General features: G+C 36.8%; 5 protein-coding genes across 6 annotated transcripts; 4 read left to right on the top strand and 1 right to left on the bottom strand.

The window, feature by feature from the left end:
* The first annotated feature begins 31,931 nt into the window (after positions 1-31,931).
* On the top strand, positions 31,932-32,654 carry LOC149848154 (BAG family molecular chaperone regulator 5, mitochondrial-like). The gene has a single exon (XM_090010566.1). The coding sequence runs from the start codon at positions 31,954-31,956 to the stop codon at positions 32,542-32,544; it is 591 nt and encodes a 196-aa protein (XP_089866692.1). The 5' UTR covers positions 31,932-31,953; the 3' UTR covers positions 32,545-32,654.
* Positions 32,655-35,411: 2,757 nt separating this feature from the next.
* Positions 35,412-76,550, top strand: LOC149848153 (lipid-binding serum glycoprotein family protein). Its single transcript, XM_089979932.1, has 6 exons — positions 35,412-35,920; positions 37,778-37,917; positions 39,623-39,974; positions 41,778-42,026; positions 74,645-74,770; positions 76,166-76,550. Exons 1-6 carry the CDS (start codon positions 35,477-35,479, stop codon positions 76,373-76,375), a joined length of 1,521 nt encoding a protein of 506 aa, XP_089836058.1. The 5' UTR covers positions 35,412-35,476; the 3' UTR covers positions 76,376-76,550.
* Positions 76,551-79,706: 3,156 nt separating this feature from the next.
* On the bottom strand, positions 79,707-96,204 carry LOC149848152 (chromatin remodeling protein EBS). Of its 2 annotated transcripts, XM_090020364.1 has the most exons (5): positions 95,828-96,204; positions 95,336-95,678; positions 95,140-95,208; positions 91,853-91,991; positions 79,707-80,100 (listed from the first exon to the last, which is right to left on the bottom strand). In XM_090020364.1, the coding sequence occupies exons 1-5, from the start codon at positions 95,898-95,900 to the stop codon at positions 80,074-80,076; spliced, it is 651 nt and encodes a 216-aa protein (XP_089876490.1). In that variant the 5' UTR covers positions 95,901-96,204; the 3' UTR covers positions 79,707-80,073. The 2 variants fall into 2 exon arrangements, with proteins under 2 accessions (XP_089876490.1, XP_089836057.1); XM_089979931.1 differs by lacking the exons at positions 79,707-80,100; positions 91,853-91,991; positions 95,140-95,208 and having other exon boundaries at positions 95,332-95,678.
* Positions 96,205-106,239: 10,035 nt separating this feature from the next.
* Positions 106,240-124,374, top strand: LOC149848151 (glycine-rich RNA-binding protein 4, mitochondrial-like). The gene is made up of 4 exons (XM_090020363.1): positions 106,240-106,612; positions 123,478-123,584; positions 123,670-123,760; positions 123,977-124,374. Exons 1-4 carry the CDS (start codon positions 106,390-106,392, stop codon positions 123,997-123,999), a joined length of 444 nt encoding a protein of 147 aa, XP_089876489.1. The 5' UTR covers positions 106,240-106,389; the 3' UTR covers positions 124,000-124,374.
* A 17,481-nt stretch (positions 124,375-141,855) lies between these two features.
* Positions 141,856-143,564, top strand: LOC149848150 (uncharacterized). The gene has a single exon (XM_090010555.1). It carries the CDS (start codon positions 142,290-142,292, stop codon positions 143,403-143,405), a length of 1,116 nt encoding a protein of 371 aa, XP_089866681.1. The 5' UTR covers positions 141,856-142,289; the 3' UTR covers positions 143,406-143,564.
* Positions 143,565-144,179: the final 615 nt, after the last annotated feature.

Genomic DNA, 144,179 nt, shown 5'->3' with positions numbered 1-144,179 from the left:
GTGGGCTTCAATTATGAAGCACCACATTTGGGGAAAGGGGTTGTGGGTGTGAAAATATCTCATAAAGGAGATAATGTGTGCGATAAGCACACCACCACCAATGTGCACAAATGCACAAGAACACTTAGAACAAATGTACATGAAGGTACAATAAAGAAACTCAAATGCACAAAGGCATACAAAATATAAAGAATTTTATTGAGAAGAATGGAGAACAAAAGCTCCAAGAAGTGAGTTTTACAAAGGGGGAACTCCCCTATTTATAAGAGGAAAAAGAGCCTTGGAGGGGCTCCACTAGCTGTTGGAGCCCCTCCAATGGTTAGAATTCTAACCGTTGGAGAGGCTCAACAGCTAGTGTTGAGCCCCCTCCAAGTTGACTTTGAGTCAACAAAAAAGAAATAAAAAAAAAGAAGAAAAAGTAAAAATACAAAAAATATTACAACATATTCATAATTATGAATATGCGCAAAAGAAAGGGAAATGACTAAAATACCCTTGTGGGTTTTACAAGAAAAAAGGATATATATATATATATATATATATATATATATATATATATATATATATATAAAAAGATAGATACATATACATATATACATCATGTATATATGTATATGTATCTCTCTTTATATATATATGTAAATATTTACATAAGAGAGATACATTTTAACACCCTCCCTCAAACTTAGGGCACAATGACCGAAAGTTTGCTAAGGAGAAAGTTGAATCTTGGAGAGCAAAGCGCCTTGGTGAAGAAATCTGCCAACTGATATTCTGAAGTCACATAAGGAAGATCGGTGACTTTTTGTAGATATGCTTCTCTGACATAATGGCAGTCCATCTCAATATGCTTTGTCCGCTCATGAAAAGTGTGATTCTTAGCAATATAGATTGCACTCTTATTATCACAACACAACTTTGTGGGTTCTTGAATTGGAATTCCCATGTCTTGCAGCAACTGATGAATCTAGACAATCTCCATAGTTGTAGAAGTCATGGCTCGATATTCTGCTTCGGTGGACGATAGAGACACCTTCTGTTGTTTCTTACATCTCCATGAGATCAGGGATTCACCTAAAAAAATGCAAAAGCCTGTAGTTGAGTGACAATTATTTGGATCACCTCCCCAATCAGAGTCAGTATATGCAATTAAATTTAACTCAGAAGATGAGGAAAACAAAACTCCCTTGTTTAAAGTTCCCTTTATGTATCTGACAACTCAGAGAACAACACTCATATGAACGGATGTAGGAGCATGCTGAAATTGGCTTGCAGTATGCACGGCATGAGAGATGTTTGGCCTTGTGATGCTAAGATACATTAGAGATCCCACAAGTTGCCGGTAGGGGGTAGGATCCTCCAAAGGTTTCCCATAATCGATCTTCATTTTTTATCCCACAATTTCAAGGGTCTCACAGATTTTATCATCAGTAATACCTGATCTGTCAAGAATCTCACAAGCAAGTTTAGTTTGAGACAAAAAATAGCCTCTATAAGAGTAGGCTACCTTGATACCAAGAAAGTAAGTCAGATACCCCAAGTCTGACATTTCAAACCTTTCTTTTAAAGTGGTTTTAATGTTTCTGATGCCCTTAATGTCACTACCTGTTATCAACATATCATCAACATACAACAGTAAAATCACAATTCCTGCATCAGACTTTTTGACGAACAGAGCAGTGTCAGTGTAGCATGAGGTAAAACTATTTTGAACCATCACATCATTAAATCGATCATACCAAGCCTTAGGGGCTTGTTTTAAACCATAAAGCGCTTTTTGCAAACGAAGGACTTTCCCCTTTGGTACGTTCATACCAGGAGGAGCATCCATGTAGACTTCTTCATTAAGGTCCCCATTTAGAAAGGCATTTTTAACATCCATTTGGTAAATATTTCATTTTTTAATAGATGCAATGGTGATCAAACACCTTACAGTAACCATTCGTGCAACAGGAGCAAAGGTTTCTTCGTAATCAATGTCGTATTCTTGACTATATCCTTTTGCGACAAGACGGGCTTTATATCTTTCGAGAGTGCCATCACTCTTGGTTTTGAATTTAAAAACCCATCTACATCCTATTGTTTTCTTTCCTTTTGGAAGACATTGAAAAACCCACGTTTTGGCTTTGTTGAGGGCTCTAAGTTCGTTGTCCATGGCATCCCTCCACTCTATCATTTCCTTAACTTCTTTAAAATTTCTAGGTTCTTGATATGAGTGAATGGCACTAAGACATGCCCTATGCTTTGGAGAAAAAGACTCATAGGATATAAATCTAGAAGGATTTTTCCTAGATCTTTCAGTTCTTCGAGAGTGGTTGGAAGATTCACTAAGGTCACTATATTTCTCTATTGCACTTCTAAAAGTGCTTTTATCTCTATGTGTATAGGTAATTGGTTCATTTATCATTTCTTCTTCATCATGAATGGTTTGAGTAATACTTTCACTTATATCCTCATTCTCATTCAATTCATCATCGCTAAAAAAATCTTCATTTCTAGATAATAGTTCAAATAAAAAAGAGTAATTGGCATTATCTTCATGAGTTTTGTATTCTTCAAAACCACTTATGTTTTCTAAAAATGTTACATTTCTTGAAACATATAGTTTATCATTTTTAATATCATAACACCTAAAACCTTTTTGTGTTTCCGAATATCCCAAAAACGCACAAGGAATAGCTTTGGGAGATAATTTATCATTCTTATTGGTGAGAACAAAACATTTACAACAAAAAATTCTTAACCTATTGTAATCAGTTTCTTTTTTATACAGGATTTCATATGGAGATATTTGATTCAAGTTTTTGGATGGAAGTCGGTTTATGAGATAAACCGATGCAAGAGCCGCTTCGGCTCAAAATCTTTTTGGAATTTTTTGAGAAATGAGCAAAGTTCTTGTAGTTTCAATTATGTGTCTATGTTTTCATTCGGCCAACCCATTTTTTTGAGGAGTTTTGGGACAAGACCTTTGATGAACAATCTCATTATTTTCAATATAACTTTTGAAATCATTTGAGAGATATTCTCCCCCGGAATCAGTTCTAAGAATTTGTAATTTACTATTGAATTGATTTTGTATTAACATGTGAAAAACCTTAAAAGTAGAGAAAACCTCAAGTTTATGTTTGAGGAAGTATATCCAACTATACCTTGAGAAATCATCCACATAAATAACATAATACGAAAAACCTCCCTTAGACACAACGGGTGCCGGTCCCCAAACATCCGAATGCACAATTTCAAAAGACTTAGTTGAAAACATAGTTCTTTGTCCAAAAGGTAAGCTTCTCATTTTACCAAGAATACAATCATTACAATTGAAATTGTCTTTACATAAAGTTTTAGCAAAATGTAAATAAGAAAGCTTGACAATATTTGGATGCTCAAGGCGTTTATGCCAAACATTTATATCTTTATGTTGGGCAACATTACAAAAAGAGGTTTTTGGAATTTGAAGAAATTCCATGAGATAAAGATCTCCATTCTTAGAGCCTTCCCCAATCAACTTCCCGGACCGACAATCCTGTATCCAACATTTATTTGATGAGAATTTGATATCACACCCATGATCCGATAGTTGAGAGACGGAAACCAAATTTAAATTTAGTTTTGGTATAAATCCAACTTTAGGGATAAAAAAACCTTGTCTTTCAAAATCACCAATTCCTTTTATTTCAAGAGAAGCCCCATCCGTGGTGGAGACAAAAGAGGGTGACAAATTTTTTGAGTATTTAGAAAGTGCAAAAACATTTGGAGTCATATGAAAGGATGAACCCGAGTCTAAGAGCCAAAGGGTCTTACCGGGAGGAGAGAAGGTGGTCATGGCGGCTCCGGAAACGGATCCCTTGAGGAGTGGTTGAAGAGCTTCCATGATTTGATTGAGAGACAAAGTAGCATGGTTGGAAGTTGACAGACCTTCCTCCTTGGTTGATTGGAAAGTAGTAGACATAGCCACCATCTTCTTCCATTTAGGGCATACCGATTTAATGTGACTCGGTTCTTTGCAAAAATGGCATATGATCTTACTATAATCTCTTCTTCCATAATGCCCACCATTTTCTCTTCCTCCTTGATTTTTGTTAAAATGAGGGGGTTTATAGGTTTTAACATTATTCCCCGGTCTTGAGACTGCATAAGCACCCTCATCCTCATCTTTAGAGAGAACGACCAACACACTTAGATTGGTTTTAATCATTCTCAATCTAGTTTCTTCTACACTTACTTTGGTAAGCACATCTTTCAATGGAGGAGAAGAGAAAGAAGACAAGATCGAGGATCTAGTTTTTTCAAACTCGGGTCTAAGCCCATTTAAAAAGTTAAAGAAATGATCATCTTCTAATTGTTTGGCCCTCAATTAATAGCCTCACCACTCCATTTAGGTTCTTGGAGAGCAAGCTCATCCCAAATAGTGGATAACTCGGCGAAATACTCTCTAACGGACATTTCTCCTTGTTGAAGGGTTAAAGCCTTCTTTTGGAGATAGTATTTATGGGACAAATCTCTTGAAGTATACATTCTTTCAAGATATTCCCATACTTGATATGCCTTTTTGAACTTTAGAATGTTGGCATTAATTTTGGTCTCAGCCGAAGAGAAGAACCATGAGAGTATTTTGTATTTTTTCATTTCCCACTCTTCATGCTTCTTATTGTAATCTTCAAAAGCCTTTTCTCTTTCTTCTCCCTCAAGAACCTTGATCTCCCCTCTCTCAAGGATAGTAATTTTAGGTTCGGGTTCGAGAATAGTTCCTTGAACATATCCCCAAAGACCCTTTCCTTTTATATGGGCCTCCATATTCCTGACCCATACATGATAATTCGTTCCATTTAATTTGAAGCCAAGGGAGAAGTGTGAATCATTTTCGCCCATTAGAGAGGATACAAAGAGAAATAAATGCGTACCACAATGCGAAATGAGTCCCTTCTTGATGTAGGAAGCTTCTAAAATATAGAATGAAGGACCGAGTCTTCACTCCAACCACCACAACTTAATGGCATGCTTTACGAGGTACTCCAACGAAGAGAGAAAGAAGCACAATCTTCTTTTCCTTTAAGCCTAGCTCTGATACCATGTGAAAATATCTCATAAAGGAGATAAAGTGTGCGATAAGCACACCACCACCAATGTGCACAAATGCACAAGAACACTTAGAACAAATGTACACGAAGGTACAATAAAGAAACTCAAATGCACAAAGGCATACAAAATATAAAGAATTTTATTGAGAAGAATGGAGAACAAAAGCTCCAAGAAGTGAGTTTTACAAAGGGAGAACTCCCCTATTTATAAGAGGAAAAAGAGCCTTGGAGGGGCTCCACTAGCTGTTGGAGCCCCTCCAATGGTTAGAATTCTAACTGTTGGAGAGGCTCAACAGCTAGTGTTGAGCCCCCTCCAAGTTGACTTTGAGTCAACAAAAAAGAAATAAAAAATAAAAAGAAAAAAGAAAAAGAAGAAAAAGTAAAAATACAAAAAATATTACAACATATTCATAATTATGAATATGCGCAAAAGGAAGGGAAATGACTAAAATACCCTTGCGGGTTTTATAAGAAAAAAAGGAAGCATATATATTTACATATATATATAAAGATAGATACATATACATATATACATCATGTATATATGTATATGTATCTCTCTTTATATATATATGTACATATTTACATAAGAGAGATACATTTTAACAGTGGGGTATAGTTGATGGTTCCGATTGGGAACCAAAACTAATTCTCACAAAAGTTGAGAATGACAATATAAAAAAAGAACGAGAGTAGAGAGAAGCTCTGAAGGCTGTAGGAGAAAACCCAATAGGGTCGGCTATGCTTGTTTTTCATTAAGTAATCTCAAGTACATAAATTAGGGTACAAAAATACCCATTACAGAAAATACTAAAATTACATGTCATTAATGAGCATGTGTTAAAATAGATAAAATGAATTGGGTCTGGATATCAGGATCCAGACCCATATGTGAATGGCTACGTCTTTTCACCCTCCCTCAAGTTGTACATGGTTTTGAACCATGAACAACTTGTCCTTTAACATCCAGAATCTATCTTTGATAAGTCCTTTTGTAAACAAGTCAACAACTTGATCAGCAATCCGAACGTATTCTGGTTCAATTTCTTTTTCTTCGACCTTCTGTCTTACAAAATGTTGATCAATTTCAATATGCTTAGCACGACTGTGGTAGATGGGATTGAATGACATGTTGATAGCGCTTTGATTATCACACAAGAGAATGCTTTTAGAAATCGATTCTCCTACTTTTGTCAACAGGTGTCTGATCCATGTTACTGTAATGAGATATTGCGGAAATATAAAGAGTGCATACAAGCACATACAACAATGAATAAAAGAGAAAATATCACAAGTCCACGAAGGGACAATACTAGCACAAGCCTTTAAGAAGGCAACAATATACAAAGCCTCTTATTGAAAAGAGAGAGGAGCACTCCAAGATGAGAATACACAAGGGGATCACCCCTATTTATACAAGAGAAGGAGGAAAAAGGAGGGCCAAAGGGCCTCAAAAGGAGAGCCAAAAGGGGGCTCCCATAGAGTCGTTGGGAGCCCCCAACGGTCACATTTGTGACCGTTGGGGGCTCCAACGACTTCTATGTTGGAGCCCCTTTAGGTCCTCAAAAATAATAAAAAAGAAATGAAAAAATAAAAAATAAAAATTACATTTGTTCAAAAAAAGAAAAAATAGTTGTTTTCTAAAACAACTGTGAAATTACAAAAATACCCCTATCGGGTATTGATGTAATAAACAGAATATATATATATATATATATATATATATATATATATATATATATATATATATATATATATATATATATATATATATATATATATATATATATATATATATATATATATATATATATATATAATAGGTACATTTTAACACCCCCCCTCAAACTTTACGGGGGAAGGACGAAAAGTTTGCCGAGAAGAAACATGAACCGAGGAGCCGGAAGAGCTTTAGTGAAGAAGTCTGCCAACTGATATTCTGAAGTGACATATGGCAGAGCAATAGTTCCTCGTAAAAATTCGTCACGAACATAGTGGCAATCCATTTCGATATGTTTCGTACGTTCATGAAAAGTATGATTGCTTGCAATATAGATGGCACTCTTATTGTCGCAACACAGCTTGGAGGCTTCAGTAATATCAACTCCCATATCTTTAAGCAAACTGCGAAGCCATACAAGTTCCATTGTTGTGGTTGCCATTGCCCGGTACTCAGCTTCAGTGGATGATAGTGAAACTTTTTGCTGCTTCTTGCATCGCCAGGCAATCAATGAGTCCCCTAAAAAGACACAAAAACCAGTAGTTGAGACTCGATCATTGGGATTACCTCCCCAATCTGCATCAGTATAAGCAAGAAGATTCAAAGGGGAAGAGGAGGATAGAAATAGCCCTTTATTGATGGTATTCCGAATGTAGCGAATGATTCGGAGAACCGCACTCATATGCACGGTTGTAGGAGCATGCTGAAATTGACTGACTGAGTGAACCGCATGAGTGATATCTGGTCTGGAGATGGTTAAATATGTAAGAGACCCAATGAGTTGTCTGTACGGTGTAGGATCTTCCAGAAGAACCCCATCCTCTAACCGCAACTTGGCATTAATAACCTCGGGAGTCTCTACCTTCTTATCATCAGAAATCTCAGACTTAGAACATATATCTGCAGCAAGCTTCATCTGTGACAAAATATATCCTCTAGGAGAATATGCAACCTCAATTCCAAGAAAATATCTGAGAAAACCTAAATCAGACATATCAAAATTATCTTTTAACATATTTTTAACATTAATAATACTAATTTGATCATTTCCAGTGATAATCATATCATCAACATAAAGCAACAAAATTACGATACTAGAACTTGCATTTTTAACAAAAAGAGCAGTGTCAGTATAACAAGAATGAAATCCTAATTTTATCATGATATCACTAAAACGATCATACCAAGCCTTAGGAGCTTGTTTAAGACCATATAATGCCTTTAAAAGCCGAAGTGTTTGCCCTTGCTTAATATTTATTCCAGGTGGTGGATCCATATAAACTTCTTCACTTAAACTTCCATTTAAAAAAGCATTTTTTACGTCAAGTTGATAAATAGGCCATTTTTTGGTTGATGCGACAGCTATTAAGGTTCTGACACTTGTCATACGAGCTACGGGGGCGAATGTTTCTTCGTAATCAATACCATATTCTTGGGAGTATCCCTTAGCAACCAATCTTGCTTTATATCGTTCCAAAGAGCCATCGCTTTTAGTTTTAACTTTGAAGACCCAACGACAACCAATAGGTTTTTTGTGTGAGGGTAGATCAACTACTTCCCAAGTATTGGCCTTTTTTAAAGCATTTAGTTCAACTTGCATTGCTTCAACCCAATGAGGTATAGATTTAGCTTGATTATAGTGAGTTGGTTCAAAATAAGAGTGTAGAGTTATCAAACATGCCCGATAGTTGGGAGTTAAAGAGTCATAGGAGACAAACCTATTTGGGGGTATTGATATTCTAGAAGAATGCCTAACTTGTGGTTCCTCAATGGATTTGGAAATTTGAGAGTATTTTTCGAGGGCACTAATAGGTTTTTCTTGATTTCTTCTTGAGTAAACATTTATATTGGCATTGCTATCATGAACATTTGTATTTGAATTACTATCATTTGAGAGTGTTATGTCAAGAGGGGATACCTCGTGAGTGTCATCTATGTTTTCAAGAGAATCTTCTTGTATGTCATCAATAAGATCATATAAGAATACATAATCGATTTCATTTGTCTCTTCTATTTTATCAAAACCGTTTTCTTCTTCGAGAAATGTTACATCTTTTGAAACATATAATTTATCATTCTTAAAATCATAACATCTATACCCTTTTTTATTTTCACCATATCCAAAAAATACACATTCAATTGCTTTGGGAGATAACTTATCCCTTTTATGTAGTAGGACAAAACATTTGCAACCAAAAATACGAAGTCGATTAAAATCGGGTGAAAACTTAAAGAGTTTCTCATAGGGAGAAGCATTTTTTAACTTAGAAGAGGGCATTCTATTGATTAGATAGGTTGAGGTAAGAACGGCTTCCGCCCAAAATTTTTTTGGAATATTTTTAGACACAAGCAATGTTCTAGCGGTTTCTATAATGTGCCTATGTTTCCTTTCCGCTAGGCCATTTTGTTGAGGAGTCCTAGGACATGACTTTTGATGACAAATGTCATTTTGGTTTAAATAGTTTTGGAATTCGTGAGATAAGTATTCACCACCGGAATCGGATCTTAAAATAGATATGTTACTTTGAAATTGATTTTGAACCTTTTTATGAAAATCTTTAAAGAAAGTAAATACTTCCGACTTATGACTAAGGAAATAAATCTAAACATACCGAGTAAAGTCATCAATAAACGTAACATAATATGAATAACCCCCTTTAGACATAACCAGAGAAGGACCCCAAACATCCGAATGCACCAATTCAAAAGGCCTTGATGAGAAAAAAGATCTAGTTGGAAAAGGAATAGACTTCATTTTTCCAAAAATGCAATCTTTGCAATTAATTTCTTTTTCCTTACAAAATTTGTTTCCAAAAGGAAAGAGATACATTTTGGAATAACTTGGATGACCAAGTCTTTTATGCCAAGTTTCCATATTTTTTTCTTGGACATAAGAACAAAAAAAGTTTGTATGGAGATCAAGATGGTCCATATAATAGAGGTCTCCCTTTCTATGGCCTTGCCCAATCCGCTTCCCGGACCAGAGATCCTGCACAAAGCAACCATTAGATGAGAAAGATATTTCACATCCATGGTCGGCAATTTGAGAAACCGAAAAAAGGTTTAAATTTAATTTGGGAACAACTCTTACTTTTGGAACACAAAAATTTTGAGAATCTTTAAAAGAGCCAATACTTGAAATTTTCAAAAAGGTTCCATCGGCCGTTGAGATACAAGAGTCCTTTGAATTGATGCAAACATCACTAAGTGCATTCTCATGAGGGGTCATATGAAAAGAAGCTCTGGAATCAAGGATCCAAGAATACGTACCGGGTGATGATGTTGAAGCAATGGCCGCACCCGATGTGGAGGAAGAAACTTTAAGCATTTGTTGGAGAGCCATAGATATTTGTCCAAGAGTTTCTTTAATGTCATTGTTTTTGCCTTCATCTTCTTTGGAGGTGGTTTCTTCAAGAGAGGCTACTTTAGGCTTGAAGGCTCCCATAAGCTTTGGACAAACGGGTCTAATGTGACTCGGCTCATTGCAATAATGACAAACAATCATTTTTCTTCCTCCATTGTAGTTCCCTTGTTTCCCAAAATGAGGAGGCTTATAGGTTCTAACATTGTTACCCGGTTTGGATACAGCAAGGACTTCATCAACATGCTTACTCATGCCAAGCCTTGTCTCCTCTTGAGTGATTTCGGCAATAGCATCCTCAATAGGAGGAAAAATAGATCTATGGAGAAGTGAGGATCTCACTTGCTCAAATTCGGGGCGTAGCCCAAAAAGAAATTGAAACAATCGCTCTTGTTCCATTTGTTTTTGTCTTAAATCAACATCTTCCATAGAAACCCATTTTGGCTCTAAAAGAGCCAATTCATCCCATAGTGGGTTAAGGGCACTATAGTAGTCTTGAATGCTAGAATCACCTTGCTTGGTGGTTCTAACTTTTTCTTGCAAGAAGTATGCTCTTGCAAGATCCTTTTGGGTATACATACCCCTCATAAAGGACCAAACCTCATTGGCTCGACGAAATTTAGCTATATTAGCACATACTTTAAGCTCCACATTGTTCATAAACCACGCAAGGATTTTTGCGTGATTGCTTTCCCAATCTTCTACTTCCTTTTGATGATTTTCAATGGCCTTGAGACGAGCATCTCCCTCAAGAGCTTTTTCTTGATCTTCTTCCATTTTTGTGAGCATAAGCTTAGGTTCCGGAACGGTCCCCATGACATAACCCCAAAGCTTCTTCCCTTTGAGATTATTCTCCATTGCCGATGCCCACATCATATAGTTTTTTCCATTGAGTTTGAAAGAAAGATCAATCTTTGTCTCCATGATGTTGCCAAGAAGTGAGAAGATGTCCACCAAAATAAGAGATACACGAACCACACCTTTCCTTCAAGAATCGAGTGGCTCTGATACCATGTAATGAGATATTGCGGAAATATAAAGAGTGCATACAAGCACATACAACAATGAATAAAAGAGAAAATATCACAAGTCCACGAAGGGACAATACAAGCACAAGCCTTTAAGAAGGCAACAATATACAAAGCCTCTTATTGAAAAGAGAGAGGAGCTCTCCAAGATGAGAATACACAAGGGGATCACCCCTATTTATACAAGAGAAGGAGGAGGAAAAAGGAGGGCCAAAGGGCCTCAAAAGGAGAGCCAAAAGGGGGCTCCCATAGAGTCGTTGGGAGCCCCCAACGGTCACATTTGTGACCGTTGGGGGCTCCAACGACTTCTATGTTGGAGCCCCTTTAGGTCCTCAAAAATAATAAAAAAAGAAATGAAAAAATAAAAAATAAAAATTACATTTGTTCAAAAAAAGAAAAAATAGTTGTTTTCTAAAACAATTGTGAAATTACAAAAATACCCCTATCGGGTATTGATGTAATAAACAATATATATGTATATGTATATATATATATGTATATATATATGTATATATATATATATATATATATATATATATATATATATATATATATAATAGGTACATTTTAACAGTTACTTCAGTTGTAGTAGCTGCCATTGATCTATATTCAGCTTTTGTGCTCGACCTGGCTATGACCTTTTTTTTCCTACTGCTCCAGGAGACAAGATTTAAGCCAATGAAAACACAGTATCCTGATACTGACATACGCTCATCTGGGTCTCCTGCCCAATCTGCATTTGTGTAAGTAAGAAGTTCATGCATGTGATGGTCATGCATACTTTTTCTGTACAGAAAACCATCTCTAATAGTTCCTTTCAAATATCGAAGAATGCATTTAACAACTTCTATATGTCCAATATGTGGTTCATGCATGAACTGAGATACCTGATTGACAAAATAGACAATGTCAGGCTGAGTAAAGGTAAGATACTGAAACATTCCTACTATCCTGCGATATCCTGTAGGATCCTCATACAAATCTCCTTCTTGAGAACTGAGTTTCTGATAAAGTACACTGGGTGTGCTCAGAGGCTTGCAATCTGTCATACCTGTCTTGCTAAGAACATCAACGGTATACTTATGTTGAGTAAGTGTCATGCATTCAGGAGTCCTGTCAACTTCTACTCCAAGAAAGTATCGCAGCTTACCAAGATCCTTCATCTTGAATCTATAGTTCAGAAGTTCTTTAACTTGTTCAATATGTTCATTAGAGTTACCTGCAATGATAATGTCGTTAACATATATCAATAACATGGTAACTATATCTTTGCATTTGAATATGAAAAGAGAATGGTCAAGAAGAGATCGACTAAAACCATATTTTTCAACTTCAATCGAAAAACTGTCAAACCAAGATCGAGACGCCTGCTTCAGACCATATATAGCTCTCTTTAACCTGCACACGTATTCTTTAGAGTTTCCTTCTGTATACCCAGTGGGTTGCTCTATGTACACTTCCTCCTTCAGAGTTCCATGTAGAAACACAATTTTCATGTCCAGTTGGTTGAGAGTCCACTGATGTTCAACAACCAATGTCAGTATGATGCGAATAATGCCTATTTTCATGACTGGAGTGAAAGTCTCATCATAGGCTTGTCCTTGCTCCTGTGTGTAGCCTTTGGCAACTAGTCTAGCTTTGTATCGCTCAATAGTGCCATCTGGCTTATATTTTATCTTATACACCCATTTTGACCCAACCACATTTCGATTGTTTGGTCTGGGAACAATATCCCAAGTGCCACATTCATGAAAAGCCTCTATTTCTTCGTTCATGGCTTCAATCCATCTCTTAGAATTTATTGCTTGATAAAATGTTGTGGGTTGATCTTCCTTGCCGAGAGAGACTAAGAAGAGTTGAAAATCCATTGTGAAGTTCTCATAACTAACCCACCTATCAATTGGATGTCAAGAACGGGTAGATCTTCTATGATCAGGTGATTGAATGAAAGCAGAAGGAGAATTTTGTTCTTGATTAGAGTTGGGAGGTATCTCCTTCTCACGTCTAGAGTAAACAATGCCTTTATACCTTTCGGGAGCCGACGGTGGTTCAAAGATCACACTTTTCTGAGTTCTTTGCGTAGCAGTGGATACATTTTCCTCACCTCTTTGATTACATTCAGAAGAACAAATATCATTAATACTAGAAAAGAGATCTGAGTTTAACCAAGGATGATAAACTTCAATGTCTGGAAGAGTGTCAACACTATGACCAAAATTTGATTCGTCAAACACAACATTTCTGAATATTTTGATGCGCTTGCTCACAGGATCATAGCATTTGTACCATTTGTAATCATCAGCGTACCCAACAAATCTGCACTTTAAGGCCTTATCCTGAAACTTGTGCTGCATTGAACTGTCAACATGAACATAACATACACACCCGAATACACGCAAATCATGATAATTTGGATGCACACTATGCAAAGAGAAATAGGGTGATTTGTTTTCCAGGATGTTCATGGGCAATTGATTTATGACATAAACTACTGTATGAAAAGCCTCTGTACAGAAGGAAACTGAAAGATTATTGTCGTGCATCATGCTCATTGCATTCTCAACAATATGTTGATGCTTTCGTTCAGCAATCTCATTCTGTTGAGGTGTATGAGGGCAAGACACCTTCCTCTTTATCCCATTTGATTGGAGGAAACTAATAAAGTCATTTGAAGAGAATTCACCCCCTCCATCACATTGAAAACAAATGATATTCTCAGAGAATTGATTTTGAACAAAGGAATGAAAATTATGAAATAACTTGAAGGTTTCAAATTTACTTTTCATAAAGAAGATCCATGTATATCGAGAATACCTGTCAACAAAAATGAGATAATATCTAGTGCCAAACATTGAAGAAATCGGGGCCGGACCCCAAACATCAGAACATATGATTTCAAATGGTCTTGAAGCTCTTTTATTAATGGAATGGAATGAAATGGAAGAACATGACTCTTACACTGAAGACAACTAGAAATTTTTTTATTATCGACACTTAAATTCAGACTTGACTTGGGAATAAGACTACTTGAAACAAGCTTATCAATAAAGTGACTACTACAATGACCCAGACGACCATGCCAAAGATTTGGCTCAATACATTCAGAAAGATTAAAAACACTATCAGAAGGATCTGAAGATGATGATGTGAGCTTCAAGGTGGAGTCAACAGGCTGAACACGAGAGGAAGGATTCTCTTGGAACACATACATATTCCCTTGGCATTTTTCTTCAGCGAACGTTTCCCTTGTGTGAAGGTCCTTAACACAAACAGAAAAAGGAGTAAACTCAATTGAAGCGTTAATGTCATCAACAAGCTTAGATACAGAAACAATATTTTTCTTGATATTAGGAGCATGAATGACATTTAAAAGAGCAAGAGAAGAGTTGGACATAGGAATTACAGAATTTCCAATGTGCAAAATATGGTAGTGAGACCCATGTTCAGTGACTATACTATTTCTACCAACATAAGGAACAAGATTTAGGAGCTTATCAGCATCACCAGTGACATGGGTGGCTGCACCAAAATCAACATACTAAGTGCCTTGATCATTCTGTTTGATGTTCAATTCAGCCAAGGCAGATAACAAGAGTTCTTTGACTTCTCCACGATTCTTCAATGTATTTGTTCCCTTCTTGTCTCCAATTGCTTTCCTCTAGTTTGCGGGTTAAACCAGCAATTTGCCTTTATGTGCCCCCTTTTGTTACAGAGAAAGCAGGTAGGTATTGTTCCTTGCCTTTGCAGATTATGAAGCATACTGGAAGTAGGTAATATTCCACGAGCTTCTTGTCCATTCCTCTCTTGACCTCCCCTTTCTCGAGATTCATACTTGCCACGTCCTCAACCATAGTTAACTCTGGTGGCAAGAACATCGTGTGCTCCAATGGGGTTGTGATTACCTTCAGAGAATCCTTTCAAAGTCATTTCATACTGTAAGTGCTTAGCCCGAAGATCTTCAAATATAGGTAAGTCTGGCAAACGACAGCAAGGAAGTAACCATTATATGGTAATCGGGTCCCAGCCCGCTTAAGGTTTGTTGCACCATATCTTTGTCACTGATCGCACAACCCACAATAGTCAACTGATCTGTGATAGTTTTCATTGTGTTTAAATACTCCATGACAGTCATGGAGTCCTTTCTCAGCATTTGAAACTCTTTCTTTAAAAATAAAACTCTAGCCTGAGAAACTTGAGAATACGTCTGAACAAGACGATGCCATAGTTGCATAGCAGTGCAAATATCTGAGATTGCCACAAGCACCTCTTGTGACAGCGTGGAAGTGATGTAGGCAACCAAAGCTTGGTCTCACTTCATCCAGGATATATATTCTAGATTTTTGACAAAAGTAATGAAAGTTTCACCCTCCCTAGTCTTGCCATCTTGTGATATGAACTCTGGCGTAACAGAAACAAAGCCATCTAGGTGTCCAGAAAGGTCTTGACTTCTTATGAATGGGATGATTTGTCTTTTCCAGGTGAGAAAATTGGAGTTGTTCAGTTTCTCAGAGACAAGTTGACTAAGAAAGTTGGAAGAGAGGCCAAATTGAGAAGCAGAAAAAGAATCCATAGGCGATTGAAAGAGAAAGCAAGACTTTGAATTAGAACTAAGAACATGTTTCAGAGAACTCGGCTGCCTCTTTTTTTTTGCGAGGCAGAAACCAAGGTTATGCAGCAAGACGATCTGAATAAAAGTCAGCCAATAAAGTGCAAAATAGAAACATGTTATTTGAATATAACGTGCTTTTCTTTTCAAAAAAGAAAAACAAATAGGAAAGAAAAAAAAACAATATAGACGTGATATGAAAAGAAAATGAAAACACGTCAAAGAGAATAACGAGTAAGAAATAGGAAATAGAAAAATATGCAGAAACTTGCACAGAGAAGGAGAATAGGAAAGGATAAGATTCAGACAATAGCCATTCAATTTTAGAAGAATACGTTGGCTGGAATATGCATATTCATATTTTAGAAATAGGAAAAGAAAATAGGCAGAAAGAAAGAGAATAGGAATATGCAGAAAAGAAAGGAATATGTTGGCTGAAAAAGGAGGTGTAAGAGAAGAAGAAATACCTTGGACTGAGACATTGGAGAGGATCACCGCTCTGATGCCATATCAGAAAAGAACGAGAGGAGAGAGAAGCTCTGAAGGCTGCAGGAGAAAACCCAATAGGGTCGGCTATGCTTTCTTTTCATTAAGTAAACTCATGTACAAAAATTAGGGTACAAAAATGCCCATTACAGACAATACTAAAATTACAACATGCCATTAATGATCATGTGTTAAAATAGATAAAACGAATTGGGTTTGAATCTCAGGGTCCAGACCAGATGTGAATGGCTACGTCTTTTCAGAAATACCTCTCACAGAAGGAGAGAAGAATAAGACGTTGGCAACCTATGAGAAAAAATAGAAAGTATGGCGAATAGAGCACGTTAAAATTATGTCATGACTACTTAATAACGTTGACATCAAAAAATGCACTAGTCTTGCTAAATTTGGGCATGTCGATAAAGTTTGGGAATATCTTAAAAATATGTATTCCTTTAAAGATATTGCACATGAGTGCAATTTACAAGACAAAGTCCGGACGATAACTCAAAATAACAAAACTATTAGAGAATATTACAATGAGTTATCCGAACTTTAGGAGGAATTAGCTCTTATTGAGCCAAAATGGCATTGTTCTGAAGATATCGAGCTTCGCCAAAAGCAACTCGATATGAAACATTTTTATCAATTTATAAATGGTTTAAGACCAGAATTTGAATCGACCAAATCGGCTCTTCTATATCGTGAAAAAGTTCTCTCTATCATTGAAACTATAGATGAGCTAACTATGGAGGAAAACAGACTTATGAAGAATAGTCCAAAAACTGAAGATAACTCCATTCTAACTGTGTCTAGACCGGGTAACTATGTGCGCACTTATAGGCTTCCTCACTTTGGTAGACAAGGTGGTGATTTTGACAAAAGAAAAGTCATTTGTCATCATTGTCATGAGCTGGGGCACTATAGGCCTCAATGTCCTAAGCTAAAGAGAAAGAGATGAAAAAAAGGTTGCATCAGTCGGATCAAAATCAAAAAATCAAGATGCACTGGTTTCTATGTCTCAATTAATGAAAATTCTTAAACCTCTTCTCAAAGGAACATCCTCCTCAACTGGAGCAGTTGTTTCATCATTCTCCGACCCCCTAACTTTTCTTGGCTCCTTGATTCTGGTGCCTCTTTTTATATGACCCCAAATGTCAATAGCTTATCCAAATGTCTTTAAAGTAACTTAAGTGTGTCAAAAGTTTTTTATAGCTAATGGGACCTCTCTTGAAATAGAAGGAATTGAAAATTTTGAAAAACTTATTAAAACAAAAAAAAATTATCTCAAAAGTTAGATATATTCCTAAATTGAATTTAAACCTCTTATCTGTTTCTCAAACATCTTATTATGGATGTAATATCTCCTTCTCTTCTCGTGGTTGTTCGGTACAAGATCGCTAGTAAGGAAAACTGATTGGGGAAGGCCACATAGAAGGACTCTATTACATGAATTTTTTGAAATTGCCTAAGAATGCTTTTTGTTATAATGTTCAAAAACTCGAGAACATAAGCACGTAAAGTGCGCAAATAACCCACTAAGGGGTAAAGTGCCTTAGAGGCAAACATATATTGAAGAAAGAAAGAAAAAGTGGGTTGAAAATCCTTACAATGCAAGAGGGAAAGCCATCTTTTTATAGAGGAGAAAAAGGTAGAGAGAGACCACATAGGGGCTCCCTTCTAGTCGTTGGGAGCCCCAACGGTCATATTAATGACCGTTGGAGCCCCAACGACTAGAAGGTGGGGCCCCTAGTGGTCCTATTACAATGCTTTAAAAAAGAAAAAATGAAAAGGAAAAGAAAAGTAAAATAAAAAGAAAAACCTAAAAGTAAAAAAATACATAGGGAATTATAAAAATACCCCTATCGGGTATTTGAATAGAGAATATATATATATATATATATATATATATATATATATATATATATATATATATATATATATATATATATATATATACATACATATTTTAACACGCCTCCTCAAACTTTACGAGAAGAAGACCAAAAGTTTGCCAAGAAGAAATAAAAAATGCGGAGTTAGAAGCGCTTTGGTGAAGAAATCTGACAACTTATATTCTGAAGTAACATATGGTAGTGTGATGGTTCCTTTGAGAAATTTGTCTCGAACATAGTGACAATTCATTTCAATATGCTTGGTACGTTCGTGAAATGTATGATTCCTTGCAATGTAAATTGCGCTCTTGTTATCACAACACATCTTGGTGGAGGAAGAAATGAAGACGCCCATGTCACAGAGGAGACTTCTAAGCCACACAATTTTCATAGTTGTCATTGTCATAGCCCGATATTCAGCTTCAGTGGACGATAAAGAGACCTTTTGTTTCTTTTTACATCTTTACGAAATAAGGGATTCTCCTAAGAAAATGCAAAAACCAGTAGTTGAGATATGATCATTGGGATTTCCTCCCCAGTCTACATCAGTATAAGCAGTTAATTCAAGAGATGAAGATGGGGATAAGAAAAGCCCTTTGGAAATGGTGTTCTTGATGTATCGCACAACTCGCATCACGGCTGCCATGTGAACTCTAGTAGGAGCATGCTGAAATTGATTTGCAGCATGAACCACATGAGCAATATCTGAACGGGTGATGGATAAGTAAGTAAGGAATCTAATCAATTGTCGATAGGGAGTAGGATCCTCAAGAAGAACGCCATCCTCAAGTCTCAATTTTACGTTTATTACTTCATGAGTTTCAACTTTCTTTTCATCTAAAACTTCTGGTTTGGTACAGATTTCTGCTGCTAACTTCATTTGAGATAAAATGTATCCTCGAGGAGAATATGCCACTTCAATTCCTAAAAAATATCTCAAAAACCCCAAGTCAGACATATCAAAAGTTTTCTTTAGCATAGTTTTAACATCATTTACTCCCTTTTTGTTACTTTCAGTGATGATCATAGCATCAATATACAAAAGTAGAATAACAATGGAGTTACCTATTTTCTTAACAAAAAGAAAAGTGTGAGTATAACAAGAAATAAAACCCAATTTGATTAATACATTACTAAACTTGTCATACCAAGCTTTGGGGGCTTGTTTAAGGTCATATAATGTTTTTTTTAATTTCAAGATTTTTTCATTTAAATTCATACCAGGAGGTGATTACATATAGACTTCTTCAACCAACTCTCCATTTAGAAAGACATTCTTAACATCACGTTGAAAAATGAGCTATTTTTTAATAGATGCTTTTGCAATAAGAGTTCAAACACTAGTCATTCGAGCAACATGAGCAAAAGTCTCCTCATAATCAATCCCATATTCTTGAGCATATCCTTTGGCTATTAATCGAGCCTTAAATCTTTCTAAAGAACCATCACTTTTGGTTTTTACTTTAAAAACTCAATCTACATCCAATGAGTTTATTGTCATTAGGAGGATCAATGATTTCTCAAGTTTGTGCTTTGTTAAGTGCATTAAGTTCAAGTTGCATTGCTTCATTTCAATGAGCATATTGTTTGGCATCATTATAATGGGATGATTCATGAAAAGAATAAAGAGCTAATAAACAAGCTCGAAAATTAGAAGAAAAAGAATCATAAAATACAAATCTATTAGGTATTTTAGAAATACAATTAGATCTTCTTTGAGAGGATTCTTCTAATGATTCGTTTTGAGAGAATTTTTCAAGAGCACAAGGAGGATTACTTTCATTTCTTCTAGTATAAACTTGTGTGTGACTTGTTATATTTTCATGTAAATCATGTTGCTCATTATTTTGAGGTTCGATATGATCTTCAATGATATCTTCAGAAGGATCAATAGATTTAACATGATTGTCAATGCATTTTTCTTGAGGTAACAAGTCAAACAAAAAGGAATAATCAATATTTTCATTTAGGTTATGCGAAAAAACCATTTTCTTTTTCTAGAAAAGTGACATCTTTTGAAATATAAAGTTTGTTATTTAGTAAGTCAAAGCAACGGTAACCTTTTTGTTTTTCGCCATATCCTAAGAAAATACATTCAATTGCCCTTGAAGAAAGTTTATAGTTCTTGTGAGTTAGAACAAAACACTTACATCCAAAAACTCTTAGTCTTTTATAGTCGGGAGACGTATTGTAAAGTTTTTCAAGAGGAGAAAGATTTTTCAATGAAGCTGAGAGTGTTCTATTAATTAAATATATTGACGTTAGAACAACTTCATCCCAAAAGAATTTTAGAATATTTTTTAAAACTAATAGAGTTCTTGATATATATATATATATATATATAGCTGCAACATTGACAGGGAGAAGGAAAACACAGAATAAAAAAAACTATCAAATTCACCATTAAGAAAAAAGGGTCAATTTGGTTAGGAGATTATCACCATTGATGGAAAACTTAGGGTTTACGTGATCAGGAAGAGATGGTTTCCATTCATCGACCTCCATCGCCAATGCTTCGTTGCCCCTCGCCATCGGAGATCTACAAAAGACGTCTCTCAAATGCAAGAGAATTATCAGAATCTGAAGGCTCGAGATCGAGATCAGAGCGGACGATGAAGAAGAAGAAATGAAGGGAGATTTCGCCCTAGGATTTCATAGATCGATCGTGAGAACACGAAGGGAGCAACGAGACAATTAACAAAGACGAAAAAATGGTGCATGAGCCCCGGTTTGTTTGCAGAAACCCTAGATGGATCCGACCCAACATGGCACCCGTTATGGCAAGAAAGCTCACGTAGAATATGGGTCCAATTGGATCGAATCCAGATCCACAGACCTCAGGAATAGGGCCGGTGGACCAAAACACATATACGCCTTCAAAATCAAAAGACGCAATCAGAAAAAATCAAGAAGCCTTAGAAAATTCATTTTAGTTCCAATCAGAAATCCCCAAAAATAGATAATCAAAACCCCCAATTTTGCAGAGAACCAAATTCCCACAAATCAAATTCATCTATCTAACGTATTTTAACAGAAAAATGATTCAGAACGCCCCCAAAACCAATAAAAAATCCAATGAATCGTCCTACCCTCTCTCTCTCTCTCTCTCATACACAGAGTACCAGTCAGATTCGGCCAAAGTCGCCTCCTCACCGATCGCAGCACGCCTGCTAGTGCAGCCGATCACCACCTTGCCGGAGAAAGTGTCATCTCACCGTTGCCGGACTTCGCCGTCTACCGGAGGAAGAGCCACTCCCCGCCGCCTCGGTGATAGCTCAAGGGATATCACTGGTTAGGCTCGAAAGTCGAACTCCCTCTCACTTCTCATTTCATAAGTTTTATTCTTTAATTTCGGATTGCAATAGCTTGGGCGCGTGACATGTTACCCACCTTAAGTTTTGAAGTAAAAACTTTATTCAATTTACTATGTAGGAAAACTTCCGTGAGGTTTATTCTGTTGAGTTACATTAAAAAGAAAAAAAAAACGCTTTTTTAAAGCTTGTTCAGTTCAAGGGGTAAGCCTACGGAATGGACAGTTTCATGTTTGGGCTTTTTTTGAAAGGCAAGCTGGGGTTAAGGATACCCCACCAGTTATTATTCAATCGTACCATTGGGTTTTGAACCTGCAACGTCCTACCATGGAGACGTGCCTTTTTTTAGTGTGAGTAATAGCTAAACAAATGAAAGTTAAGGATGTTTGATCCTGCTCTCTTGATTTTTTTTTTTAAACTATCCCTCCTCTCCTTTTCTCTCCTCAATTTCTACTGATTTTTTTTTACTACTGGTTGAGGTTTTTTTTTTTTAACTCCGCCTGTGTAGTTATACACTGCCGGTCCCAAGCCCGGATAAAGGAGGAGGGTTGCGGTAGGCCTGTGACAGCCAGCATAAAAACTTTGTCATATCCTATGAAAATGAACCAATATGAGAATTTCGTTGGGGCGTTCCCTACTGAGCGACGCGCTGTACTCTCTAGGCCCGGAGGCAGTGATAAATGTGCAAGGGTTGCTAGGTCGTCGCCCAGAAGCGACGCGTCACACCGGCGCCCGGGTGTGGTGTCAAATAGGCAAGGGTTCCCTCACTTTGTTGGACGGGTGGGGGTAAAGAAGTTAGTCCAAGACCATAAAATTAGGTTAGCCACTTGGAACATAGGGTCTTTAACTGGTAAGTTGGTAGAGTTAGTAGATGTTATGTGTAGGAGAAAGATTGATATTTTATGTCTTCAAGAGACCAAATGGGTAGGTGAGAAAGCTAAAGTGATAGAACCTTGGGGATATAAGATTTGGTATACAGGAATAAATAGGAATAGGAATGGAGTAGGGATTGTTATGAGTCGTCAGTTTATAGATAATGTAGTTGAGGTCCGTAGGAAGGGTGATAGAATTTTACTTATTAAATTAGTATTAGGTACGGATATTATTAATATTATTAGTGTTTATGCACCTCAAGTAGGTTTAGATGATTCCTTTAAGCATCAATTTTGGGAAGATTTAGATGGAGTAGTACAAGAGACATCTTATGGAGAAAAGCTTTTCATCGGCGGTGACCTTAATGGACATGTAGGCATTAGTAGGGATGGATTTGAGAATATCCATGGAGGCTATGGTATAGGAGAAAGAAATGAAAGTGGAGAAAGGATTTTAGATTTTTGTTTGTCCTATGATATGATCTTAGCAAACACTTGGTTTAGGAAGAGGGAGTCTCACCTAGTAACATTTAAAAGTGGGGTTAATACGAGTCAGATAGATTTTTTCCTACTTAGAAAGAGAGATAGGGGTTGTTGCATCGATTGTAAGGTTATACCAGGAGAAAGTGTAGCTACACAACATAGAGTCTTAATTTTAGATCTTAGAATTAGACAATGCCGCAAAAGGGATAGACATAGGATAGATCCTAGAATTAAGTGGTGGGCACTGAAAGGAGCTAAACAAGGAATGTTTGTAGAGCAGGTAGTTAAGGAAGTTGATTGGTGTCTCGAGGAGGATAAAGAATCAATGTGGAATAAGATAGCGGGTGGTATGAGAAAAGTAGCTAAGGAGGTATTGGGTGAGTCTAAAGGCGGTGCACCACTAGGTAAGGATACATCATGGTGGAACGAGGATGTCAAATTAGCTATTAAGGTTAAAAGAGAGTGTTATAGAAATCTAAGTAAGAGTCGTGATAATGAGAATTTGGAGAAGTATATGATAGCAAAGAAGGAAGCTAAAAAAGTTGTTCGAAACGCGAGGGCTAAGGTATATAAGGAGGTTTATGACAAGTTGGATACCAAAGAAGGCGAGAAGGATATTTATAGGCTTGCAAAGATGAGAGATAGGAAATCGAAGGATTTGGGTATGGTTAGATGTATCAAAGATGAAACGCAAAGGGTTTTAGTCAAAGATGAGGAGATTAAGGAGAGATGGAAAGATTATTTTGATAAGCTATTTAATGATAGTCATGCTCAAGATCTTGGAGACTTCTCCATTCCTTTTCATGAGATAAATTGTGACTTCATGCGCAAGATTCAAAAGAAAGAAATTGCAGAGGCTTTGAAGAAAATGAAATCAAGAAGGGCAGTTGGCCCAGATGGTATACCTATCGAGGCTTGGAAATGCTTGGGAGAGAAAGGTTTAGAATGGTTGACAAATCTTTTTAACTTGATTTGGCGAACAAATAAGATGCCTAATGAGTGGAGGAAGAGTACTTTGGTGCCTTTATATAAGAATAAGGGTGATATACAAGATTGCACAAACTATCGTGGTATAAAACTCATGAGTCATACTATGAAACTTTGGGAGAGGGTGATTGAGTCTAGGTTGAGGAAGGTTGTCATGATATCGGAGAATCAATTTGGTTTTATGCCTGGAAGATCAACTATGGAAGCTATACATCTTCTTAGACAACTTATTGAAAGATATAGAGAGAGGAACAAAGATTTGCATATGGTTTTTATTGATTTAGAGAAGGCATACGATAGAGTACCTAGGGACGTTCTCTGGTGGACAATGATGAAGAAAGGTGTTTCTCTCAAGTACATTAGTATAATTAAAGATATGTATGAAGGAGTAGTAACCAATGTCCGCACTTGTGGAGGGGTGACAACCAATTTCCCGATAACGGTTGGGTTACATCAAGGATCTGCTTTAAGCCCTTTCCTATTTGCAATAGTGATGGATGAGCTTACGAGATCAATTCAAGAAAATGTACCGTGGTGTATGTTGTTTGCTGATGATATTGTTTTGATTGATGAGTCTAGAGCTGGGGTTAATGCTAAGTTAGAATTATGGAGACAAACATTGGAAGCTAGAGGTTTTAAGTTGAGTAAGAGTAAGACTGAATATATGGAATGTCGGTTTAGTAAGCAACGAAGTAGTGATGGGAGTGTAGTGAAGCTTGGTGAGCAAGATATACCGGTGAATGATTATTTCAAATATTTGGGATCCATCATTCAAAAGTATGGAGAAATTGATGGAGATGTAAATCATAGGATAAAGGTTGGGTGGATGAAATGGAAAAGTGCTACTGGAGTGCTGTGCGATCGTAGAATGCCATTGCGGTTGAAGGGAAAGTTTTATAGGACGACTATTAGACCCGCTTTACTATATGGTACGGAATGTTGGGCTGCCAAGAGACATCATATTCAAAAAATGAGTGTAGCTGAGATGCGGATGCTTAGATGGATGTGTGGAAATACAATAAAAGATAAGATTCGGAACGAAGAGATACGTAAGAAGGTAGGTGTTGCACCCATTGAAAATAAGATGCGAGAGAATCGTTTACGGTGGTTTGGACATATTCGGCGAAGGCCTAATGATGCTCCAGTTAGAAGGTTGGAGAAATGGGAAAATATATTAGTTAAAAGAGGTCGGGGTAGGCCTAGGAAGACTTGGATGGAGATGATAGGAAAGGATATGAATGCTTTGAACCTCACCGAGGACATGGCGTTGGATAGAAATGATTGGAGGAAAAGGATTCATGTGGAAGACCCAAAATGAATTTCTTTTTTTGGTTCATATCGCTGACCCCAATTGTTTTGGGATGAAGGCGTAGTAGTTGTTGTTGTTGTTGTTGTTGTTGAGGTTTTTTTTTACTTGAAAGCTGCTCAAGGTATGATCTGTTATGGTGAATATTCCCTTCAGGGCTAAAAGTAACTAATAATGCAGTACGTATACTTCCTAAAAGAAAACAGAGAAAAAAAACACAAGTGCGCTTCCTCGCACGTGCAAAATTAATTATACCTTGAAAACAAGGTTGCAAGCAACCCTGCTGAATCAAAGACTAACCTAAGAAGGACAACATAATTCAATATCATAAGTTTGTCGCCCCATTTTGAAGCTCCATGGCTACCATTGGTTAGAAAATCAGTTTGTGAATATATATATATATATATATATATATATATATATATATATATATATATATATATATATAGAGAGAGAGAGAGAGAGAGAGAGAGAGAGAGAGAGTCTTTGTTGGACCTGTCCTTTGACATAGGAAGGGTTTCACACTAGATTCAATCTTAGCCATCTCCTTATTTTAGGGATAAGCACAAATATGACCGGAAGAGAGAGCTTCTTCTTCAAAAGAAAAGAAGAACAAAGAAGTGAAAAAGAAAGAAAGAAAGATAAAAAATACCTTAATGAAGAAAACACCCAAATCAATTCGAGTCATCGCATGGAAAGAGGACACTAGTGAATGGAGGAGGGAGAGAGCACCTCCGGTGTTTGATTTCTATCACCGGCATCTTCTTCTTTTGAGAGAGAGGGCGGAGGAGGGGTTGGGGAAGGGCTTCCGATGAAAATAAAAAAAAAATGGAAAAAGGGGTGGGGCAGAAAAAATATTTTCCCCTCTCGCAAAAATGATTTTAGGGGATTTACTGGCACAGTTTGGGGTGCACCAAAGATTGTAGGTTTTCACAAGTGTGTTTACCGGGTGCATCATTGAAACCCTACAACCTTTGGCACCGTCCCAAATTCTGCCAATAAATCTCCAAAACTGGCGTTGTATAGACGTGCGCCAGTGAAACCTCACCATTTGTGGCGTCAAGTTGTTAGCACGCCAGTAATATCCTTGTTTTTAGTGAAATCTAAATTAATCAAGGTGCTAAATGGGCTTATGTTGAACTTAACTCCATATATTGTTAACCAAATATTTCATCGCATAGGTTCTCAAATTTTTATTATGTAGAGCTCACTTTAGCACTTTGAAAGCTTTGTGTTTTGGGGATTCATGAGTGCTCTAAAGAATTATCAATTCTCATAAAAAATGGTTCACACTTCTATACTTACATATATGAGCTTGTTTAGGTCTCTTGTGACTAACACCATAGCTTTAAAACCTATAAATCCAATAAGAGTTGTTAGCTCAACCCTTACACTTGTTACAATTCATGAACACACATGAAGAATGAGTTCACATAAATGTGTTTTTTTTTGTCATTCATTAATTTGTTTCTCATTGCACCTGGCACATGGGATTTTCAACGCTCTAAGTTGGATAGCTTTGGACATTAACTTAGCTAGCTTAATTCTCATTCTCCTTCATTGTTTTGATGATGACATCTCTTGAAAGATCTCTCATGAATGAGTTTGTCAAATTTTAACATAACCTTAAATTTTTTATTATATTTAAAATTACACACTTTATATGTATCTGATTAGCTATCGCAAAACATTGAAATAGTTGGTATTAGTTTCTCACCCAGTGGATGACCACTAGCACATTAGTAAGCGACACGACTTCTTGAGTGACCCCTTCCAGATAAATAGGGTCCTCATTAACAACAATATCCAATTAGGTTAGATACAAAAATGTCAGCATTTAAACCAAATCCAACTCACATATTTTAAAATATATCACAACATAGGCATAAAGGTGGATATGTAATAACGTATTCGAAATTAGGGCTCTTTCCAATAAGTGATAACAATAAAAATTTATAAAGTTCAACTTATAAGATGGGATCTTATTTTAGGAAAAAAAAGTGTTTTTTAAATTACTTTTAAAATTTAAAATGTTAAAAGTGGCTAGCAATTGTCTTGAAAACATGGACTGATCTTGCATCATTTTCCATATATGTGATTGAAACTAACAAAAGGAGTTGTTATGAGATAACCATAGCTACCAAGAAACGAAATGCATAAAAAAAGCAATGCACAAAGAGAAAGTGGAAAAGCAAATATTAAAAAGTAATCTGCAGGATACCGTTGCAAAATGATAAGTGCACGAAACAAGAAAAGGAAACACATAAATAGCAATATGGACCATGAATATGAGGAAATAAAAAAATGATGTGAACACAATTATAAAACAATATAAGAACAATCACACAAGCTTGTTATATAATATATATATATATATTACTTTTTAATATAAAAAACACAGGAAGTGAATAAGAAGTGACAAGAAGAAGAGAGAAACATTAAATAAGCATGAAAAAATAAAATTATAAAAAGTGGATAAAGTGGTCTTCCCACTAAAAGTAATCAAGTTTTCCATATTACAAGAGCAGTTTTTTCAAAGCTTCCCTGTCTTTCAAGGAAGTAAAGAGTTTGCCACTTCTAAAGCACGCTTCTCTATATAGCTCAGCTAACTATGAAGCTAACATTATCAAAAGTCTAGTCCAAAAGTGAAATAATAACCAAAGAAAATGGATAATATTAAAGCAAGCTCAAAAAGAAAAAGAAAAAAAGAACACTAGCAACTTTATAAAAGCAACACAAAAGTTGTAATATTTTCTTGGGCCTGATCATAAAATCAATGAATGATTTCCTTCTTGATGCTTTTACATTGTTGTTAATTTGGAGATTGTAATTTTTGACCATTTATTTTTCTCTTTTCAAAAAAGGAGAACGTTTTTTAACCCTGGTCAGTACGAGTTTAAAAAATAAATGTGAATTTCTTATCCCAAATCTATTTACCCTTTTATGTTTTCATCATAATATCACACATATTTTCAATATTTAGAATTTTGAATCCTTGAGGTCCCCTTACCCATTGTGAAGTATACCTAGCTAGGCACCCCTAAGTTTCAAGCTTTCTAAAAAGTATTCCTCAAATCCAAGCTCATCTAGGAGCCTATTGGTCTAATTTAAATTATTTTAGATTAATTTTATTATTAGCAATTAAAAATGAATTCTTTTACTTTCTTAATACTTTTTAAAGATGGATAGAGTGTAATATCTGAAAAATTTGATAAATATTTAAATAGAATACTATGAATATTTTAAAACACATTTTATGACTTTTAAGTTTATGGTTGAGTTTGTATCAATAAACTAAGAAATTTGGTCTTCGTTTCATCAAAATCGAAGTTAAAACAGGTATGGAAGATGCCTGACAATCACAGTAGCAAAAGAGAAAGACATGCACACAATTTTTAATGTTATTTGCGGTAAAAGGGTATAAATGACATTGTAAACTTATTCAAAGATTGAAGTATATTTTTGTTTTATTAACTTCATTAAGATTTAGTTAGTAAAACTAGATTCTCAACTAAACCCATGTATATATATATATATATATATATATATATATATATATATATACTTTTTGGACTTTGATTGGATTCAAGTATGATCTAACTTAGATCCAAGGAACCCCTATCAAACCATCCCATGAGTTTCTCTCATAGTTTTAGCCATTATTCCAAGTGTTACTTGGTGTTTCCACTTGGCAATACCCTACTCTTTCGCCCTCCCCCTTTAGCTCATGGAGCTTGCCAAGTATAAGCCTCAAGCAAACACTTGGGCATCTTCTCTCCTATAAATAGAGGAGACTCTCCTCCCCGTTAAACTCATTTCAATCCTCTCCTTTTCTCCTCTCTCCCTTAGCCACCCCCTCCTTGCAATACCCCTTTGATGGTTACCACATTTCCTTGGCCTTAACCCACATAGTATTAGCTTGGTTCACCTTAGCTACTTAGCTTCTCTAGCCGACTTGGTTTTTCCTTGACTCGGTTTTCCTTGCCTACCGGTTTTCTACTCCCTTTGTCAATATAGTCCAACCTGGCTACTCGGTTCGTGAACCTTGGCTTCAGCACGAAACTCAAGGCATTCACTAGGCCTTGTCTGTGTTCAAATCATCACCAAATGCATAATCTACACCATATATCTTGGAGGAAAAATCTTTTCACGTATTTTGAGGATTTTTTTGTTTCTTTTCGGGTATTGCCACAGATCTTGAGGTAGAATAATTCTACAGTAACTCTAGTGTTTGTTCAATTCTAATGTATGGAGCTTTCAACCTATATTATAAGCTTTCAACATGTATTACGAGCTTTCAACATATATTATGAGTTTTTCAACATGTATTATGAGCTTTTACATGTGTGTATAAGCTTTTCGATAATGCATGAATGAGTTACGTATGTATGACTTAAAATGCATAAAAATTATGTATACTCGAGGTTTATATGGTTCGTATTATAGAACACATATGTTTTAAATTATGTAATATATTTAATTCAATGTATCAAATGTGCATGTATGGATTTAACGATTATATATATAAGCATGTTTCAATGTTCAATTTTTTAGCATATGAATAACATGAAATGTGATGATAATTGATATGATGCATATAGATTGATGCATACATGAAATCATTGAATTACACCATGATAGAAACGAAATATGTGATAATTATTTTGACTATGTGATACATTGAATGTTCAAACCTACACAGGTGGCTCATGACCTTGTGTATGGACATCTGAATTAATTTGTATTGGTGCCCCAAAGTGATGGTAGATAATCTTGTGCTTTGATAATTGAATTTATATATACTTGTGCCTGAATTGGTGACCATTGACCTGAGGAACAATTAATTATGTTTATGCATATATAATACTAGAATGAACTTGATAACTGTAAAACCCATTAAAAAATGATTTTCAGGAGGAGGATCCTGTAAGGTTATACATATCAAAGACTAGATGGTTCGGTTGGGGTAGAACTGTGAGGATGTATAGGTCCATTACTAGGGAGTCCGATTGAGTAGAACTGAGATGATATATAGGTTTAATACCAAGAAGTCTAACTAGGGCGATTATGTGAGGATGTACTGGTCTAATACCAAATAGTTCAACGAGGATGAGCTTGTGAGGAAGTATATTTATAAGATCAGGGAATCTGACAGGAAACTTGTTTTAAAAATGCATTATAGCTCTGTTAAATGAAATGATTATGATTGATTGTAAATTTTTTGAAATAGTTCATTTGAGAAACTATGGATTTGACTTTACTCCAATTGTTATAACATAACTATATGCTGAATTCAAATTAGCTATAGATCGTAATATGATTGGAATTTATATGTTGATAACACTTCACGTCTACAAACGAATACTTTGACTTATTAGTGAATGACACATCACGTTTACTTATTTATCATGCAGTTGAAGGCATTGTGTTTAACCGATTTATAATTATGAAAATTTGACTGTGATAAATATGATAACATATTAGTGAATGACATATTACACCATCTTAGTTATTCTTGACGAATGAATGCATTATTTTTCTGAGTGAAATAGATCACGTATGTGTACCATGATTATTTGATTAAATGAATTATGTTATCATTAATGTGACATATATTAGACTTGTACATATCATCATGTGTTATGGTATAGACCTACTAGCATTTTCTGAGTTTTGCCATTTTTATGGACAGATGATTTTCAGGTAAAGAATGATGTGTAGTTGTGGAGCGGATGTGGGATGTTGCGACAACATCAAGAGCCCATAATTCTTTTTTATTGAGTATTGTATTTAGATAAATTGTATTATTCTATTTTAAATGAATAAAGTTATCTATTTCTAAATTTAGTATAATCATTTTGAGTGAAATGTAACTCGCTCCAGGTTTTAAACCCTGTTTTGAAGTATTTCTATTATCACACTTAAATATAAAATAAAAGTTTTAATTTTTACATGTTTTTTCAAGAGTTGAAAATTCTGAGGCATTTTAGTTAGTGTGCAAAATATTGACAGAGTTATATCTTGTATTTAATGACATGTATATATGTCATTTACAAATTTGTTTTCGACTTTTTTTTATTGAGGGAAAGATGCCCCTTTCACTTAAGAGACAGGGGGGAAGATATTAGGAAAGTCACCTATGGATATATTAGCGAGAGTTATCCAGTTTAGAAAGTTATATATATATATATATATATATATATATGGCAGTACGAGAGTAGGCAGTTTAGGATGTTATTTATATCAAAAAATAGAGAAAGAGAATTTACCAATTATTAATAAAAATCAGTTAAATTATAGATAATTTTCAAGTTAAAGAGTGTGTATAATTGTATGTGAGTATGTCTTATGTATGTAACCCGTTAGTAAACATTTCCTGACCGAAAATATCCGCAGAATGTGATCTCGGATCGTGCTTCCTATCTACAACCATTAAAAAACTGTTTGTTTGTTTTTCCTTTTTTTTTAAAAAGTAACTCGCAGCCAAAACGTGGTGCAACTTCACTTTTGGATTGTCAAAGAGAAAACCTTCTTACCGTCTCAAGAGAGTGAGGTCATACACAATCCCCACCGCACATCTGACCTGGAAATGAAAAGCTGGGACCCACGCATATTTAATGGTGTCAGATGTGCGGTGGAGATTCAATGACCTAAACTTTGCCTTTATTTTTTATTCTGTAACTTTTCAGTTTCCTTTTAGCACCAACGACAATCCAGCCCCCCCCCCCCCCCTCTCTCTCTCTCTCTCTCTTCACTTCAATTTCAGACGGAGATGGAGGCGGATGAGGCCTTCCTCCTCTCTTCGGATTTACACCACTGGATGATGATGGTCGAAGGCGATCGAATGTCCGACCACCCAAGAACAACCACCGAAATTCCCATCGAGTCCTCGGGGACCACCTCCCCCGACCCCGTGGCCGTGTCCTTCACCCGCTCCCGAGCCCACCAGGAGAAGGCAGCCATCCAGATCCAGGCCGCCTACAGAGCCCGCCTGGTCCGAACCCTGGTGCGGGCCGTGGGCGAGGTGAAGAGAGAGGCGGACCGGGTCGAGGGCGAGCTCCAGACGCAGGAGACGGTGGACAGGGTGCGGAGCCAGCCGAGGGAGCGGCTCCGCCTGAGCGAGGAGCTGATGCGGCTGCTTCTCCGCCTCGACGCCGTACCGGGGACCGTACCCTCCGTGAGGGAGCTGAGGAGGCGCCTCAGCCGGAAGATCGTCAGCTTGCAGGAGGTTCTCGACGCCGTCGTCTCCGCCCGCGACGTCGGCGAGCTCCAGTGGATGTGGCCAGCGAATTGGCCGAACCAAGAGGAAGAAGAAGAAGAAGATAGGATGGCACGGGGATTCGATCGCGAGGACGACGAGGACGAGGGTTTCAGGAGATTTTGGGGACTGCAGAGTGTTTTGCAGTTTTGATCAAGGTATGTAAAAATGTATAATAAGGAATTAAAGATGTGACTATGCACACATTTGTATTGTATTGTCTGTAAGTGAATATGTTTTCGGAGCATGAATCAAGATTTTCTTGTTTTTTTTCTCTTAAATCTCACCGTACAGATATGATCTACATGCTCAGTTTTATGAGAACTGGCTCTGGATCGGCCAATTCCAATTCATAAGTTAGCATGGGAAAGGCGAGCATTATACAGTGAATATAAAAAGGAACATCCCCTCCCAATGGAAGTCACTTTCCCTTGAAAGGGAGGCCCATGAGGAAAAGTGATTCTCTAGTGTAAACCCATTTTGATAGGAAACTTTTTTTATTATTTTTGGCATTTATTATGTAGACTCCACAACATATTTCTCATGAAAATGTTTGTTGCACCCTCTTTAAGACAGACGGTCTCTTTCATGGGAAAGGGCATGAAAAGTCATTTGATTAGGATGTAGGCACAATGGTGGATCGGTAATTTGTCCCAATCACGTTAGCATGTCATAGTATGTCCGATACGTGTCCCAGTAGCACAAACACTTGGCTTATGGCGTGTCAGTGTGGCAATGCATCACCTTTTAGGGATCAATAAAATAAAGCACGAGCTCTTTCTGATGTGATTTTTTTTAAAGTGTGATTTTTTATAGGAAAAGTTCTTTCACCTTTGGGGGTGAAGGGATTTTTTTCTATAAAAAAATCTTTTAGCATTATGGCAACCATTCACCCAAACACATCTCATTTCATGGGTAGCCATAAGAGTTTCTTTCATCTTCATATTTCTCCCACCCACCACTCCTTCTAGGTATCTCTAATATGCTCGAACCACCTCTCTCTCTCTCTATCTTTTTTTTTGCTGCATATTTCTTATGCCACACAAATAAGCAAACAAATTTCACTTTAAAAAGTGATCATATCAAAACCTTTCATAAGAAAATTTTCTTTTCCTATAATTTTTTTTCTTACTTTCAAACATACGTTATTTCCCCTCGCTTTTGAGGTAGGGCCCATGCGTCCGTCAAACACGATGAAAGGTCTCCCCAAAATTTCGGGGAGTAATGTGACTCCCCTCTGCCCCTCTAACGCATTTTTTTCCCCTCTAACATCTCAACCAAAAAAAAAAAAAATTTAAAAACACAAGGCGACTAACCCCCAAGATCGAAAGGCGAAGCTTCTGCGGCCCAAACCAAGTCATCTCTCTCTTTGCTTCTTCTCTCTAATTGGGGCAAAACCAGAGCCCTCTATCTCGAATCTCTCTCTCTCTTCTTCTTCATATGGTTCGGTCCAAACCAAAGTGCACCATCCCCGATCTGTCTTTCTGGTTGAGGGCAAACTTCATCTCCTCTCTCTTCTGACTCTCTGTTTCCCCGTTTCTGTATCAAACAGGGGATTAATTTTTATCATGTTTACTTTGCCATGAAAAAATTCATCTAGAAAATTTTTTAATAGATGTTTTTAGCACAAAAAATGGAATTTATAGCTCGATAAGACCTAACCGTGCCGGCTGAGCCTGCCATACCTACTGTTGTCATGCCTGCAGCGTAGAACTCAAGGCTAAATGACCTCTGCCCGAGGAGCCTATACTAAGCGTTAGCTTTAGCAAAACGCCCATGAAAATCAAACCTTGACTGCCCATTCCCACCTTATTTTTAGGAAAAGTGATTTGGCATCCTCAATATCAATATGCACAAAGGCCATGAGGCCGGAGACGAATCAATGGATGGTGAAGATGTCAAATCACTTAAAATGACTTAGCAGATAATCTGATTTGATCTATTAGATTAGGGCTCAATTATCTAATCGGGTTGGCTTAGCCTGAACCTACCTGATTCGTTCCTGAGCTGCAAAAAATACAAATCAAGCCTGACCCAATGCGGACCGGGTACTCGATATTCTGTCGGGCACCAGCCTGGTGGCCATCCCTACCCTTTCTCATGCAATTCATCTAGAATATAATTGACATCGAGAAAAAGTGTAGGGTCCATCCAAACGATTCATCCATGCATGCATGGTGGGTTGATTGTCCTTCATCTCAATATGAACGTCCAAAGCAATGACGTAGGGCTGCAAATGAATGAGATACGGGTTAGATCCTGCATGATTCAAATTCGAATGTGGATTTTGTGCAATAATAATGCAATATTGAACCCGGTGACATTGGATCTAGTAAAAGACAATTAAAAAACAAAGTTTTACATCTAAATCGTACAAACGGTCGGGATTAGATATGAATCCAACATATAACTCCTTTTTAATGATCAAGAAGAAATTGTCCTGGAATGAGGAAAGGCCACCTAAGAAATGGATAGGAAAGAAGGTCGGAGGGCGACTGCGGAGCCAAGACACCTACTGTAGCTCGAGGAAGCAGGAGTTGAGGCGCAGCCAACTAGAGAGATAGAGGGGAGAAGAAAACGTTGTTAGCAATAGAAGAGCGGTGACTTCCACTTTCCTCGTCAGAGTTTATTGGCATAGAACCCTAAGCTCTCTTTACTCATTAAGGAGTGTGCCCAGCTTCAACCTCACCAAAATGGATATGGGCCATTGGATCTCCAATTCGTTACGTTCACTCAACTTAGGGTGTGTTGGGAGGTCACGATAAATTCGCTAAAAAGCGGTTGATATTTGTGGAGACCACAAACAGATCGGATAAGCGTTGCACAAGCAGGTGGAGCATCACATTTTTAGTGCAATGCGATTGCACCAGATCCGCTCTCCAACATTCTTTTTACCTGTCAGATCGACGAACGAGAATGATGGAGAGGCATCATCCGTCCCCGCATCGAAACTTTGTGCTGGTCAGTCAGGGGTATTTTCGTCATAAAAATTGGAATCCTTACGTCTTCTTTTCGTCCTGCTGCACGGCGGCGACCGCTTCGATCTGACCGCCCCAGCCGTGTTCTCCTCATCCTGACTGGCAGGATGGCGGAGAGGCCGGTCCTCCTCCTCCTCCTGACATACCTCGTCTGCCTCTCGTCATGCTTCCCGTCGCCGGAATTCCACCTCCTTCGGCCGGAAAGCCAGGGGAAGAGGAAGGGCTACATCTCGGTGAACGTCTCCCAGGAGGGCCTTGAATTCGCTAAGGAGATCCTCGTCCGCCAGGCCGTCGGCTCCCTCACCCCTCTCCACCTTCCCGACATCCGCAAGTCCGTCCGGATACCCTTTCTCGGCGGCGTTCGGGTCACCCTCTCCAACATCACCCTCTCCCGCCTGAACGTCTCCTCCTCCACCATCCGCCTGGGGGACGCCGGAATCGCCATCGTCGCGACTGGCGCCACCGCGAATATCTCCTTGAATTGGTGCTACACCTACACCTCCTGGCTCATCCCCGTCGATATCTCCGACCGGGGAAGCGCCGCCGTCCGGGTAAGCGATACCGATCTAATTAACGAATTACGAAGAGTTTGACATAATTTTCTCGTAGATCTCTTGATGTCTGAACACTTGATATTAGTGGAAGCCAGTAGGAGTTGGAAAGAAGCAGCTAGATTGCATAATTGTGCTGAAAAATTGGTCCGGTTGTTCAATTTATTGGGCATACAGGCGGTATAGTTTTGGTTTCCGATTTTTTACATGCTATTGATTCCCGAATTTTTCCCTCTAGTGTGATAGTTGCCGAATAGAAGGGATTCTTGATCATGTAATTAACTTATATTGCTCTTTAGCAAAACTCATGCCTGGAATTTTAATTCTTGAACCCGCTAGGGCTGGGAAACAAGCCGAGCCGGTCGTGGCTCAGCTCATGTTCGTTTTGTGAAGAGCTCGTTCAAACTCGTAAAATTATCTGGGCAAGCTGAATATGAACAATAGGTACTACGCTCGGCTCGACTCAACTCGTATAAGCTAGTTAAGTATTAAAAAATATATTGTACATATATTTTACATTATTTTTGTGTAATCCTATTTCTTCCAGCTCTAAACCAACGTATTTTCCTACAAACAAGACAGCTCGAACTCGGCTACTTTAACTCTTACTCATAATGAGCTCGAACTCAGCTTGGCTCTCTACAAGAGTGAGCCAAGATTGAACACTTCAAGTTCGTCTCGTTCAGCTCATTTACCAGCCCTAAGCAATGGGATTGGGAAAGACGCCAGGAGATTTTGCTAGTTTTGGTGGTTATTTGGCCACTGAAATATACAAGCAAGACATAGGCGATCAAATGCGTTTGGACACTGTGAGAAGCTTTCTCTGAAGCAGAACCAAAGCGTGTCCCTAAAGTTGGGAAACTTCGGGGAAGTAAAGCATAGTTTCTTATAATTTGTGGCCCCGAACCTTGAATGTTGGAATCATGTTTGGCATGAACTGAAAGCTCGACTTCTCATTAGTTGGGAACTCTGATTCCTGTTAACAGTCACTTGTGAATGTCTAGTTTGCTATCGATGCTTGTCAAAATTACTAATGCAAATCTCAGTATGTGCTCTTTTTGCGGAAATATTTATCTCATCGCTTTGTACTCACTTTGGTGAAAATAAATATGGTCTCCCTACCCGAATTGTTCATTGTAGGGAAAATGGATCAAGCTTGATGAGACTTGTCCGAAGACTCCGAACTCATAAGGATGATATGATTTCGGAATGGCAAGTTAAGCATGCTTCAACGCAGAAGTAATCAAGAGGGCTAGATGTAACTCCACAGATAGTAGGATATCTGTTTTTTCTATATAATTGTAATAAAGAACCTTTTTACTATCTCTGCTACTTAGCCTTACATTGTGTTGCAACAAATGTCTCTTTTACAAGTCTGCTACCTTGCCATTACATTGTGTGGCATGCATTATGTACTTGTTAGCAACTCTTAGTTTGTCTTCCTCGTGCCACATATGCCTACGTAGTTCAAAATCTTATTGTCAATTTCGTTATACTAGTGATGTCAAGTTTTATTTTTGTACATTTGCCCATGGGATATCCGCTCATCTGGTAGGGGCAACTCGTGAATGTCACCAAGCTGAATGGACATCACTAGTTCAAAACCCATGGGTGCACATCCCTTGAGGGGAGGTTGAAGCTAGGTGTACTCCCTGGTGGACAAGGGGGTTCTTGGGTTTTTACACTGATAGGCTTCTGAGGTGCATTAGGTGGTTTTCCCCAGTTATCTAAGAAAAAAAAAGTTACATTTGTGTATATTTTTTGAGAAAATTTTGCATGCTTCCTTTTCAGTTTTTTTTCTTTTGTAATCTTCATTGCCTGCTTAAAAGTGAAAATTCTCTTTTGGTTTTGTTAAAGGTCGAAGGCATGCAAACTGGCATCACCCTGAGCATAGAGAATCACCATGGAGTTCTGAAGCTTGCTGTCGTTGATTGTGGTTCTATTATAAAGGATATACTTATTTCGTTAGATGGTGGAGCATCATGGTTTTATCAAGGGTATGCATCCTTAAATGTTGTGGTACTTTAGTGTTGATATCTTCAACTTCCTAACCTTTTTATTTTGGGTAACTAGTTGGCAGACCGTATACATAGTGCCACACCATACATGTTATGCTTTCTACATCTCACTTGATATCTGGAGTTCACAAGTGTGAGTCCTGTGAAAACTTAGCTGGTGACCTGACATACTGTACCACACTGGTCTCTGTAGTTCAAGTTCCTAGCCTACATGCTAGAGTCATTGGGCACATAGCAGTCCACATCCTGTAGCTGACCCTTGTGACAATGATTTGATGTTTCTGCTCCTTCAATGAGGTGTCAGTGGTCGAAGGTCTTAGCCTTTTGGCTTGAATTGGATGCTCTTGCTGTGCTTTTTACTGAAATCTAACTAGTGATTCTATGTTAGCCTGTACCATGGATCACTGCTTCATACCAAGTCAAGACTGGTCCATCAGTTGATTTTGACAGTCCATTTAAGTTTTAATATATGACTTAAAAAGGCTGTAAAAAAATCTTAACCATCACTCTCATCTCCCGTTCATCTAATTTAGAAGCCCAACTTCTCTTTCTTCAAACCCTTAAAGTTCTCATTCCAAAACCTAACCTCTTGAATAGATTTTTTTGCAATTCATGTCTTATATGGTGATTCATTTTATTTAGTTTGTTTTACAACTACATTCATATTACCCTTAACACTTCTTAAATGTTGAGTTATAGAGTTATAGTTGTGACTCATCACTAAATTGGTCCTTAATGCGCTGAGTAAACTATTAATGATATTATAGTTACTTGTCTCTAAGGTTAATTGAAATATAATTAATATATATTATTTCATTTTTTTTACATGTAATTCTTTATTTTCTGTTGATTAATTTTATTGTTTTAATATGTACCTATACTATTACAAGGTACTATTTTCTCTGTTTAATTATTTTTATATTAAAAGATCATTAATCTGATTCACTGAGTTGACCAATCTGATTCCAAGTCAAAAAATAAATGTTTTGATTCCAATTCCCATGTTTTTGAACTGAATTGCCATATGTATAGAGGTGGTGGTGGATAACGTGATGAGTATGAAGATGGATAGTGGATTCTAGGTCCAGATTTGGACAAATTCGGTGTAAAATCCAGAAACCAAATCCATTGCCAGTGAACCTTGACAGAGGGATAATCTGGTTACCTGGTAGTGGTTGTTGTAGGTATGCATTCTGAAACTGTGGGGCAGGGAGGGGAAATTGGCTTAGAAGAGAAGATTAGGTGAAGGAATGCTAGTTGTGTTTTGATGGCCACCAGGAATAATTATCTGAAGAAAATAAAACTAAAGCAGGGTGGAATAAAAAGAATATATTGGCCCCAAACATATGCAGCTGGAGAAGCCAAAAAATTTGCGGATTTAGCTGCAAAACTTGTATGCCAGACTGCATTTCAGGCTGTCTCTGGTAGTAAATTTATGCTCCGTGAGAGGTTTTCTGGCTATCACTTCACTTGAAAAGTGGGAAAAAAATTGTTGCTTATTCCAGTACTTTTTGTTTATTATTGATGCTTAACAAATGGTGTTTAGTGTTAATGGTTTTGGTTCTGGTTCTGGTTCTGATTTTTGAAAAGTCTGTTTGGGATGTTGAGTTGTCCATTCATCTTGCTGTTCTATTGCCTTCATTTCTCACACTTCTATTTAATTCCGTTATATCTTTCTTTGAAGGTTGGTGGATGCTTTTGAAGAGCAAATAAGGTCTTCAGTGGAGACTGCTGTCGTGAAAAAGATAAATGATGGTATTTTGAAGATTGACTCACTATTGGCACATCTTCCTTCAGAAATTACAGTAGACAATATTGCTTCACTGAATATCACTTTTATAGATGATCCTCTGATGGCAAAAGAAACTGTCAGCTTTGAAATCGATGGTTTATTTACTGCATCAAATATATCTACAATTTCCAGCTACAGATTTGATCATTTACAACATTCAATTTCCTGTGATCATTCTTCAAAAATGATAGGGATCTCGGTGGATGAAGCTGTACTCAATTCTGCATCAGATGTTTACTACAAAGTAATGAGCATTTCAATTTGTAAAGTTTGATTTACTTATCATCCATCTGAAATATGCTAAAGGGGGAAATTATGAATTTTTTATTGCATGCTTTTATATAGTTTGTGAAAGTTGATATACAAGCAATTAAGAACCCACAGTTCATAGCATTATTTGTTTTCATGCATGCATGTGCAACATATTAGGGTGAAATCCATCCCTTTCTGTTCTCTAGATGTTTGTGGGATGCAAAAGATATGTATGGCTACCATCTCTCTCTCTCTCTCTCTCTTATGTAGGTTGGTAGGTAGAGTCGACTTTATGTCTGTACCATACTTTATAGAAAAAGTTCATAGATGGGTTTTATCTGATCAGTCACTATAAGTGTATTCAGCATGTTTTGTCTGTTAGGAATCACACATTGGGTGAAGCGATCTCAACCCAAAAAAATGAATTTTTAATTATAAAATTTTAGTGCATTGTGAACTATTGATTTTTGACACTCTTAAAATACTGCTTATGAATCAAAACATGTTTTTAGTAAATAATCCATGCAGATCATATCTGTAGGACTTGATCCACAAAATGGCGAAGAAAATGCTAAGTTATGACATCACCTACTTGACAAGTCTTTATTTTCACATAAAGATATAGCACTTTCAAAACAAAAAAGTAGTAACTGATTATTGACCTAGGGAACCACAACTTTTTTGAACTTTTTATAAGATTTGATCCATGTGTGCCATGTTGTAGAAGTGTAAATATGGTTTTTTAAATGTGCTTCATGAAAACACCATGAAAGAAAAGATCTCTATGCATCAAGTCAATGGGCAAACCATTCATAGGCTAGTGCCAGAGGTAAAAAAAAAATCATAACTATGTGAATTTTTTCCACATGGATGAAGTTTTATTCATTACAAGTCCATTTTAGCTTGAACTCCTCTGCTCACTATATTTCACTTTGTAAGCCCTCTTGGAGACAACCAAGTGCATATTTGGATCTTTTAGTAATACTTGCACTATGCACCTTTATCCTTTTGTATGCCACTTGTGACCAACCAAGGTATTGCATATATGTCCTAACTCCTAAGCCTAGCTGTCGTGCTAATAGTTGAGAGGGAAGAGACTAGGAAATGGGTTGGTTTATATTCATGCCTAATTGTCTATTGTTAGGATCCTGGTGGTTTAAGGGCTTGATTTTACACACCTTAATCGCCCTAAGGCTTTTTGGTGTATCGGTTAAGCACCTAACCATTTGGTATCAAAACAACCTTCACATCTCGACTTCAAATCCCAGAAGGGGCAACCTAGGAAAAGAGCTACCTGGACCAGGGTGAGAACCACCAAAAGTTGGAAAGAGCTACCTGGTTTAAGGGCTTGACGTTAGGATTCTGCTGGTTTAAGGGCTTGACGTTACACACCTTAATCACCCTATGTCTTTTTTAGTATCTCGGCTAGGAATCTAATATTATACATCTCTCAGCTGCTGAGAATTCATTATTTTAATAGTTAGAACTCTTATCACATTTCTATGAGCATTGATTGTGTGCTTCATGGATAACTTTGAATTCAGAGTATGCTTACTTATATATGTTACAAGTATTTTCTTGGTATCTTATCTATAAAGGTAATTTTTGTGTATAAGCCAACAGATGAGAATTTGGCTACTTATCTAATACTTAAAAATAAAATTTTCATCTTGTTTTATTCATGAAATTTTTCTCCATCAACAGTTATGCAAGATTTATGGCTTCCCTTAGCATTTTTCTTCTTATGATTATCTATCAGCATTGATTTTGCAAACTGTTGTCTATATGTGATCAGGCAGGTGTTATGAACTGGATTGTTGATAAAGTTCCTGATCAGTCTCTTCTAAATACAGCTGGTTGGAAATTTATTGTTCCTCAACTCTACAAGAAGTATCCAAATGATGAAATGAAATTGAACATCACAATTGCTGCTCCACCTGTAACACGGATTACATCAGAGGGTATCAGTTCTAGCATTTCTGCAGATATGACAATTGATGTTATTGATTCTAATGAAACAATTCCAGTTGCATGCATATCTATGGTAAGCAGAATGATATAATCTCCACTTTCTTCTCTGATACTTCTGAGTAAATAGTTGTGCTGTCCATGTGGTGCCTGATGTAATGAGATATTGCGGAAATATAAAGAGTGCATACAAGCACATACAACAATGAAAAAGAGAAAATATCACAAGTCCACGAAGGGACAATACAAGCACAAGCCTTTAAGAAGGCAACAATATACAAAGCCTCTTATTGAAAAGAGAGAGGAGCTCTCAAAGATAAGAATACACAAGGGGATCACCCCTATTTATACAAGAGAAGGAGGAGGAAAAAGGAGGGCCAAAGGGCCTCAAAAGGAGAGCCAAAAGGGGGGTCCCATAGAGTCGTTGGGAGCCCCCAACGGTCACATTTGTGACCGTTGGGGGCTCCAACGACTTTTATGTTGGAGCCCCTTTAGGTCTTCAAAAATAATAAAAAAGAAATGAAAAAAAATAAAAAGTAAAAATTACATTTGTTCAAAAAAGAAAAAATAGTTGTTTTCTAAAACAATTGTGAAATTACAAAAATACCCCTATCGGGTATTGATGTAATAAACAGAATTTATATATATATATATATATATATATATATATATATATAATAGGTACATTTTAACACCCCCCCTCAAACTTTACGGGGGAAGGACGAAAAGTTTGCCGAGAAGAAACATGAACCGAGGAGCCGGAAGAGCTTTAGTGAAGAAGTCTGTCAACTGATATTCTGAAGTGACATGGCAGAGCAATAGTTCCTCGTAAAAATTCGTCACGAACATAGTGGCAATCCATTTCGATATGTTTCGTACGTTCATGAAAAGTATGATTGCTGGCAATATAGATGACACTCTTATTGTCGCAACACAGCTTTGAGGCTTCAGTAATATCAACTCCCATATCTTTAAGCAAACTGCGAAGCCATACAAGTTCCATTGTTGTGGTTGCCATTACCCGGTACTCAGCTTCAGTGGATGATAGTGAAACTTTCTGCTGCTTCTTGCATCGCCAGGCAATCAATGAGTCCCCTAAAAAGACACAAAAACCAGTAGTCGAGACTCGATCATTGGGATTACCTCCCCAATCTGCATCAGTATAAGCAAGAAGATTCAAAGGGGAAGAGGAGGATAAAAATAGCCCTTTATTGATGGTATTCCGAATGTAGCGGATGATTCGGAGAACCGCACTCATATGCACGGTTGTAGGAGCATGCTGAAATTGACTGACTGAGTGAACCGCATGAGTGATATCTGGTCTGGTGATGGTTAAATATGTAAGAGACCCAATGAGTTGTCTGTACGGTGTAGGATCTTCCAGAAGAACCCCATCCTCTAACCGCAACTTGGCATTAATAACCTCGGGAGTCTCTACCTTCTTATCATCAGAAATCCCAGACTTAGAACATATATCTGCAGCAAGCTTCATCTGTGACAAAATATATCCTCTAGGAGAATATGCAACCTCAATTCCAAGAAAATATCTGAGAAAACCTAAATCAGACATATCAAAATTATCTTTTAACATATTTTTAACATTAATAATACTACTTTGATCATTTCCAGGGATAATCATATCATCAACATAAAGCAACAAAATTACGATACTAGAACCTGCATTTTTAACAAAAAGAGCAGTGTCAGTATAACAAGAATGAAATCCTAATTTTATCATGATATCACTAAAACGATCATACCAAGCCTTAGGAGCTTGTTTAAGACCATATAATGCCTTTAAAAGCCGAAGTGTTTGACCTTGCTTAATATTTATTCCGGGTGGTGGATCCATATAAACTTCTTCACTTAAACTTCCATTTAAAAAAGCATTTTTTACGTCAAGTTGATAAATAGGCCATTTTTTGGTTGATGCGACAGCTATTAAGGTTCTGACACTTGTCATACGAGCTACGGGGGCGAATGTTTCTTCGTAATCAATACCATATTCTTGGGAGTATCCCTTAGCAACCAATCTTGCTTTATATCGTTCCAAAGAGCCATCGCTTTTAGTTTTAACTTTGAAGACCCAACGACAACCAATAGGTTTTTTGTGTGAGGGTAGATCAACTACTTCCCAAGTATTGGCCTTTTTTAAAGCATTTAGTTCAACTTGCATTGCTTCAACCCAATGAGGTATAGATTTAGCTTGATTATAGTGAGTTGGTTCAAAATAAGAGTGTAGAGTTATCAAACATGCCCGATAGTTGGGAGTTAAAGAGTCATAGGAGACAAACCTATTTGGGGGTATTGATATTCTAGAAGAATGCCTAACTTGTGGTTCCTCAATGGATTTGGAAATTTGAGAGTATTTTTCGAGGGCACTAATAGGTTTTTCTTGATTTCTTCTTGAGTAAACATTTATATTGGCATTGCTATCATGAACATTTGTATTTGAATTACTATCATTTGAGAGTGTTATGTCAAGAGGGGATACCTCGTGAGTGTCATCTATGTTTTCAAGAGAATCTTCTTGTATGTCATCAATAAGATCATATAAGAATACATAATCGATTTCATTTGTCTCTTCTATTTTATCAAAACCGTTTTCTTCTTCGAGAAATGTTACATCTTTTGAAACATATAATTTATCATTCTTAAAATCATAACATCTATACCCTTTTTTTTTTTCACCATATCCAAAAAATACACATTCAATTGCTTTGGGAGATAACTTATCCCTTTTATGTAGTAGGACAAAACATTTGCAACCAAAAATACGAAGTCGATTAAAATCGGGTGAAAACTTAAAGAGTTTCTCATAGGGAGAAGCATTCTTTAACTTAGAAGAGGGCATTCTATTGATTAGATAGGTTGAGGTAAGAACGGCTTCCGCCCAAAAATTTTTTGGAATATTTCTAGACACAAGCAATGTTCTAGCGGTTTCTATAATGTGCCTATGTTTCCTTTCCGCTAGGCCATTTTGTTGAGGAGTCCTAGGACATGACTTTTGATGACAAATGTCATTTTGGTTTAAATAGTTTTGAAATTCGTGAGATAAGTATTCACCACCGGAATCGGATCTTAAAATAGATATGTTACTTTGAAATTGATTTTGAACCTTTTTATGAAAATCTTTAAAGAAAGTAAATACTTCCGACTTATGACTAAGGAAATAAATCCAAACATACCGAGTAAAGTCATCAATAAACGTAACATAATATGAATAACCCCCTTTAGACATAACCGGAGAAGGACCCCAAACATCCGAATGCACCAATTCAAAAGGCCTTGATGAGAAAAAAGATCTAGTTGGAAAAGGAATAGACTTCATTTTTCCAAAAATGCAATCTTTGCAATTAATTTCTTTTTCCTTACAAAATTTGTTTCCAAAAGGAAAGAGATACATTTTGGAATAACTTGGATGACCAAGTCTTTTATGCCAAGTTTCCATATTTTTTTCTTGGACATAAGAACAAAAAAAGTTTGTAGGGAGATCAAGATGATCCATATAATAGAGGTCTCCCTTTCTATGGCCTTGCCCAATCCGCTTCCCGGACCGGAGATCCTGCACAAAGCAACCATTAGATGAGAAAGATATTTCACATCCATGGTCGGCAATTTGAGAAACCGAAAAAAGGTTTAAATTTAATTTGGGAACAACTCTTACTTTTGGAACACAAAAATTTTGAGAATCTTTAAAAGAGCCAATACTTGAAATTTTCAAAAAGGTTCCATCGGCCGTTGAGACACAAGAGTCCTTTGAATCGATGCAAACATCACTAAGTGCATTCTTATGAGGGGTCATATGAAAAGAAGCTCCGGAATCAAGGATCCAAGAATACGTACCGGGTGATGATGTTGAAGCAATGGCCGCACCCGATGTGGAGGAAGAAACTTTAAGCATTTGTTGGAGAGCCATGGATATTTGTCCAAGAGTTTCTTTAATGTCATTGTTTTTGCCTTCATCTTCTTTGGAGGCGGTTTCTTCAAGAGAGGCTACTTTAGGCTTGAAGGCTCCCATAAGCTTTGGACAAACGGGTCTAATGTGACCCGGCTCATTGCAATAATGACAAACAATCATTTTTCTTCCTCCATTGTAGTTCCCTTGTTTCCCAAAATGAGGAGGCTTATAGGTTCTAACATTGTTACCCGGTTTGGATACGGCAAGGACTTCATCAACATGCTTACTCATGCCAAGCCTAGTCTCCTCTTGAGTGATTTCGGCAATAGCATCCTCAATAGGAGGAAAAATAGATCTATGGAGAAGTGAGGATCTCACTTGCTCAAATTCGGGGCGTAGCCCAAAAAGAAATTGAAACAATCGCTCTTGTTCCATTTGTTTTTGTCTTAAATCAACATCTTCTATAGAAACCCACTTTGGCTCTAAAAGAGCCAATTCATCCCATAGTGGGTTAAGGGCACTATAGTAGTCTTGAATGCTAGAATCACCTTGCTTGGTGGTTCTAACTTTTTCTTGCAAGAAGTATGCTCTTGCAAGATCCTTTTGGGTATACATTCCCCTCATAAAGGACCAAGCCTCATTGGCTCTACGAAATTTAACTATATTAGCACATACCTTAAGCTCCACATTGTTCATAAACCACACAAGGATTTTTGCGTGATTGCTTTCCCAATCTTCTACTTCCTTTTGATGATTTTCAATGGCCTTGAAACGAGCATCTCCCTCAAGAGCTTTTTCTTGATCTTCTTCCATTTTTGTGAGCATAAGCTTAGGTTCCGGAACGGTCCCCATGACATAATCCCAAAGCTTCTTCCCTTTGAGATTATTCTCCATTGCCGATGCCCACATCATATAGTTCTTTCCATTGAGTTTGAAAGAAAGATCAATCTTTGTCTCCATGATGTTGCCAAGAAGTGAGAAGATGTCCACCAAAATAAGAGATACACGAACCACACCTTTCCTTCAAGAATCGAGTGGCTCTGATACCATGTAATGAGATATTGCGGAAATATAAAGAGTGCATACAAGCACATACAACAATGAAAAAGAGAAAATATCACAAGTCCACGAAGGGACAATACAAGCACAAGCCTTTAAGAAGGCAACAATATACAAAGCCTCTTATTGAAAAGAGAGAGGAGCTCTCCAAGATAAGAATACACAAGGGGATCACCCCTATTTATACAAGAGGAGGAGGAGGAAAAAGGAGGGCCAAAGGGCCTCAAAAGGAGGGCCAAAGGGCCTCAAAAGGAGAGCCAAAAGGGGGTTCCCATAGAGTCGTTGGGAGCCCCCAACGGTCACATTTGTGACCATTGGGGGCTCCAACGACTTCTATGTTGGAGCCCCTTTAGGTCTTCAAAAATAATAAAAAAGAAATGAAAAAAAATAAAAAGTAAAAATTACATTTGTTCAAAAAAGAAAAAAATAGTTGTTTTCTAAAACAATTGTGAAATTACAAAAATACCCTTATCGGGTATTGATGTAATAAACAGAATTTATATATATATATATATATATATATATATATATATATATATATATATATATATATATAATAGGTACATTTTAACACCTGAATGTGGCAATTCATGTTTGTTTAGGTGCATCATATTAGTAAGGGTGGGCAATGCCCCACGTACCTGATGGGCTGTCAGGGTACCTGGCCCGCAATGAACTGGGTTTTGGCTGCCATGTGCAGCCCAAGCCCATTAAGAATCTGGCCCTACCCGGCCCAAGTGGTAAACAAGCAGGGCCTGGGTAGTGCCAAATACAATTTCAAATAGAGCCCAACCCATGGTTGCCAGTTGAGGAAGCGGGAGCGGGAAGCGATACGGGAAGCGGGAGCGGGAAGCGAGGCACTTTCAAAATTTTAGGAAGCGGGGAAGCGTGGGACCACTTAGGACCGATTCGGGAAGCGTCTCGGAAGCGACCTAGGAAGCGTCTCGGAAGCGACCCAGGAAGCGTCTCGGAAGCAAGGGGGGAGCGAAAAAAATAAAAATAAAAATAAAAAATACAAAAAATTGAAAAAAACAGGAGAAGCGTGGGGGAAGCGTGATGGGAAGCGCGCTTCCCATTAAAGGGAAGCACGTCCCCCATTAAAGGGAAACGTGTCCCCCATTAAAGGGAAGCGTGCTTTCCAAAAAAGGGGGACGCTTCCCCCCCACGCTTCGGAAGCGCGACATTTCGCGCTTCCGAAGCGCGCTTCGGGGAAGCGCGCTTCCGGTAACCCTGGCCCAACCTGACCTGGCCCATTTACCCATTGGGCTTAGAGGGCCCAGCCTGACCCACCTTGACCTGGCACGAAGCCCACTGGTTTCAGACTGGGTTAGGGTTTCCTGAGTCTGGGTCGGGCCAGTCGGACCTTAATAGACCCTGGGTTGGGGTTGCCCAGCCCGACCCCATTTATGTTGTTTGCATAGGCTTGCATGCCAACCTGCTGTTATGCTCTCTTTTGTAGATAACATCATTTTTCATGAAGCTTTTGCATGAATTATGAGTTTGTGGCATGTACATTATGTATGTGCTTTTGCATTGATGCACACATTTATCTTGACATACATTTAAAAGTGAACCCACAGAAGCAGGTCTATTAATTGTGATTCCTATTCACTGATCAAAGAATTATTTGAGTAGCATAAGAAAAGAGTTCCTAAATCTCCTTACATTTAGCACAACAAAGAGAGGAGGAAAAAATCTTATCTGGGTTTAATTTTAAGCGAGCTCTTATCGCCATAGAGAATATTTTGACCCTAGGTACAATAACACCATTAGATGGAATAATAAGTACACCTGCCACAGCTAGGAGATTGTATATTTTGAACTGGTTCCTGATCTTGAAATTGGATCCAAGATGAAGACTGTTTTGTGCCTATCTCAGTGATGCTCTTGTTTTATGGACAATGTCAGTGAGAACATGTAATAGTTGTTATTAACACTTCACATAAGTCATCAGATTTACATAGCTTTGGTTTGAAATTTTTACAAGTAAATAATAAACCCATCATGTTATGTGTTATTTTGCTGGCTAGATGTGTGGTAGCAGTATTATCTCCATTCAACTTCTTGGTTAGTGTTATAGTACTTCTTGACTCCATAAGAATAGATTTCAAACATAGATCTTGATGTCCATCATGTACTATAATGCTAGTCTGGTGATGTTAAGCACTCTCCTTCTTGGTTGATGCTACAACAGTGAACAGTGTCATGCTATTCGCTATTAATGTTGTGTTTTGCAGATTATTGGTTATGCACCTAAATACTCTTCTCAAGTTGGGTTCAATCTCGTTGATGATAAAATTATAGAGGTTTTGAAGCAACTAAAAAAGAAAATTCAGAGCATTAAGAAATTTAGCTAAACTGGACAAGCTATCTAGAGAATTTTACACCCTAAAGATTTCTGAATCCCAAAATTGAGTGTCTCAAATTGCATGTTTGTGTTAAAATATTATGTATATACTCACTGATATACGTATATTTATAAATATACATATATCAGGGGTATTATGGTCATTTCATGTAAAGTATTTTTAACACAGTCCATTAGGGACTGAAATGTCTTTTTTATTTTTTATTTTGTAATCCTTGTAACCGTTGGGGGGCTGTCAGTCCAACGGCTATTTGACTGCCCCCTTTGAGCTCAAGTGAGGCTCTATAAATAGAGCCTCACTCCTTCTTGTAAGACATGCTTTTGAGAAGCATTTTGTGTGAATAAAAAAATCCTTTTTTATTATTTTAGGTCTTGTGCCTTCTATTGTGAAAGTGATATTTGTTATCTCCTTTGTGAGATTGTTGTTGGTCCATTGGTGACCATTTTATATTTGTGCACTTGTGTAGCCTCTCAATGGCATTGTAATAGTGCACTATCGTTTCATTACATGGTATCAAAGCAAGGTTCTTGAAAAAGTAGAAGCTTTCTTGGAATCTAACTTGTGGTGGTGCTCTTCACACGTGTGTTCATCCTTCTACTCTCCAACTCAAATTTTTTGCAATCATTATGAGAGAAAGAGATTCTACCTCTGTTATCACATAAGTTCAATGAGAATAATTATTTGATGTGGGAGACAACAATGGAGAATCACATCAAGGAAAAAAACTATGGGGCTTTGTTAGTGACACCACTAATGAATCTAAACTCAAATTGACTAGAAGAGAAGGAGATCAAGTTAAAGTTTTGTCCGAAGAAGAAAAGGAAAAAGCTTTGCAGGAATATCAAAACAAATTGGAAGATTGGGAAGCAAGCAATGCTCAAATTCTCTCATGGTTTATGATTATCATGGAATTCAAGATTCCCACCAACATCATCAAGTTTAAAAAGGCATGTGATGCATGGATCTTTTTAAATAATACCTTCATCCAAAAAGATATGGCTAGGCTATATTATCTCCAAGATAAGGTACGTAATGCAAAACAAGGAGATAAAAGTTTAAAAAAATGTTACGGTATTTTATCTTCTATTTGAGATGAATTAGCAATGTTACAACCAAAATGAGAATGTTTGGCTATTAAAATGAGAAAATCTCAAATAGAAAGCGAAAATCTTTTTTGTTTCCTTTATGGCCTCCGGTCGAAATTTGAGCAAGTTAGGTCCTCTTTACTTCATAGGACATCAACTCCTTCTATAAGTGATTCTCTTGCTCAAATTTGCCAAGAAGAAACAAGTTTTGGAATGCACAAGTCTAATGATGAGGTCTTTGCCGTGATAAGACTCAGAAATTTTGTAAAAACATATAAACCACCTCACTTTAAAAGAAAAATCAATGAGGAATGACATAATGGAGGAAGATACAAGGGCAAAATCATTTGTCATCATTGTAAGGAACCGGGACATATAAGACCGGATTGTCCCAAATTTAAAAAGGTAGCCGCTTTAAGTGAAGAACCTCAAGAAAGGAGGCAATTTCAATTATTTGACAATTGCCCAAATAGCGGAGGCCGTCTCACACATTCTTAAAGTCACTCCTGTATCCGGCATCGCCATCTCCATCTCTTCTTCTTCTCCTCCGGGTAAGTCTTCTTGAATTTTGAAGCTTCTTTTTACATGACTTATAATGAATCTCTATTATCGGATTGCACTAATTTATACTTTTCATGTGTATCAATCGTCAATGACACTTCTTTAAAAGTCAAAAGTGTAGGAAACCTCAAAGATACTTAAAAAAACAATGTCCCAAGTGTGAGGGTTTTTCCAAAATTAGATTTAAATCTTTTTTCAGTTTCTCAATTTTTTTATTATGGGTGTAAAGTCTTCTTTTTATTTAAAGCTTATTGAGTGAAAAGCTGATTGGGCAAGGCCATAGACGAGGAAATCTTTACTATATAGATTTTTTATGTTTACCCAAAAACTCATTTTATAATCATGTCAAAGACATTGATTTAGATCTTTGACATAAAATATTAGGACACCCAAGTATATCCAAATTATCTCATTTTCTATTTTTTTTTTTGTAAAGATAAAGATTTTGTATGTGAAGACTGTATACTTGAAAAAATGCAAATAACTCCTTTTAGATCAAGAACCTCTTCGTCTAGTGAAAAATTTGAATTAGTGCATTCGGGTGGATGGGGTCCCGCTCCCATTATGTCAAAAGGAGGATACTCATATTTGTAATGAAAATAGCGAAAGCACCAATAATCCAAAGAACTCAAACAAAGAGCCAAGAACACAAGCACGTAAAGTGCACAAATAACCCACTAAGGGGTAAAGTGCCTAAAAAGCCAAGAATGTTATTGAAGAGAGAACTTAAAAGGGCTGAAAAGCCTTACAATAGAAGAGGGTGAGCCCTCTTATTTATAGAGGAAAAAGAAGAGAAGTGAGGGGACCACATGGGACTCCCTTCTAGTCGTTGGGAGCCCCAACAGTCACATTAATGACCAATGACTAGATGGGTGGGGGCCCATGTGGTCCTTCTACATTATTAAAAATAAAAGAAAAATAAAAAGGAAAAAAGGAAAAGAAATACAAGAAAGAAAAACCTAAAAATAAAAGTTATAGGGAAATTACCAAAATACCCCTATCGGGTTTTTGGATATATAAAGAAAGAAAAAAATATAAGTATATATATATACATATTTTAACATCCTTCCTCAAACTTTACGAGGAGGACCAAAAGTTTGCCAAGAAGAAACATAAATCGTAGAGTTGGAAGCGCTTTGGTGAAGAAGTCAGCCATCTGATATTCTGAAGTAACATAAGGCAAAGTGATGGTTTCTCTGAGAAATTCATCTCTCACATAATGGCAGTCCATTTCAATATGCTTGGTACGCTCGTGGAAGATGTGGTTGCTTGCGATGTAAATTGCATTTTTATTGTCACAACACATCTTGGTGGAAGAGGAAATGAGAACACCCATATCACAGAGGAGACTTTTGAGCCATACAATTTCCATAGTTGTCATTGCCATGGCGCGATATTCAGCTTCAGTGGATGATAGTGAAACTTTTTGTTGCTTCTTATATCTCCACGAGATAAGAGATCCACCTAAAAAATGCAAAACTCAATTGTTGAGATTCGATCATTGGGATTTCCTTGTAAAAGCAGTTAATTCAAGAGATGAAGAAGATGATAATAAAAGCCCTTTGGAAATGGTGTTCTTGATGTATCTAACAATTCGCATCACGACCGCCATATGAACTGTACTAGGAGCATGTTGAAACTGGCTTGCAGCATGAATCACATGAGCTATATCCGAACGAGTGATGGATAAGTAAGAAAGAGATCCAATCAATTGTCAATAGGGGGTAGGATCCTTAAGTAGGACACCATCCTCAAGTCTCAACTTTGCATTAATAACTTAAGGAGTTTCAACTTTCTTTTCATCTGAAACTCCCCGACTTTGTACAGATGTCTGCTGCTAGTTGTTAGAAAATAATACATATATGTATATACTTGAATATATATATATATACTCTTCTTAATACACGAGTATGTATATGTATATAAATACATATTTAAAGTATATACGTATATTCTTGTAATTTTTATTTTCTTATTTCTGTAATTTCTCATTTTATTTATTTTTCTTTTTCAGTTTTTGTTCCCTTTTTGTACATAGTCAGTAGCTGACTATGTACAATGTACAATAGTCAGCCACTGACTGTGTACACAGCCTGTCAAATAAGAGTTGTTGGGTTGATTCCCAACCGCTCTAATTAGAGCTATTGGGAATAGCCCAATGACTCTTTCAAAGTGTAATGCATTATAAATAAGGGCAATGAGCCCATTGTATATATATATATATATGAATGAAAGGGTTTTATCCCCTCATTGCAATAACAGAGTGCATTTGAAGCACTTGTTCTTTCTTGTGGTGTGAAGCTTTTTAATGCTATTTTGTGTTGGCATATGTTTTGAATATCAAGTTATTTGGAAACTTGATTGTGTGTGAGACTTTTCACATGGTATCAGAGCTTGGTGTATGATCAACTGTGCATTGGTGGGTTGCCTCGAAAAGCGTGCTTATTCTCCTTTGTGGTGGTGATTAGTTTTTCTCTTCTGATTTACTATGGATGGATTTTTTCCACACAATACAAGCAACTCCAACTTTATTCTGCCATTCAAACTTGAAGGAATCAACTATTACATTTGGGCGGGACACTTGGAGACATTTGTCAAGGGTCAAGGTTTGTGGGGATTCGTAAGAGGTACTATTCTTGAACAACAACAACAACTACGCCTTCATCCCAAAACCATTGGGGTCAGCGATATGAACCAAAAAAGAAATTCATTTGGGGTCTTCCACATGAATCATTTTCCTCCAATCATTTCTATCCAATGCCATGTCCTCGGTGAGGTTCAAAGCATTCATATCTTTTCCTATCATCTCCATCCAAGTCTTCCTAGGCCTACCCCGACCTCTTTTAACTAATATATTTTCCCATTTCTCCAACCTTCTAACTGGAGCATCATTAGGCCTTCGCCGAATATGTCCAAACCACCGTAAACGATTCTCTCGCATCTTATTTTCAATGGGTGCAACACCTACCTTCTTACGTATCTCCTCGTTCCGAATCTTATCTTTTATTGTATTTCCACACATCCATCTAAGCATCCGCATCTCAGCTACACTCATTTTTTGAATATGATGTCTCTTGGCAGCCCAACATTCCGAACCATATAGTAAAGCGGGTCTAATAGTCGTCCTATAAAACTTTCCCTTCAACCGCAATGGCATTCTACGATCGCACAACACTCCAGTTGCACTTTTCCATTTCATCCACCCAACCTTTATCCTATGATTTACATCCCCATCAATTTCTCCATACTTTTGAATGATGGATCCCAAATATTTGAAATAATCATTCACCGGTATTTCTTGCTCACCGAGCTTCACTACACTCCCATCACTACTTCGTTGCTTACTAAACCGACATTCCATATATTCCGTCTTACTCTTACTCAACTTAAAACCTCTAGCTTCCAATGTCTGTCTCCATAATTCTAACTTAGCATTAACCCCAGCTCTAGACTCATCAATCAAAACAATATCATCAGCAAACAACATACACCACGGTACATTTTCTTGAATTGATCTCGTAAGCTCATCCATCACTATCGCAAATAGGAAAGGGCTTAAAGCAGATCCTTGATGTAACCCAACCGTTATCGGAAAATTGGTTGTCACCCCTCCACAAGTGCAGACATTGGTTACTACTCCTTCATACATATCTTTAATTATACTAATGTACTTGAGAGAAACACCTTTCTTCATCATTGTCCACCAAAGAACGTCCCTAGGTACTCTATCGTATGCCTTTTCTAAATCAATAAAAACCATATGCAAATCTTTGTTCCTCTCTCTATTTCTTTCAATAAGTTGTCTAAGAAGATGTATAGCTTCCATAGTTGATCTTCCAGGCATAAAACCAAACTGATTCTCCGATATCATGACAACCTTCCTCAACCTAGACTCAATCACCCTCTCCCAAAGTTTCATAGTATGACTCATGAGTTTTATACCACGATAGTTTGTGCAATCTTGTATATCACCCTTATTCTTATATAAAGGCACCAAAGTACTCTTCCTCCACTTATTAGGCATCTTATTTGTTCGCCAAATCAAGTTAAAAAGATTTGTCAACCATTCTAAACCTTTCTCTCCCAAGCATTTCCAAGCCTCGATAGGTATACCATCTGGGCCAACTGCCCTTCTTGATTTCATTTTCTTCAAAGCCTCTGCAATTTCTTTCTTTTGAATCTTGCGCATGAAGTCACGATTTATCTCATGAAAAGGAATGGAGATGTCTCCAAGATCTTGAGCATGACTATCATTAAATAGCTTATCAAAATAATCTTTCCATCTCTCCTTAATCTCCTCATCTTTGACTAAAACCCTTTGCGTTTCATCTTTGATACATCTAACCATACCCAAATCCTTCGATTTCCTATCTCTCATCTTTGCAAGCCTATAAATATCCTTCTCGCCTTCTTTGGTATCCAACTTGTCATAAACCTCCTTATATACCTTAGCCCTCGCGTTTCGAACAACTTTTTTAGCTTCCTTCTTTGCTATCATATACTTCTCCAAATTCTCATTATCACGACTCTTACTTAGATTTCTATAACACTCTCTTTTAACCTTAATAGCTACTTTGACATCCTCGTTCCACCATGATGTATCCTTACCTAGTGGTGCACCGCCTTTAGACTCACCCAATACCTCCTTAGCCACTTTTCTCATGCCACCCGCTATCTTATTCCACATTGATTCTGAATCCTCCTCGAGACACCAATCAACTTCCTTAACTACCTGTTCTACAAACATTCCTTGTTTAGCTCCTTTCAGTGCCCACCACTTAATTCTAGGATCTATCTTATGTATATCCCTTTTGAGGCATTGTCTAATTCTAAGATCTAAAATTAAGACTCTATGTTGTGTAGCTACACTTTCTCCCAGTATAACCTTACAATCGATGCAACAACCCCTATCTCTCTTTCTAAGTAGGAAAAAATCTATCTGACTCGTATTAACCCCACTTTTAAATGTTACTAGGTGAGACTCCCTCTTCCTAAACCAAGTGTTTGCTAAGATCATATCATAGGACAAACAAAAATCTAAAATCCTTTCTCCACTTTCATTTCTTTCTCCTATACCATAGCCTCCATGTATACTCTCAAATCCATCCCTACTAATGCCTACATGTCCATTAAGGTCACCGCCGATGAAAAGCTTTTCTCCATAAGATATCCCTTGTACTACTCCATCTAAATCTTCCCAAAATTGATGCTTAATGGAATCATCTAAACCTACTTGAGGTGCATAAACACTAATAATATTAATAATATCCGTACCTAATACTAATTTAATAAGTAAAATTCTATCACCCTTCCTACGAACCTCAAGTACATTATCTATAAACTGACGACTCATAACAATCCCTACTCCATTCCTATTCCTATTTATTCCTGTATACCAAATCTTATATCCCCAAGGTTCTATCACTTTAGCTTTCTCACCTACCCATTTGGTCTCTTGAAGACATAAAATATTAATCTTTCTCCTACACATAACATCTACTAACTCTACCAACTTACCAGTTAAAGACCCTATGTTCCAAGTGGCTAACCTAATTTTATGGTCTTGGACTAACTTCTTTACCCCCACCCGTCCAACAAAGTGAGGGAACCCTTGCCTATTTGACACCACACCCGGGCGCCGGTGTGACGCGTCACTTCTGGGCGACGACCTAGCAACCCTTGCCCATTTATCACTGCCTCCGGGCCTAGAGAGTACAGCGCGTCGCTCAGTAGGGAACGCCCCAACGAAATTCTCATATTGGTTCATTTTCATAGGATATGACAAAGTTTTTATGCTGGCTGTCACAGGCCTACCGCAACCCTCCTCCTTTATCCGGGCTTGGGACCGGCAGTGTATAACTAAACAGTTATACACAGGCGGAGTTAGGTACTATTCTTGAACCTACTTCCAAAATTACATTAGGTGAAAATGAGATTGAGACTAGTCTTGACGAAAGAATCAAAGACATGGAAGAATATTACAAGAAATTGGATGAATGAAAAATGAAAAACGCAAAAATTCTTTCATGGATGCTAAGTGGAGTTGAGACAAAAATTGCCTCAAACCTATTAAGCTAAAAAAGACAAATAAAGCATGGGAATATCTTAGAGATTTGTTTACCGAAAAATATATGGCCTACAAGTATTATCTCCAAGAAAAAGATAGAAATATCAAACAAAGAGATAAAAATGTAAGAGATTACTTTATGGAGTTATCTTCCATATAGACCCAACTTGCCCAATTTGAACCCAAATGGGAAGGTAAGTGTATGGAAATGCGAAGAGTTCAAGTTGAAGAAGATAGACTCTTCGCTTTTCTCTATGGTTTGAGACCCGAGTTTGAACAAACAAGGGCCTCCTTACTATCATCTTCGTCTCCTCCTCCTATTCATGAGATTCTCACTAAACTTAGTGGAGAAGAAACTAGACTAAATATGAGTAAAAATGTTAGTGTGCTTGCTACTTCTAGCAATGACCAAGAAGAGGATTGCGCACTTACCGCATCAAAACCTGGGCATCATATAAAGTCATATAAACCTCCTCATTTTAGCAAGAATAGAGGAAAATAAAAAAACATTTGCCATAACTGTAATGAACCTGGTAATATTAGGTCTCAATGTCCTAGATACAAATATAGGCCTCAAGAAAAACGTGTTGCCGCTATACCATCAAAACAAGACGAGGATACTCTGAATCTCAAAGACCTCACTAAATCATTATCTCAACTAACAAAAGCATTGCAACCATTACTCAAAGGATCTACTTCAGGAGCGGCCATTGCATCCTCTTCTACTCTTGGTATGTGCTCTTGGCTTCTTGATTCAGGAGCTTGTTTTCATATGACCTCACATAAGTCTATATTATCCGAATGTCAATCTAATTCGAATGTATCTTTTGTTTTCACTGCCGATGGCACTGCCTTGGAAATAGAGGGTATTGGAACTTTTAAAAATGATTTGTCAAAACATAACAAATTTTACATTTCAAAAATAAGACTTATACCAAAACTTCATCTTAACCTACTTTCAGTTTCTCAAATCTCGGATCATGGATATGATGTCATTTTCTCATCAAGTAAATGTTGGGTGCAGGATCGCCAGTCCGGGAAATTGATTGGGGAAGGTTCTAGGCAAGGAGATCTCTATTATATGGATTTCCTTTGTATTTCAAAGGAATTATTTTGTAACACTGCCCAAACAAAAAATATACGGACTTGGCATCATAGACTTGGGCATCCAAATATAAGGAAATTAAATTTTGTACCGGTTATCAAGAATCTTTGTAAAGATAATTTTGAATGTAAATAATGTTTACTCGGTAAAATGACAACCTTGCCTTATGGTCAAAGAACTTTTTATTCTTCAATGCCTTTTGAATTAGTTCATTCGGATGTGTGGGGTCCTGCTCCTGTTGCTTCTAAAGGAGGATTCCCCTACTACGTTGTGTTTATCGATCACTTCACTAGATATTGTTGGATTTACTTTCTTAAGTTTAAATCAGATGTATTTGCAACCTTCAAAACATTCCATAACATGATTAAAAATCAATTTGAAAGTAAGATCAAAATTCTTAGGACTGACTCTGGAGGAGAATATTTGTCAAATGAGTTTAAACAATTTTTAGAAAACGAAGGAATTTTACATCAAAAATCATGTCCTAGAACCCCACAACAAAATAGAATTTCAGAAAGAAAACACAGACATATTATGGAAACTACAAGAACCCTTCTTATTGCTAGAAATGTTCCTAAAAATCTTTGGGCTGAAGCTGCATTAACCACAGTATATCTCATAAACAGGATGTCTTCAAAAACTTTGTCAAATGAGATTCCTTTTGAAAAATTGTTCAAATATCAACCTGACTATCAAAGACTGAGAATCTTTGGTTGTAAATGTAATGTTTTAAATGATAAAGGAGATAAACTATCCTCTAAGGCTATCCCTTGTGCATTCATTGGTTACTCTGAAACACAAAAAGGATTTAAATGCTACAATATAAAAAATGATAAACTTCTTGTCTCAAGAAATGTTAATTTTGTTGAAAATGAAAATGGATTTGAAGAAAACACGTCACAAGACATAAATTCTTATTATTCTTTGTTTAAATTGTTGTCTAATGATGAAAATAGTTATGTAGAATCTTCTATTGAAGATAGAACAATAGTTGAACCAATAATATACACTAGAAGAAATCAAAATGCAACCAATGAAAGTGTAAATCAAAGTAACAATGAAGCATTAAAAATTCCTTCAGAACAAACCATCATTCGTAGATCTGAACGAACCTCAAGAATTCCAAATAAATTTGTGTCTTATGACTCATTCTCTCCTAGACATAGAGCATGTCTTATAGTTATTCATTCATATTTTGAGCCTTCATGTTACAATGAAGCAAAAAATTTACCCGAATGGATAAAAGCTATGCATATAGAATTAGACACTCTTAAAGAAGCTAACACTTGGAAAATTCTAAATTTACCCATTGGAAAGAAGACCATAGGATGTAGATGGTTTTTAAAGTAAAAACTAAAAGTGATGGATCATTGAAAAGGCATAAAGCTAGGCTAGTTGCCAAAGAATATTCTCAAGAATATGGAGTGGATTACGAAGAAACTTTTGCTCCTGTTGCCAGGATAACCACTGTTCGAATGCTTGTAGTTATTTCAGCTATTAAAATTTGAAATATATTTCAAATGAATGTTAAAAATGCCTTTTTGAATGAGAATCTTAATGAGGAAGTATACATGGATGTTCCACCTGGATTGATAATTTCTTCAGTTTAAGTACTTAAATTAAAAAAAAAACACTGTATGGTCTCAAACAAGCACCTAAAGCTTGGTTTGATACTTTCAACAATGTTATTGCAAGATATGGTTTTAAACCATGCTACACTGATACAACTTTATTTATCAAGAATTTTTCTGTCGGTATTATAATTTTACTTTTATATGTTGATGATATGTTGATTACAGGGAGTGACAAAGAAGGAATCAAGAAAGTAAAACAGTTTTTAAAAAATTCTTTTGAAATGACAGATCTTGGGTTCCTAACATACTTCCTTGGTATAGAAGTATCAGAGGGTACATATTGTCACAAACAAAGTTTGCTTCGGGCATTATTGACAGGTCAGAATTATCGGATGATAAAGTTGTTGACACCCCTAGAGACTCTTGGAATGAAAATGTGAGCCGATGATGGAGTTCCTTTAGACAATCCAACTCCCTTCAAACAGCTCGTGGGATCTCTTATGTATTTGAGTATTACAAGACCAAACATAGCTCATGTTGTATATATAGCCAGTCAATTTCAACACGCTCCAACATCAGCTCATATGAGTGCAGTGATGAGAATTATCAAATACATTAGAAGCACAATAAATAAGGGAGTTTTTCTATCATTTTCTTCTTCCTTAGATCTTATTGCATATTCTAATGTTGATTGGGGAGGGGATCCAAATAATAGACACTCAACAACTGGTTTTTGTGTGTTTCTAGGTGAATTTTTGATTTCATGGAGGTGCAAGAAACAACAAAAGGTGTCACTATCATCTATATAAGCTGAATATAGAGCAATGACAACTACTACCATGAAAATCGTGTGGCTCCACCAACTAATTTCAAATATGAAAATTCATCTTCAGAATCCTACAAGATTATGCTGTGACAACAAGAGCTCCATATACATTGCTCGAAATCATATGTTTCATAAAAGAACCAAGCATATAGAGATGAATTGTCATTTTGTTTGTGAAGAATATTTAAAGAAGACTATTGATCTTCCCTACATGACATCAGAATATCAACTTGTAGATTTTTTCACCATCGCACTGTGCTCACCAAGATTCAACTTTTTACTTGACAAGCTTTCGGTGATGTCACCATAAGTTTGAGGGAGACTGTTAGAAAATAATACATATATGTATATACTTGAATATATATGTATATATATATATACATGTATACACTCTTCTTAATACAAGAGTATGCATATGTATATAAATACATATTTAAAGTATATATGTATATTCTTGTAATTTTTATTTTCTTATTTCTGTAATTTCTCATTTTATTTATTTTTCTTTTTCAGTTTTTGTTCCCTTTCTGTACATAGTCAGTAGCTGACTGTGTACAGTGTACAACAGTCAGCCACTGACTGTATACACAGTCTGTCAAATAAGAGCTGTTGGGAATAGCCCAACGGCTCTTTCAAACTGTAATGCATTATAAATAAGGGCAATGATCCCATTATATATATATATATATATATATATATATATATGAATGAAAAGGTTTTATCCCCTCATTGCAATAACACAGTGCATTTGAAGCACTTGTTTTTTCTTGTGGTGTGAAGCTTTTTAATGCTATTTTGTGTTGGCATATGTTTTGAATATCAAGTTATTTGGAAACTTGATTGTGTGTGAGACTTTTTACACTAGTTTCATCTGAGATAGTATGTATCCCCGAGGAGATATGTCACTTCAATACCTAAAAAATATCTCAAAAAACCCAAGTCAGACATATCAAAAGTTTTCTTTAACATAGATTTAACATCATTTACTCCCTTCTTGTCACTTCCAGTGATGATCATATCATCAACATACATAAGTAAGATAACAATGGAATCACTTGTTTTCTTAACAAAGAGAGCAGTGTCGGTATAATAAGAAGTGAATCCCAAATTGATAAGTACATGACTAAATTTGTCATACCAAGCTTTAGGAGCTTTCTTAAGGCCATATAATGCCTTTTTTAATTTTAAAAATTTATCATTCAAATTCATGCCATGAGGTGCTTCCATATAAACTTTTTCATCAAGGTCTCTATTTAAAAAAACATTCTTAACATCAAGTTGAAAAATGACCCATTTTTTAATAGAAGCTATTGCAATAAGGGCTCGAACACTAGTCGTTCGAGCAACAGGGGCAAAAGTCTCATCATAATCCTGTAAGGAAACGACTTAAAATATATTAGGTTCAATAATGAACCAATACACATGCATATGAAGTGCGAATATACCCACTAAAGGGGAAAACACAAGCACATAATGTGCTAACACATAAACCCACAAAGGGGCAAAAATGCCTATAAGGCATAAGTTGATATTATTGAAAAGAGGAAGGGTGTAACACCCATTACATGGAGCAAAGGCTCCTCCAAAGGAGTGAATAAATTACAAGGGGGAGACCCCTATTTATAACAAAAGAGGAGCCACATAGGGGGCTCCCAAAGGAGTCGTTGGGAGCCCCCAACGGTCACATTTGTGACCGTTGGGGGCTCCCCAACGACTCTTTGGGGAGCCTCCCTAGGTGGCGCAAACCACAAGAATGAATAAAATAAAAAATAAAAATAAAGTTACAAACATATTCCAAATGGAATATGCGTAAAAAAGGTGAAAAGACTAAACTACCCTTATGCCTAATAATAGAGAAATATATATTTTATATATATAATTAGGAAGATACATATGCATATATACCATATATGTATATGTATCATCCTTTATATATATAAAATATATATAAGATTACAAAGATTGAATGATATATTTTAACAAATCCATCTCATACTCTTGGGAATATCCTTTGGCTACTAACTGAGCCTTAAATCTTTCTAAGGAACCATCACTTTTAGTTTTTACTTTAAAGACCCATCTACATCCAATGAGTTTCTTGCCATTAAGGGGATCAACAATTTCCCAAGTTTGTGCCTTTTTAAGTGCATTAAGTTCAAGTTTCATTGCTTCATTCCAATGAGCATATTGTTTGGCATCATTATAATGAGATGGTTCATGGAAAGAGTGAATAACTAATAAGCAAACTCGAAAATTCGGAGAAAATGAATCATAAGATACAAATCTATTAGGTATTTTATAAATACGATTTGATCTTCTTTGAGAGGATTCTGCTAATGATGCATTTTGAGAGAATTTTTCAAGGGCACTAGGATGATTATTTTCATTTCTTCTAGTATAAATTTGAGTATGACTTGATATATTTTCATTTATATTTTCATGTTCATTATTTGGAGAATCAACATGATCCTCAACAAGTGTTTCAAAAGGTTCAATAGTTTCAACATGATTATCTATGCATTTTTCTTGAGGTAACAAGTCAAATAGAAAGGAATAATCATCATATTCATTTTGGTTATGCGAAAAACCATTTTCTTCTTCTAGAAAAGTGACATCTTTTGAGATATAAAGTTTGTTATTTACTAAGTCAAAACATCAGTAACCTTTTGTTTTTCGCCATATCCTAAGAAGATGCATTCAATTGCTCTTGAAGAAAACTTATCGTTTTTGTGAGTTAGAACAAAATACTTGCATAAAAAAATTCTTAGTCTTTTATAGTGGGGCGACATATTGTAAAGTTTTTCAAATGGAGAAAGATTTTTCAACGAGGATGAGGGTGTTATATTAATTAGATATGTTGAAGTTAGAACAACTTCGGCCCAAAAAGATTTTGGAATATTTTTTGAAATTAATAGAGTTTTTGTTATTTCTAATATGTGTTTATGCTTTCTTTCTGCAAGGCCATTTTGTTGTGGAGTGTTTGAAAATGAATGTTGGTGAAAAATTTTCTTTGCTTTCAAGTAGTTTTGAAATTCATTAGACATATTCTCCTCCCGAATCGGATCTAATGGATAGGTTTTCTAAAAATTAATTTTTAACCATTGCATGAAATTCTTTAAAACACGAGAAAACCTCAAATTTGCGATTTAAGAAAAAAATCCATGTAAATCTAGTAAAATCTTCAATAAAGACTACATAATATGAAAAACTTCCTTTAGATATAATAGGAGAGGGACCCCATACATCGGAATAAACAAGTTCAAATGGCCGTGTGAGAACATAATTCCTTTGAGGAAATGGAATAGCTTTAGATTTCTCAAATATGCAATCTTTACAAGTCATGTGTTTGTCTTTATAAGTATTGTCCAAAAAGGAGAAAGGAGACATCTTTAAAAAATTCGGATGACCAAGTCTCTTATGCCAAACCTCAATACTTTTGACATTTACAAAATTACAAAGTGACTTGGATGGAAGATTCAAAAAATCCATAAAATAAATATCGCCCCTCCTATGGCCTTGCCCAATCAGCTTTCCTGACTGGAGATCCTGCACGGTACAATCTTTGGGTGAGAAAGAGACTTGGCAACCATGATCGGTGATTTGAGAAATCGAAAAAAGATTTAAGTTAACTTTTGGAACAACTCTTACTTTAGGAACAAAAAAAATTTGAGAGGGTTTCAAATCAAGTGTTCCAATACTTTCATTTTTTAAAGATGTCACATTGGTCGTTGAAACATAAGAAAATATGAGGTCAGAAAAAACATTAGAAAGCGAGTTTTTATGGGATGCCATATGAAAAGAAGCATCGGAGTCCAGTATCCACATACCCAGAGGTGATGACGAATAAGCTATGGCGGCTCCTGAAGTTGATATTGAAGATGTTTTGAGAAGATGTTGGAGGACTTCCGAAATATTGCTAAGAGTCTCTTTAATATCTCCTCCATTAACATCTTCTTTCTTTGAAGAACTTTTTCCAACCGCAGCCACATTTTCTTTAAGATTTGGACAAACCGGTTTAATATGTCCCGGTTCATTACAATAGTGACAAATCACACCCTTTCTATATGTTAAAATACATGTAATTCATATATATATATATATATATATATATTTATATATATATATATGTAATACCCGATAGGGGTATTTTAGTCATCTCACAAGTACCCGATAGGGGTACTTGTTTTTCCTCTTTTATTTTCCCTTTTATTTTTTGTAAAACATATTTTTTATTTTTATGTTTTTTGCTCACACAAAAGGGGCCCCACCATGTAGTCGATGGGGCTCCCAACGGTTACATTTGTGACCGTTGGGGGCTCCCAACGACTACATGGGGAGCCCCTAGGTGGCTCTCCTTTTAAGGCCTCTTGGCCATTCTCCCTCTCCCTCTTTTGTGTATAAATAGGGGTGAACCCCTCTTGTATTCTTCACTCTTGAGAGCTCTCTCTCTTTCAATAAGAGACATTTATATTTTTATGTTGTGTTGTCTCTTGTGGGTTTGGGTATTAGCCCTTTTTGTTTGCTCATTAGTGGATGTTGTAAGTGCTTAGTGCACTCTTTGCTTTTCCGCATATTTTATTACATGGTATCAGAGCCTTGTGTATGCTCTTCTTCTTAATATAGTTAGTTGTGTAGCTATATTTTTTTCGTGTTGTATCTCTCTTCTTTTATCCTCTTGTGAGTGATTATTATGGAAGGAGAACAAAAGATTGATCTCTCCTTCAAACTCAATGGCTCCAACTACATGATGTGGGCCGCCGCCATGGAAAACAACCTCAAAGGGAAAAAACTTTGGGGATACGTTATGGGCACCATTCCGGAACCACAACTCCAACTAACTAAGATGGAAGGTGATCAAGAAAAAGCTCTTGAAGGAGATGCCCGCATGAAGGCCATTGAAGATCACCAATCTAAAATAGAAGATTGGGAAAGTAAGCATGCCAAGATTCTTGCTTGGTTCATGAACAATGTGGAGCTCAAGATTTGCGCCAACATTGCCAAATTTCGGATGGCAAATGAAGCATGGTTCTTCATGAAAGGTATGTTTACCCAAAAAGACCTTGCTCGTCAATTCTTTCTTCAAGAAAAAATCCGGACTATCAAGCAAGGAGAAATGAGTGTTAGGGACTACTTTAGCACTCTTGGCCCTCTATGGGATGAGCTATCTTTACTATAACCAAAATGGGTTTCTAGTATAGATGTGGAGTTAAGGAGAGAACAAATGAAAAAAGAACACTTTTTCCAATTTTTACATGGGCTTAGGCCCGAATATGAACAAGTTAGATCCTCCTTCCTACATAGATCAAAGCCTCTTCCCTTGGAAGATGCCATAGCCGAAATATGCCAAGAAGAAACCCGTCTTGGCATGATTAAAGGAGGAGATGATGTCTTGGCCGTATCAAAACCCGACAACCATATGAAAACTTACAAACTTCCACATTTTGGAAGACAAAATAACTATAATGGCAACTATAGAAAAGCCATTTGCCATCATTGTCAAGAACCGGGTCATATAAGACCTAATTGCCCTAAGTTGAATGAAGCATCAAAAAATAAGGTTGCTTCCGTTGAAGAAGCTACTCAAAAGAAAGAGAAAGCAATCAAAGGAAAGGACTCTTTTTCTCTTGCTCAACTATCGGAAGCACTACAAACTCTACTCAAGATTCCATCAACTTCGGGTGCCGCCGTAGCTTCCTCCTCTCCTCCAGGTATGTCGTCTTGGATCCTTGACTCTGGAGCTTCCTTTCATATGACCCCCCTTGAAAATGAGCTTTCCGATTTATGTAATAACTATAAAAACTCCTATCTTTCAACTGCCGATGGTACATCTATACAAGTAAAAAGTTTTGGAACCTTAAACTTTTCAAAAGATTTCTTTGTGCCAAACGTGAGAGTTGTACCTCAACTTAATTTAAATCTCCTCTCTGTTGCTCAAATATGTGATCATGGATGTAAAATCTCCTTCTCAACTAAGGATTGCTCTATACAGGATCTCCGGTCCGGGAAGCTGATTGGGCAAGGCCATAGGAGGGGAGATCTCTATTACATGAGCAACTTGAAACTCCCCATTAACTCTTTTTGTAATCATGTCCAAGATAAAAATATTGATATTTGGCATCAAAGACTTGGACACCCAAGTTTCTCAAAAATGTACTCCTTTCCATTTGGAAAGAAATTTTGTAGTGAGAAACATTTTGTTTGCAAGAATTGTATTTTTGGCAAAATGAAATCTACTCCTTTTCCAAACCGAACTTTTGTGTCCAAAAGACCTTTTGAGTTAGTCCATTCGGATGTTTGGGGTCCTTCCCCCGTCATGTCTAAAGGAGGGTACTCCTATTACGTCACTTTCATCGATGACTACACTAGGTATGTATGGATCTACTTTCTCAATTTAAAATCTGAAGTCTTTGATTTTTTCAAAAAAATTCATATGATAGTTAAAAATCAATTTTCAAGTAATATCTCCACTCTTAGATCCGATTCGGGTGGAGAATATTTATCAAATGAATTTCAAAACTATTTAGAAGTAAATGGAATTTGTCATCAAAGATCGTGCCCTAGGACTCCCCAACAAAATGGCTTGGCCGAAAGAAAGCATAGACACATCATGGAAACCACTAGGACACTCCTTATTTCCAAAGAAATTCCAAAGAATTTTTGGGCCGAAGCGGCCTTAACCTCAACTTACTTAATAAATAGAATGATATCTTCATCCTTACAAAATACATCTCCATACGAAAAACTATTTGAAAGAACACCCGACTTCAATAGATTAAGAGTTTTTGGATGTAAATATTTTGTTCTTACTCATAAATGGGACAAATTATCTCCTAAAGCTATTGAATGCGTTTTCTTGGGTTATGGAGAAAATCAAAAGGGTTTTAGATATTTTGACTTGAAAAATAACAAACTCTATGTATCCAAAGATGTAACATTTTTGGAAAATGAAAATGGTTTTGTGAAAACTAAAGATATTGACGAAAGTGAATATACTTTTTTGTTTGATCTTCTATCTCAAGAAGATGAGACTCCTCAAGAAGAGGAAATCTCTAATGAGTCTTTGAATGACCTAGAGGAAATTCCTCTTGATAATGTTATAGATGAGAATAATAGACCAATCCAAACATATGTTAGGCGTGGTCAACAAACTCAGATGAGCGCCTTAGAAAAATACTCTCAAGGATCCAACATAGAAGAAACCTCTTTAAGGAGATCCAGTCGGATCTCCAATCCTTCTAATAGGTTTGTTTCCTATGAGTCCCTAACTCCAAGATATAGAGCATGTCTAATTGCGTTGCATTCATTTCATGAACCCTCACACTATAATGAGGCCAAAGATATTCCCCAATGGGTTGAAGCCATGAACTTAGAGCTTAGTGCCCTTGAAAAAGCAAAAACTTGGGAAATAACTTTGTTACCCACTGGAAAGAAATCAATAGGATGTAGATGGGTCTTCAAAATTAAAACCAAGAGTGATGGTTCATTAGAACGTTATAAAGCACGGTTAGTTGCTAAAGGATATGCTCAGGAATATGGTATAGATTATGAAGAAACCTTCGCACCTGTTGCTAGAATGACTAGTGTTAGGACTCTTATTGCTATTGCGTCAGTGAAAAAATGGCCTATCTATCAACTCGATTTTTAAATGGCGAATTAAATGAAGAAGTTTACATGGATCCCCCACCAGGAGTATGTATTGGTAAAAATAAGATTCTCAAACTTAAAAAGGCATTATATGGTTTAAAACAAGCCCCAAAGGCTTGGCATGATAGATTTAGTAATGTAATGACAAGTTTGAATTTTCGTTCATGTTATACTGACACTGCTTTGTTTGTGAAAAGTGCAGGGTCTTTAGTAGTTATTTTACTACTTTATGTTTATGATATGATCATCACAGAAAGTGATGAGCAAGGCATTAATGATATTAAAAAGGTTTTGAAAGAAAATTTTGATATGTCTGACCTTGGTTTCTTAAGATATTTTTTAGGAATCGAAGTGACGTACTCTCCTCGAGGGTACATTCTCTCTCAGATGAAACTTGTTGCTGACATCTGTTCCAAATCTGGTATCTCCGATGATAAGAAGACAGAAACCCCAGAAGTCATCAATGCAAAATTAAGGTTGGAAGATGGAACACCTCTCGAGGATCCTACTCCCTACCGGCAACTTGTTGGGTCTCTAACCTACTTATCCATCACACGGCCAGACATTGCTCATGTCGTCCACTCTGTCAATCAGTTTCAACATGCACCTACAACCGTGCACATGAGTGCAGTCTTAAGGATCGTCAGATATATCAAAAATACCATAACTAAGGGAGTTTTTCTTTCCTCTGCCTCGTCACTTGATTTAATTGCGTATACTGATGCAGATTGGGGAGGAAATCCCAATGACCGAGTCTCAACTACCGGATTTTGTGTTTTCTTAGGTGACTTTATGATTTCTTGGAGATGCAAGAAGCAACACAAAGTATCCTTGTCCTCGACGGAAGCAGAATATCGTGCTATGGCCACTACAACCATGAAACTTGTGTGGCTAAGAAGCCTCCTCAGTGATATGGGCATTGTCATCTCTACTCCTTCGAAGATGTGTTGCGACAACAAAAGCGCAATCTATATTGCAAGCAACCACACCTTCCATGAGCGTACTAAGCACATTGAGATGGACTGTCATTACGTTCGTGATGAATACCTAAGAGGAACCATAGCATTACCTTACGTCACATCAGAATACCAGTTGGCGGACTTCTTCACTAAGGCTCTTGCAGCTCCTCGATTTTTGTTTCTCCTTAACAAGCTTTCGGTTATATCCCCGTAAAGCTTGAGGGAGGGTGTTAAAATACATGTAATTCATATATATATATATATATATATATATATATTTATATATATATGTAATACCCGATAGGGGTATTTTAGTCATTTCACAAGTACCCGATAGGGGTACTTGTTTTTCCTCTTTTATTTTCCCTTTTATTTTTTGTAAAACATATTTTTTATTTTTATGTTTTTTGCTCACACAAAAGGGGCCCCACCATGTAGTCGATGGGGCTCCCAACGGTCACATTTGTGACCGTTGGGGGCTCCCAACGACTACATGGGGAGCCCCTAGGTGGCTCTCCTTTTAAGGCCTCTTGGCCATTCTCCCTCTCCTTCTCTTGTGTATAAATAGGGGTGAACCCCTCTTGTATTCTTCACTCTTGAGAGCTCTCTCTTTCAATAAGAGACATTTATATTTTTATGTTGTGTTGTCTCTCTTGGGTTTGGGTATTAGCCCTTTTTGTTTGCTCATTAGTGGATGTTGTAAGTGCTTAGTGCACTCTTTGCTTTTCCGCATATTTCATTACACTATACCCATTATTTTTGGCAAAGTGTGGAGGTTTATATACTTTTACATTTGTTCTCGGCCTAGTGATGACCAAAATTTCATCATTCTTGAGGCTTATGCTAAGACGAGTTTTCACTTAGCATACTTCGGCAAGCGCATCTTTAATAGGTAGGGCTTTGCTTCTATGAAGAAGCGACGCCCGAACTTGCTCAAATTTTGACGTAAGGCCGTGTAGAAATTGAAAGAAATGTTCTTTTTCAATTTGTTCTTTTCTTAATTCAATGTCTTCTGGAACCACCCATTTAGGCTAAAGAAGAGCAAGCTCGTCCCAAAGAGGGGTTAGAGCACTAAAATAATCACGGACACTCATGTCCGCTTGTCTAGTAGATCTAATTTTTTCTTGATAAAAAAATTATCTAGCTAGATCTTTTTGGGTATACATACCCTTAAGGAAGAACCATGCTTCATTGACTCTTCTAAATTTAGCAATGTTGGCACAATTTTTAATATCAACATTGTTCATGAACTATGCCAAAATTTTGGCATGGCTACTTTCCCAATCCTCTACTTTGGATTGGTGCTCTTTAATGGCTTTGATGCGATCGTCTCCATCTAGAGCTCTCTCAACTCCTCCTTCAATTTTTGTGAGTTTCAAAGTGGGTTCAAGAGTGGTACCCATCACCAAGCCCCACAATTTCTTACCTCGTAGATGGTTTTTTATAGTCGATGCCCACATAAGGTAGTTTGCGCCATTGAGTTTGAAGGAGAGCTCAACTCTTGATTCATGCTCCATTGATGAAGAGAAATAAGAAATATAAATAGCTCCAAGGATCTTCCAAGATTATTGAAAATCCCACAAATGCTCTGATACCATATAATGAAAATAGCGGAAGCACCAATAATCCAAAGAACTCAAACAAAGAGCCAAGAGCACAAGCACGAAAAGTGCACAAATAACCCACTAAGGGGTAAAGTGCCTAAAAGGCCAAGAATGTTATTGAATAAAGAACTTAAAAGGGCTGAAAAGCCTTACAATAGAAGAGGGTGATCCCTCTTATTTATAGAGGAAAAATAAGAGAAGTGAGGGGACCACATGGGGCTCTCTTCTAGTCGTTGGGAGCCCCAACGGTCACATTAATGATTGTTGGGGCCCCAATGACTAGATGGGTGGGGGCCCATGTGGTCCTACATTATTAAAAATAAAGGAAAAATGAAAAGAAAAAAAGGAAAAGAAATACAAGAAAGAAAAACCTAAAAATAAAAGGTATATGAAAATTACCAAAATACCCCTATCGAGTTTTTGGATATATAAAGAAAGAAAAAGATATAAGTATATATATATATAAGTATATGTATATATACACATATTTTAAAATTATTATGTTACATTCATAGATGATTTTAGTAGACATACTTGGATTTTTTTCCTCAAACTTAAATCGAAAGTTTTTTCGTCTTTTAAAGATTTTCATAATCTTGTTAAAAACCAATTTAAAACAAATATTAAAGTCTTCTGCTCTGACTGAGGGGGAGAATTTCTTTCGAATGAATTTCAATCATATCTAAAAACTCATGGTATTGTACACCAACGATCTTGTCTAAGGACTCCTCAATAAAATAGTATTTCTGAAAGAAAGCATCTTCACATTATTGAGACTACTAGAATTCTTCTTATTTCAAAAGAAATTCCAAAAAAGTTTTGGGCTGAAGTCGCCCTTACTGTAGTGTACCTAATAAATAGAATACCTTCTCAAGTTTTGGAAAACAAATCTCTTGTTTAAAGACTTTTTAAAATTTCTCTCAACTTGAAAAGACTAAGGATATTTGGATGTAAGTGTTTTGTGCTTCTTGAAAAATATAACAAACTCTCTCCTAAAGCTAAAAAATGTGTTTTTCTTGGATATGCCATCAAAATGGCTATTGATGTTATGATCAAACAAATGACAAACTTTATGTTTCTAGAAACGTTACTTTTCTTGAAAATGAAAATGGATTTTATTTTGAAAAACCCAAGAAAGAAACCAAGTATGCCTTTTTATTTGGTTTATTACCTAAATCAAATAATGAAATTGTTAATGATATTGGAAATTTTGAATTTATTAATGACTCTAGTGAAGAAAGATAACCATCCCAGGATCACTTACAATATTCTAGACGAGATAATGAGGAGTTTCTATGTGCCTTTGAAAGATACAATCAATCAACAAATATTGAGAAAACTAGAGTTAGAAGATCTGAACGAATCTATAGGCCTCCAACTAGATTTGTGTCCTATGAAACTTTCTCTCCAAACTATAGGGCTTGTCTTCTAGCTATTCATTCATATCATAAACCATTTAAATACAATGAAGCTAAAAACATAAAGTAGTGGGTTGAAGCCATTTATATCATAAACCATTTAAATACAATGAAGCTAAAAACATAAAGTAGTGGGTTGAAGCCATGAAGATAGAATTAGATGTATTGCATAAGGCTCATACCTGGACAATTCAACATCTCCCCAAAGGAAAGAAGACTATAGGGTATAGATGGGTTTTTAAAATCAAAACAAAAAGTGACAGGTCCTTAGAAAGATATAAAGCACGATTAGTTGCAAAAGGATACTCTCAGAAATATAGAATAGATTATGAGGAAACATTTGCCCTAGCAGCTCGTATGACCACCGTTAAGACTCTAATTGCAGTAGCATCTATTAGAAAGTGTCTTATATATCAATTAGATGTTAAGAATGCATTCCTAAATGAAAATTTAAATGAAGAAGTGTACATGGATCCTTTCTCTAGTTTGACTATTGAAAATGATATAGTTCTTTGACTTCAAAAGGCTTTATATGAGCTTAAACAAGCCCCTAAAGCATGGTATGATCAGTTTAATAATATTGTATTGAACTTTGGTTTTAAATCTTGTTACACTGACACTGTTCTATTTGTAAGATCTAGAGGTACCTCACTTATTATTCTTCTCTTGTATGATGATGATATGATCATCACTGGAAATGATAAAAAAGAAATTGAAGAAATTAAAACTATGCTTAACAAATCTTTTGATATGATTGACCTCGGTTTTTTGAGATATTTTTTAGAATTTGAAGTAACTTACTCGCCAAGAAGATACATTTTATCTCAAATCAAATTTGCAGCAAATATTGTTGCACATTCGGGAATCACTGATACAAAGTATGTTGATACGCTTGAGGTGATAAATGCAAAAATGAGAGCTAAATATAGAGTATTATTAGATGATTCAACTTCTTATAGGCAACTTATCGGATCGTTAATATATCTTTTTATTGCCAGACCCGACATTGCGTATGACGTACACAATGCAAGTCAGTTTCAACATGCGCCCACATCGGTTCACATGAGTGCAGTATTAAGAATAGTTCTATGCATCCAAAAAATTATCTCTAAAGGGCTATTCTTATCCTCTTCTTCGTCTTTAAATTTTATTGCTTACACTGATTCTGACTGGGGAGAAGATCCTAATGACCGTCACTCAACTACTGGTTTTTGTGTCTTTTTAAGTGATTCTCTCATCTCTTGGTGATGCAAGATGCAACAGAAAGTGTATTTATCCTCCACTGAAGCTGAGTACAGGGTGATGATTGCAACAACCATAGACGTCGTGTGGATGCGAGCATTACTTTCATATATGGGAGTTGATATTTCAGAACCTTCAAAACTATGCTGCGACAACAAAAGTGTCATATACATAGCCAGCAATGACATCTTTCATGAGCGAACAAAACATATTGAGATGGATTGTCACTACGTTCGTGAAGAATATTTAAAGGAGACGATTACTTTACCCTATGTTCAGTATGAGTTTTAGATTGCAGATTTTTTCACCAAAACTCTTCTTCTACCAAGATTCTTGTATCTTCTTGGCAAACTTTCGGTGATCTCACCGTAAGTTTGAAGGAGAGTGTTAAAATATTATGTATATACTCACTGATATACGTATTCAGGAGTATTATGGTCATTTCATGTAAAGTATTTTTAACACAGTCCATTAGGGACTGAAATATCTTTTTTATTTTTATTTTTTTTTACTTTTATTTTTTATTTTTTATTTTTTATTTTGTAATCCTTGTAACCGTTGGGGGGCTGTCAGTCCAACTAGTCGTTGGGCTGCCCCCAACGGTCATAATTCTGACTGTTGGGTCCAACGGCTGTTGGACTGCCCCCTTTGAGCTCAAGTGAGGCTCTATAAATAGAGCCTCACTCCTTGTAAGACATGCTTTTGAGAAGCATTTTATGTGAATATAAAATCCTCTTTTATTATTTTAGGCGTTGTGCCTTTGTTCTACTGTGAAAGTGATATTTGTTATCTCCTTTGTGAGATTGTTGTTGGTCCATTAGTGACCATTTTATATTTATGCACTTGTGTAGCCTCTCATTGGAATTGTAATAGTGCACTATCGTTTCATTACAGTTTGGTGTAGGCTTTATTAGACTTGATTCGGCGATGAAACTAAGAGCATGGAATATAAGGGGCTGCATGAGGGCTGTCAGCATCTCTGCAACTTGCTGTGGTTGGAAATTTTTGACTTCTTTGGCATGTCGAGTCTAAACTAGAGATTGTGGATAGAAGACTCATCAACTGCATAAATTGAGATGCAAGTGTGATTTGGATAAAGGAATATAATACATTGTTTTTTTTTGTAGTGAGTCTCAAATTTTACTCATTTGCATGTTAGTGGCTTGAATTGCATTTTTTAATGATCAATCATGTGTAAATTTTTTTTCCTCATGTACTCTTTTCAAATGCTTCCTGTTTAGTTTATCAATTCTTCCTAATTGAATTTGCTTTCTGGAAAGGTGGTTAGTGCTTTTGGGACTCTGGAAATATTGGAAAATAATCTTGCTGGTGAAGCGCAACTTGATGGCTTCACATTGAAGCTAAAGTGGAGCAATGTTGGCAATTTCCATATGTATCTGATCCAGGTATGGCTTTGCTTGCTTTAAACATTCTTCAGCATGTGGCCGAATTTTAGTGTGGTATTTCTAGATTGAAGATAATCAAATAAAAAGTATTTAATGTTACTTCGTAACCTGAGGTCAGTCATGTACATAGTTAGCAAACTCTGTTTAAAGCAAGTTCCTTTCAATAAAACTTTGGCAATGAAAAAAAAAACTGAAACTTCCGTCTTTTTAGAAAGATTGGCAGAAAAACATTTTTAAGCGAAGTGTTTAGAACACGAAAATTTATATTGAAATAAAATACTTTTTAAGAAAACTCAATTACGTATCCAATTAGGTTGGATCTTGAGTTCACATCATAATGATTCTTGAATCTGAATCTCACTATTCCTATATCCTAATTTGTTTTTCATAGAAAAATCCCATATATATGTCTTTTTTTACCCCGTTTTATAAAATTGAAACCGAATTAAACCTGTATGCATTGTGTGTCTATTTTTCTGTGACTCATTTTTTTTTTGCCATTCCTTTCAGCCGTCTTTTTTTATTGTGAAACCTTTCAAATAGCGTATTCAGTATTTAACAATTTTTGCTGTTTCACGTCTTGCTAACTATGGTCATGTACCTATAGACCCAGCCATTAATACAGAAGACTTGTATACCTTCCAACAATGCATAAAGTGAATATCATGTTTATAAGATGATTTAAGTACTGAAATGTGCTTATGTTATATTCAAGCTATCCGAACAAATATAACACATGAAAAATCTGACGCTTCATGATATGTCACCATATGTCGCTAATAGTCTGTTGAATTTAGAAGCAAGTTGTTAAATGCTGCAAGAATTTCTATCAGCTGCCCAACAAAATTGTAGTCTCCAGGAATAGTTGAACCACCAATTTGTAAAGGCCAATATTACTTTAATTGACCAAAGTAAATCTCAAGCAGCGTGTACTCGTTTTGAGCCCAAAATCTCTGGAACTTGGCTAGTGCCAGTGCACTATATCATGAGAGTTGGGTAGAAAACAGCCTAAAAACTTGTCACTTAGGTATGGATGTCGGTACAAAGGGTATGCCATGAAAATTTCTAAAACAAATTGGTACTTGGATATATATATATATATATACTAAGTATGCTACATCTTCGCTATGGGCATAATCCAATGATGTTGTCCATTGCATTGTTGAAATCTAATCTCTTGCTATAGGTATCCTAGACTGAAAGTTTATAACAATTATGATGATCATAAAGTTGATTGAGGATACAGTTCAAGCAAAATGATAGAAGTATGAGTTGATATTTCTTATTGGTTTTCTTATTTATAATCATTTTCCTGTGCAAATTCAGCTTTTAATAGATGATATCACAATCTTTTTATACTTAATGGCTAGAAATGATAAACAATTTTCTTTGCAGGTGGTTGTGAAAATTCTTTTGAAGGACGTATTCTTTCCATATGTTAACGTGCGCCTCAAAAGAGGGCTTCCTTTGCCTGTTATCCATGGTTTTACGCTGAACAATGCCAACATATTGTACTATGATTCAAATGCTGCGATTTGTACCGATGTTAAATCTACTGGAAGCGACTGGATGAATACTAGAAGTATATTGAAGTGGATAAAATAATGTCCTTTGATTAATGTATGTATAGGAGTTCCTTTTGTACATAAATATACCCTACCATTGTTTGCAGGCTGCTCCTTGGTTCATTCTGGATTTACCCTTTGTTCAATTTAAGGATGAACATAGTTGTGTAATATATTGTATTTCCCCTTTTTCTTTTCTGCTGATTAACCTTTGGTTAAGAACATTCTTGTGACCTATTTCACATAGAAGTGGGTGCCGGTACAGGCTCAGGTACAAATGTATATAAATTCCTAAAACATAAATGATTTGTCATTTATCACTTATAGAGATAAAATTAAAATTTCTTAATCTTCAAGCTTTGGTGAGTTGTCAATTCTCATTATCGACCATATGATTTGCTGACGGTCTTTTTTTTCTCCTTTTAGATGGTAAAAGTTTTATTAAAACATAAGGCTGCCTACTAAGGCTTTGTTTGGGAGCCTTGAATTGGAGGTGTTTTTAAGTTTTCTCCATTGTTCTCATGCTCTTTGCTGTTTGGGAGCAGTGGAATTGCAAAACACTTCATTGAGCATGCAGTGCACTCCCAAATATGTTTTTGGCAGCTCCATCCTCAAAGCCACATTTTGGTATAACCATATTTTAGCAACACTTGTAAACAGTGTTTCCGTCTCAATGTATGGCTCCCAAACAAAGCCTAAAGGTCAGCCACAAAACAGAAACAAATCCTCAAGAGAACGCAATCCAGTTGGTCTCAATCTAAGAAAGTTCGAGTACCACTAATATCCAGTGGCAATCAAACACAAGAATCTTTGTCTTTCTTTAAAATAAAAAGTTTATTTTATTCAAAAAGGTAATAATGTATTTTAAAAAAATAAGTTACTTTTAAAGGTATATCCATCATGCGGTTAACATTTTGTTTTTGGATAATCCAAGGGAATCCCCTGCTCCCCACCAAATCATCAACTTCAACCTTGCAGCAAGGGATGCCACCCAACCGTGGGTTTAGAACTTGTGATACTCTGTCAACTTGATGACATTAGCAAGTCGCCCCTACCAGATGAGTAGAGCCCTTGTGGGCGGGCTGCTGTTAACATTAATATAAAAGGCTTCTACATTATATAAACCCATTATATATATATATATATAGAGAGAGAGAGAGAGAAGTTTTTCCCACAAGCCATTCTTGCAATTGCGAATGCTATTACTAATAAATTGATGTTAAAGTGAAGTTTTGATTTATAAACAATAGATAATAAGAATTGATTTTTATGATCAGACTGCTTCATTCAAACCGATTCAAGGTTTACGTGGTTCAAGAGGCTCGAGTGTCTTTCAAAAAAAAATAGAAGTTTAGTGAATGAAATTGACTGATAACTGAATATGGCAGCACTGTTAACGGCCGTTGCTTCCATGAAGAGGACGCCAACAGCTACCCTAGTTTTCAATAAAAAGGTCTTCTCAAAGTTTTTAATCTCCAACAATGATCTCCTGTTATTTATGATAATTATGATCATGCTTTCTTTCTTATGGATGTCCTCAATCAAGATGTCCCAGCGAAGTTTTATTTGGTCACATTTGATATCAAAGTACCTTTTTTCTTTCATAACAAGAGAGAAACCTCCTTAGTCTCCCCCTTTCCCACTAGTGAGTACACTTTGTTTCAGCCTCAAGACAATGGCCACGCACCGCGAGTTTCAAGCTCATAACATCCTCTCAACTTTGATGTCAGTACTTGATATACTAGATCACAATTGCTCCACTCATCCGGTATGGGCAACTCTTGAACATCACCAAACCGGAGGGATGTAAGGAATTTGTAACCCACGATTGTGCATCCCTTGCTGCGAGGTCAAAGCTGGATGTGCTCCTTGGTAGGCAAGGGAAACTTTGGGGTTTCTGTTAAGGCTGGTAAACAAGCTGAACACACTGACTAGTGTTTAAGCTCAGCTTGTTTCTCATGTTGAGTCGAGCTGAGCTTGAGATCATGGTGAGTCCAAGCTAAAAAACCACGCTCAAGCTAATTCATTTAATAAAAAATGCATTTTTTCAGTGTAAAAAATAAAAGAATTTAGACTCTAAACCTCCCAGACAACCTCAAATCTATTAATTTGCAAAATAAATAATGGTTTCAAAGTTGTAAGCAATAGGGTTTGGAGACTGATTGCAACTGACACTCTTCAACCATCCATAGTCTATAATATGAATACATGATTAATTAAAGAGACTACACGAGTTGAGTGGTTGCTCATGTTCAGCTTGCTGAGCCTATTTTACAAGTTCGAACAAGCTCTTTATGAGCCAGACATGAGGCAAGTAATATGCAGTTCATCTTCTTCCCTAGCCTAGTTTTTACACCATTGAGCTTGCCAGTGAGTGAAGTTGTTTCCTTGTTTACCCAAAAAAGAACGGAAGCAGATCAGGGCTCATGCTGACATCGTGGCCATCCGATTTGCATTTTAAAAAGCTCAAAAGTCAACAAAAGTCAACAAAACCACGTGGCATTCATCCAAAATACAAACAGACGGCCACGATGTCGGCACTAGCAAAAACGCTCATGTTCAGCATGACTTGATCTGCATCCAAAACGAACACCTGATACCCTCAGATACACCACATCCAGACTCCAGTCAACTGGGTGCTTGCAAATATGAAAACCATGGCAACTTGGCTATCGGCAATAATCACTAGAGCAAGACAACTTGAGAAATATCAAACCAGCAACAGTGAATCACCGAACCATGGTTAACAGAGTAATAAGCAAATGAGAGGATCAATATGTGAAACGTGAAATAAGATGTATCTAAGAAAGTATAAATATGGGTGAAGCATAAAGCTTTGGGAAGTATAAGAATTTTGCAAGAAATAACAAAGGCAATAAACAGGACACAACATAAAAATAAGGTCTTTTTTTTATAATCCAAGGAAAAAAAAACATCACTGACCACAATCCCACATATTGGCTGGCCTCTGGTTGGTAAAACCCTTGAGGTCCCCCATTACCGACCAGGGAGCACACCCAGCTTTGACCTTGTGGCAAAGGATGCCACCCATGGGTTTCGAACTTATGACATCCCATCAACTTGGTGACATTCACAAGTCATCCCTACCATATGCACAGAGTTTCAAAATGAAAGAAGTAAAGCCTTTTATTTTACGAAGTGAGTTTCTCGTAAAGTTTTGGAAGCATAAAAGGAATATACAGTTCCATGCTTCAAAAGCAATCTTCCAAGGTTATTAAGAAACTTCCGGTAACTATGCACCACCACAAAAATCTGGCACCTCAATACGCAATAGCATCAGACATCAACATTAGCATTGAACGACTAGTGCAAATAAAACAAAGTACCAACTGACATAAACAACACACTGATTTGCACCAAGAATTTAGCAGTTTTTCGATATGGGCCTCAAAAGGTGAAATGATTCACATGCCTAAACAACGTACTGATTTGCACAGATTTTACAAACACAACCACGTAATCCACAACTTATATTTCAAGTCTGGCTCATTCCATTGTTCCTATCAGAGAGGAAAGGTAAAAAAAGAACCCATTTATCCCAAACTCAGGGAATAGGGATATAAGTTAAACCACATAATAGACGTAAAACCTTCAGTTGGTGCAAGCACTGATCTCTGCAATGTACACTCCCACACAGCAATACAGGCTAAAGTATCTCCAAGAAGATGTCCACCTTCCGTGCAGTAGCAGCAGTGCTCACCTTCTGAATCGATAGCTTTATCTCTTCCGACGTTTGGGTTCCACCTGAAACACCAATGCCATGTCAATAGACAAACTTCCCAGAATTTTGGCAACTGCAAAATCCTCCTTTGCCAATAAGTAATGGATAATTAACGAACAATGAAGATTGACAAGTTTGTGTAAGTTCCAATATTTCTTAAGGTGTGTCCTAAAATCCCAAGCAACAGATGCTAATCTGCTTCACACAAAAAGGAATATTTTGCTGCTAATGAGCTAGACAGGACAAAATTCACAAAGGATATTAACTGAGTAAATACAATGACAAGTTACCAACATTTCGTGTCACGCAGTCCCAAACAGCAACCACTGTTTCTTTTCATACAAAAGAGTTTTGTTCTGAACAAGCTTGACCTTAACAGTGCAGTAGGGTTCCACACTGAATGACCCTTAGAAATTGTCAAGAGGCAGCGAGAAAATCAGTCAGAGGTTTTTTTTCTGGAGAGGAAGTCAAGAAAAGTCGGTCAGAGGTTTCACATTCCTTTGCCAGAAAAATTGGTCAAAAAGGCAGGACTCTGGAGAGGAAGTCAAGAAAAGTCAGTCGGAGGTTTTAACATTAGTTGGCCAGAAAAATTGGTCCAAAAGGCAGGACCTGACTGTGAGCTAGCATCCTTTCTATAATCAAAAGTTTCTCTCCCAATATCAAGGCATCCATTTTATCAAAGATTTTTAAATCTTTCTGCCAACAGCATCCAAAAAGGTTTTGGGTAAGCTGTGTAATTAATCTTTGATACATTTCACCAAACTTTGATAAATGTACTAAGCTAAAGCAGAACCTCAAGGAGCTGTCTTCTAAAAAAACTGCGAACAATGAGCTCATATATAGTCATCACACAAATTTCCATTATATCCTAACATGGTTTAACATAAAAATTAATGAAGACAATTACCAATACAAAGTAAACATATTAAACATTCTTTAATCCAGTCCTGCTAGCATTTTCTTCTAGTGCCTTAATTGTATCATAAAAGAAAGTATTCATACCACGGTCGCCAATGTGAAATGCAAAAACGGGAAACAGTCCATGAATCAAAAGCGAAAGAGATGGATCTAAATTTTGGGAAGACTAAAGAAGCAAAACGCAAAAAAAAAAATTACATCAGAACTCATTTGGAAATAAAAATAGTATTCTAAGTAACAACAACAACAACTACTACGCCTTCATCCCAAAACAATTGGGGTCGGCGATATGAACCAAAAAAGAAAATCATTCTGGGTCTTCCACATGAATCCTTCTCTTCCAATCATTTCTATCAAATGCCATGTCCTCGGTGAGGTTCAAACTTGAAATATGATGCATTTGTTAAATAATTACAACTTATATTATTTATTGTCTATATACATGTTTTATTTTGTCAATGATGACATAAATCTTATTTTTTGATAAAATAAAAATATATATTACATTTTCGCTTCCCTTTCTATTCTTATTCGCTTCCCTTTCGCTTCTCACTCGAATCCTATGTCGCTTCCTTCTTCGCTCCCTAGGTCGCTTCCGGGACGCTTCCTAGGTCGCTTCCTGGTTCGCTCCTAAGTTGTCCCGCGCTTCCCGCTTCCTAAAATTTTAGAAGTGCCTCGCTTCCCGCTTCCGCTTCCCGTATCGCTTCCCGCTCCCGCTTCCTCGACTGGCAACTCTGGTTCAAAGCATTCATATTCTTTCCTATCATCTCCATCCAAATCTTCTTAGGCCTACCCTGACCTCTTTTAACTAATATATTTTCCCATTTCTCCATCTTTCTAACAGGAGCATCATTAGGCCTTCGCCGAATATGTCCAAACCACCGTAAACGATTCTCTCTCATCTTATTTTCAATGGATGCAATGCCTACCGTCTTACGTATTTCCTTGTTTTGAATCTTATCTTTTCTTGTATTTCCACACATCCATCTAAGCATACGCATCTCAGCTACACTCATTTTTTTAATATGATGTCTCTTGGCAGCCCAACATTCCGTACCATATAGTAAAGCGGGCCTAATTGTCGTCCTATAAAACTTTCCCTTTAACCGCAATGACATTCTACGATCGCACAACACTCCAGTTGCACTTTTCCATTTCATCCACCCAACCTTTATCCTATGATTTACATCTCCATCAATTTCTCCATACTTTTGAATGATAGATCCCAAATATTTGAAACCCACAGGTATTTCTTGCTCACCAAGCTTCACTACACTCCCATCACTACTTCGTTGCTTACTAAACCGACATTCCATATATTCGGTCTTACACTTACTCAACTTAAAACTTTTTGCTTCCAATGTTTGTCTCCATAATTCTAACTTAGCATTAACCCTAGCTCTAGACTCATCAATCAAAACAATATCATCAGCAAACAACATTTACCATGGTACATTTTCTTGAATTGATCTCGTAAGCTCATCCATCGCTATAGCAAATAGGAAAGGGCTTAATGCAGATCCTTGATGTAACCCAACCGTTATAGGAAAATTGGTTGTCACCCCTCCACAAGTGCGGACATTGGTTACTACTCCTTCGTACATATCTTTAATGTACTTGAGAGAAACACCTTTCTTCATCATTGTCCACCAGAGAACATCCCTACGTACTCTATCGTATGTCTTCTCCATATCAATAAAAACCATATGCAAATCTTAGTTCCTCTCTCTATATCTCTTAATAAGTTGTCTAAGAAGATATATAGCTTCCATAGTTGTTCTTCCAGGCATAAAACCAAATTGATTTTCCGATATCATGACAACCTTCCTCAACCCATACTCAATCACCCTTTCCCAAAGTTTCATAGTATGACTCATGAGCTTTATACCACGATAGTTTGTGTAATCTTGTATATCACTCTTATTCTTATATAGAGGCACCACAGTACTCTTCCTCCATTCATTAGGCATCTTATTTGTCCGCCAAATCTTGTTGAAAAAATTTGTCAACCATTCTAAACCTTTCTCACCCAAGCATTTTCAAGCCTCGATAGGTATATCATCTGAGCCAACTGTCCTTCTTGATTTCATTTTCTTCGAAGCCTCTGCAATTTCTTTATTTTGAATCTTGGGCATGAAGTCACGATTCATCTTATGAAAAGGAATGGAGAAGTCTCCAAGATCCTGAGCATGACTTCCATTAAATAGCTTATCAAAATAATCTTTTCATCTCTCCTTAATCTCCTCATCTTTGACTAAAACCCTTTGCATTTCATCTTTAATACATCTAACCATACTCAGATCCTTCGATTTCCTATCTCTCATCTTTGCAAGCCTATAAATATCATTTTCGCCCTCTTTGGTATCCAACTTGTCATAAACCTCCTTATATACCTTATCCCTCGCGTTTCGAACTACTTTTTTAGCTTCCTTCTTTGCTATCATATACTTCCAAATTCTCATTATCACGACTCTTAGATTTCTATAACACTCTCTTTTAACCTTAATAGCTAATTTGACATCCCCGTTCCACCATGATGTATCATTACCTAGCGGTGCACCGCCTTTAGACTCACCCAATACCTCCTTAGCCACATTTCACATGCCACCCGCTATCTTATTCCACATTGATTCTGAATCCTCCTCGAGACACCAATCAGCTTCCTTAACTACCTGCTTTACAAACATTCCTTGTTTAGCTCCTTTCAGTGCCCACCACTTAATTCTAGGATCTATCCTATGTCTATCCCTTTTGCGGCATTTTCTAATTCTAAGATCTAAAATTAAGACTCTATGTTGTGTAGCTACACTTTCTCCCGGTATAACCTTACAATCGATGCAATAACCCCTATCTCTCTTTCTAAGCAGAAAAAAATCTATCTGACTTGTATTAACCCCATTTTTAAATGTTACTAGGTGAGACTCCCTCTTTCTAAACCAAGTGTTTGCTAAGATCATATCATAGGACAAACCAAAATCTAAAATCCTTTCTCGACTTTCGTTTCTTTCTCCTGTACCATAGCCTCCATGGATACTCTCAAATCCATCCCTACTAACACCTACATGTCCATTAAGGTCACCGCCGATGAAAAGTTTTTCTCTATGAGATATTACTTGTACTACTCCATTTAAATCTTCCCAAAATTGATGTTTAATGGAATCATCTAAACCTACTTGAGGTGCATAAACACTAATAATATTAAATATATCCGTACCTAATACTAATTTAATAAGTAAAATCCTATCACCCTTCCTACAGACCTCAACTACATTATCTATAAACTCATGACTAATAACAATCCCTACTCCATTCCTATTCCTATTTATTTCTGTATACCAAATCTTATATCCCCAAGGTTCTATCACTTTTGCTTTCTCACTTACCCATTTGGTCTCTTGTAGACATAAAATATTCATCTTTCTCCTACACATAACATCTACTAACTCTACCAACTTACCAGTTAAAGACCCTATGTTCCAAGTGGCTAACCTAATTTTATGGTCTTAAACTATCTTCTTTACCCCCACCCGTCCAACAAAGTGAGGGAACCCTTGCCTATTTGACACCACACCCAGGCGCCGGTGTGACGTGTCGCTTCTGGACGACGACCTAGCAACCCTTGCCCATTTATCACTGCCTCCAGGCTTATAGAATACAGCGCGTCGCTCAGTAGGGAATGCCCCAACGAAATTCTCATATTGGTTCATATTCATAGAGTGTGACTAAGTTTTTATGCTGGCTGTCACTGGCCTACCGCAACCCTCCTCCTTCATCCGGGCTAGGGACCGACAGTGTATAATTAAACAGTTATACACTTATTGCATAAAAATAGTATTCTAAGTAAAGTGACAGAAAATTGAAGAGACTTGAAGGATATCATAATTCATGAGCTGCATTAAGAAATCCCTAGATCACCATCTAAAAGAACAATCAGAAAATATACATGCAATACTCAAAAGCAATAACGATGAATGCAATATTTAAGACAAGAATGACATCTATAAATAGAAGGCTTGCTCTGTAAATGAAAGTGTTAAAACAACATGAAACTATTACAGTCATACCCAGTATGGCCCCATTATCTGGGGTGCTGGGGAGAGGTATCCTGGGGTTGGTCCTAAACCTTCTGCTTTTATGCAATAAGTATCTGCATTTATGGCTCAAACGGATGTCTCCATGCTGACAACCCAAGAAATTAAAATTGCACCGAGCAATGGCCCTCTAGTTTAATAAGTTTCATTAATCCATCTAATAAACATTATGAATATGTATAATACTTTTCATCGCACAAACCTAATATGCCTACGCAATAATTGGTTCAAAACCCCAATTACTGCATTCAGGTCACAATTCCTACACCCGAAGAATCTTGATTTATGACCGCTTCCTTTTTTTTGCAGCAGAAAGCTTCTGACTTCAAAATCATGCTTTCTAGAAAACACACTTCTCTTTGCATCAAAGCACTTCCTGTAACCCTAAGTTTGAATAAATTCCTGCAACATTAATGAATTTAACCATCTGGAGGAAGGCGAACATAAGAAACAGGTTTACTTCGGGAGAAAATGCCATAAGTAGCTTCAATATTCTTCACAATCGAAGTGCATTCCCAGTTGTGCCACCAAAACACTTATACAAAGAATTACAAGTGCACAGGCACCCAAAATAAAGGAATAATTGTTAAATACCTCTCATACTTTCTGTTATCCCGCACTTTGGGCAACGATAACATGGAGTTGAAAATTACTATTTATGGTCAATCAAGTGTATATAAACTCCATTTGTGTTAGGGCTGGAAGTAAACCAAGCAGGTTGTGACTTGGCTTGTTTCCACTCGCACGCTCATCCAGACTTACAAAATAGATTCCCAGCCAAGCACAAGTCAGCTTGTTTAGATCGCTGAACAAAGAACAAGAAAAATCATGTTCAGCTCGTGTAGGCTTATTTCATATATATATGGTTAAAGTTAGATATAATTGTTTATATGTGCAAACAGCTTATCAAACTTCATTTTTTCTTGGCCCAAATGACCCCATGGATGTGATCTACATGCTGTTTTTAGTGGAAACCGGCTTTTGAAACGCCGGAATCCAACCTGTGTACAGTTTTTTCTGGCGATGCAAAAATGGACAGTTGTAAATACACTGATTTTTTTCAACTAAAAAACATGGTTTTCATCAAAAAAACATGAACCAAGGGTCATTTTGCACTAAATCGGGCACGCTGAATATATCTACGAGGTTAGATTGAGTCAAAACAGCTTGCATCATGAGATTCCAACTAGAATGTACATACAATCAACTGTATTAAATAGAAATCCATATATATATAGTGGGGAGTAGTCTGCTGCGAGAGAACAGGGGTTTTCAGGGTGTTTTCCACAAATCTGACCCCGCAGATGCATTAAGCATGGTTGATTTGCTAGAAAAAAGACACTTGGATCGTGTCTTTTCAATGAAAAAACAAAAAAATTTAAGTTTGAATATTTATGAAATTTTTTTACCATCAAATTTCAAGCATTATAAAAAACCTATCCACATGTCGGAATCAGACGATTTAAGAGTCCATTCCTATAAAATCAAGCATGTATAACACATCTGTACAGTCATAATTGAGAAAACATAAAACGAAAAAATAAAAGAAATAAGGAAAAAAACTTTCAAAAGCCTGATATGCTGGCAATGGGCATGGATCAGAGTAGGCAGCTAATATAATATTGGCTACACTCGTGGGTAAGAAAGCCCCTAGTGAAAAAATTCATATTTTCAGTTTTTTTACACATCTGACCCTCCAGATGTGATCTATGTATTAAGTTTAGTAGAAACTGACCTTTGGATCATGTTTTTCTGACATATATATCAGATTTCATGAAGGTTGAAAAATCAATGGTGTACAATGTACCAAATTTTGAAACCTCAAAAAAACATGTTTTTATGTCAAAACTATGATTCAAGAGTTGATTTCTACTATTTTGACCATGGTGAACACATGCATAAGGTCAGATTTGGTCAAAACAACCTCCCCTATGAGTTCTAACTAGGGGGTTCCTTACCCACAAGAGTAGCAAATGCTATATATATAGGGTTGTAAAAAGGAGATCATGGGTTCAATTCCTACTGTAGTCAACATTTAGAAAACATTTTTCATTTTAAATGTGTCAAATCCATGCTAAATCAGGATTGGCTCCAGTTTGTGGTGAGTTGAGCTCAGGCTCAACTTGAGCACATGCAAGTCAAGCCCAGCCCAATCTCAAGTTGGACTCATTCAATTCATTTACCAACCTTATTTGATATCACCCTCTTGAAATTATTGAAATTATCATTTTATCCTTGCTTCTTATACAATTATGTCCCATAGGCATGCTGCTTAAAACTTTTCGAGGCATGCACACTTTCCTAGTGATAGAACGTTAGTTAAAAACAATGAGATAATCATCAAATAAATCAGACAATTTTATCATAAGCAAAAATCCAACCTCCACAGATGGAAAAAACCTCCACATCAACTTGTACCCGTAAAAAAAATAGAACCTAGAATGCCTCATTCGTATATATAATTTGCAACTAACTAATTTGGAACAAAAGAAGGCTGCTTTTCCTTTGGAATAGCATTTCAATCAAGGGAAGACACCCATCAAATGAAACAAAATCTAAAAGCTATCATGTCATGAAAAGCATTAGCACTTCAACTTCAAGCAAAAATCTGAACAAACAAGACAAGGATTAATCTCTAGCTACATGAAAAGACAGAGCAGAAAAGAAATTGAAATATGAATTCTTTGTTGAACTCAATTTGGGACCAGTGTTATAAGTATCATATTGTATTGTACGATATGTATCATATCATTTGCCTTTTAAGATACGATACACACTTGTATTGTGATATGAGTGTTGATTCGTATGTGTATCTTATGATGCCCCCCTATATTGTATGATACGGAATGATACATGGTGTATTGTATGATATGTGTTCAGCGGGATTTTAAGATGGCCGGAAAGGTAATTTCAGGTTTTGAGTATTAAAAACCCCCTAGGGCTGGTTCCCTCATTTGTTTAGAAGTCATTAGAGAGGAACCCACATACCCTAAAGGGCTTGGAAGCATTTTGGGAGGCCAATTCTTGCGCAAGGAAGAGGGCTTTTGCTCTTTTCATGCAAAGAAGCATTTTTTCACCCATTTTTTGCTCAAACACATGTTTTGTGGTAAAAAGACTTTGTTTTTTGCTTCATTTGTGTAAGATTAAAGTTGAAGAGGAGTAAGCTCTTTCTTTTTGATATTTTTGTAAGATATTCCTTCATTTTTACCATTAGTCCCATTTTTTGTGCCCATAAAACTCAAAATCTAACCCTAGGTGTGTTATTGAGACCAGTTTTACCTATCTATGGAGATTAAATTTACTAATTTGTGCCCTAAAAAGTCAATGGAGGGTGAAGGTCTTGGAAGATGTTTCTCAAATGATTCCGCATCGAAATATTGTGCATTGGTTGACTTGGGGACAGGTTTGAAAGGAATAGTAAAGTGCTTTGTAGTTTTAATTCTATATTACACGGATTGTATAGATTTAAATGCCATATTGTGGGGCATAACATTTCTACTGTGGGTAATAGATGTACAACCAAATGACTAAGATGATGAAGAGCCACAAGCCCCACAACAAGATGACATCCCTGATGCAGAACGTCGATGTTTGATAATGAAGATGATTGATGTGTTTTTTTGTATCTTTTCATAATTTTTGTGTAATGAAATTTATATTTGGTTGATTGTGACATCTATGTTTAGTTGAATGTTTAATGACATATTTATGTTCAATTAATCTTGTTTGCTTATATTTATTTTGTTCTTGTATTATGTGACTTTATTACATTTTTTAGATTTTTTATTGAAAAATGCAATTTTTTCAATATGATAAATATCTTATTTTGAGCTCAGCCAATATGGATTATGATATGCTTTTTACAACCTTGGCTGGGATGGTTCCAAGATAAGTTGCTTGCCATATATAGGAAGAAAATGTTCAAAAAGTAAAGTTCTCACAATGAAACAAACAACATTGATTGGGAGGGGGGAGAACAATCAAAGAAGATTTTCAAGGCGCCACCTAAAAAAAAGGTAAAAGTGTCCACGTGTATGAAGTCACAGTAGTACTGTAGTACACAGGCATAACTGCTTTTTAATGACAGTCTTCTTATGTGTGGGGGGCTTTGTGCCTTTTATGTATTCCATATTGTATGCCACCTTTCAACTTCATTAGTCCATCTCTTGTCATACCAGGCCAATTTTGAGTACTACCACTGCTTTTATGAATATCAAAATAGTAAGGGCCAAGCCGATTACTATATTCAATCATACCATTTTCCCTTTCATCTTTCCTTGACACATGATCAATTGCATTGTTTCCATTCTTCAGTTAAAAACCTTATTCCATTATATGAGATAACAGATACAGCGCGGATGCATGTGCACACACGCACACACACAGCAAATCTAACTCCCAAAGTGTTTCATGAACATTTCAAATTCGCTATTTTTCTTTCCCTACAAGTTGAGAATAACAATGGATTTCATGTGCCAATTGACACCACACCACGGACAATAATAACAAATTCATAAAGAGAAACACATTAAACAATGTCATTCATCGCCCAAAGTACAACAATGCTCCTTTTAGTCAAAAGATATGCCACATGAATATGGATACATGTATGCAGCATGATGCATGTTTTAAAAACAAGGGTGCATGTGTGTGCGTGGAAGGGGGGATTCATCCAACCTGAAGCTAGTTATTAACATTCAATTCATTGCAAAAACCAAAACGCTATTAAAAGCAATGGCATTTCTTAAAATCTGTGTTACTTGGACACTCCTAGAAGCTCAACATGTCCATGTCCAGTTGTGTTCAATACTGACACTTTTGAATTGCTATTTTCGAACTTCAAAGTAACCATTTGACCATAAAATCTGGATTACGAACCCTCACCAAATCTCAACCTCCCGCATCCATTGCATTCTAGAAAATGTTCCACTTGACCAGAAAAGGGCTACATGAGTGAACAGCCTTCATTACTACAAGCTTCATCTATCTTCTAGTCCTCTTATTTGTAGACAGCTCCCAAAGGTTGTTCTTGGTTATCTCATAGATTATTATAATATCATGAAACTGCAATGTCACCAATATTCATATGGCAATAATTCAATTTCTTAGGGGAATATTAATAGAGAAAATATACACAAAACAATCAGAAACTCCTAATAAAAGCAAAAGGTAATACAATTGAAGAAAAAAAATAAAGATTGTATGAACATCTCGATAAACGGTCCCAAAATGTCATCAGAAGTTTCCTATTTGACTGTTCTCATGATCAATTGGATTTTCACTTGAGTCCAAAAAGATCACAAGATATGTTGATGACTATGCATGTAGCTAATTGTAAAAGCTAAAAGAAAAGTGGCTAATCGAGCTCAACATTTCTTAGCAAACAGAAAAACAAAAAGCTACATCATAACTACCCAGCATGTCCTCGCCATTAACAACCTCTAGCCATAAACCAAAATTGAACATCAGTCAGAATGCAACTACAAACAGAAACCAAAGGTCTGAAGCTGCAGAAAATATCCTCCGGTTCCTCTAACGTTTATTAGCAATCCACGACCTAGTATGGGACCAATGTTTCTAATTTATTCTAGACTGATAAATCAAAGATAAGCATCCTTGTTTCAGACAATCATTCTTTTCATAAAAAAAGGACGAAAAAAGGAAACAACTCCTTGACACAAATTTAATGGCAATGGCAAATTGATGATGACGATAAGTATGGGACCAAGTTTATAATGTATTCTAGATAGATAAATCAAAGATAAGCGGCATTGTTTCAGATTCTCATCGTTCTTGGTATTCAAAGGACCAAAAAAAAAAAAAGACTGCCAAAAAGCAAACAACTGTTGTCACAAATTTAATTGGAACGGTAGTTGATGATCATGAAAAGCATACTAAAGAAAAAAAACTTTTAAAATTTTGATTATCTTTTCAGTTGTGACATTAAAAACTGAGATAGACATCTCATATGAGATAAGACTCTTTTGCAATACTAAAGTCATATTAAAATTGAACCTTTCACATCAAATATGACAGCAGGACTGCTTAAATTAAAACAGGTGTATTCATCAACAAAAAATGCACACAAATGAATATTTGTATAGCTTCTGCTGGGTAAAATCATGATTCATCAGCATGATAATTGTGAAAAGGGAAAAGATTACAACAGGAGTAGTTACTCTAAAGAAGAAATATTTGAAACTCTTTTTGCATATCCATTATCTTGAACTATAAGACGTAAAAGAAAAGCCACAAATACATCACATTCAAAAATGAAATTTTGGCAGACACATAACTTAACAAGACTTACAAGTAATTATCAGAAAAGAAAAAGCATAGAACTTGAGCAAGTGTGCATGATGAGATAAACTTTAGCTCAGTTTAATGCTCTTCATGCAGTAATGTGTTATATCATATGACGAAAAAGAACCCAAAATAGAACCAAATGCCAAACGCCAAATGCATAGATAAAAAATCTTCACAACTAATATGCAAAAAAAGCAACCTTAGTAAACTATGTAGCCACAACACATTATGAAATGATTTATCCAAGCTTGACAAAATAATGTCAAATTGACAATATATATTGTCCAAAATATCAATGACTAAGAATGGCATGACATGTTCAACATGACAGATCCAAAATCGCTAGATATAAGAAGCCAAAAAAAAATGCTCATCAGTGTTTGGTCTCCAGTCCACAGGTTTGTCTGCCAGATCTTTGTGCACATCCACATTATGTGTATGAAAATTAACCAACTCTGACCTTGTGTTCAGCAAGAGGTGAAACGGGATATGTGTTGTGCTGCTTCTTTTCTTCATCTTCAGAGGAGCATTCAGAGCACAAAAAGTGTTCCAATTTTTTTGCTTGCTCAATGGTCATACCCATGCAAGATGGATGAAACCTACAAATTAGTGATAAAAGAATCAAGTCATACACCACATACAAGTTACACACTTGCAAATATACCAAAAGCAAATAATAATTGGAATAAATATTCATATAACATGCTGAAATTTACAGTCAGACATAGGGAATGTCAATAAGTTATAAAGAAACTGAATGCCTGAACCTCCATAACAAGGCAATTCTTTTATTTGAACTACAAGAATGTTTTGCAAAGCATGTTAGGTCAGGTGCAAAAAGGGAAAGAACTCTCCCTCGAAATAAATGAGGTCTATATATGGTACGCTGATACAAACCCGGGTATGATCATGGCCGGTCCATCTTCAAGACTACAATTCCTTATAGGTGCAATGAGATTCAGCTCCAGGACATGACATGTCTGAATCAGACAACTTCGGCTGTACCATTTTTTTCAGACCCACTATATATGTCCTGGTATAAATTACTGCAACATTGTGGAGCTCAATTGCCAGGTCTGATTAGCTCCAACCATGTTAGGTCAGCCCAACAGTACTCGCACCCCCAGCCATAGCTAGTCACAGGAGCATGGATCAATTGATAATCAAACATGGACTCTAAGGAACACAAAAGACAGCGTCAAAACGTCGTGAAAAGAACACATGGATGAAAGTGGAAGTGTTTATATGCCTGCAGATCATGCACTTCACAGGTTATGGATTACCCATGTAGGATATGTCCATGATCCAAGATTTAATGCTGGTCAACATCATGATATAAAGTATAAACATGAAAATCCATAGTTGCAACATATCTGATGAATACTGCACGCCCTAAATCATGCATAAGCCGACTGTGGCTAAAAAAAACAGGTCTCGTCTATTCAGCTCCAAGCAGCGAATATTTGTTCACTCATACCATAGCCAGACCTAAGATTTACATGTTCCCATCTTACTCATGCCAAATTTCTTTTAGGCAAGTCAGATCGATAATGTAGGCTTGAGAATGGAATAAAAATCCCCCTAGATGTGGCTAGCCAGGTTAGATCCCTATTTTCCACTGCCCCCTAGCGCTTTTAACATCCTAGCATGGTGCCATAATGTGGCATGGTGTGGAGTAATTTGTTAGTATAGTATTGTGTTGCTGATGCTGATCAATGCAGTTTTATTAGGAGACAACCAAGCCAATGCAGAGTGACACTTAAGCCTATTAAAGCAATTTGGTTCAGTAAACAAGTTGAACCTGGGGAGAAGCAGATAGGGCCAAATCTGGATCCAATTAACACTATATGATTGGATCCAGTATTAGATTCGAATCACTACAGCCTGAATTCCTGCTCCTGATAATAAAAAAACTCAGAACCAGATGGAAATCTTATCTAATTTACAGAACTCTCAATACATTCAATATTAAATTTTTTCCTCGAGGCAAGAGATTTTTCTAATAATTTGCACAACCTCAAATCTATATCTATATAACTAATGGGTATATAATATTGCATATCCTATACATGCATATAGATCTAAAACAAGCATTAGCCTAATCACATCAAAAGAAAAAGAAAAAACATAAACACACACATACACCAGCATCAAAATGACTTTATAACAGCCATTGACACATATGGGAGACATTTTGAAAATATTGTGATAATGATGAAATAACAATTAAATAGATAAGATATTGCAATATTACCAAAATATAGGAAATTCGAAAATGCCATCTATTATGGTGTGATAATACCATCAAATTGTGATATGTTCACTTCTTTTTAATTTTTTGTTCCTTTTTTAAATTTTAAGCCTATTTTTCTTTCTTTTATTTTTTATATGTTGGAGACTTATTTATTGCACAGTCAACTGCACATAATACCTAATTGAAACAGTTTACATTTTTTACATTTTTTACATTTTTTTTAGATATTTTTTGAGGATCTGACCATAGAAATATGATCTACATGGTTTGTTTAGCATAAAACAACTTTTGGATCATGAGATTGTGACACGCATTCAGGTTTTTCAAGATCCTCAAAAACCAACACCTCACAATGTGCCAGATCTTCACAAACCAAAAAAGTCATTTATATGTCAGAAAAACATTATCCAAGGCGTCATTCCTAGCAAACAAACCATGCTGAACATATCTGAGGGGTCCGATTGAATGAAAATTGCTTGCACCTATGAATTTTCAACATGACAGGACGTACCCTCAACTGAACATATATATAACCGAATGTCTAAAAAAAGCATTAAAGCTAAAAAACCCATAAATTTAGCTTCAAGCGTGAGAAATCCATTCCATCATCATGAACTTCATCATAAATTCTCTTCATGATGCTCTTTCACATTACACTCCCAGACGACCTCCACCTCTCACATCCTGGTAGTGGGCACCTTAGACAGTAAATTATTGATGCTTCAGTTACCTACGAAGTGCAAGAATCAGTCAAGGAATTACAGGCTTAGATTTCATACAAACCAAAATGGTTACAAGATGGGAAACTAAAGGACATACTCCCTAATGAGTTGGGAATTGGGACAAATTAACTGACCATTTATTCATTTGGTTCACATCTCTCCATCTATGTAACCTACACAGCAATGGCATATTGGTTTGAACTCAGATAAACGGTTATCATAATCATTTCAAACCAACTAGCAAGGACCACCATGGAACATCTTCTTTACATTCTATCCCCTTTTCAAACGTCTGTTCACTATAGTATGATCTCACGAAGAATGTGCATAAAAATAGCAATATACACAAAACATAGAACATAAAAGCTACATCATCACTGCCATCAAATGGGCCCAAATGATCCGATAAGGCTTCAACTTGGCCATTTGCGTAGGTAGCATGTACATCTCCAAAATGTCACCATGTCATAAATCTACCAGAGTATGCAACTAGAAGAGTGACCAGATAGGGATGAAACATACAACATAAAAGTTCAAGACCACAAGTCCACAACTGCTCAAAATCTAGATGGTTCCTTCGAAATGCGTTCCTATAACCAGAAGCACATAATTTATTCTAGCTTTGTTTTATTACCAATGCAGGTTAAATGGCCAATAAGATTATTCATGTAAAACTTCTTTCAACACTAAAAGAAACCGCATTTAAATGTTGTGATGTGTTCATAAATTAACAAAGAAAAATTTATTATAAGAAAAAGCAATCATTCTTACCAGTCTTTGCATCCTTCGCATTGGACCATGAGGTCGTCGGGGTTGTAAGGCATTTCGCATTTACAGTACCTTCAAAACCAATGAAAACACAACACCACAATCAAACTTCCTCTCAAACTGAAGAACATGAAAGAGAACACATGCACGCCCTCAAACAGCAAACATGACGTGGACGGAGAAAGAGCTAGAGACTCACACGGCAACCCTATCGGGCGTGAACCCACCGGTGGCGGCCTTATACTCAAAGCGACAGAAGTAATCCTCAGCACCCACATTCTCAAGTTTGGTGTAGTTCTTGAACGAGTGGACAATGCACTTCCCCTCTATAGTGTGTGCGCTCTGCAGGTCAAAGTGATCAGATAGGAAGAGCTCTTTCGCTCCATGGAACTGCCTCCGCCCTCCGATCGACTCCTCAGGGCGGTAGTACCACCGCACCCGAACCTTAACATTGTTCTTGTGATCGGCTTCAATCTTCTCCACCCTGGCGACATAGGGCGGCTTGTCGGAATCCGAAGGGCGCATCAAAACACAGTCCCCAGCTGAACCAAGGCAAGGAAAGCACAATCACCAATCACCAACAGCACCAAACACAAAAGAGACTTCACCCCCATTTTCCTAATGCAAAGACGACAGGGAGAACGAAAAGCAAACAGAAGAATAAATAATCGATGGTGGGGAGTGGAAATACCTCTGACCACTTTGTTGGTTCCTTTGATGGTGTAGGAATCCAAGTCTTTCTTCCCCGGTTTCGTCTTCGCCATGCCGAAACGGAACGCACAAGCACAAACAAGAGAGAGAGAGGAACCCGACGGTGGGGATTTATAATCAGGGGGAGATGGAGGATGAGGAGAAGAAGAAGAGGAGGTGTCGGGTAGAGATTGATGCTAATCCCATAACCATGGAGGAAGAAGCATTTGGTGACAAATAAGACGGATATATTCTAAAGAGAGAGAGAGAGAGAGAGAGGAAGAAGAAGAATAAATCCAGGGGAGTCAGGTCAGGTGACGTGTGGTGAAACAGAAAACCCTAAAAGCCGACAGAGGAAGAAGGAGGAGGGGGGAGAAGGAGGACGAAGATCGTTGGGGGTGAAAAGAGGGAGTATTAAAGGACTGGACCGTCTTTTCTTATTTTATTATGTTTATTTTTTTTTGTGTGTCGGAGTTTCTCTTTTAACGAAGATGATAGAATGAAGGAATGAGCCATCCTCACCACATGGATGCACGTACTCATGTAATATCATGTATGTGTATGCCATCCTGAGTCAATAGGCGATCCGAATGCACATTTCAAAATATTTTCACTGAGATAAATGTAAATCATATTTATATTTATAATTAGATGACGAGCCATTTGTTACCTTAAGAGAATGATAGTTACTAGTTACTCTCGCGGTTTACCGGCTCTTAAATTTTATGGTTGGTCTATACATTTTGTTTAAATATATATTTATATTTATAATATTTGATTTAAAACAAAAACTAAAAAACTATGCATTTACTACATTTGCCTAGGTGCTTTGGACACCTTTTATATATATATATATATATATATATGAGAAATGAAAACTTACCTGCTAAAAAGCATATCAAACCTATCCACCACGAGTTTTATTGAATTTTTTATATTTTTCAAAATTTTAACCTTACAAATGTGATCCATATGCTTGTTTTTATAAGAATCAGTTCTTGGAGCATTTGATTCTAATGCATGGATAGGTTTTTATAAGTCTCAAAAATCAAAGGAGTATAATTTTTATAAATTTTTTAGGCTCCAAATACCATTTTTTCTTTGAAATATTCATGATCCAAGTGTTGATCTTTAGTAAATCAATCATGCTGAACACATCTGTATGGTAGGAATTTTAAAAAAACATCAACAATTTTCTGATGGGTAGGTTTAGCATGTTTTTTAGTGGGTAGGTTTTCATTTTTTTATAAATATATATATATATATATATATATATATATATATAGAGAGAGAGAGAGAGAGAGAGAGAGAGAGAGAGAGAGATTTTCTGGTTGAATCCCAAGTTAGGTCATGGCATAAACACAAAAACATGGTTATAGGTGTTTTTCATCTAATCTGAATATGTAGATGTCTTCACAACCGTTCATTTATCAAGGAACGTGACTTCGATATAATCAATTTATCAACAAATTAGAATCTTCTATCATCAAGTTTTAGCACAATACGAGCAATTGATTTTTCACCTCTAATAAAACCCTCGCATCAAAAATACCTAATTGATTGCTTGTTAACTTTGATAAACAAGTCCATCGGTTTAGATTAAGCAGAAATCAATTCTAGCCACATTTTTTTGCCAGGACCTAACTTGGTGCTTGACGAAAATGGAACCCAAATAGTAATTTCAAACAAGATAAAGAAAGAGTGTGTGTTATAGAAACAAATATTTTAAATCATCAAATATCATTTTTGATCAAGTGCTTCCAGTGCTATAGAAAAAAATAAATCATTGCATTTATTAACATGATGTTTTGAAATCCTTTACATGGTATCTGATTGGAAATCATAATAAATGCTTAAGCATAGCATTGTTTGTGAATCCAATGCCAATTCTTATACTAAGTATAAAAGTGTGTATGCATTTATTTATGGAAAATAATTATACTGTTCACCTAAAATGATGTGTTTTCTAAAATGCCCTACAATTTATCAAATTTGTCAAATGGACAATATAATAATTTCTCATTTTTTTATAACTATTACCCCTTATAAGTGTGATTTTTTTTTTTCGCATGTCATGAGACTAAAATAATACACTTACGAAACTCCTCAACAAAATCGCATATGAGATTGTGAAATTCCAAAAAAATTTACAACATTTCAAACAATTTGTGAAACTTATCATGAGTATCACAATGCACGTTGCAAAAATCCTTTATAGTATTGCAAAAGTTTGTATCTTACGAATTTCATAACAATTGTCACACTAGTATTAAGAATTTTTCTATAAATAGCATGACAACAAAGTTAGGGTTTTACATAAACTAATTTTTTTGTGGCATCCAGCCAGTGAGAAATTATGACAATTTTTTCATGGCTAAGCAGTGGCGGTGAGAAGATTATCGGCACTTCATTAGCGAAAAATCATCGTCGATAAGAAGATCGATGAAAAATCATCGACAATGAGAATAACGACAAAAATCATCGATGATGAGAAGATCAACGATGTCTCCAGTAAGTGCATTTTATGATATGGGTAGCATAGGAAATGAAATTTGCAGCAAACATTCAATCACGTGGTATAAGTGGGATATCCAGCATTCTTGAGGACATCCACTCTAACAAACTATGTTAGCTGAATAGATGTGTGTTTTACTGTGAATACAAAGTTAACACATCTCACAATAAATGTTTAATCACATGGTATGAGTAGGATATTTTATTTTCTCTCAGTCAATGAGAACCAACATTCTTGTGCAATAATGAAATGAATGCAATGTATAAGCGACTTTATTTTATGAAAAATATAATGAATACAATGTATGAGTAGCTTTATTTTGTGAAATAATGAAATGAATACAATATACAAGAATATTCAATTTATCAAAGAATGAAATGAATACAATGTATGGGTGACTTCATTTTGTAAAAGAATGAAATGAATGCATTGTATGAGCAGCTTCATTTTGTGAAGTGAATGCAATGTATGAGCAACTTTATTTTATAAAAAATTGAATAAATGCAATGTATGAGCGACTTCATTTTGTTAAAATGCATGCTTTATTTTTCAACCCCTTATTTGCATCTGGATGCCCTGTTTTCACAAACCACAAATTTTAGCCCCTTTCTACAAATTTTTTGACATATCTCCAACAAAATAAATTTTAAGATTTTGCAAGGAAAAAAGATTTTCACAATACCAGTATGATGCGATTAAGAAATGTTATAATACCAAAGCCAAATTCCTTTATGATTAAAAAAATAATAATCTAAAATTCGCATGTACCTTACAAAATTCCTTTCTAATTTAAAAAAAAATAAAATAAAATTTATATATATCTTGAGAAATTCATTCTTGATACGAAAATCACCAGTTACATAACATGTTCATTCACTGTTATATACACATTATACATAATTGATTCTAATAAACTAAACAATTACCTTTCACATAAACAACATATATCAAATAAAAAACAATATCAAACAACTCCATTCCTGTTAGATACACATTTTTTCTCCTTTTATATAAATAATTCATTTTTCTAAAAAAACAATAATCAAACAACTATATATATATACATACATTCAATTCGTTCATCCTAAAAAAAAAAAAACAACTCCAATTTTAATTGTCGCAAGCACAATGGTTGCCTTCATCAACTTTCATCCACAAGCACAAGTGCATCCTCTGGCTTCGACTATTCATTGTCGTAAATTAAACATAACATTGAATTGAATAAGTACTTGAACAAGAAAAACACAATATTGAAAAATATTATGTGAACTACAAAAAAACATGTCTTAGACTACTCTGTAAATGCATCGAATACTCACATATTACATCTCAATCACGTTTCTGCCTGATGTGACCAAAGCTCGTGACATACGATGCACTTGTATGATACCACCTCCTTATGTTCTGCTATTCATCTCGTCACTTAAGGTTTTTTTGCTTTCTTAATTGGCATTGGTAATAATATGAGAATAAGGGTCAGATGAGCGACGTGTGAGACATTATCAGTTATCGAATGAAATTGATAAGTATCATATGCAACTTGATATAATATAACTGTATAAACTTGTCACAATAATCATTTGAAAGATTGTTCTTATACAAAATGCATATGATGGCATATACTCACAAAGAATCCTACTAACTTATCACTATTCACAAGAGTATTACATACTCTTAAGATCAGCATAGTAGTCATGCTTTCGATCACGGGCTTCGTAACAATGGTAGAAGTAGAGCATTACTACCACACAGATTTCGCACTTTCATATGATGCTTTTTAATCATTGTAATTATCTCAAGCACCACAATGCCAGTCTCTGCTATATTAGAGATTAAAACACTCGTACCATATGGCAGAAAAATAATTGCTAGCTTGATGTATTTGTTTTGTCTTATTAGCAACATATTTGTAGGTTTATTCACTTTGCTCATGAATCTTTAAAATATAAAAATGACATTATTATCTAGTGGATGTTTTGGCGGTGCACCACCAGTATGCACTAAGTGATGCAACATTTTTTTTTTTTGAAAAGTTCTCAGTTAGATGCTTTATGCAATATTCGTAATGAACGTTATACCATGCGTAAGGGACAAAACTGTTATTTAACATTGAGTTTATCATAGTTTTAGATATTTATTTGGTTCTTCAAATGCTTAAAAGACTATTTTCTTGACTTATTTGACTATTTATCGACCACTCCAAATGCTACATTGAAACATATCACTGAACGCATCAATAGTGTGGGCAAAGAACAAAATACTCATGTATTTTCCTTTTTTTTATCAGGGCTAGGGTTGATTGTACACAAGCATTGAATAGGAGTTGATTGTATAGAGAATTGTGAGTTATTGTTTTTCAAAGTTGTTAATTGAGTGATACGTTGTGTGATTGGTGTAGGCAGTTGTGATAGCTGCTGAAATGATTTTTATAAATTATTACAGCATTAAGCAACCCCTTTAGATATCTATACTAGTCTCTACAAATCTTTATAAGAAATATGTAGCATTAATGTTTCGAAAAAACTGGATATATGGAAAAGTTAATGCTCATCTGGTATAAATACACTCTAAAATTAAATAGTGAAGATATATGGATACATCTCTCTAACAACAATGATGTGCAATTAATGCTATATAGAAGCAATATTTATTTAGTTGTTAGTAAAGCTACGCAAGACATGATCGAAAGTGATATACAATAATGAAATGATGAAAATCTTATAGATAATGTACATCTACCTCAGCCACCATCTATTAAGTTCACTTTTTTGGCGAACATCTCGTTGTTCTCAATAGTTAATTATGAGAGGATCATTGCAAATTATGTGAAACCACTTGGACAAGTTAATGTTGGCAATCTTCATCGCAAGATGTTATATGACACTCAGCTTTCCAATGCAAATAACAAATCTAGATAAAGGTTGAAACTCTTTATAATTTATGCTTGAACTGAAGGTTGTGTTTTTTTTGGTAAATCTTTATAATTTGCAAAAATATTGTATTTTTTAAAGCAAAAAGAGTCATACATACTATGAGTTTTGATTTATTTTGTACAACTGATCAGTCATTTTGCACTAGCAGCGATGACAGACATAGTGTAAAGCTATATGATAGTGGTGAATCTCAGCATATCATTTTGACTAAGTCAAACAAAAAAATTATAGCGGATGACCAAATTTGTGTTGATTTGTAATAAGTACTGGTGGGTGAGAATAATACGCTAATGACATTTGAACAGTCAAACCCTTGATTCTCAATGAACAGATTATCATCCAATGAAGAACAATTTAAAATATTTGATGCAGATGCATCTCAGTTGTATAATAAGTTGCACAACAAAAAAACTTAACGAATGCAAACAATTTCAATACCTAACAATAAAGTCAAACAATCGATAATTTATTTATGGCAAAAGGTTTACTAATCTTGAGCAGCGTTATGAGTTTTTGAGAGATCGTGTGATTAGAAATAACCTTAAAATAAAATTCATTAAGAGTTGAAGTAAAAGTGTCACTCTCATATGTACGAGAAAGAACCAACAGACTATGATAGATTGTCATTGGAAGACCCACTGCACAAAGATGTGTGAAACAATATTCTTTAAAGTGAAAATGTATCAAAACAAGCATACATGTGATAGATCAGTAGGCAACCTTGCTGCAAAAAAAGTTTCTTCAAAGTGGATTTCAAGTATTATTTATGAATGCTTGCACCATAACCCCAATATGACTCTGATAAAAATTATGAACGACCATAGTTGCGATGTAGGTGTGAAGGTTTTTTATAAACAAGTATATTGTAGGCATGAATTGACTAGGCTATTGTTATATGATTCAATTAATGAGTCTTTCAAGATGCTTCCCGCTTATTGTTATTATTTGATGATGGCTAACCCTGGATCGATAGTATTTATTGAGACTAATATTGATAATAGATTTATATACATGTTCTTATTCTTTTGGTCATACATTAATGGGTTTGTCAAATGATACCCTCTACTTCTTATGGTATACGATACTTTACCCTAGAAAACCAAAAAAGTAGGAAACTAATAGAAAAATTAATGAAGATTTTTTGCAAAGTCGTCACCCATCAGAATTTTTATCAAAATATTCACCTGAATGTCATCGAAAGGATTGAGATCACCAGTTGGGGGCCACAAGCATACTAGGTGTTGCAAAAATACGACATCCACATGAAAAAGGGGTTGACAAACAAAGTGTCATTTATATGGGATGCATTTTTGCAAACAAAAATAATTTTGCAATACGGGTGCGATTAGAATAAGAGATTTTACAATATATGACTTTCGCAAATAATTTAGAATTTAATAATACTTTATGCGATACTCGTCAATAATTTCACAATTATCAGGCTTTCACAAATTTTATGATTTTTGCAGGTTTTGCACGAAACTCGTGAGGGGTTTTGCAAATTGTTTAGAATTTCACAAACTTTTTTGGAATTTTGCATCCTAATATGAGATTTTATTGAGTACTTCCATGGGTGTATTATTTTAGCATCATGATGTGTGAAAAAACAGAAATTTACTCATGCAAGAGAAATGCAACAAGAAAAACTTGGGAACCTGCAATATTATCCGTTCGACGAATTTAATAAATTATGGGGCATTTTAAAAAACACATCATTTTGGCTGTACAATACGATCATTTTTTGATTTATTTATTTAAAGGACATGTTTATGCAACGGTACTGCCACCATTGACAACCACCTATCTCAATGTTTCTGGAGATGGAGACCGTGCCCATGTCAAGAAATGCCAAGATGTGTAGCTGTGAGCACCGTTATATAATGTGATTGGATTCTTTTATGGGATATGTATTTGCTATAATCGTTTGTACCTACAATTCAGTTGGGATGGTATGATGGAAGTCAACATGCTCAATTTAATATGGAACTACCTTTGGATGTGTTTTCTTTTCACAAAAAAAAAAAAGTTTTTTTACAAAATTGATGCATCCATCGAGGTGGTATCCCATGTGATAAGCAGGTCGTATGTCAAGCTGAAGGCCTAGGATCGACTCCCACTGCCACATGGGATGGTGGTGGTTCTGGTAGGGGTCCGCCTAACCCCATCTTAAATTAAAAAAAAAAAAAATTGATGGATCCTTAATCGTTGATTTTTTGGGTTGTCAGAGAAAGCATGAATGCTGGATTCATACTGTTCAAAAGCCGATTCCCACTAATAAAAACATGTAGTGTATGGTGTTAGATGTAAGGAAAAAAAAATTGTTAAGTAGATTGTAAATACAATTGACTGTAGCAAATAAGGGACGTATATGCTCATTTTTTGTTGTAAATGTGCACACCGTGTGAATGAGAAAAATTTCACAAATTCAAGCATTTTCAAGTAGATTAGGACATACATGTAGGTTTAGCATAGTTCATTTATTATAATTGTGGTTTTAATATAAAAAAAATTGATGCAGAATGTTTTTCTTTTTCATTACATTTAGTACAAATTCCACTGCCCTTTGTTTAATTTTTCAATTTATTGATTCAGGGTGTGTTCTAAAACCATAATATATTAATTTGTATGGTCGAATTAATTTGCTTAATAGTGCATAAATAATTAGATGTTACTCATTGATGCCAAATTTGTTATGTGCACATTCATGCCACACTTGTCCACACACGTACACCAGCATGTGTGTGCATACATTTATTTATTTATACGTATGTATATTGCATATTTAAAAAAGAAAAAATCAAATGAGCAATTAGAAAATGTACACTAATTGTGCACTGAAGTCCACCACTCCCCTCTTAACATCGTACCACATGTTTAGCATTGTTTGTTTGCTAGAGATCACACATTGGATGTGTGTGTAAGTAAAAATATAATCCATTGAGTTAAATAAATTTGGCACAGTGTGGATCTAAAAATTGTTCTTACTAAACAAACCATGTATCATATCCATTACATTCTTGCGGCCATCAAATACTTAGTCTCTCTCTCTATATGTTTTGTTTTTTTGAAAGGCAAGCTGGGGTTAGTCTGACTCCTAACAGATTAACTCTGAAGCCCCATGTGGCAGAGGGATTCGAACCTGGGCCATCAGCTTGGCAAAGGACCACGCTTACCACATGGGATACCATCTCAGTGGTCTCCCTCTATGTATATGTGTTTATATATATATATATATATATGTGTGTGTGTGTGTGTGTGTGATTAATGTTGTTATCCTTGTGGGGAAGGAACCCTTGTAAAAAAAATGTAATAGTTTTGATTTTTTATATATTTTGAACATCTACACTCCATATGTGATCTGTAAGTAAGGGTCAGTACAAGTCGGTACTTAGAGAGCATGTTACTCCTACATGTATAAGATTTCGCCCAAGTTGAATAATCAACGGCATATAGTGCACTAAAGTTCCAACCCTAAAAAATTTGTAGTTTTATGCTAAAAAATAGGATTCAAGAGTAGAGTCCTGATATTTTGACCATGCTCTAAACACATCCATTGACATAGATTTGGTCAAAACAGCCTCCCACTATAAGTTCCAACTAGGAGGTTCATTGCTCATGAGGGTATCAAATACTTTCCCACTATATATATATCATGATTTATTTCAATGTCCCTCGTTAGTTTAGTGTTTTGTGAAGTATATTGATTTAATTATAACATTTCATGTATTAATATAAGGTTACTCATGTTTAAAAGTTTAAATAAGCATCACTTATTGCTTATAGACAAATCTTCGGCTTTTTTGTTTGTTTCCAATATTTTTGGCATATTACATATTTATTACGGTGTTGTTTAATTTATATTATGTTTAACATATTCTAAGATATTATAATTGTTTTTTCAAAATTCCAATGCTATTATCACCATGTTTTAGATTGTATTGTTCTTAATATACTTTAAAACATCATCGTGGTTTTATCTGTGTATGTATTTGTTTATGTTTTTTTCCATCAACTTTGATTTTTCTTAAGATAATATAGGATTGATGGTGTGTCTTAATTTTACAGTGTTTTTTCCCCTTGTCATACAAGTTGAAAGATAACTCAAACGAGATTGGAACTTGAGACCGCTTTGTTATTATGGCCTGACTTTAATGTTTTTACAATCAAATCGGCTGATTCAAATTGAATTGTTATTTCACCAATTTATGAAAAGTAAGCTTGAATTGTTTGTTTTTTATTTAAATAGTCTGCTATAATTACTAAGCTTGTTTGTTATTATATATTTTTATGTATTAAATGCATATTTTATAATTTGATTGAACCTCTAAGTAATCATCTACTACAAATATGTATTTTTGTATATAAATGTGTGGTTGAATCTTTTGTTTGTTTGGATATAAACATTTGAATTAAAAACAAATTTGGTAAATAAATTGATTCAGAATGATTTGACTAGATTCGATTGGATCCAAGCCAATGTTCTTAATTGATTTCCAAAATGATTTAGTTCTGAGTCTGATATTACCAACATTGGTGTGACCTAACCCATCCAACTATCTCACTCAACCCAAATTTGTATCTTTTGCACTGCTGAAGTCATGATGACTAATCGATACATGGGAGTAAACAACTTCCACTGCTAATGTTTAGTTTCACTTTACTCTCACACGTAAGTAACGAAACTCGACCTTCTTCCTGCGACTTGTTTAATGTATGATCTACATCATTTATTTAGTGGAGATCCACATCGAACTTATGTACAGGATTTTCTGATGACTCAAAATTCAATGGTTGACAAAACACAAAATTTTGTGATTCAAATCATGTTTTTTCATAAAAAAAATTAATTTAAGGGTCTATTTTTAATAAATTGACCATCCTGAACTCATCTATACAGTCAGTTTTGATCCGTAAGATTTAAGAGGGGGTATGAAGATGAGGATGTCATAGGGGACGAGTGGAACCGAACTCTATTTTTTCTTTTAAATTTTCAATCGATAGTACGCCAAAAGGGCCTTACAAGGGAGGAAATTGGATTATTATTGATCCCCACAGAGCGACTGTGCGAGCGAGCCCCCACGCGAAGCACGGAAGCGGTGCGTCCTCGCGGGAGCGATGCGGTCGTTGAGGAGCGCATTGGTCGGTGGTGCAGCAGCAGCCTTGCCCTCCCTCGCCTCCATCCTTCGTCGTAGCTCCTCCTCCTCATTTCTGCTGCGGAGCTACCGCTGCCTGTCGACGTCGTCGTCGTCTTCCAGACTCTTCGTCGGAGGATTATCGTGGGGAGTGGACGAGAAGTCTCTGAGGGATGCCTTCTCTTCCTTCGGAGCGGTCACCGAGGGTACTCTCTCTCTCTCTCTCTAAAATGAAGCTAATGATGACCAATTTCGGCGAACGCCTGCAAATCATATAGAGTAAGTTGGGGTGCCGCAATATGATCATTGTCGTGTTCAAGGGGTGCTTGGATGCACGATATCGGGTACTACAGCAAGTCATATCCAGAAAAATGGAATGAGTTGGGATATTGAAAGATCATGGGTGTCATGTTCAAGGGGCCATTGAATACGCCTACTTATCCCGTTTTTCTGGAAGGGTGGGATCAACATAGAGCAGTATCCCAAACTATCCCACTTTTCTGGTTTCTGTTTTGTGAACTCTGGCACAAAGAATTGGGCCTAGTCTTCTTAGGTTCTGCCAATCCACTACGCTCCCTTATGTGCCCAGTGTAGGAAAGCTTCTATTAGGAACTCCCCATACTTGGATAATGGGTAGCTCTGGGCTGTTCATCTATTTGGTTGCTTGGTTCCATGAACAACCATAATTTTAGATCGTTCGACCAAAGCATTTCGACTCTCTACCTTCTTGGCAAGTATCAGGTATATAAAGTTACATGTATTTCCATGAATCAATTAGAACAGTGATTCGAGATTCTTTCATGGAACTTTCCGCAATGAAATTATGTGCATTTTTCTCAATCAATTGAAAACCATGTGTACAACTGGTAGATTTGGGCTTCTATGCATCTTGGTTTAGATTCTGTCTGCCAATTTCACGAGCTGGTCACGTAGCATTTTTTTCTTGCATATTCTGGTAATTGACGTGTTGTCTATGGATAACGATACGATCACTTAGTTGTTTTCATCCAGTAGCTTTGTGTCTATTCTATTCACTTGCAGTTTGTTTGCTTACTATGTTCTAATCATGAAGCTGGATTAATTATTTGTTTTTTTGCTGATCTATGTTCTAACTTCTAAGTCATGAAAAAGGATTAACTGTTTCCTTTTTTCACTGATCTACTTGAAAAGATCAAATTTTGAATGAGGAGGCTAATTAATTCTTGCTTAAGAGATCTAAAGGTTTTACTAAACTGCTGGAGTATACAACATCTAGTGAAGCAATGCTTGCATGACGTGGATCCCTCAGAATGGTATGCGTATCATGACCCCTTTCTTTATCTATTGGATATGTTGAGTAAATGCCAACAATATCAATCTATCCACTTGATTGATGTTAGGGGTTTCTTGTAAAGTGTTAGGTGAGAAGTCTTAGTGCCCTTTTCTCCGCCTTTTTTTTTCTCCCTGTCCTTGATAGCTGACTTTGTGTGTGTGTGTGTGTGTGTGTGGTGGGGTGGGGTGGGGGGGGGTGGGGGGTGGGGGGTGGATACCAGTGCTAAGCAAGCGATCAAGGCATAACAAGATAATCCTACAAATGCTCAATGATCTATCGGTGAATCAAGGTGACTCGTGGTGCAAACATTGTTTAATGCTAAGTTTCAGAGCATGGAAAGAATGCATTTTCTGTAACTTTAAAGAGCCCAAACTTGTTTATGGAGTTCTTTTAGCTTTTATGAGAAGGGTTCTTTGGGGGTTAGGAAAGTTAGGTTCGTTAAGGATAGTATCTCTGTTAAGGATCATTCCTAACCTCTCTCATCTAAGAAGGTGGTGGCCCAACAGTCTATCATGGTTACTTTTATTCCTACGCTGCTGAGAAATTGGACCAAACAAATGAAATTTTCTCTGGTAGGTGTCATTGAATCCAAAAATGGGAAGTGTTGATGCAGTTTCATAAACAGCGTGTAAAGGATTTGTGAGTTTGCTTACAGACCATCCAAAGAAAGATCTAGCGGTATTAGAGTATTGTGGCAAAGGGACCTAGTGAGCAATGTTAAAATGTAAAACTGTACATATATGTATATATAATAATATTATATTATTATATATATATATATAAATACATTTTTAATTTCTTTCTTTTATGTATTTTTTTTTCCTTTATTTTTATTTTTTGTCTTTATGTCATCTAGTTCAGTTTGAACTAGAATGACTGTTGCTAGTCAAGTCCTGTCCAGACTTGACTAGCAATAGAGCTGTTGGACTGACACATTCCAACTGCTCTTAATAGAGCTGTTGGACTGACACATTCCAACAGCTCTAAATAGAGCTGTTGGACTGTGCCCAACAGCTCTATTGAGTCCTCTTTCAGCTGTGTATATAAAGGGGTGCAGCCCCTCTTGTATTTTACTCCAATGCTTCTTAAGCAATTGGTTTTTCATATCAATAAAGAATACATTTTTATTTTTATTTTGTTTCCAATTATACCCTTTTTAAGGGTTATGCTTTAGTGTCATTCTTGACACTTGCTCTTGTTAATCAAAGCTCGTGTTTCGAAGATCCCCATTTCATTTCATGGTATCAGAGCCGCGGAAGTACTAAATCTTGAGGAAAAGCTGCCTCGGTTTCCGTGCCCGTTTGCAAAAGTGTTCGCCACTTGAAGAGAAGTGTTTTATCACTTCATTGGAGAAGATTTCACATCTTGTTGTATTGTTTTTTTTTCTTTCTTTCTCATTTTCCTTCTTGTTTCTCTTCTATCCCTATTCTTTCTCTCCTTGTAATCGATGGATGACAATGATAAAGTCACCATCATGCCTATGAAACTAAGCGATACGAACTATGTAACATGGGCTTCAATCATGAAGCACCATATATGGGGAAAAGGCTTATGGGGGATTGTGGATGGTTCCGATTCGGAACCTAAGCTATCTCTTACTAAAAAGGAGGGAGATAAAGAAGTCCCTCTATCGGAAGAAGAGAAAATCAAGGCTATTGCCTCATACGAGAAGAAATGGAAAGAATGGAGAATATCTCATGCGAAGATAATGTCATGGCTTATCAATAGCGTTGACATTAAAAAATGCTCAAGTCTTGCCAAATTTGATCATGCCGATAAGGCATGGGAATACCTTAAGAATATGTATTCCCTTAAAGATATTGCACACGTGTGCAACCTCCAAGAAAAAGTTCGAATGATGACACAAGGAGACAAAACTATTCGTGAATATTACAATGGGTTGTCCGAACTTTGGGAAGAACTTTCCCTTTTAGAACCAAAGTGGCATTGTGCCGAAGACATCGAGCTTCGTCAGAAACAACTCGATGTTGAACATTTTTACCAGTTTATCACTGGATTAAGGCCGGAATTTGAAACCACTAAATCGGCCCTACTTCACCGGGGAAAAATTCCTTCTATTGTTGAAACTATTGAAGAGTTAACAATGGAAGAAAATCGTCTCCGGAAAGGTTCTTTAAAAATTGAAGATGATTCCGTTTTAGCCGTGTCTAGACCAGGGAATCATGTTCGATCATATAGGCCTCCTCACTTTAACCGACAAAATGGTGACTATGATAAGAAGAAAGTTATTTGTCATCACTGTCATGAACCGGGACACTACAGGCCACAATGTCCCAAACTTAAGGAGCTGAGAGAAAAAAGAGCTGCAATTGCTGGATCGGAGCCTAAAGATCAGGATGCACCAGTTTCCCTGGCCCAACTAATGGAGATCCTTTAGCCTCTCATCAAAGGTGCCTCTTCCTCATCTGAAGCTTCAACCGGCGCAGCAGCCTCATCTTTTTCTGATTTAGGTAAAATTTCTTGGCTTCTTGACTCCGGTGCATCTTTTCATATGACCCCAAATAATCAAAGTCTATCCAAATGTGTTAAAAATAAAACAAGTGTGTCAAAGGTCTTTACTGCTGATGGGACTTCTCTTGAAATAGAAGGAATAGGAGATTTTGAAAAAATTTATAAAACAAAAAAAATTTTTTATTCCAGAAATTAGACATGTTCCCAAATTAAATTTAAATCTTTTATCTGTATCTCAAATTTCTGATTATGGGTGTAATATTTCTTTTTCTTCTCATGGTTGTTGGGTACAGGATCGCCAGTCAGGCAAGCTGATTGGGGAAGGCCATAGAGAAGGAGGACTCTATTACATAGATTTTTTGGAAATGCCGAAGAAAGCTTTTTGTTATAATATTCAAAAAATAGAGTTGGAACTGTGGCATAAGAGACTTGGTCACCCACATATAGCCAAAATCCGACATTTTCCAAATCTAGGGAAATTTTGTAACTCTGAATCATTTGATTGTAAAGATTGTATTCTCGGCAAAATGAAAAGATTACCATTTCAGAACAGAACCTTTTTCTCTTCAAGACCACTTGAATTAATACACTCGGATGTTTGGGGTCCTGCACCAGTAATTTCTAAAGGAGGATTTGTTTACTATGTTATTTTTGTCGATGATTTCTCCCGACATACGTGGATGTACTTTCTCAAACATAAGTCTGAAGTATTTTCATACTTTCAAACTTTTCATAATATGGTTAAAAACAAATTTCAAAATGATATTACTATTTTTCGCACAGATTCAGGGGGAGAGTTTTTATCCACTGATTTTCAAAATTATCTTAAATTGCATGGCATCACACATCAAAGATCTTGTCCTTATACACCTCAACAAAATGGACTGGCAGAACGAAAACATCGCCATATTATAGAAACCACTAGAACTTTATTAATAGCAAATCAAGTCCCTAAAGACTTTTGGGCAGAAGCTGCCTTAACTGCCACCTATCTCATTAATAGGATGCCATCTTCTTCGTTACAAAATATCACTCCCATTGAAAAACTTATGAACATTTCTCCAGACTACTCTAGATTAAGAATATTTGGGTGCAAATGTTTCATATTTACTGACAAAAATGATAAACTTTCTCCTTGTGCAATTCCCTGTGCCTTTTTAGGATATGCTGAAAACCAGAAAGGTTATAGATGTTTTGACTTCAAAAATAATAAACTATATGTGTCTAGAAATGTTTCCTTTCTTGAAAAGGAGAGCTTCTTTGATTTTAGAAAATTAAAAGACGTCACTGAGTACTCCTTTTTGCTAGATCTAACATCAACATCTGATGAATATGACCTTGATTGTAACTTTGATGATGATCCAAGAATTATTGATCTTAATGTTGAAAATGAAGAAGTTCATAGAGATACTAGTATTCAATATTCCAGGCGACAAGAGTCTAATACTCCATGTGCACTTGAGAAATATTCTAACATTCCAACTAGACAATCATCCCGAATCTCGAGGCCTCCAGAAAAGTTTGTATCATACGAGTCTTTCTCACCCACATATAGGGCAGTTATTGCATTAATTCACTCATATGAAGAACCATCCACATATTTTCAAGCAAAAAATGATATCAAATGGATAGAAGCCATGAAAGTTGAATTAGATGCACTTGAAAAGGCTTCTACATGGAATATTCAAGATCTTCCTCCAGGGAAGAAAACTATAGGATGTCGATGGGTTTATAAAATTAAAACCAAGAGTGATGGTACTCTTGAAAGATATAAAGCCCGTTTAGTAGCCAAAGGTTATGCCCAAGAATATGGGATTGATTATGAAGAAACCTTTGCTCCGGTGGCTCGTATGACTACTGTCCGAACCTTAATTGCCTTAGCTTCTATCAAAAAATGGTCTATTTTTCAAATGGATGTCAAAAATGCTTTTTTAAATGGAAAGCTAGTTGAAGAAGTATATATGGAACCCCCTCCTGGTCTAAGTATTCCTAAGGGTAAAGTCCTTCGCTTAGAAAAAGCTCTTTATGGACTTAAACAAGCACCAAAAGCTTGGTATGATAGGTTTAGTCGTGTTATGATTGATATTGGTTTTCAATTCTGTTTAACTGACACTGCTTTGTTTATTAAGAATTCTGATGCAGGGATCATTGTGCTTCTTCTCTATGTGGATGATATGATCATCACCGGAAGCGATAAACAGGGAGTTGAAACAATCAAAACACTTCTTAAATCTCATTTTGAAATGACTGATTTGGGCTTGTTGAGATATTTTTTAGGCATTGAAGTTGCTTATTCTCCTAGAGGATATTTATTATCTCAGACTAAATTTGCTTTTGATATTGTTTTCAGGTCTGGTATTACTGATGATAAGAAAGTTGACACTCCAGAAGTTGTTAATGTTAAAATGAAGATTGATGATGGAGAACTTCTTGCAGACCCTACTCCTTACAGACAGCTTGTCGGGGCACTTTCCTATCTATCCATTACCAGACCAGATATAGCACATGCTGTTCATACAGCAAGTCAATTTCAACATGCTCCTACTTCTGTTCATATGGGAGCAGTCATGCGTATTATCAGATACATCAAGTCCTCTCTTTCACGAGGACTTTTCTTATCTTCCTCCTCTTCTCTTGATTTAATTGCATATACTGATGCTGATTGGGGAGGTGATCCCAATAACAGACACTCAACCACTGGCTTTTGTGTCTTTTTAGGGGAATCATTAATCTCGTGGAGGTGTAAAAAGCAGCAGAAGGTATCTCTCTCATCCACCGAAGCTGAATACAGAGCCATGGCAACCACGACCATGGAAGTAGTTTGGCTCCGACGACTGCTTGCTGACATGGGAGTTGAAGCAACAAAGGCTTCACAAATGTGTTGTGACAACAAAAGTGCGATCTATATTGCCAGTAACAGAACATTCCACGAACGCACCAAACACATCGAAATGGATTGTCACTACGTCAGAGAGGAATATCTACACGGGATAATTGATCTGCCATATGTCACTTCAGAATATCAGTTAGCAGACCTCTTTACAAAGCCTCTCGCTGCTCCCCGATTTCACTTTCTCTTAGACAAACTTTCGCTCATTGTACCGTAAGTTTGAGGGGGAGTGTTAAAATGTAAAACTGTACATATATGTATATATAATAATATTATATTATTATATATATATATATAAATACATTTTTAATTTCTTTCTTTTATGTATTTTTTTTTCCTTTATTTTTATTTTTTGTCTTTATGTCATCTAGTTCAGTTTGAACTAGAATGACTGTTGCTAGTCAAGTCCTGTCCAGACTTGACTAGCAATAGAGCTGTTGGACTGACACATTCCAACAGCTCTTAATAGAGCTGTTGGACTGACACATTCCAACAGCTCTAAATAGAGCTGTTGGACTGTGCCCAACAGCTCTATTGAGTCCTCTTTCAGCTGTGTATATAAAGGGGTGCAGCCCCTCTTGTATTTTACTCCAATGCTTCTTAAGCAATTGGTTTTTCATATCAATAAAGAATACATTTTTATTTTTATTTTGTTTCCAATTATACCCTTTTTAAGGGTTATGCTTTAGTGTCATTCTTGACACTTGCTCTTGTTAATCAAAGCTCGTGTTTCGAAGATCCCCATTTCATTTCAAGCAACTGTGTAGGGTTGAGTGTTTTAATCTCCATCAGATTTCAAAATGGATTGAAGGATGAGCCCTTCATTCTTATGGTTGTTTACAACCAAATGACTGCAAATAGAAAACATGACTTTTGGAAGAAGCTACAATTGTTGAGATCACAATTTACCCTGCCTTGGTGTTATTGGATTTCAACTTTATCCTGCTAATGGGAGATTGTAGCTCTTCAGTAGTTAGTAATTAGATGCATTGCATCCAGGGGTTTGTATACGATGAAAGTTTCATCGGTGCTTCATTTGGGGGTTGCAGATACTCTCGGTCCAACAATAGGCTTAGCCCTTGCTTGACAGATTCTTGTTTTTAAATGAGTTCATTGATATGCACCATGGTTTGAATGGGTGGATCTAATTCCACACACTATTTTAGACCATGATACTATAGTTCTGGAGTGGGAAAATAGTGAAGCAAGGGGATCACCATTTAGACTCGAAGCTTGGTGATTGACTGTGCCTAGCTTTAAGGAGACGGTTGGGGATTGATGGCCTTACCAGTACTAGGACAATTGGCAGGTTGGTGGTTATGAAGGAAGCTATTCATGATAAAAAAGGAAAATGCAGACTGGACCAAAAACAAATGGAACAACAAATTTAACTATATTGACAACTGAGAGAAGGATTCATGTAGCTTGTAAGAGAGGCAAAAGGACACTGACAAAGGTGACACTGACCAGATGTGGGGAGAAATAGAAAGTTTAGCTGGGATTAAGACATGACAAATAAGAGAAGAACTAAAATGGAAGCAAAGTCCAGAGCTTTCTAGCTATGTCAGGGACCAAAATACAAAGTCTTTCATCAATTTACTTCACAAGGAAGAAGACATCCAAATAAAATCTATGAGAATTAAAGAGGTTTTTGTGGAAGGAATCTCGTTGCTTTGAAGAATTGTTCAACTGCTATGATGGAGGAGGGGATCACTTGGTAGGGCATGTCACTGTCCGCCACAACATTGTGCTCGAGAGTGCATTTACAGTGGAGGAATTGAAAAAGGCCATATGGGTGTCGGTGAAGGGCAAAAGAGCCAGGCCCGATGGCTTTACCTTAGACTTCTGGAAAGCTTTTTGGTCATGTTTTAAAGATGGTCTCCTTGATTTCTTGACTGAGTTTCATGCAAGTCCAAGCCTTTAAGGGTTCTTAACAGATCTTTTCTCGTTGTAATACTGAAGGATGCAAAAGATATCATGAAGTTCAAACTGATCTTGCTCTTTGGAAGTCCATATAAAATCTTAGTCAAAGTCCTAGTTTCAAGGCTGAAATGGGTTATGCATGAGGTGATCTTACCAAGGTTGTAAGTATGGTATTGTTACCCGTATCGGTTAGGTTCAAAATAAGATACATATCATATTGTATTGTAAAAAATTCTAAATTTTTAATAAAATGTTTTAAAAATTCTAAAAAATCATGAAAAATCATGAAAAATCATGAAAAATCATAAAAAAATTAACAAAAATTCTAAAAAAATCACAACACATGAAACAATGACGAATTGCACAAAATACAACCATAAAATTACATATGAAACAATTATGTCTCTATGAGCTGCATAAGACATCATAACTAAGTTTTTTTAAAATAACACATGAAACCAAGGTTGTCAGTATCGTACGATATGGTACACACTTATATCATGATACGAGTGTGTATCGTACCCGCATCGGGTGTATCGTACGATACACCTTTGGTGCACTTTAAAAAGGCCAAAAATTATTATTATTTATTTATTTTGGGTTTTAAATACCTTTTGAGGGCCAACTTCTCCATTTGTCTAGAAGCCATTGAAAGTTATTTTTTCACCCAAAGAAGTGGGTTAAGATTAAAAAAAAAATGCATTTCCACAATTTTTTCACTCAAGAAAATGGGTTAAGGTAAAAAATCTTTATTATGAGTAAAATTACAAAGTTACTCTCCATTTTTTTTTTGAAAATTAAAGATTTATATCAAGATAGAAATCAGACTCTACACTCCTCCAACAAAGATGACATCAGATGATCTGGCATGGCAACGGTACACTCAAGTAATGAGTGGAAACCGATTGAAAATCGAGTGCCAGTATTGCCATAATTTTTTTGTTTATGTAGTATGAAAGTATGGGTCTTGTGGCATGTTTTTAATTGCAAGATATTTAATATTTTTCATTGTTCTTGTGAGATAGTTGATGTTTAATGATGTCTTATGCAGCTCATAGAGACATAAATGCTTCATATGTGATTTTATAGCTGTATTTTGTGTAATTCTTCATTATTTGATGTGATATTATTTTTTTAGAATTTTTACTATTTTTTGTGTTTTCTTGATTTTTTTACAACAACAACAACAACAACAACAACTACGCCTTCATCCCAAAACAATTGGGGTCAGCGATATGAACCAAAAAAGAAATTCATTTTGGGTCTTCCACATGAATCCTTTTCCTCCAATCATTTCTATCCAATGCCATGTCCTCGGTGAGGTTCAAAGCATTCATATCCTTTTCTATCATCTCCATCCAAGTCTTCCTAGGCCTACCCCGACCTCTTTTAACTAATATATTTTCCCATTTCTCCAACCTTCTAACTGGAGCCTCATTAGGCCTTCGCCGAATATGTCCAAACCACCGTAAACGATTCTCTCGCATCTTATTTTCAATGGGTGCAACACCTACCTTCTTACGTATCTCCTCGTTTTGAATCTTATCTTTTATTGTATTTCCACACATCCATCTAAGCATCCGCATCTCAGCTACACTCATTTTTTGAATATGATGTCTCTTGGCAGCCCAACATTCCGTACCATATAGTAAAGCGGGTCTAATAGTCGTCCTATAAAACTTTCCCTTCAACCGCAATGGCATTCTACGATCGCACAACACTCCAGTTGCACTTTTCCATTTCATCCATCCAACCTTTATCCTATGATTTACATCTCCATCAATTTCTCCATACTTTTGAATGATGGATCCCAAATATTTGAAATAATCATTCACCGGTATTTCTTGCTCACCAAGCTTCACTACACTCCCATCACTACTTCGTTGCTTACTAAACCGACATTCCATATATTCAGTCTTACTCTTACTCAACTTAAAACCTCTAGCTTCCAATGTTTGTCTCCATAATTCTAACTTAGCATTAACCCCAGCTCTAGACTCATCAATCAAAACAATATCATCAGCAAACAACATACACCACGGTACATTTTCTTGAATTGATCTCGTAAGCTCATCCATCACTATCGCAAATAGGAAAGGGCTTAAAGCAGATCCTTGATGTAACCCAACCGTTATCGGAAAATTGGTTGTCACTCCTCCACAAGTGCGGACATTGGTCACACCGGTATTTCTTGATTTTTTTAGATTTTTGAAATTTTTTATTAAAAATTTACGATATGATTATGAAATGATACGATACAATGTTACTATTGGCCCGATTGATACGGGTAACGATACACCACTTACAACCTTGCATCAAACTAACCAAGTTTTTTAAAAATTTATCATCAATCATCATTTTTACATGTTTTTTACTTAATCTAAATGCATAGATGTGATCTCTATGCTTGATTTAATAGAAAACATGTATTGGTTTATACAATTTTCATGCTTAGATGTGTTTGTAGTTGAACAAAAAAAATCAATGGTTTATATTACATCATAAACTTGATTAACTAAAAAACAAGATTTTTTGTTAAATTGATTCAATCCAAAGCATGACTCTTAGTGAACAAACAATGATAAACACATCTATAGGTTTGGATTAAGCATTAAACACATGTAAGTGTGTCTTTTAAAGGGGTCTGGGACTGTTTGGGAGATAAATGGTCCGGAACTTACATATTACTCTCTCTCTCTCTCTCTCTCTATATATATATATATATATATATATATAGGGCTACAAGAATATGAGAACTGAAAATATGAAACTACTGTATGAACCTAGATTTTATGGGTTTTTTTGTTTCTTTTTTCTTGAATCTAACCATACATATGTGATCTACATGCTTGGTTTTATAAGGGCCAACTCTTGAATCATCTGATTACTATGCATCTTCTTTGTTCTTTTTGTATTTGTCTACAATATTCAGATATTAATTAGAATACAAGTATTAAAGTGGATCCACTAACATATATCTTAATGTTACCTTTGCTTTAGTCTCATGTTGTAGGCGACACAACAAATACAAGATCATTTAATTGAGAGTGCTCCAATCTATTCCTTTTCTTTGTGTGGATGCGATAAAAAAAACTCCAAATTCTCTCGCATGCACTTTCACTGTATCCTTAACTCAATATACATTGTGCAAACCTAGATAATGAAGGATCATCCCTACCAAACCTATTCCATCATTGATCTAAACCAACAAAAGAAAAATATATCATGACAGAAAATCCTTGCAACACAAAAATACATAATTAAATATAATAACATTGAATTTCAAATGCATACCTGGCTGCAATGAGCTACACAATTGGATTGCGTTCTTTCGTCCAAAGTCTCCCTCATTTTGTTCATACTTGGTTAACACTTAATGAATGTCTCTAGGGGCTATGATCTCTATTAAGTTTCTCAATGGAGTTCAAAACGTCTTTTGTACTTCTCTATCATATACGAATGTGATGGAGAATTTGATGGCAAGATTGAAGAGGCAACAACATGAATGTCTTGATGGAGCTGGTGAGTCCATCTCTTATCAATCACCTTCCAAACTGACATATAATACTTTTTCTTGTTGCTGAAAAGTTCTCTAATATGTTTTGCCCTATCCATATCATCATAGGGCATAGTTGGAGCCTTAGTTGTCAAAAGTGCTAGTCAGCGGAGCCTAGGTGGAAGACCCTTAAAAGGACTAGTCGAGGCCTTGGCGGGACAAAAAATAAAACATCAAGAAAAACAAAATTTTTACAATAAATAGTTAAATTTAATAACAAACATATGATTGTAACTATGTATTAAGTGTGTAATTCACTGTAACATATCGCAAAATTCATAAAATTGCATAATATTGAACATACATCAAAACTTGGCACACCATCCGATTACTCTATATACACACATATGTGTATAGATAGAGAGAATGAGGATTATCCTGCCCTTGTTTCATTAGGTCACTGTTAGGACCCTAAAAAAATCACATTTTTTAGATGTTTTATACTCAATCTTAACCGTTAGATGTGTTTATGATTGTTGTTGAATGGAGAACATATAATTGATTAAGCATCTTTATGCCCAGATGTGTATTTTAAAGAGGTAAAAAAATCATAAGTTGATATCATACTAAAATTTTATGATAAAATGTTCACATTTTTTACATCAAATCAATTTGAAACAAAGCTTGTTTTTCAATAAATAAGTATTGATAAACGCATCTAATGGTTCAAATTGAACATAAAACACCTAAAACTTTGATATTTGGAGGGTCTTATCGGTGACGTAAAGAAAAAGGAGATAGGATGAACCCCATTCTCATATATATATATATATATGGGTTAATCTAACATTAAACTAGTGTTTAACGTTACATGGATTCAACCTTATTAAGGTCTTTTGGAGAGAATTGAAAAGTCAAACACCTTTTCCTAAAAAGTAACTTTATGAATATATCAAAGTTACCTTTTTTTATCTAAAAAAGTAATCATGTATCTTTAAAAATGCCTTCTTTTAAGGGTATTTGAATCATTTTAATAAAGTTGATTCCATTTTATGTTAAACACAAGTAGTTGAATGTTATATTAACCCTATATAGATAGATAAATAACTAAAAAAAGATTATATATATGTGTGTCAAAAACACATGAATATATGTAAACAACAAATCTAAAAAAAAAGAAAAAAAGATAAAAAGGGAGAAAAAGGAAGAAAAAAAAAGAAGAGTAGAGGGTAGGGATGGCACTGGACCGGGGCGGGGGACAAGGTCTCCACCCCTGCCCCGTCTCAAAATCCGAACCTCCATCCCTGCACGGGGATGGATTTTAACCTCCACCCCCGCCTCCATCCCTGGTCCAAATGGGGGCGAGGCGGGGCCCCGTTTCCCCTCGGTCTATAGTCATTCCTTGAAGGATTGGGGATGGGGAGGGGCGGGGCAAGGCGGGGATTGGGACGGGGACGGGGCGGGCGGGGGAAAGCGTAAGTCCATCCCCGCACGAGGATAGATTTTAACCTTCATCCCCGTTTCGTGCCCTTCAACCCCGGTCCAAACGGGGTGAGGCGGGACCCCGTTATCTCCCGGTTCACTGCCATCCCTAGTGGAGGGGCGAGAAGAGGAAGAAGAAGAAAAAAAAAAGGGAAAAAGGGAGAAGAAAAAGAGGAAGAAGAAAAAGAGGAAGAAGAAGAAAAGAGAAGCCAGAGGGGTGAAAGGAGGAGGAAGAAGAAAAAGAGAAGAAAAAAAATTAAAAAATAAGAATATAAAAAAGAAAAACAAAAGAAGAAAGGAGAAAACAAAAGCTTTTGGGACGGGAGGAAGAAGAAAAAAAAGAAAAAAAGAAAGGAGACAAAAAAAAAATAACAACCATGTCCTTGCAACCTAGGCAAGGACAACCTTCGCAGCCTAGGTCGAAAAACAGGGCCCTACCGCCTAGACTTATAAGGCTAGGCGGTGGCTCTACGCTGCCTAGGCACAGTTTTTGACAATTAAGGTTGGAGCCTCGTCACTTTCCACTCTCCTCAACAGTTTCACAAGTGACATTGGCTTCCTAAAAAACATACTACAACTCTTCCAAAACTCTATGGAGAAGACTCTCTATTATCTCAACCCCAATAGGTTTTTGTGCAATCCTCATTGCAAACCACTCATCTGAAGCAAACATTTGCTTTAATTCATTTTGATGAATGACAAGGCTCTATACAGTCAAAACATTTGTAGCAAACCTTGTCGATGTAGGATATATTAACTCAAGTCCCTTTGGTAAACCTCATCAAGTTTAAGATAACTGAATGATTATAAATGAATTTTGTTACTTTTTTTTTTATATCTCAATGTACTCAATCATTTGCTTGGAGGCCATGACAAAACATATATCTAGTTGGGCTTCAGGGGTCGTCCTAGGTGGGAAATAGGAACCAATCTCATGTCCTGGACTCATAAACCGTCTATCCCCTCCCTTCCTTCCCCTACTACTACCACCAGGTTCACCACAAGATGGTGCACGTCCAATACCACTACTGCCTGTCCCTACCTCCACCCTCTTGCCCTTTTACTGCCGTAAAAACTCTAACTCCTCTTCAATGGGGCCGGTCACGCTATTGGTTGTTTTCCCATATACCTCAGATGGCATTTTTGACTCTTTCCAAGGTTAGACATATGGTAGCTCCCAATTTTTGTCGTCTCCTACTGTTTTTTGTCTCTTCTTCTGAGATTTCTTCAAAAGCTCATGCATCTAGCATTTCACAACATCTGACAGTTTCAAATAAGTGCATGTAGTTGTATTTTTCCTTGTGTTGGCTAAATGATGTTTCATTCCTAAAATGCCTCCATGAATATGCCTCTTACAATAGTTGCACCTGTTCAACATCCTCATAAATTGGTCTATGATCTCATGTGGGTCTCTTGATGCAGTCATGCTCCAAATATGTTGAATCAAACCCTCGAGGGTTTGAATTTGAGGGTTAGAGGGCACGAAAATGTGTGTATGATGTAAATGGGTGGATTAGGATAAATCACCCTACTAGGGCTCAAATCTAGCAAAAACTCCAATTTCTAGGCTAGGTAGGATGAAAATGAGTGAGATTTAAGGGTTAGAAGAAAAAAAAATGGTTGGGTAGAACAAAAATTGGTGAGATTTGAGGCAAACTACATTTCTATGGCTCGGATGTAGCAAAACCCCCATTTTTTATGGTGAATTTAATCTCAAAATAGGATGGGTAAGCCTAAAAAATGGGTTTGGGGATAGAGAGAATGAAAAAAGGGGGTCAAAATGACTTTTGAGGTCTAAAAAATGGCCCCCGTAAGTGGCCGGTCGCTACTTTTCTGGCATTGAAAAAGAAAAAAAAACAGTTTCGACTTGTACAATATAGGGTCTATGTAACACAAACTCTTTTAATAGGGCACCACACCCATGCGGGTGAGACACTTGGACATGAATTCCTTTGTGTCAGGTGAAGTCAACCACATTAAGGTCTATTTTTGTCGAAAAGTAGATTCAGTTAACCCTAACCAAGTCCAATTTTCTCTCTCTCTCTCTCTCTCTCTATATATATATATATATATCCATGCCTCCACACTAGTGTGGTGTTATTTTTAATTGATGAGGAATAGCAATTGTAGATTGTTAATTTGATTTATTATATGAATTTATGCATGATGAATTGATGATATGATAATTGTTTTTATTTAATTAGTGTTAACTTAAAACTATTAAAAATTATATATATACTCTCCCTGCACACCCAAATTTTTTTAAAGTGCCGCATCCACACCTGCACCTATGTGACATAGTATAGGGTGTATCGTACGGCACTGTGCCCGTATCCGCACCTGCACCTGCACCCATATTGTACGATACATATCATATTGGTACAATTATACCAATACTATTTACTACTTGAATCGTGTGGGTTCCCCCACTGATAGTACAATATATCGTATCATATGATATGATATGATACTGACAACACTGATTTTTGAAAATTCTGTGCCATTGATTTTCAAGCCTTAAAAGGTCCTTCTTATGCATCATAATAGGATGATCCAAGAGTCGGTTTCTATAAAACTAAACACATTTGTATGGATGGTGAAATTTAAGAAAAAAAACCCATAAAAATCTCTGTTCATACTCCAGTTTACATATTTCCATTCAACATATTCTAGTAGCCCTATATATGCTCATTTGGCATGTTTCAAGCTCCAATGAGGCTGTAATTGATGGGCATTATGGATCCAGTAATTGTGGTCATCTCCAACACTGGAACCTGCCAAATTCCCATCAGAATTTGGATTATTCGGACACCGGAGGTGTAAAACGTGTTCTATGAGGCTTGGGTTTTTAATGTTTCACTGATGGGTTCTCCGTACGGTGTCCTGCAACAGATTTAGCCACTGGTGGCATACACCCGTGGATTAGTGTGATAAACTCACATACATCCATAAATGGTCTTATCATAGATTTATATGCGTGTATTTTGGATGATGAGCACAAGCTTACTCGGGCTTGAATTGACTGGGTTTGTTTATGATTCATCAATCAAGAGCAATTTAACTATTTACTAATCCTCTGCATAGATTTACAGAAAACAAGTGTTATACAAATGGGGTAGCACTTTTTTTTTCTCAGACATCATCGCCTAACAATCCAGCTCCTTATGTACCTAGAATTTTATACATGTAAAAGTTGGAGCAAGAACAGTTCATGCTTGAACTTTGAGCTCAGTAGAAATGGTCGCGAACTGTGTTTGAACAACCTTGGCTCAAACTCAGCTTTTCTGCTGCCTTACGTGCACAAAGCATGGATAGCATGCATTCTTGAGTTCATTGCAGCAACGCTGCATATACTTTGTCCTGTTTGGTGCAAGTCTTCCTACTGTCACTTGTGAGTGCTTGCTAAGTAATACTGATCCAAGGACCAAAAAATTGGCAGTTTCTGATAGATTATTTATAGAGTTGCTACTCAACGACTATGCTTTCAATGTGGCAGTGAGGATCATCTACGACAGGGATTCTGGAAGATCAAGAGGATTTGGATTTGTATATTTCTCAAATGAGGATGATGCTAAATCTGCAAAAGATGCCATGGATGGCAAGGTTTGGCGAACTCTGCAAGTTTCTGGTGACACATTTCATCACCAAAGATTCTAAATCTTTTGTCTAAACAGTATCTATTTTGCAGGCATTGTTGGGTAGACCTCTGCGGATAAGCTTTGCTATTGAGAAGGTCAGGGGGAGCCCGCTTGTAGTACCTCGCCTGCCTTCTCTAGAAGGTGAGGGTCATCACTAAAAATCATGATAGGCTATTGCACTCATTTATTCTTTTTTGTTACAATCTTTAGTGCTGAACGACTGCGTTTCTTTTTCTTAAAGCTGATAAAATACGATAGCCAACTATGTTATATCTATCTGTAGAGAGTAATAACTGATTACTGCCATGATCGTGCTACTGAGATGAATCACTGCTCCCATCCTATGTGTATTACCAGAATTGTGTGGTGCAAAGACATGAAAAGCATATATTACCATTGCTGCAGCCACCCAGCATAGTCCATCTCAAAAGTTTGAACAGAACAGTTAAGATTGTAGTTGTTTGATGGATGGCTTCAGTAACATCATCCTTCTTGAAGGTAGAGAGCAATGCATACTGAGTGGCTCCAGCCTCAACTTCACGGTTATGGATCCAGGCAAACATGGAGGATGGGAGGACTGGGAGTTTTATAAGATGGGGCATCATACCAGAGATTACCATGGATTATACAATTGTTCTCAGTCATCCTACAAAGCACATGACAAGTCACAGATCTTATTCCCGGGAAAATCTCATGGTGCTTTTTTTTATTGGGAAAATATCAGCACATATAATATAAAAATGCATAGGATATACTAAAAAAGTACATAAAAAATATAAATAATACAAAATACTAAAAAAAATATACATTCCTTGCCCACGCTCATCTGGTAAGGGTGACTTGTGCATGTCACGAGTTCAAAATCCATGGAGGCCCTTGCTGCAAGGGTTTTATCAACAAAGGGGCCTGCCAAGCCTTAGTGTTTTTTGCTTTGCTAATCTGAAAAATGCCTTAAATTTTGTACAACTTAGCGTACAATGAAATGATGGGTCATTGTTCTACTTAGCTGATGGCATGGATGTCAAAGAAAAAGGAGAAAAATGACGTCTTGATCTGCTGTGATGAAATTGAAAATCAATTCTCAACGTCTCTCCATCATTTTGTCCTTAAAACTCCACAAGCCCCTGATTTGGAACTTCTGGGGGCATGTAAAACATAGAGGCTTTCAATGTGCCACTACCATGATAGAGAAAGGATAAACGACACCCCCTTGGGGGGTTTTTGGCCTTAGTAGTGCCAGTCCTAAGCCTGGATAAATGCGAAAGGTTGGCTTAAGCGACAAACAAACATGAAACCCTTTCGATATCCTATGGGTATCAATCCTAATGGCCGATGCCATGTAGGTGAGAGAAGGCATGATGACGATAATTCTCTTGGATGAAGTGCAATTCTCTCTATCAAGCCAGCTCTTTCGATTCTAAAAGTCAGTATCTTGGTGGCTATCTTGTTTGACTGTGTTTGGGGTGGAGAGGATAAGGGTGACAGTAGATAGCTGGAGGGGACTTATTTTCAAATTGAATCATTCAAAATTTTTTGCTTCCCACTGTTGGATTATTTTATGATAACTACATAAGCTCTTAACTTTGCTTCAATCTAACTCCTGTCCCTTGGGGAGCGGTTTTTGTCACCCCAAACATTGGAAAGGCCATTTTCATGTGAAAACTGGCCTCTTTCCCATGGGGACTGAAAATAAGGTCCCTTCAGGACATTCCCATTCCCCTCTCCATGGGGAAGCACTTTCCTGTGGAAGAGTGCATGCTGCCTGAAACACGCTTCTTGTGGGCGTTGTGTAACGCATGCACCATTATGATTTGTAACTGAGAGCAGGAAATGGAGACTATTAACATCGAGTTCTAGTTTGCAAACCTGCCGCAATCCAACACACATGAATTATTGTACTTGAGTTCAAAGGAGAGAGAGAGAGAGAGAGAGAGAGAGAGAGAGAGAGAGAGAGAGAGAGAGAGAGAGAGAGAGACCTCTGGTGGTCATGCAGCAGACCTCACATCAGAAGACAACTCTTGTCATGCAGGGTTAGGAATCTCACATAGTTCATGGGCATGTGGGGGCCCTAAAGTCTTGCATGTTTAGCCTTTCAAGTGATCAAGTTTCTGTGTGCTCAACTGTGAAAGTATGTAATTTGTTAGAAAATGAAGTGAAAACAGGTTACAAATCCAAAGAAAAGCTTGCAGTTAGGAAAAGTAAAATCTAAAACCTTGTTGGACATCTTATGCATACCCTTGTTAAAAAGGGTCAAGATTGGCTGTATCTTAGCTTAGGTTACATTATCTCTGGTAATGTAAATAGAAATGACTATGCTGAGGATGGTGATGGTTGTAGGAATTGGGATTGTGGTACGTACAGTGAAGGCTAGAGTAGAAGTGAGAAAATGGTTGATATTAATGACCTGATTCAGGGGGATCCTTGATATGATTATCGAGTTTTTTGTCTGTTTCAGCAAAGGTAGGAGCTGAGATATTTTATCCTTTTCTGGTTAGTCGTGACCCAACCATAACCGACCCATTGGATTTTCAAACATGTTAGGAATCCAATGAGTAGTGGGTTCATCATTATCCTAGTGGTTTATATCTCAATGACCCATTACTCAAGTGGGTTATTGGATTTCATGTGAAACTCATTGGTCACATTGGATTCGTACCAGGATCCAATATCTCTCACTTGGTCATATAGAGCGAACACCCACATTGTATTATAATTAGTGCATTATGTATTATACTCATGACATTATGAGGTTTTACATATGTTAGTTGGATTTCTCCTCATAATATAACCCTATTATGAGGCTATTAAAAAACTAGGTTATTTTTTTCATCATGTCATAGATTTTATCATAACCTTTATTTTGAGTAACAATTTATTTTAAGTGTTCACTATTCACTTCATACTGAGTCATGCAGTTCATAGTTTTAAAAAGTGAAAACAATATAGTATGAGTTTCACATAGTCATGGGATTCTTATGGCTCTTCCATGACCATACTATAAGACACCATTATGTCCACATGTACACTAATAGAGTACTATGAAGAGTACTATGAATTTTATTGATTCATAATTTGCCAAATATAGCAAATACTTTCACCATGGTTTATACTCCCACTATCCATGTGTACTATTATATGTTGGTCACCACATGATCATTTTATATCAGTATATTTAGATAGTCATATATGTGACTGACTATGTTGTATTTCATGCACAAACTTTAAAACATGAAAAAATATCCTTTCATGTATTCATACAAGCACAAGGATCATTATTTATGATGATCTTATACAAATAAATATCCTCACATGCATGTGTAAAATTATAATTTAGCTCAACTTTTCCAATGCATTGAATTTAAACAATATTTGCATTGAGTCATGACATCATGAGGTTTTACATACACCAACTAGACTTTTTTTTATGATATATCACCATCATGAGGATATTCACAGACTAAGTTGATTTTTCATCATGAAGTAAAGCATAAATTTTTATATCCAAATTCAATTTGGATATTCACCAAAAATCATATCCAATAAAAATTATCCTATTATCATTTGGATATGCCAATTCAAAGGCTTTAATCAAACCACAAGTTTGAACATTTAAGTTGATCCATTATCCGATCCATAATATATATATATATATATATATATATATATATATATACATACATACAAATTTATTAGATTTACATTAGTTCATATCCAAATCCGACTTGAGATGTTATCTATCAAGTCCAACACGATCCATATTAAAATGGATCTCCATACAAACTTAAATAAAACCATGGATCACTCAAGATTTGACCATAATTTAAATTCATATCCAAAACTATATATTTCAAATGCAAATAGATTCATATTACACATCCATTATTCTACTCATATGGATATAATCGTGTCAAACCCAAACCCATACAAAATATATGTCATTATTAGGTCTAATATCTGACTTGATACTATCTAGATTCAACATAAAACTTAGATCAATTCTAGATCCATATAATATATCTGTCTCTGGATTCATATCCCATATTCGAGCATAATACATATCTGGATCCAATCATAAAACTGGATCAAACTAGATCCATATCCCATATCTGGGCATCCGGACCCAACACTAGATCCATTCATTAAGAGAATCCAATAGCATAGCCTGGATCTAAAGTCATTCAATTTGATCTATACTCAATGATCTTATTCTCGTTTTGATATATCCAGATCCATACAGATTTAACCATATCCATAATATTTTACTAGATCAAATTAAGGTCTGTGTCACCTTACTAGGTCCAAACATCTGATCTAATACTAGTCAGATCCAATCTTGACCCAAACATTATATTTAATAAATCTTACAATTAAACTTGATTTATATAAAAACAATTGGATCAATATAAACCATACTAGATCCAAATATTAACATAAACAAAATATTAATGCATATATAAAAACATATGCACACACAATATTTCTTAATAAAAAAATATTAAGGTAGAGATATAAAGCAAATCATAACTGGGTCCAAAAAGTTTTACTGGATCCAACCAAGTTTATAAGAAGCTACCTGAACAACTTGACCCAATCCATATCCAAACCTATTCTGGATAAAGCTCTAGAAAGTATTCTGCTAACCAGAAGCACTTTTACGTAAGATCGGAAATGTTAAAAATAGTTATGGGTAAAATTTATAATATCCATACATTTTTGAGTTAAACAGAAAACTCTATGCGGTTTTCTGTAATTTAAAAAAAAATTGAGGACTGTTTTGAACAAAAAAAAATCCTGTCTTTGGTATTTTTAAGAGAGCAGACATGTTTCTGAGTTTTTTCAAAAAATAGATGCCCTTATTTGAAAATAAAGGGATACAAATGAAACAATCTAGAAAGAGTAGTGGAGTCTGGTAATATAACATAAGGAGTATAACATAAATTAATAAAAAATAAAAGAACATAAATATAAAAACACTATTAAAGTGTTTAAACCAACCAAAAAAATGAGTGGTAGTTCTCAACTTTTTATAACCCTATCTGCCTTTTTTTCCACCCTCTCCCGTAAAAGGGAGAGGTCCTTTAGGGTTTTCCCCTTTTTCGAAAGAAAGAAAAAAAAAATAGAGAAACTGGAGAGGGGGCGAGATGGCCTTTGCCCTTGCCCTCGCCTTTGTCGTGAGATGCGGCAACCACCATCGTGGGTTCTGTCGTGGGTGCCGGTGCAACTGCCGTTTGTTTTCGACAACCATCCGGTGGAGAAAAGGTCTTTCACTCTTTTTGTGGGGTGGTTGCATCAGAGGCGGCTGTGGCTGCTGCCCCATCTTCTGGCCCGTCCAGTTGAAGAACTCCTCCACCTCCAGTGAGGTTGTCTGTTGGCAGCAAAAAACAACATCGAGATACCGCCCCTCGTCATGCCCTATGCCAAAAATGCTGCACACAAAGGAGGAACAAAGGGTCGTCGTGCCCTTTGCCACAACCTCTTGCCGTGCCCTTAACAACCTCCTCTCTGTCGAAGGCTTTGCCAAAATCAATCGATGCATCTATTGTGCCTCATGCGAGCACCACCACCGTCCGACAGTGACAACACCCATCCGACATCGTCGTAGGGTGTTTCCCTGTAAATACCTTATACGGATTCCTCCGATAGTCGTCCTTATTTCGTGAACCGTTCGATGGAGGGAACCACTGCCTTCTTTACACCAACCTCACCAGTAGCGACCATTAGACACACCTTCTTGAAGCCTCCTCCACTAGCGGCGGGGAGAGCATCTTCGTCGCCGACTCCTTTGTAGAGATCACCCAAGCCTCCTATCCGTTTGCATCTCGATCTCCCCGACAAAGCGATTTGGGTAGAGGGCATGGTCGAAGACGTTCCAGATCTCGAAGTCGAACGTCTCGTTCCTCAGGAGCCCTCTCTTCTTCCTTTAGGGGAAAGAGAAAATTTTTCCATTTTATTTTTCAGGTTTCTTCGCGGTTGCCGCCACAACCAAGGGTTTCGGCAACCGCCTAGTGGAGAACGATCCTCAACCTCCCCTACTCCACCGACAGAGGGGTCTATGGCGGACAATGTCCTCGAAGACGGCCTGAACGCATTGGAGGTATGGCTGGAGCACGCCGACCGTGTCCTTCAGCCTGATCCTCAGCATAAAGGCCATCCTTCTGTCCACACCAACTGAACCAGCCATAATCACTTCCCAATGAAACCCATTTTGGGAGGGATAGTTGCAGAGGGTGACTGTGCTAGGCGAGGGCATCAATAGAGGGCTTTCTTTGTAGCAGATCAGACTTTCCATCTACGTCATCGTCATTCTTCAACCCATCATTTTCGACATGCCAGCCGGCGGGATGCTCCATCATCTTCGATCCTCAACTCCCTTTGCGTTTGCACCTTTACGACAGTCGTCGAATCCTTGGGATTCAGTGGTCTCCCTCGAGGCTGAGGAGAACCCACCGCTGGTAGGCAAATCTTCGGCTTCGGCGACCGACCATGCAATGGAGGCAAGCCTGCTGCCGAAACATCGATCTATGGCGACCCGGTTGTCGAAACACCAAACTTCAGGTCCAATAGGCAACCACATGGCTGAGGCATGCCTGAAGATGGGAGACCTCTTTTCAGCTTTATTGGTCTACCATGCGGTCGACGAGTGTTTGGGGATGGCGATGGAACATTGATCTTAAGAGAGGGTAGGGTTCAAAAAACCCACTGTCGACATATTTTAAGAAAAATAGAGGAACTGGTGCTCCTGCTCTGCCCTTGGCCCTTGGAGACCGTTCGTCGACGATCTTGATGGCATCTGGCACACCTGAGTTGGCCGATCTGGCGTGTGGCGGCATTGGGATCAGAGAATTAGGGTTCTTTCGACGGGCTTCAGCGGGTCCTCCAGTACTTTTGGTGCTGCTTTCGCTGGTCGAAGACCTAGCTGCCCACCCAGGCGAGCCAGGCTTTAACAGAGAGCATTGTTATATATATATATATATATATATATATATATATATATATATATATATATATATATATATATATATATATATATTATTTTTTAGGCAGACAATTAGATTTCTCGCTGCATCTTCGTCGGGGTCGGTATTCTTCTACGAATTGTCGGATGGGGTGGTTAACTTCTGGGAAAGAGAGAAGCAGTTGGCCCACGTCGGGGTCCTCTATGTGACAAGCTCGCTGTGCTCTGCCTCGCCTTCAGCGGTTCTGCCGACGAGAGCATTTGCGTGTGGAGGCACGACGGTGCATCCCACTAGTGCCTCTCCATCCTCCTCGATCACACTAAGCCTATCAAGAGCCTCACCGTTGAGGCTGACACCGACACAGAAGTCCCGCTGCATGATCACTAATGGATCTTGTACACCGACAACCTTGACAAGTCGAGAAAGGTCTGGCGGGTTAGTGAGGTCGCTCCTGACCTTGGCCAGTGCCCTTTGGGCGTTGCTCAAGACGAGCCCACACTCGCATCCTTTGTAGCTCAGGTCGTGAAGACTCTTTGGCTGCCCCGATTTCTCCTTTGCTGTCGATTCCCGCATGCAACGTCGAAAAATCTTACATTTGTTGGGCATTATTATGTACACGAGAACCTAGATCTGATACCTCTATAGGAATTAGGATCGTGGTGTGCACAATGAAGGCTACAGGGGAAGAGAGAAAATGATTGATATTAACGACCTACTTCAGGAGAGATCCTCGATATGATTATCGAGTTCGCTGTTTGTTTCAACAGAGGCTGATGCTAAAATATTTTATCCTCTCCTGGATAGCCATTATCCAGCCATAACCGACTCATTGGATTCCCAGCTCTCACTACTCAAGTAGGTCTATTGAGCACACTTGATTCATACATGGATCCAACAATGGTGATATTCAGTTCTTTCTAGCTAAAACTATGTGACAATGGTTTGTGATGTTTTAAAGATATTGCAAATTTCCCACGATATGTTTGAAAGTTAATACATTCGAAAAATACAATAAAACATCACCAACATTGAAAAATCACTAGTGTTTTCTCTTGATATTATCAAGATAAAAATGTTCTTATATTTTAAATATTCATATGTTTTTTATTTTCTTATTTTTATAGTCGATATTTTTTCAAAGTTTCCGACAAAAAACACATTTTAGAGTTTATTGCAAGAATTCCCCCAAGGATGAGATTTGTAAGACTACTAAAACATGTGCGTGTGCGCACGTGTCCACACTTTGGACACACACACACGGAATTCAATTTCATTTCGAAAGAAATTCATAAAAAAGAAAAAGTGAAGGGACCACACTCTTTTTAAGCATTAACTAGGGCCACCAATAATTTAAGAAAGGTCATGAATGTGTTCATAAATCTAGTAACAATCACTATCAAATCACAATAGTTGGGGTCTACACTCCTCTTTAAACTCTAGCTTTCAAGGCTTGAAATTTGAGGAAAAAAAAGCCACTTTATTCATGGATGCTACTTTGAGCAAACGCATCTTGCAATCATTTTGAAATTCCAAACTGGATATGCACAAGCCATCGTTGATGTCTACCTAGACCATCACTATCGATTGCAGCCCCCCCCCCCTCCAAAAAAAGATTATGCCTTTTGGTTGACACCATTTCATGATCGAATGGCATGAAACTCATATAGTGGGTTTGTAAAAATGTATCACAATCAAAATACGCTTGCTTGTTGACAAAAAAATTTCCAATTTTTTTTTTGGGTAGAATTAACCCTACATTCATGATGTACAAGGTTTGTTTAGTAAGGAACGAGTCTTAAACCGTGCCATTATGGCGTATAGACAGGCTTTTGAACAGCCTAACTAAAATCAATGCCTTACAATGTTGCTAACTTCTTATGACTGAAAAAATTATATTTTTGTGTTTGAAAAACAATTAGTGTGCAGTCCCAGCAAATAGACCAAGTTTTATACGTTTATAAGATTGAATTGAACGCATACATGACACAACTCATATGATATCTGACATTGGTGATTTTCAGTTAGATCGGACGGTCATGGAACCATGACCTGATGTTAGAGAGAGAGAGAGAGAGAGAGAGAGAGAGAGAGAGAGAGAGAGAGAGAGAGAGAGAGAGAGAGACTGCAGGACCCTTGTACGGACGAGGTTACTGATAAAACTCCTCGAGAATCCTTTTCTGACTTTGGATTTCCCGTGGCCATGCTTTCTTTCTTGCTTTTTGAATATTGAAAAGTAGCAAAGTGGATGGGTAGCTTTCTTTACTTTCACTCTTTTGTTGGTGTGTGTGTGTGTGCTCCCTTTATTTAACAATGATGCTATGGTGGTCCGGGAGCACCTATCAGAAATTATAGTTGTACTCAATCAAAACTTTTTTTCTTTTTTATATTTACACTGAGAAACCACTCACAGTCTTCAGGATCAGAGAGATCTAGCCGTGTTGTCTCTGCCTGCCGTACTTACGATCACTATTCCGGCAGCATAAAACTCTGTGGGCTTACTCCTTGCGCTCCTAGGGAATTGCTAGGTTTTGGCTTGAGCAAGGGATGAAGCCCATGAAATTTGAACCTTAGCAGTCAAAGCCTCATTCCACTGTACTAAACCCCTTTGGGGCTTCTCAATCTGACCTTGTAGATGCACTCAACACAATCAACGGACCTAGTTTACTCGGACCCGACACGAACCAAACCCTATAGTGTCCGGGTATGGTGATAAATAATAAGACCTGATTAAGAACTGGGTTCGAACCTGAAGGTCCAATTAATACATAGAGCTGGATATAGTTTATAAAATTTTATACCAGACCTGAGTTCCGGTTAAGACCCGCAAATTTTCAATGTAAAATTGATAAAAAGTATGATTTTAGCAGGTATATATGGTCCGTGTCTTGCTTCATGTAGTTCTTATCGGGTCTGGGTATGTTTTTTCTTATATTAGACCTGATTAGACCCAGATCTGGACCCGATACCATATCCAAAAATCGGGTCCGAGTCTGATTCTACCTGGGTTCGAACGACCGGTTGACACTCCTAGAGCCAAGGGCATAAAGTCTACCATGTTGTGTTGTACTCTCTCCCCATTGCGTGGGGACAACTGGGATGGACACGCCGGTCGTCTGAAACGATATCATAGGAAATTGGTGATATTGAATATGATTGGATCTCTTTGTGGCGAGAGTTTTATGCTTCAGCAGATTTAATCTTTGGCTCTTAATACATATTGAGCTTGATTGAGCATGATGTTGCAGAATTCACCAAAGGAGGCTAGGCGTGGTTGGTAGGAGCTGTCAGTGCACTTCTCCTTGTAGTGGGACGTTGCAGGTTCAAAACCCAGTGGTACATTGAATAATAACATAACTGGTGGGGTCTGCCTAACCGCAACTTGCCTTTCAAAAAAAATGATGTTGCAGAATTCTATCACCCAGCAGAGCTTAATCCAGATTGTTATTGAAGTCCGCTTTGATTCAATGAGGTTGAATGAGATAGTTGGATGGTTGGGTCGCATTATCATAACCCAGGTGCAACAATTACGCCCTTAATTAACTAGTTGGCTTCCTAAGGGCCTGGGTGTCACTGACTCCTCCTGAGGTTTTACCTCACTGGGGGCAGGCACATCAAGTGACCTGGTCCTCAGTGAGGGTTCCTCATCACCTTAGATAAAACTTGCTACATTAAAAGGGAGGATAAAATGAGTTAAGTCACTCTCTAACAAACGAGTGAGAATGAAATGAGAGTAAATAACCAGTTAGATATAAAGGCAATTTTCAATAATAAATCACTTATCCAACTAATGGGTGTTTTTTTTTTAAAGGCAAGCTGGGGTTAGGCAGACCCCTACCAGTTATACAACTATACCATTGGATTTTGAACCTGCAACGTCCCACCACAAGGAGACTTGCACTGACAGCACCTACCAGACTAGCGGAGCCCCCCGTTGGTCAAACTAAAGAGTTTTGCAAACATGTAAATGCTAAATGATGATAGTAATGTTACTAGTGGTGTTTAAGAAAGGAACACACATTGTTAAAGAAGGGAGATGGCAGTTGCTCTGATTGTTGGATCTGTTTTCCACCAAAACCAAATTATAAGCGAGTCAGAGCTCTAAGTATTCAGGCTTGGCTCATTCTTGTGGTGAACTCAAGCTTGCAATGAGTCCAAATTAAACAAACTGAGTTCGAGCTGACTTTTTTTTACAAGAAAACACATTGTTTCACAGCTGGAAATAATAAGATCACAAAAAAAAAAATGAAAACATTGTTTCAGAGTTGGAAACAATAAGTCTAGTTCTAACTCTACTGCTTGCAAACCAACTGCTTCAACCATTTGTTCTATACTATATAATACGCACGCGCACACACATATATATGTATGTATATTACTACTTAACGAGCTTACAACAAGTTGATCTCAGCCAAACACTTATTATTCGTGTTCAGCTTGCCGAGACTATTTTACTAGTTTGAATGAGCTCTACAAAGCAAACCTTGTTTCTAAACCTTAACTGCTGCTGCTTACAACAAGCATCCCCTTATTCAACAATGAAAAACCAAATGTTTGGAGAGATTGGATCGAGCTGGACCAACTTTTTCTTGTTGAGTACCCCAATTCAACATCAAAGAATTTCTTATTACAATCATACGGTATTCATCTTTTCTTGGTTGTGCTTTATAATCCCATGACACAATGTGAACATACAATAGTTATTTAATTATACCCCTTCAAAAGTCAAGGCAAGTGTTTATTTTATCAAAACCCCAAGCTGGGGAGGAAATTAAATTAACCAATTTTGGTAGCTTTAGGAAGCCAAAGTCAGCATGCAAGACCATGGCAATTATAGCTAGCGAGTGAAAGCACAGGAAAGGTGATACGCGGTTTTCCAAGTCGAGGGTTCCAATGGGACACTTATGTTACCAATAACAGGTAATAAACTGCATCGGTTGCTGTTGTGCAACACACTCAATGCCTCGAATTCGAACTGCAAAACGATAAAAGAACTTTTGGATGCCACCTGCAGTGCAATGCACATAAAACATTTCCTTGAATTATTTTCTTTTTTTTTTTTGAGGGGAAAAGAAAAATAGTTTATTGAAAATTAAAAGGATACATCAAAAGCTAGAGGATGAGATATCTTCATTCAAAGAGTACCTCTTGTTGTAATACCAACACTTGGATCCAACAACCCTGTGCGGGGGTGACAATTTGAAGGACTTGAATGACAAGAAATAAATTCTGACTTGTTAAGCTGTTTCAAGAGTGAGCATTTGTAATGAAGCTCATAAACAAATTCACACATACTTTTTTACATAACTACCAGAAAGACTTGAAATGGATAAGGAAACCTTCAGGTCCGGCGGCCTACCTGAATGAGAGGGACCATAATGCAGCTTTGATTTTCATTTTGTCAAAAGGCAGCCTGTTGTCTCAAATATGATGTTTTATACCATTTCTAAACCACCCATATTTTCATGAATTGTGAGCCATAAACTTTCAGTATTAAAAATAGAATCTTATAGTGTATTAAACATGATAATACTTGCTAATATACTAAATAAATCACGCTAAACACATCTGTATGGATGGATTTACCATTTGGTAGCTAGATATATGCAAATAAGACCGTGGACTAACATATGGTATCATGATACAAAACCATCATATATTTTGGGCAAGAAGATCTGTTGACATTGATATGGAAAATGTATGTCAGTTTCCCTATCAATAAATCCTATGCTTAGATTCAGGCAGACGTGCAAAACTTCAGCTCAAATTTCAAGGAAATCTGTTTTCAGGTGACAATCCAATGAGACCTACCCTTGGCATATGTGGGGTTGCTTTGAGTTGGGGCAATTTTGAATACAGGATAAGGCCTTCAGATATTCGTAGGGGTGTAAACATATCATATATAGTTAGATATCCAACCTGAATCCAGCATATTATTTTCAAACTCGAGCTCTTAAAACATGATTCCGAGCACTCAGATTGGATTAGGATTTGATTCAGACTCTAAGAGGATTTGAATCAGCCTTTTATGCAGGATCTAATTCAGATTCGGATCAAAATCCAATGCAACTTCATTTTTCTCATGCAAAAAGCTTATTCTTTTTTTACCGGGTGAAATCCTCACTTATGTAGAGGGTCATTTTTTTTTTGTTTCTTTTCATTGTCTTTCCCCTTCTAAAATTTAATTTATTGCTTAAGGATAGCATTCTTTCATAAGAGATCAACCTCTTCTTGAAGGGTATATGCGCCTTTTATGCAGTCAACAAAGTTTTTGGCATGTTAAACAATAAATAATTTCTTTGTCTTTAAAGCAAAGTAAAGGAAGGAAATAAAGCAATTCTGAGTAAATTTTTTTGGAAAAATCATGAAAGCATGGCTCATGATTAGCTTGATTAAACACATCACAAAATAAAGTCTAATGAAGGTCTTTCTCTTCACCTTTTTGCTGCCTTCATAAAAGGTTTATTATTATGCATGGTTTATATTTGCCTATAGGAAAGGGTTAAGGGTTTTGCTTAAATTTTTATTTGGTTGACTTGATATGAGATAACGAAAGAACAATTTACAGAAACATGCTTAAGTTTTGGCTTATTTGTAATTACATGCAAAAGATCTCAAAAAATTGCATCTAACCACACTCAATGTTTGATACTATGCATCAAATCGGCGTCTAAGAACACTTCCATTAGGTTAACCATCATTTAACCATAAAACTAACCCTATAACCCCTAACAGAGAACTGCTTGAATGTTCTTGTCTCGAGCGGAACCGGACTGATGTTGATGTCCACATGTACCTGCTGCACCCACCAAGAAGAAAGTTTTTGAATCGGAAATGCGCAAGAGAACATGTTTTGAACCACCCATTTTTTGTTCAGGAAATCCTTAAAGACTCATATCCTTGAAGGTGGCCAGTCGGTATGCGGAGGATCGGCGGATCTACAACCATTGTTGTGCGCTTGTTGTAGTTGTTTTTGCCTAGTATAAACGTAATTTTGTCTAGCAGATGATGGTACTGTTAGCTGCGGAGTCATTTCAGATCAACTCTTTTTAGCTCAAGCAGTTTGATGTAATTTTAAGAATGTTAACTGTCAATTTGTAATATATAGAAACTTGACAATGTCTTTGGAAACTACGTACTCACCCAGTCACCACAATCAGAAAGGGGAGAAAATCCTTTATTATAAGTTTTTTATTTTTTATTTTTTTTGGGTTAAAGGGGTTTTATTTTGATGATGGAAAATGACAGGAAAGGCAAGGGTGTAATGAGGGGATGGTTGGGACTTGGGAGTGGCATGTGAGGGGGTTTGGGTCCTCATGAGGGAGGTGGGTCCCACTGCATTTAATCATTTAAGGCTGTTTCCTCCTGCACATGACTCATCATTTTGCCACCAAACAAAGCCCATAAACAAATATCCCTTTCTTTACTTTGGAATCTTGGCCCATATCCTCATGGCTTCAAGTGGGCAGCTGCTATATCTAAAGGCATCTCTTTTATGAGTATCTGTCCACCACACAACCCATCAGTCTCTCTCTATCTCAATGCTTTCATGATCTTTGTCATTCTCAAATCTAGACCGTTGAATGTGTAAATTGTGGTGAATCTCACGCCACAACTTGTTTTGATAGGCAATGTCCCTTGCGACTTGGCTCATGCAGGCTACATCAGTTTTATTTATTTATTATTATTTATACGGATAAACCACTTTCAGGATCAGAGACTTAGCTGCATTAGCTTTGCCTTTCATACTTACGGTGGCTGTTCTGACAGAGTAAAATTTTGCATGCTTACCCCCTTACTCCAAGGAGTTGTCATGCTTCTGCTTACACAAGAGGTGATGCCCAGGAGATTTGAACCTAGACTACTTGCCTGGTGGCGGAGTTAGCATACCACTATGCCAAACTCCTTTGAGGCAAGTTCCATAAGGTACATGGCTATTTTGGTAGGGTACCCATTGGAACATGTAGGGACTTTGGTTTGACAGACACAGATCACTTTACATAAAAATCTCAATTATGGATATAGAATTATTCCTGCAACAAACTTCACAAGCCACATTATATATGTTCTTCCATGGGTCAAGACTATATAATTACTACTGCTTTTTTGCTTAAGCTAGAACTTGCAGGTATGTTAAATAATGTTTATTTTACTAAAAAACATATTTTTGATAGAATCAATTTAACTAAAAAATTTGATTTTTTCATCATCAAGTTTTAAGACGATATTAGCCATTGACTTTTTATCAATCTAAAAGGTGCCTCATCTGAAGCATGTATTTTACTAAATAAATTATATAGAATACATTGTAAGTCCAGATTGAGAGGACAACTAAGAATATGCCTTTTTAAGCCGTTCAGGATCATATAAATGATAATACTGTTCAGGACCTATACTATTCTCTCTCTCTCTCTCTCTCTCTCTATATATATATATATATAATCACTAGAATATGAGAACTAAAAATATGAGCATTTTTAATACTCTTTTTTGCAAATCCAACCATGCAGATGTAAATTTGCTAGGAATCAACCATTGGATCTTATATTTTCATTGAAAATGCATTTTTTGAATACTTGAATATTTATGAAGATTATCAGACATTGATTTTAATGCCTTAAAAAATCTCGTTTATGCATCAAAATCTGAAGATTTAAGAGCAGGTTCTTATAAAACCAAGCATGTAGATCACATTTGTACGGTTAAATTCAAGAAAAAAAATAGAGAAAGTTGTGGCTCTCATATTCTAGTCTCTTTCTCTCTCTATATATAGAGTAATGTGTAGGTGCTAAATGATACGTGATAAATGGGTTTTTTCAGGTTTTTTACATTTTTTTTTTAAATTCTGACTATAAGTATGTGATATATGTACTTGATTTTATAGGAATCAGCTCTTTTAAGTGTTCGATTCTCACATATGAGTGGGTTTTTATAAGATTCAAAAAATCACTGGTCCAAAATATTTGTACAATTTCAAGGTTCCAGATATCATTTTTTTCATAAAAAACACATGATCCAGGTGTACATGATCCAGGTGTAGATTCCTCGTAAGCTGACCATGCCCAACACATTTAAGGGGTAGCAACTGCAAAAAGAATACCAAAAGAGCAGATAAACCCATTTAACACGTATCATTTAGCATTTACCCATTACCCTGTATATATATATATATATATATATATATATATATATATATATATATATATATATATATATATATATATATATATATATATATATATATATATATATATATATATATATATATATATGGTTCAACTCCCGCATATTATGGCAACAGAGGTATATGCCAAATGTCAGCCTAGGCCGTTATTGCAAATACAGCTAAATTTTATATGGTTCAATGAGCTTGGTTGCAGCAAATATACCTAGTCTTTATTCATTTAATTTTCAGGATGATGTATGCCTACTTTTATTATCTTAATGCAGAGGTTAGTGTCACCTATTTTTTTTTTTTAAGAACCGATCAGGAGCATCACATTGAACTAGCACAGCCATGACCATGTACAGATTCAATCTCCATTATAGAATTGAAGGAACATTCCAGCGATGGTTTGTGAACCATTAAGATTTAAATTCAGTGCTATGCATGACACCATACAGCTCTGATCCTGATGGTGGTTTTTCCGCTTCATTACGAGGCATAAGGGCGCTTTTGCAGATCAGGCCAGCCAGCCAACTCTGGCGGGCCGTTCATCTTCAAGATGGATGACAGCCAACACTGAGATCCAAGTATCTCTAGTCTGATCCCTCCTCATCCGACTAGAGATCTGCGGATTTGGAGCCAAAAACTCCTCAGATCTGAGACCCATCGTTTGAGTGAGAGGCTGATTAAGGTATGGGCCCCATTCCTTGATACCTCTTTTTTTTTTTTTATAACGAGAAACCTTCATCGAGAACTGGGTCACTTCATGAGTCTACTCTCCAGTAAGTGAGGTAAACTTCAGGTGGGGTCACCAACACTCAAGCCTTCACGGAATCAACAAGTTAAAGAGATCTCAAACTGAGTTAGTACCTTCTCCTCAAACCTGACACCACTCAGGTGATCGGGTGGGGGAAACGAAACATCAACATTACTAAGACAAAGGCTCAACAAAGGTTGAACCCGTGAGCAAACAAACAGCAGACCCAAACCAAGGGCTGAAAACAGGAAAGCAAAAACAGAAAAACATAAGGACAAAAGGCAAAAAAGAAGGAAATTCTGACAAATTCAGCCAGGGTCAAGAGAAAGAGAGGGCGTGCCCTGAATGAGGTGCAGAGGATTCAAAAACACCCTAACATGAGCGTGGAGGGCGGAGCTCTCTCTTTCATATCAACTGCTAACTGGAGTTCACATCCTATTTAGAAATCATAAGTGCTGAGACATTAGGCTCACAAGGACTTTGCTCCTTTGTTAGGGGTGACTTTCACACATCACCAAGCTCAAGAGATATGAATTTGAAACCCACAGGGGTGGATTCTTCTCCTTGAGGCTAGGTCGCATTGGTGGGCAAAGGGGACGACGAGAGGTTTTACTTTTACCACCAATGAGTTTGTGTGTGAGTGAGGTGGTGATTTTTTTTTCCAGTAAAGAAGGAAATACAAGCAAATAAAATCATGGGACTCCTTGGGTTGAGAGGTAAGCCCTTGGAGTTTTATGCTGACGGGACAGGTACAGCAACTGTAAATATGGCAGAGGTCTCTTAGGTTGAGGCAGTTTCTCCTTTTAAAATTAAAAATAATAAATAAAATAAAAGTGATATGTGAGACCACTCCGACGGGGGAGACTTTTTCAATAGTGCCAACCTATGCACTAGGTGAGACATACGCTGGGTCCCGCGGTCGAAACTCAAATTACCGTGCTCAACAACTGGCTCAAATTCAATGGTCGGCCTAGAGATACTGCAAAAATTAGTGGCAGACATACTGCAGGCGTCGCATCACGTACCAAAAAATCAGTCAGTCTGAGAAGGTGGATCTCATGATGGGCTCAATCTTCGATCTGAGCTCCTCGCAGTCAATTGCATGTCAACGAGTATCCTTTAACCCCACTAAGAGATTACGCCAAACCACAACCTAAAAAAGAGAGAGAGAGATATGTAAAAAAACATATTAAAAGGGAGGTGGAGACTTCCGGGTTGCGGCCGGACAACAAGAAGGTGGTGCGCTCTCACGTTTGGTGGGTCTGAGGGCAGATGGGGATGCGTGTTGCATGAGTTGTCATCTAAAACTAAAAGCCAACCCCTTCCAATATAATAATCAAACTACCATCCAAACGATTCCTATCCCCAGGAATCAATTCAACAATCCACACGCAAACTCAGTTCAGAAGAGAGGGTTGAAGAAGATACGAGAGCGTGTGGGGGTGCTCTCATGCTCTGACTGGCTGAGAGAAAAAGACAGAGAGATGGAGAGAGAGAGAAAGAATGATTAAAGAAAGCGAACGAAAGCCAGCCTTGACTTGACATCTCCCGTCCTTTCAATTGTTTCTTTGAGTGGATGTTAAGGGTAGTTTCTCTCTCTAAAACTAAAAGGACAGGAAGGGTAGAGTAGAGAGATACGGTCCCCATCTCGTTCGTTCGTTCTTCTGCATCGTTTAACTCCTCTCACTCTTTCTTCTCCGAGCTCATGTACAAAAAGGAGGATGATGATGAAGTGTTGAGAAGCACCAACCAGCCATTGCCATTGCATCTCGGCCGTTGATTCCTTCCCGATTCATGGAAGTTCAAGGGTGGCAGAGCCCGAGGATCTCCCTCTCCTACTCCCTCAACCCCTCCACCACCACCACCACCAACAACAACAACAACAACAATGCCTCTTCTCCGTCCAAGACCCACCACCCTTGTGCATCGCCGGAGTTCGAGTTCTGGATGGTCAGAAACCCAGCTTTCCCCACGCCCAACCTACTCTCCGCAGACCAATTGTTCGTGGACGGCGTCCTCCTCCCTTTCCACAACCTCCAAAACCAAAACCAAAACCAAGAAGAAGAAGAAGATGGTGAAGATGATGAGCCTGAGCCTGAACAAGAAACTGAACCAGAAGCGGGGCCTTCACCCCCAGCCGTAGCCGAACCGGAGAAGCCCACCCCATCTCCTGCTTCCGCTTCCTCCTCCTCCTCTGGATCCAAGAGATGGATGGACATCTTTAGGATGGGTGAGAAGAAGGAGAAGCCCAAGCCCCAGGAGAAGGAGAAGAAGAAGGACCGGAAGAAGAGCAGCGCGGAGCTCAACATCAACATATGGCCCTTCTCCCGGAGCCGATCGGCGGGGACGAGCAGCAGCGGCGGCGGAGGGCGAGCGAGAGCTGCCGCGGCCGGCCGAAAAGCGAGCAGCGCGCCGTGCTCGAGGAGCAATTCGACGGGGGAGTCGAAGTCGAAGCTGCAGATGGAGGTGGAGTACCGGCCATTGGCATCGCAGGAGGAAGGTGGGAGAGGTGGTGGTGCGGGCAGAGGACGGAGGTGGGCTAGCAGCCCAGGGAGGCCCACAGGTGTCTACTTGGGCAGGAGCAGCCCCGTTAGGCCCGTCCGCCGGGCCGGCTCCGTCGTGAAGAAGCTGGATAGGTGCGCGCTTGGATCGGAGAAGGCGCGGTGTGCCCCCGCCGGTGGTGGTGTTGAGAGATTGAGGGTTTTGAACGTGAATGTGCCACTGTGTATGGGGTATGGACAGCATTTGGGATGCAGTTCTCTTGAGCAGAGCAGTGATGGGATTGGGATTGGGATTGGGATTGGCAACAGCAACTGCAGCAGCAACACCACCACCACCAACACAAGCAGCAGCAACAACAACAATCCCCTGTTCAACCTCAAAGCCCTTTTCTCCAGGAAAGTGTATTAGCATCTGATTAACGTGTCTTTCTCCCTAACGGTTTTATGTTCCTTCTTTGATTGTTGACTGTTTGTATATTCTCTCTCTCTCTCTAGTTAGGCAAATCACCTGTTGTAGTCAGAATCAATCTCCGAATGCTTATTCTTGAAAGAGATTCTCTTCATGAAATTCTTAGGTGGGTGTCTACTAGACTGCGAGTCGCTATAGTAGCATGATTTTTTTTGCTTCAAAAATTATGGTTCATCTGCAATTGATGGAAGGTCTGGCATTACCCGTTTCTAAGATTCTGGTGCAAGATGAGGGGAGGTTTGGTGTCACAGAGGGAGGCATAGAAGACTGAGAATTGGATTTCCTAGTGACGAGCCTCTTGAACTCTGGACCCGAGTCATCACCAAAGGCGACTCGTCCTTTAGATATAGCCAATTCTTTTGTCATTATGGGTTCAAGTCCACAAAACCCAGAAGCCGAATAAGCGAGTTACAATTGAAAATTAACTTTCTGTTTATATTGCTATCAAACTTTTACACAACAAAAACCGCTAACCAAAAGTGACTTAACTGAAAAGTGTCTTTCTGTCTACCTTGTTCTTTCTTTCTTTCAATGTGATGTTGTTTCATGTAAAGGGTAATGGTGACGCTATTAGCTACTTTTAACAAGGGGACATTGTGCAAGTTCAAGATTTTCATCCTGAATTTCCTGATGAAGGGCAGATGTTCATCCTATGATGAAGCCTGATGAGAACCCGATTTGATTGATTACTGCTTAGTCTCAAACACATTTTCT

The sequence above is a fragment of the Nuphar pumila genome, chromosome 1 (genome assembly GCF_984573655.1).
Source record: "Nuphar pumila chromosome 1, dmNupPumi1.hap1.1, whole genome shotgun sequence".
In the NCBI taxonomy this organism is placed as follows: domain Eukaryota; kingdom Viridiplantae; phylum Streptophyta; class Magnoliopsida; order Nymphaeales; family Nymphaeaceae; genus Nuphar; species Nuphar pumila.
This window is presented reverse-complemented; position numbering and strand designations above follow the sequence as displayed.

Coding starts and splice junctions, on each gene's coding strand:
- LOC149848152 (XM_090020364.1), bottom strand. CDS start 95,900: ATGGCGAAGACGAAACCGGGGAAGAAAGACTTGGATTCCTACACCATC. Junction 95,209..95,335: donor ACGCCCGATAGGGTTGCCGT/GTGAGTCTCTAG, acceptor TTGGTTTTGAAG/GTACTGTAAATGCGAAATGC. Junction 91,992..95,139: donor TGCGAAGGATGCAAAGACTG/GTAAGAATGATT, acceptor ACTAATTTGTAG/GTTTCATCCATCTTGCATGG.
- LOC149848150 (XM_090010555.1), top strand. CDS start 142,290: ATGGAAGTTCAAGGGTGGCAGAGCCCGAGGATCTCCCTCTCCTACTCC.
- LOC149848154 (XM_090010566.1), top strand. CDS start 31,954: ATGATGATGGTCGAAGGCGATCGAATGTCCGACCACCCAAGAACAACC.
- LOC149848153 (XM_089979932.1), top strand. CDS start 35,477: ATGGCGGAGAGGCCGGTCCTCCTCCTCCTCCTGACATACCTCGTCTGC. Junction 35,921..37,777: donor GGGGAAGCGCCGCCGTCCGG/GTAAGCGATACC, acceptor GTTTTGTTAAAG/GTCGAAGGCATGCAAACTGG. Junction 39,975..41,777: donor CATCAGATGTTTACTACAAA/GTAATGAGCATT, acceptor ATATGTGATCAG/GCAGGTGTTATGAACTGGAT.
- LOC149848151 (XM_090020363.1), top strand. CDS start 106,390: ATGCGGTCGTTGAGGAGCGCATTGGTCGGTGGTGCAGCAGCAGCCTTG. Junction 106,613..123,477: donor CTTCGGAGCGGTCACCGAGG/GTACTCTCTCTC, acceptor TCAATGTGGCAG/TGAGGATCATCTACGACAGG. Junction 123,585..123,669: donor AAGATGCCATGGATGGCAAG/GTTTGGCGAACT, acceptor TCTATTTTGCAG/GCATTGTTGGGTAGACCTCT.